At 41.0% G+C, this 144,179-nt stretch overlaps 2 protein-coding genes across 5 annotated transcripts in view; one reads left to right on the top strand and one right to left on the bottom strand.

The window, feature by feature from the left end:
• Positions 1 to 30,415: 30,415 nt before the first annotated feature.
• spast (spastin) lies at positions 30,416 to 113,621 on the bottom strand. Of its 4 annotated transcripts, none has more exons than XM_060852404.1 (17): positions 113,269 to 113,621; positions 104,416 to 104,508; positions 80,966 to 81,049; positions 73,293 to 73,388; positions 65,512 to 65,702; positions 60,864 to 61,003; positions 60,021 to 60,114; positions 58,465 to 58,539; positions 48,573 to 48,644; positions 47,642 to 47,717; positions 47,420 to 47,511; positions 42,507 to 42,586; positions 41,546 to 41,588; positions 40,875 to 40,954; positions 34,352 to 34,422; positions 33,355 to 33,395; positions 30,416 to 33,090 (listed from the first exon to the last, which is right to left on the bottom strand). In XM_060852404.1, exons 1-17 carry the CDS (start codon positions 113,588 to 113,590, stop codon positions 32,962 to 32,964), a joined length of 1,779 nt encoding a protein of 592 aa, XP_060708387.1. In that variant the 5' UTR covers positions 113,591 to 113,621; the 3' UTR covers positions 30,416 to 32,961. The 4 variants fall into 4 exon arrangements, with proteins under 4 accessions (XP_060708387.1, XP_060708395.1, XP_060708405.1 ...); XM_060852412.1 differs by having other exon boundaries at positions 104,425 to 104,508; XM_060852422.1 differs by lacking the exon at positions 73,293 to 73,388.
• A 27,052-nt stretch (positions 113,622 to 140,673) lies between these two features.
• Positions 140,674 to 144,179, top strand: part of dpy30 (dpy-30 histone methyltransferase complex regulatory subunit) — a 12,312-nt gene continuing 8,806 nt past the window's right edge. Inside the window, exon 1 of the mRNA XM_060852389.1 lies at positions 140,674 to 140,719. Coding sequence (XP_060708372.1) covers positions 140,710 to 140,719 — 10 coding nt within the window. The 5' untranslated portion in view covers positions 140,674 to 140,709. The remainder of the gene's footprint in view (positions 140,720 to 144,179) is intronic.

Raw genomic sequence — 144,179 nt, 5'->3', positions numbered from 1 at the left:
TAACTTGTATCTGATTAGTATCACACAATAAACTACATCTTCTTTAAGAGGCTTTTCTCATTAGACTACCAGATGCTTTCCTCTGCTATGCAGCTGATAGATCCTAACAGGAAAGAGGATGGTGGCAGCAAATCTTTCAATCGTGAGCCATAGTACAGAGAGGTCACTTAACACGATGAACCAAAAGATTGATTGCTTAAACAATACTTGCCAATTCCACCAACTATCCATGTTCTCTTGAACAATATCACTGTCCACTTTACAGTTCACAATACCTCTATGTTTCATATCATCCTCAAATGTTGACATTGAATTTCACTATTTACAAAGAGTTAAATCTTCTTAAAGTGTCCTGTTAAGGAATGGAAACTGAATTCCAGTTTTAGTACACAGGCTTTTCACAGTTTACCATTTGTTTACATTTTTACATCTTGTTATGTCTTAGTCATCTCTGATAGTGATATCACTCATCCCACACCTGGTGTACATCAGGGAGAACCATTTTTACGTGTACGATACTGTATGACACTGAGCGGAGGATGGCAAGAAATAGGCGGTGCATGTCAACAGTGGGCTGTGGATGTGGGTACGGAACAAGAGGTCCAGTCAAGGGACTTGGTTTTTTGGTGATCATTACTGGCCCTGTCTCCTCCTCATGTGGGAGTAAAAGAGAAATTGAGTGAGAGAGACAGAAAGATGTCCACTTTATGACCTTATACAGTCTCAAAGTGTTTTGCATTCAATGAAACATTTTTTGAAGTGCAATGACTGTTGTAATGCAAGAGTTGTGACGATCCATTAACAGCAATTTGATCATGCATAGAATTTTTATTTTAATTTGCCCACGTTAGCTGCCCATCCCTAATTGCCCTTGAGCTGATTGGCTCTCAGTCCAATTATCTTTGTGTTATCTGCAAGTTTAGCTGCCATCCCTTCACTCTCCTCATCTGAGTTATTGATGTAAATTGTTAGAACTTGAGACCCCATCCCAGACCCCTGCAGGACTCTACTCATTAAATCCTGCCACTCAGAAAAAAAAAGGATCCATTTACATGGTTTTGTGTCAGCCAGCTCTTTATTCTAAGATCATTAATGAATCCTTTCATATTACACAACACCAAGCCACCTGGTTGTACTGTTCTAAGAAACCACTTCAAAAGCTTTCTATGAGCTCCTATCAGATTACCATTGCCAATCTGATATTTCCTGTACACTTTGTCCTACATTGCGGTTACTATTAAGGGGCTGTAGATCATTTTCACCAATGACTTCTGTCTCTGACTATTCCTCACTTCCACTCAAACCAATTCTTCATTCTAATCTCCTAAACCAGTATCATCCCTGACTATAACACAAACGCCATCTTGATTAAACCTTTACCTAGTATCCTGTTCTTTTTTGAATGTTATTTACCTAACAATATCCCAGATTCAATCTTTGTCATCATGCAGCTCATCTCCATAATGGCTATCAGTTCATATTTATTTACTTTAATGTACACTGTCAATTTGTTGACTTTGTTATGAATTCAGATACAGAACCTTTATCTTTGTCTTTTTGTTATCTGTGTACCTAGTTCTGACTGTTGGTATATTCTTCAGCTTATTCACTCAGTCCCTTTCTGCCATTCTCTGACCTTCACTTCCCACATTACCATTTTGCTCTCCTGACTTGATTCTAACTTTTGACTTGCTACATCAACCCAAGCTTGATCCTTCGCTCCCATTATATAGTTTACAGTCCTCTCTACTACAGAGTTTCCTAGAACATTGACTTCAATAAAGGAACAGGAATAGATCATTCAGATCATCAAGTTTTTTCAAGTCATTTAGCTAGATCATGGTTGATCTGTAATGGAGTGCACAATTTGATTTTTCTCCTCTAGATATGGTGAACTTCACAAGGAAAACGGCATTGGTATCAATGGCTAACGGGGTAGGAAATGGGTGGTGGAAAGGAAGGAACAAGCTCAATTCTTTGACTACTTGGTGATAACGAGAACTGGATTGGAAACTGAAGGAAATGCTGAATTAATCCAGATTGAAAGTAAGGCTCCCCAATCAAATCTAAACTAAAGATAAATGACAGGGTTATCTACCTGATGTCTCTGAGAACCAAACACAGAAATGTAGAAACTAGAAGCAGGAGTAAGCTGCTTGGCTCTTCAAGCCTGCGTTGCTGTTCAGTATGATTGAGGCTGATCTGTTATCTCAATGTCATATTCCCACTTTCTCGCCATAACCTTTGATGCCTTTAGAATTTGAAAACATATCTATCACTTTTTTAAAATATATTCAGAGACTTGCCTCCATAGCCTTCTGTGGTAGACAATTCCACAGGTTCACTACCTTTTGAGTCAAAACATTTTTCTTCATCTCAACCTTAAATGGTCAACTTAAATGGTATCCTGATGTTGTGACCCTGGTTTTAGATTTCCCCAAACAAGGACAGAGCATCCTCCCTAGCCTGTTTAGCCCTGTTAGAACTTTCTGTGTTTCAATCAGATGCCTCTCATCTTCTACACTCTGGTGACTACCAGCTCAGTTGAACTCACCTCTCCTCACAGGACAGTCCTGCCATGCCCAGCTCAGTATCAGTCTAGTAAACCTCCATTGTACTCCATCGATGGCAGGTATATTCTTTCTGAGTAAAGGAGGCAGAAACTGCACATGATCCTCCAGGTGTGATCTCATACCTGCTATAAGACATCCCTGCTTCTGAAATCAAATCCTCCTATCACGAAGGCCAGTATACCATGTGCTTTCCTAACTGCTTGCTGCACCTGCTTGTCTACTTTCATTGAGTGGTGTACAAGAATATCCAGATCCCGTTGTATATCCACGCTTCCCAATGTATATCATTTAAGTATCACCCTGCCTTTCTATTTTTCAGACTGACGTGCATTTAACCATAGTGTACCATATCTGCCATGTCTTTCCCATTCACTCAATTTGTCCAAATCATCTTGAAGCCTCCTTGCCTTTTCCTCACAATTCACAATCCCACCCAGTTTTAAATTGAAGACTGGTCCTCTGTTTGACGTTTAAAGAATGGGACATTTCCCCAGTTTATTCGGACGATTCACTTTCTTTGTGATAAAACAATTGACAAGGAGCCTCTAACTGATTGGGGCAGTTGGAGACAAGACATGTGATGAAATCTCCAGGTATCTGTCCAATCAGATCCCAGTTATTGGAGGGTGCTGGAGTCAACTGTTGGTGTCTTCTTCAAAGTGGCCTTGGTTAAGCTCAAAATGGCTGCGTGGGAGGACAGAGGGGAAAAGAATCCACTATATGTGGCAAAGTCTAAACAAAGAGGCAACAAGAGGAGGACACTAATAACTTTACCCTTGTGATGCCTCCCATTGCTCAGAAATAGATGTGCATGGGAGCAGAAAGTTGCAAATGGCCATTGATAGTGTAAGTGAAAGTCAGGTATAGAGCAATAATGAATAAAAAGCTAATAGATTATTGGCCTTGACTCAGAGCTGGATTTGAAAGAACTGGATTGGAAAGGGCTAGATTCTCTGTGGCTCCCAGCTGGAGGACTGTGTTCAGTCTGGAAGAATGAACAATGTGACCAGAGCAAAGTCAGGACAAAAGAGATTCAGTTGTGAGGCCAAGTTTTTTAGACGAGTCCTTTACTTCCTCAAATGTGAAGATTAAAGAATGTTCTAATCGAAGTGTTTAGGTTGTTAAAGGATTTTCAGAATAGATAGAGAGAGAGTATTTCTTCCAGTGGAACGGCACGGTGGCACAGTGGTTAGCACTGCTGCCTCACAGTGTCAGACTCCCGGGTTCAATTCCCGCCTCAGGCGACTGTCTGTGTGGAGTTTGCACATTCTCCCCGTGTCTGTGTGGGTTTCCTTCGGGTGCTCTGGTTTCCTCCAATAGTCCAAAAGATGTGCAGGTTAGGTGAATTGGCCATGTTAGGTGCAGGGTTAAATGTAGGGGAATGGATCTGGGTGGGTGCGCTTTGGCGGGTCAGTGTGGAGTTGTTGGGCCGAAGGGCCTGTTTCCACACTGTAAGTAATCTAATCTAATCTATAAAAAAGGAAGCAGAATCTGAATATTAGAGCTGGGTCATTTCGAGTTGATGTCAAGAGGCACATTGACACACAAAGGTTGATGAAAATCCTGAAACCTTCTTTCCCAATAAGATATTCAGGCTGCAAGACAGATAGTTCTGTTTCGTGAAATTATTACTGCTTATGAGGCAGATGGATGGAGTTAAGACTCTGACCAAGCATGACATAATTGAATAATGGGATAGCTCGGGGCTGACGAACCTCCTCCTGTTCTTATGTTTTTATATTTACAGTTCTTCACCATAAAGACAGCTGTGTGGTTTTCAAACTGTCTGAAGTGAACTTGTTGAGTTTTATTCACCAAATGCGAGATTCAAGCCCGTGTAATCTTTATAATAGACCAGTTTCTGCCCCACTGCCAAGAATGCTATGTCAAGGCTGTGCAAGATTGAACAGATCACTGCACTTTCATCACCAGCATCAATGGAAGGAACTAGCCTCCAGGCTAGAATGCATCACTATGATCAAATAATGTAACCTCCCTCCTTGAATATTACAAGGCAATTCACATGAGCTTTATCAAGCAAAATCTGATACTGAGCCAGGGGAACTATCGATGGTCTTAAGTTTCGTCAAAGAGGTCGGTTTTCAGAGCAACTTGAGAGTAAGAAGTAAATACCCATTGAAACAGTTTGTTTTTAATCCTGTTTCTAATATTTTGGTGTTCATATTCCATATTAACTTCCTCACACCCTTCTCATCTCACTCTATCAGCATGTCCTTCTCTTCTTTTTGTTTATCCAGCCCCGTCTTGAATGATCCAGACTGAGATGTAGAAAATCTGTTGCTGCAATACAAACAAAAAGATTCTCCTTTCTCTAAAAGTTATTTGCCACAACCTATGTCTTTCTGTCAAATAGGCTGCACCTGAAACAAGGTTTAAATAAGGACATAGTGGATCAGCACTTTGCTGCTTCATCCCTGCGGCTGAAATAAATGATGGAATAATTCATTACTTAGAGTTGAAGGTCTTGGAGCTGGATGTCACTATCGCCATCATTCATGTTTCTTCTAAATTAGGTTTTGGGTTCAGACATTCCAGACTTCAACAATTTCAGGCACGTGTTAGGTCTCTTGGAACTTAGGAAAAACGGGAATTTCTAATCCTCAGTTAGCACAATAGTGCTTGTGAAGATTGGCTGGCATGCACTGTGATAGTGTACTTCAGAAATGTTTAATTGACTGTGAAGCACTTTGGGATATCCTCAGGTTCTGAACGCTGCCACAGAAATATACAAGCTTTTCCTTCCACCATTTCCTGCAGAGTTATCAAAGCAATGAGCACCATCTGACACTAACTGACCTCTGTAAGTATCACCTTCACCATTCTGAATTTCCCAATGGCACCCCAAGGCTCAGTTTTTCCCAATGCCTGTTGGAGGTTCTCCCTGCTCCCATGCTCTGTGTAAGCATCTGTTACAGGATCTGTGGGAATTTACCTTCATTATCTGCGTATGTAGACTTGTGATGCATTTCTATTCAGGAATCCAGGTTATCCTGGCTTGAACCTTCCAATTCTGATCTCTTGCACATTCCCATTTTTCATTGTTCCATTACTAATGGCTTTTGTTCAGCTACCTGGGTCCTTATCTCAAGAATTCCTTTTGTTTATTCATGTGACATTGGCATCACTGGCTAGGCCATCATTAATGTCGTCCCTAATTGCCCTTAGAATTTAGTGGTGTGCTGCCTTCTTGAACTGCTGTAGTCCATGTGCTATACGTCAGCCCACAATGCTATTAGGAAAGGGGCTCCAGTTTTGACTAGTGACACTGAAGGAACGGTGGTGTATTCCCAAATTAGGATAGTGGGTGGCTTGTAAGGGGACTTGCAGGTGGTGGTGCTCCCTACCTAAACCTACCCCCTCCTTAAACTCATTTCTTTGGTTGTATGATTGGTCACCTATATGTAGCACTGTGTCAGATTTTATTGGCTAATGCTAGCATGAAACACTTTGGGACATTGTACAAAGCTAAAAGCTCTAAAACATTACTGTTTTAGCCACAAGATGTTGCAGTATTAGCAGGAGTAGGAAGCTGGCACTCATGCCAATATCCAAGCTTCATTGTGCATGTGACCCTTGGCAGTGATGACCATTGGCCAGGCAGGTTGCAGAGAATGTTAAATGCATCCACCTCCCATTACAATCCACCCGTTCATAAGCACAATTCCATCTAGGTCAGGCAGCATCCGAGGAGCAGAAGAATAGACATTTTGGGCAAAAGCCTTTCATCAGCCATTCCTGATGAAGGGCTTTTGCCCGAAACGTCGACTCTCCTGCTCCTTGGATGCTGCCTGACCTGCTGTGCTTTTCCAGCACCACACTCTCGACTCTAATCTCCAGCATCTGCAGTCCTCGCTTCACCATAATTCCAACCAGCCCTTGGTATCACATAACTTTTGATTTATAACTGAGGGAACGAGAGTCCAAAACCAGCAACTGCAATTTCAGAATTAAATTTGAATTTTTAAAATGTCTGGGACCAAGAACTTGGCTTTACTAAAAGTGAGCATGACTCTATCATGTACTTGTGAACCCAACTGGTTAACTGATATCAGTTAGGAGGGGAAACTGACTCTGAAAAAGACTCACAGCAGACCTGAAATGTTAACACTATTTCTGTGTCCACGTATGATGCCAGACCTTTGAAGTTTCTTCAAAACCCTTTGTGTTTTGACTTTAGATTTGCAACGTCGCAGCATTTTGCTTTTATTAAACTGGTCATCTTTATCTGGTCTGAACCTCTATATGTAACTACTTATGCATCACTGTTAGCACTCTGGGGTAGTTTTGAGTGCCGCACGGCTCTATGATGGAGAGGTGCCAGCCTTGTCAGCAACACCCACACTTTGAGAGATATTTGGAACAATTCCTCCCTGAAGCAGCTGTCAATGCAGCATTTTCATGTTGCCTAAAGAATTAACTGTTTCAAAGCAGAATAAAAATAAGCTTAAATGGGAATATGCTTTTCAATAATTTTAATTGGAAAATAATTGAATGTCCTCCACAAAACTAAACAGCACAAGAAGTGCCCATTCAGCCCACTGTGCCTGTTCTGATCCCTTGGGAGAGGAGAGGAGCCCCTGGCCTCCTGCTCCTTTGCCATAACTCTGGAAATATCTGCCCTATTAATATTTGTCCAATTCTGAACTCTTAGTTTCTTTTTGAAATAAAGCAAGAACATTTTTTTTGTTATTGTATTAAATGTATGATCATGAGTGTTCAATGTTTGTATATTGTAGTTCAAATTGTTGTCTCGCTCTGCGCAATGGTCTATTCATGTCAAGAGGAAATAGCCAAACACACTCCATCCACAGCAAGTGGGATACCTCATCCACTGAAACAACCCATGCCCATCTTAGTTGACTAAAGAGGCTTGGTCAGAGCTGGAGACGAGTAACCTCCTGCTGCAGAGTGGACAGGTTGGATTTAGTGAGTATAAAGAAAATTGAAACCAAATGGGACCTATGTAATGACCTGGAGAAAAAGGTGTGAGCCGGTCATTATTCCTGGAGCACTTATGTTGTCTCTGTAATGATCATACACTTGTAGTGACAGACACGCAGTGTATATTTTATATGCATCCACACAGGCCTAACAGGGAAGGCAGATGAACTCAGGCCTGGTTAGGAACATGGGATTGGGATATCATAGCAATTACAGAAATATGGCTCAGGGATGGAAGGACTGGCAGCTTAATGTTCCAAGATACAAATGCTACAGGAAGGATAGAAAGTGAGGCAAGGGAGATGAGGGAGTGGTCTTTTTGATAGGGGATAGCATTACAGCTATACTGAGAGGATTCAATCCAACAACTTGCCCACCACCGACGTCAGGCTGACTGGTCTATAGTACCCTGGCTTGTCCTTACCACCCTTCTTAAACAGAGGCACCATGTTAGCCAACTTCAGTCTTCCAGAACCTCACAGTGACTATCGATGATACAAATATCTCAGCATGAGGCCCACCAATCACTTCCCTAGCTTCCCACAGGGTTCACCTGATCAGGTCCTGGGAATTTATCCACCTTTAACCATTTCAAGGCATCCAGCACTTCCTCCTCTGTAATATAGATTAAGGGTAAGAGGGGAAAGATATAACAGAGACCTAAGGGGCAACTTTTTCACACAGAGGGTGGTATGTGTATGGAATGTGCTGCCAGAGCAAGTGGTGGAGGCTGGTACAATTGCAACATTTAAGAGGCATCTGGATGGGTATATGAATAGGAAGGGTTTGGAGGGATATGGGCCGGATGCTGGCAGCTGGGGTTAGATTGAGTTGAGATATCTGGTTGGCATGGTTGGGTTGGACCGAAGGGTCTGTTTCCGTGCTGTATATCTCTGTAACTTTATGACTCTATATGTGGACAAAATTATCTCTTTATGCATTATATTATTCTGTACACGCAGTATATATTGTATATACACAGGAACTATAGATGCATGTATCACAGAATACAGTCTTATGCTGGTTGCTATGTTGAGGGTGTAGCTAAATCCAGAGATAGTTTGCGTTGCAGGGTTTTGTAAGTCCAGATTTGTGACAGGTAGCAAAAAGTAAGTAATGATGAATTGTGCCTTGAGGCACCATTAGGCTGTAACTAGATGGAGAGAAGTGAAACAGTGATTGATAGCTGGAGCTGATCAGTGCATTTAGCCAGAAAGGGAGGCGGTGGCAGGAGGAGGGGAAGGCAGAGGAAAGTGACAGCTGAGAGATGAATGGGACCTTTATAAATCCATACAGTGAGAAAGTTAGTCAGAAAGATCCGAGCTCGAATTATGGACAGGAACAATCGATTTCACACACTTCTTGAATAGCCACTGCCCTAACTAATGTAGATCATTCAACATCCCACCTCAAAAAAAAGCCGTCTGTAAATCTTTCATCATTTGACTCCCCCCAGCCACTCCTTATCTCTATCAATCTTAGGAAGCAGAAATCTGTCAGTGAGTGAAAAATGTTCGCAAGGCCCTGCCTCTGACTCACATTTTAGCATCCTTCGACTGGACAATATTACAGTGCTGTTATAAATTGCCTGTCGTGGGTGCTCCCACCCATTAGCAGCCACATTTCTGTCTGATTTAGTAAACTGCACATCAGGTTGCTGTAATTCTCATAAATTGCTCTTGAGAGGGTGTGGCAAGAAGCACAGTGTTCAGGAAGCGAGACTGTCTAAATTTGAAAAGTAGAGCCGCCAAGGATTTATAACACATTCCAGTATGGACATGGTTAGTACAAATCAACTGTCAGTGGTCAAAGAATCAAACACCCTTCAGCCTTTATTTAACTCCCAGATGAGGAGGTACAGCAAGGAAGATACATTTGCCTTGTTAAACATTGCTGCAAGTAATGTCAGGCATTCCCTTGTGGGGCAGAGGGATGGGTGAGGCTGGACTATTAAGCAGCCCCCAAGGTGAATTATAACCTTCACTCTTGCTGAAAGCTGTTATGAATTCACAGCACGAGGCGAATAAGAGTTCAGGGCAGAAATCAGGCCATTATTCAATGACTATAGACAGCTGGATGGATAAAGCTGGCCTCAGCTCCTGAATTCCATCAACTCCCCTCACTGCTCATCCCACCTTCTCCAAATTTGAACACTCAACCTTGAAACAAAAGGCTGCAAACTATCCCTCCAGCAGCCCGTGCTTTTGCAACGTTATATTTTAAGCTATTTCTTGCCCTTATGATAACGTTGCACTAACTCTGTGCTGTTACACCCTTTGAATATTGGTTCGGGTTTTACACCCTCCTTAGCCTGAGTACACTCCACCTGAGTTTTACAGCTGAAACTGAAAAGGGCTGTTTGGTCGTGTTTTTGTTTCGTTCTTGGTCACAACATGCAGTGACTTGGTTATTCAAGTTCCATACCCCCAAACCACCAACTCAGAGACAAGTAGTGAGACAATGGGACCATGGTAATGTTAGCGTGCTTTTAATCAGGTAAAGTCACAATGTGATAAAATGTGGCAGCCAGTCAGAAAGGTAACCAAAAACCCTCAGCTTTAAGGAAGAGAAAAGTAGAGATTTTGAGATGGAATTCAGAGATTGGGGCTCTGGGAGATGAAGCACCAAACAAAGGTGAGAATTTTAAAATTAATGCAAACTAGGATACAGGTGTGGGAGTTTTGATGGACTCAGATTTACTCCCCTCCTCCCACTCTGCCCAGTCCCTCACTCCCTTACTCCCACTCTGACAAGTCCCTCACTACCCTCTTCCCACTCTGACCAGTCCCTCACTCCCCTCCTCCCACTCTGCCCAGACCCTCACTCCCCTCCTCCCACTCTGCCCAGTTCCTCACTCCCCTCCTCCCACTCTGCCCAGACCCTCACTCCCCTCCTCCCACTCTGCCCAGACCCTCACTCCCCTCCTCCCACTCTGACCAGTCCCTCACTACCCTGCTCCCACTCTGCCCAGTTCCTCACTCCCCTCTTCCCACTCTGACCAGTCCCTCACTCCCCTCCTCCCACTCTGACCAGTCCCTCACTACCCTGCTCCCACTCTGCCCAGTCTCTCACTCCCCTCCTCACACTCTGCCCAGACCCTCACTCCCCTCCTCCCACTCTGACCAGTCCCTCACTACCCTGCTCCCACTCTGCCCAGACCCTCACTCCCCTGGTCCCACTCTGCCCAGTCCCTCACTCCCCTCCTCCCACTCTGCCCAGTCCCTCACTCCCCTCCTCCCACTCTGCTCAGTCCCTCACTCCCTTTCTCCCACTCTGACCAGTCCCTCACTATCCTCCTCCCACTCTGACCAGTCCCTCACTCCCCTCCTCCCACTCTGACCAGTCTCTGACTCCCTTCCTCCCTCCACCCGCTCTACCCAGCTCCCATGTCTCTCTGTGACATTGTGGTTACAATCTCAGTATGGAATAGTAAACACCATGGAAAGCAGTCGGGAGCTGGAAGGCATCAATCATCACTGCAACAAGTTCCAACAGTTTCACTAATCACAGTAAATTACAGGATCTAAATTTAACATTCATCAAAATGCTAACTGTCAGAATAACAGGCTATAAAGAGCTGGGAGGAAAGGTATGTTACAAAATCTACCAGCACTTTATTACTGGAGCATGAGAAACTAAATGAATCATAATCAGGAACAGTAGAATCTTCAGCTTCCTAAAAACAGCCCCAAATGTCTATCTTTTTAATATATATTTTACAGGGAGCTGTTCATATACAATGAGCTTTATCATTATAATATGTTCTGTTACTTGACACCATGCACTCACTGATTAACCCCTTACCTGGCAAAGACGAGGTAACTTGTCTTCACCCAAGTTAATCAGAGTGCGACGAGTAAACTCGTCCAAAACACAATTTCAAAAACAGCCACAGGCGAGTTGATACGTCAATTCTCGGCATTTCTGGGCCCTTCTCAGCTAGAAACGAGTATACTCGGTGACTCATACGTCTGGTAGCTGTGTCCCTTCCGCCTCAGGCATTGCAAGAAGCGTTGACGCACCACTTTTGGGCACACACTGTCGTTCAGTTTTTTCTGTTTTTTTTTTACAAATTACGCCCAGATGTCAGGCTCAGAAGATGACAATGAGTATGAACCTTCCATTAGAAGCTTGGATACATCAGATGGGAGTGCAAGCTCGTCTGATAATGGCTATTCTCTCTCAAGCGAGGAGGAGGATGGACGAATTTGGTGTCCGACACGTGGTGTCGGAAGAATGCATGCTTCCTCCACCACCACACTTCCCATTCACTGGAAATCCTGGAATATCAATTGATCAAGACACAGCTGATATGACTCCTTTGGATTTTTTTAGTCTTTTATGTGACAGCAGAATTATTGATCGAGTTGTGGACAAAACTAATCGCTTTGCTGAACAAACTGGAGAAAGAGATTGAACAAAGGCAGAAATTTGTGTGTTTTTCACCTTGAAAATGCTTGGGGGTATTGTGAAAATGCCAGATCAAGAAATGAACTGGTCAAAAGATGAACTACTTGAAAGACCAATTTTATTTTGCCAAAAATAGTATCCTCAAAATAAAATTTCAAGTAAAATATTGGAAATAGATAAAAGTAAAAGTTATTTCCATAATCAGCATTAAAAATACTCTTTAAAAAGAGCAATAAAAAATTCATCTGAAAATGAAACGTTTTCTCCAAAAAAAGTTGCCGGGGAAGCGGTTAAATGTGGAAATAACCTCTACCAGATTAAACTGGGACGAGAGAATAACTAATTTAACCAAAACAGATCCAGCTCATCTCTCACACCAATCACCTTCACACACTCCCCTCTTTCCTCTCCCATTCTAACCACTTCCTCACTCCCCTCATCCCATCTGGCTCAAACAGAAACACTTCACTTGTTTCAAAGGCTGTGATAGAAGTGGGATCTGCACTTGGTATGACATTGGGCACAAGTGTGCATGAGGCAGTACTGGGTCACTGATGCCAGCTCACACATGGGTTCTGCTGCAGAAAAGGACTTGGATCGACCAAGCTACTGGAGAATACTGGATACATATTAAAAAAATACTTCACACACAAGAAAGTCAGCACTCAATGTCAAGCTCATAGAGAAGTCAGGCACCAACTTGTCATCGTTTTTTACATTGAGCCTGGAGCCCATTCTCACCATCATAGGAATGGTAGTTACCTCTGTCAGTATACCTGTGGAACCCACTGTGATATAGCATTCAGTGGTAGATATCACAGACTTCATTGCAGCAAATGCAGCTTCCACCAGAGCTCTGAGTTGAGATTCAGACTGCTGCCTTGCTAAGTCAGACACCTTGCATTCATGGCTGTGGATGCCAGAGTTTAAAGAAAGTTTGAATGTGTCAGAGCAGTCTGCCAATCTGTTCTCTGACAGATGATCGGGGTGATTCAGGCACTATGACAGTGGCTCCCTGGATAATCAATTTGCTGTTGACTCTCAGGATGACAGCACTCATGCTCCCAACCTGCCAGCCAAACAGATCAGGCAGATGCAGTCCCCATCGTGTTGGTGAAGTCTGAAATGCTCATGTTGTCTTGCAAGTTCACCTGTTTTTTTCTGTGTTGGGGTTCCAATCCCTAAATTCTGGAAATCACAAACGTAACGCTCCTATTAATGAAAGAAAGGGAGACAGAAAATGTGAAACTGTAGGTCATCTTACCTAACATCTATCATTGGAAAAATACTGGAACCTGTTGTTAAGCAGGTGAAAGAGGGCTACTTAGAAAATCACACCACAATCAGGCAAAGTTGACATGGTTTTGTAAAATGGAAATCACTTTTGACAAATATATTAGAGTTCTATGAAGAAATAACAAGCAGGGTTGATAAAGGGGAACCAGGAGATGTACTGCATTTGGATTTCCAAAAGGCATTCAGCCAAAAGTGACATAAAAGGTTATTACTTAAGATAGAAGCTCATGTTGTTGTGGATAATATATTGGCTTGGTGAGAGGGCTGGCTAAAGAATCAGAATGAATGGATAATTTTCAAGTTAACAAACTGTAACTAGTGGGGTGCCACAGGGATCATTTCTGGGCCTCAACTATTTACAACCTATGTTAATAATGTGGACAAAAAGACTGAGTGTACTGCAGCCAAATTTGTGGATGATACAAATTCAAACATAAATTCAGGAGAAACATCTTTAACCAAAGATTGGGGAGAATGTGGATCTCACCACCATGTGGTTGAGGGGCAGTGTGTAGATATCACATGAGTGAGATATGAATAAAAGAAAGTTATGCTAATTGGATGAGACGGGATTAGGATGGGGGAAGACTTACCTGAAGCAGAAACATCAGTAGAGACTAAAGGGGCTAAATAGTCTATTTAAGTACAATATTGCTAAAAAGCATTGTAATAGGCAGCCCTATACCAAGATGAATCTGTAATGCCTGATTATGGGCTAACTATTAAGAAAACTCACTGCTTAATATTATTAAAAGTTCATGGGCACACGTTTTCTTTGTTTCATTGCAGGCACTGTTTGGGACTGGGTTGAATCAATCACTGAATTCAGTTACAAAGTTCAGGCAGATGTTACACTACTCATCCTGCTTTCCTGTCACGCTTCAGTGGTCCCATCACTCAGAATCCATTGTACACTTTGAACGCAAGCCTGCATGGAGCAAAATGAGTACTTCTTCCAGGAATCGAAACAAACTCAAAGACGAAATATCAAAGTACATTTGACGTGCATTAGAGTCTGTGCATCATGTTACAACTCTCAGTTTCAAATGTGTTTCTCAGGCACAGCTCCATGTTTTGCTTTACGTTGTCTTCATGATTAACAATACAAAATTTAATAACATTGTTGAAAATAATTTAGCTTATATTTACTTTCAAAGGTGTTCCAAAGTTCTTGCAGATAATAAAAGCATGGCAGAATAATTGGGCACCTAAAAGTATTTTTTTCATTTCCTATGAATATCTAACTTCACCATACATATGATTTAGAATATAACTTCTAGCTTCAGTATTTGGATTTTCTAAAAATGTGGAAAAACCTGATTGAGAATAATCCTAATGTAAACACAAATCAAATAAGCTTGGGTTCATTACTGTTAAAAGATCTATCTAATAAAGTCCCAGTTCGACCCAGAACTTGAATAATGTGTGGCATATCTCTGGACCTCTTGGTAGAACCATGTGTCTATCATTGATTCAGTGAAAGATTTAGATTATTTATGGAGTTTACAAGTGGATATAAGCTCACAACTGTTTGGAAATATGGGATTCCTTGATGAAACCAGACAGATATTGCCACAACGATCTGTGCTGTATTGAAGGTAAAAGATGGTGAATCAACATTTCTGTTTGCGACATCTCAGGCATGTCATCGTGCCACAGAGGTGGCCTATAGGGGGAATCTTCTGGTATAATTTGTCTGTTGACTTTTCTCTGGTGAATGAATTTCCCTTGAGGACATCTTTGTGGGCAAGTTTTGACATCTGCCTGTGTGTATTTAAAATATTGAGGGGTTTTGGAATGGCTGACAGGACAATGTGTGCAATCTCCAGATCCTGCCATATGCTTGGCTGGTCAGTCAGTTTGTTTGGAAGTTTTGACATTCACTCCACTGCCTTGACTAAGCTTCTGCACACTTCCTGTATTCATTACATTTCCAAATGAACACAAGTCAACATTGACCAGTTGCCATGATTTGGTGGCAAGATTTCTTCAGAGAACCGTTGGGATTAGTATTTCAGAAGCTGATTGAGTCAAGGTCTCCACATCCCATCAGCATTAAACAAGTAATACATGACAGTGCAGCCTCAGGTAATGATTGTCAACAACATTGAAAACAGAAACCATGATGCAAGTCATAGAAATGGGCTCTAAAAAAGAAACAACTTATGGTTAGGCCACTTTTGGACCACTGTCTGCAATTCTGGTCTCCTCAATAGGAAGGATGTTGTGTAACATGAAAGGGTTCACAGAAGATTTACAAGGATGCTGCCAGGTTTTGAGGGTTTGAGCTATGGGGAGACATTGAATACGCTGGGGCTGTTTTCCCTGGAGTGTCGGAGGCTGAGGGGTGACCTTATAGAGGTTAATAAAATTATGAGGGACATGTTTAGGGCAAGTAGACAGTCTTTTCCCTGGGGTGGGGGAGTCCAGAACTAAAGGATATAGATTTAGGGGAAAGATTTAAAAGGGACCTAAGGGGCAACTTTTTCATGCAGAGGGTGGGGCATGTGTGGAATGAGCTGCCAGAGGAAGTGGTAGAGGCTAGTACAACTACAGCATTTCAAAGACATCTGGATGGGTACATGAATAGGAAGGATTTAGAGGGATATGGGTCAAGTGCTAGCAAATGGGACTAAATTAATTTAGGATAACTGGTCAGCATGGATGAATTGGACCAAAGAATCGGATTCCGTACAGTACATCTCTATTGCTCTATGACTTAGTGAAGGAAGAAGTCAGCAATTCAATTTAGAATCAGAGACAGTTGCAGCTCACTGAGATGATGGAACAAAAGAGGTAAATGCAAGTGGAAGCCTGAGTTCAGTTTGGAGATAGAGCTAATGGATTTAAAACAAAAACAGGTTGAAGATTTGCTTAGCTTGGAGCGAGAGAAAGAAACTTACAGTAACTCATAGTGAAAATAAGCAGTTAGCCTTCTAAAGAGAGAGAGAGATAGAGAGAGAGAGAGATAGAGCGAGACAGAGAGAGAGAGATAGAGAGAGAGAGAGAGACAGTATTTCTAAATACTGAGCATGAATTCAATGAAGGATCGTTTAGTTAAAAACTAATGGAAGAATCCCCACAAAATTTCATATTGATAAGAAATTAAAGTGAATTCTGGAGAGCTGTGGAATATCCAAATGGAGAAGTGAATAAATCATCACAACCTCATAACAGCTGATTAAGCACTTGAATGGAATTAAGAACTAAAAGGAGAGCGGTTTTAAACTCAAAGTCTTGACAAATAATACCATTAATTTAGTACTGCTTGTTTTAATTTTCTATGTAGATGTTATTAAATTCAATGTTGTGTCAGTTTTAATTTCCAAATATACTAGTAATGTAAAAATAAATACAAGTGTTCATGCGAGATGAGATTGAACAGATTCTTAGCAAGGTTATTCATTTACACTGTGCCTAGGCTGTGCTTGGTCCGAAGTGCATGGATTTCCTTTTTTTTCCATGTGTGCCATTATATTGCTTCAATGGATGATCAGACTATAAACAGTGCCCATTTAAAAAACACTAGCACCATAAACTCACTTAGATAGAAATGGTTTGGCAATACATTAACAATGGCACTATACATATAGTAAATCTCTGACCATGTACTGTCTGAAAACAAGGAACGTGGTGTGCTTTTATCCCACAAACAGGCAGAGGCATTTACTGAGTTTTAATCCTTCTACAGGTACGCATAACTTCTCGCTAAAACTCAGTGACCACCAAAGGCAGTGAATCTTTGAAGATACGTCTAGCTGATTTGGCCCATATAGTGCAGAATTCCAAACATCTTCTCTGGTTTTCACAAGCAACATGAATGTCTTCCAGAACTGCAAGGCCTCAAGGTCAACCTGGACATTCATTACAGTAAACCCAACAAAGAGACTGGAATAGGCGTCGTTGATGAGCCTTATCAATGAAATGTTCACCATTCTTAATGCCAGGCTCAAACTCGTATCCACTGAATCTGCCACTCAGCCTGACCGGATAGCCTTGGTGGAAAGCAAGCTTCAAAAATATCATTTGCTCGATATATGTAAGAGCTGTGGGTGCTTCAGCGAGATACATACAATAGGCCCATTACCAGTGTGTTAAGTACATGGGGCTCATATTCCTTTACACCCTTATCTATGATTGACTCTGCACAACACCAATCAGTCAAATGATTAGATGAATTGTTACAACTAGTGCTCATCAAGTTTTTCATTCAGTGAAGGATCCCTTTATATCGACAAAGGCCAGATGGGACCTGCACATAAATTGCAATGCAGTTTCAATAGGTTTATTTGACCCTGTGAGCCAACGTACCACTCAAGGAAGCCATCGAGACCTATGCTGTAGCAATACACCAAAACAATCTAGACCCGCCATTGTGAGAATCGATATCCATTGGTCTTATGAACTAAGCCATTCACACAATTGAGAACAATTTCAATGACATCACATATAGTCAAGTCGTCAGTGTTGCCATGAGATCTTTGCTCAGCCCAACCCAACAAGTATCTTTTGTTCAATTCCATGGGAAATCTGTTTTCAATGGAATAACATCTAACCTATCTCTTGCATATTTCCACTGTGTTTTTTTAAAATTCATTCAGAGGCTAACAAGGCCAGCATATATTGCCCATCGTTAACTACCCAAAAGAGCAGCTAGGAGTCAATCACATTACTGTGGATGTGGTGTCACATATAGGCCAGACCACGTAAGGATGGCAGATTATTACTGAATTCAAATTTCACTATCCTCTATGATGGAATTCAAAATCGTGTCGCAGGAACATCTTCCTGGAGTTCAGGATTATTGGTTGAATGACACTATCACTCTGCCACCACTTTCCCCAAGTTAATTGTGTCTTCTGCTGTGAAGGTAAAACTAAAGTAATTGTTTTTGACTCGTTCTGAAAATGGGTCACTGGACCTGAAATATTAACTGTGTGATTTTTCTCCAGCCAATGCTGCCAGACCTGCTGAATTTTTCAGCAATTTCTGGGTTTTTTTGTTTCTGACTTGAACTCTCCCATTTCAGACTGTAAGGGGTCAAAATTTGTCTTCACTCACCTTGCTTTGTATATACTTATGAAAAGCACTTACAGTTCACTTTTATATTTCTTGCAGATTTACTCTCATAACTTATTTTTCTCCTCTTAATCAATTTCTTGGTCCACCTCTGCTGAATTCTAAACTGCATCTAATCCTTACATTTGGTACATTTTCTACCAACTTTATATGATTTTTCTAATTCACCCTCAGTTTCTTTTGTTAGCCATTGTTGTGCCACTTTTCTTGTGCTCTTCACCCAAAAGGAATGGATAACTGTTGAAATGCATTCATTCCTTAAATATTAACTATTATCTACCCAATATCTTGCCTTTAATTAAGCTACCCATTCAAGTGCAGTCCACCCATGCCCCATACCATCATAATTTCTTCTGTTTACATTGAGCATTCTTACAGTTCCACACATTACAAAATTGACCTTATGAGCTGTTGTGGTTCTGCTCGCCGAGCTGGAAGTTTTTGCTGCAAACGTTTCGTTCCCTGGCTAGGGAACATCATCAGTGCTGTTGGAGCCTCGTGTGAAGCGCTGCTTTGATGTTTCTTCCGGTATTTATATTGGTTTGTTCTTGCCGCTTCCGGGTGTCAGTTTCAGCTGTAGTGATTTGTATGTGGGGTCCAGGTCGATGTGTCTGTTGATGGATGTTCTTGCCGCTTCCGAGTGTCAGTTTCAGCTGTAGTGGTTTGTATATGGTGTCCAGGTCAATGTGTCTGTTGATGGAGTTTGGGGATGAATGCCATGCCTCTAGAAATTCTCTGGCTGTTCTCTGTCTGGCTTGTCCTATGATAGTGGTGTTTTCCCAGTCAAATTCATGTTGATGGTTGTCTGAGTGTATGGCTACTAGAGATAGCTGGTCGTGTCGTTTTGTGGCTAGCTGATGTTCATGGATGCGGATTGTTAGCTGTCTTCCTGTTTGTCCTATATAGTGTTTTGTGCAGTCCTTGCATGGTAGTTTACAAAATACCATGCAAGGACTGCACAAAACACTATATAGGACAAACAGGAAGACAGCTAACAATCCGCATCCATGAACATCAGCTAGCCACAAAACGACACGACCAGCTATCTCTAGTAGCCATACACTCAGACAACCATCAACATGAATTTGACTGGGAAAACACCACTATCATAGGACAAGCCAGACAGAGAACAGCCAGAGAATTTCTAGAGGCATGGCATTCATCCCCAAACTCCATCAACAGACACATTGACCTGGACACCATATACAAACCACTACAGCTGAAACTGACACTCGGAAGCGGCAAGAACATCCATCAACAGACACATCGACCTGGACCCCACATACAAATCACTACAGCTGAAACTGACACCCGGAAGCGGCAAGAACAAACCAATATAAATACCGGAAGAAACATCAAAGCAGCGCTTCACACGAGGCTCCAACAGCACTGATGATGTTCCCTAGCCAGGGAACGAAACGTTTGCAGCAAAAACTTCCAGCTCGGCGAGCAGAACCACAACAATGGATACCCGAGCTACAAATCTTCAATCAGATTTTTGACCTTATGAGCATCTTTGTAAACAGAGCCCAAGCCATTTGTCCACTGTGCAAGGTAGATGCTGAAAAAGGGAGCATCAAAGTAATCCTGCAAGTTGATGACTACCTTGATTGGAGCAATCCTGTATCACACAGACTCATGACTGGGTTTGGGCTGTTACTTTTAGACCTGACAAATGCCCAGTTCATTTCAGATTACTCTGGGGTAAGAACATATACACGTACCTTGCCTCTTTCAACTCAACAAAATAGGTGGCAGCTATTCACTCGTTAATCTCTCATGGCAATGCCTTAATAACCAGAATCAACCTGCTGGTTTAAAATTTAGACAAAGCCTGATATTTAACTGTCAATTATCATTAACTGGTGCATTATTCATGTCAATGCCTCTTCCAGAGACCACTTCCCCAACAATCAGCATTTCCTCTCATGCTTTCCCTTTAAATAGGTATTCTTGCAAATTATCCTGATGAATGCTAGGTGCAAATCATCAACATAAAATTACTGAGTGTTTAAAATTCTCTTTAACTCTCTCTCTTTAACACATTAAATTCATTATTCTTCTCCTTTTTGGTAGTGTTTATTATTCATTGTTGCTTTATCTGATTTATTGAAAATGCTCAATAGATGGCGTGAATACAGTCCAAATTAGAGTGTGAGGCAGAATGGGGCAGAGGTCAGTTACAGGAAGTGAGTGAGCAGTGGTGTTAGTTCAGAATAAGACAAAGTTCAGGAAGAGAGCAGGAAGTGGTAATTAGTTTGGAATTGGGATAGAGTCACAGGATGGGAGTGGGGCAGCAGTAGTTTGAAATCAGGACAGAGTTATAAGAAGAGAGTGAGAAAATGATATTAGTCCTGATTGATACAGGACCACAAGGAGTGGGACCCTGGGACTAGTGTTAGAGACATAGTTTTGAAAAGTGTGGTGAAATAGGATTACATTTCAATTGCTGCAGAGCTACAGGGAGCAATCAGAGCAGTATATATAGCTTGAGAGTCAATAGACTACAAGTACAAAAGTGAATGTATTGTCTCTTACCTTAAGACACTTGGCAAATGATTCGTTTACTGAGCAGAGACATCCAACCCTCGTAATCAGGGTTCTCTATTGTCACTACTGGTGACTTTTACTCTTCCTGTGAGGTCTACTACCATGGTGCAGAGCATTGCCTCACCATCTTGATCTTCAGCTATTGTAGTCAGGATAGTCCCAATGCTCCAGCAGTTACAAATGGAATTGGATCTGCATTCAAAGGTGAAGACTGTAACAGGACAGGAAAAGAAATGCATAAAGGCAAACAGTTTTAGTGAAAACAAATGACCTCCTTCTATACTGCATGCCATAATATATCAAGCAATGGAACAAAGGAAGGTTTCTTTGTGTTGTCAACATCTCAATAACTTCCATGTGTAGAACTATATATATGGTACCTTTAAAACTTGAAAATATAGTCACTTCATGGAGGATGAATCATACAGAAATGAACACATGCCAGAGAAAGTGTCAGGTAGGATGATCAGATAGATTTTGAAAAGGGTGTTAAAGGAGGAGAGAAGAGGTGGAGAGTTTAGTGGGGAAGTCCAGAGCTCAGAGTGAGGTTTGTTGAACGCATGGCTGCTAATGGTGGAATAATTGGAATCAGGGATAGGGTCAGATGTAGACAGCCTTGGCTCAATGGGTGTCTCTCTGGCCTCTGAACCAGAGAGTTGCAGTTTTAAGCTTCACTCCACAGAATCGGCTATGTACTAAATCGCAGTACAGTATTGAGGGAATACTGCACTGTCAGGGGTGCTGTCATTTTGGATGAGATGTTAATTTTAGTTTTGGTCTTCTCAGGTGAATGTAAAATGCCCGTGGAATATTTGCTAAGGCACTTTGAATAGTGCCATGGACATTAGTGCTACAGCTAAATCATCTCCAACATTTTCATTGATGACATTCCCTCTATCATAAAGTCAAAAATGGGGATGTTCATCAATCATTACACAATCTTTGGCACCACTCATGATGACTCAGATACTGAAGCTGCCTTTGTCCAAATGGACAATATCCAGGCTTGGGCTGATAAATGGCAAGTTACAGTAAAAGCACACAGTGCCAGGACAATTATGGAAGAGCAATAAATGCTTACTTAGCCAGTGCCATCACATCTCATGAATAAATAAAAGAAAGTTAATCCCTCAACAAATATGACTGCCTGATTATCATTTGTGGGATCTTGCTGTGTGAAGATTGATTGCCACATTTCAACAGTAAATGCATGCCAAAAGGACTGGATTGGTTGTGAGGTGCTTTGGGACTTCCTGTAGGCGTAGAAGGTGCTCCAGAAATGCATGTCCTTACCTTTCAGCCAGCCTGCATTGCAATGTTTCTGAAAAGACTGTTGAAACTATTGAATTCTTGTTGTTGGCTTCATGTTGTTTAACAGAAGGGTCTTGATAACCTTTCACACATTAAAATCTCATTTATTAACTTATTTAATTTGCAAACTGGAAGCAATACATCATTTCAATGAAAACTGAAAAGAGAAAAAGAAATCTCATTATGGTTTTGTTCTGTTACGAATTCAAACGGGTTTGCAAACTGAAATATCACATCCTTCAGTCTCATAAATCATTTGGTCTTATGTATAGGCTGCCGGTGTTGCTTTCATTAGGACTAAGTCAGAACTTGCCTGTAATTTTCATTGAGGACTTAGCAGGTAATTGTTCAAGAATTCACTTTCTAATCTTCAAATAATGCAATTAAAGCACACTGGTGATGGCCAACTTCTCAAATATTCTGTTGAATAATTTGTGACACAAAGAGAAAACTGAAACAATACAATTGACTCAATTCTTAATGTTGGCTTATGTTGCCCTTTTATCACATGGCCCATACAACACACTCATTAATATTTGATGTTGTTAACCTTTTTCCAAGTCAGTGCAATTCCCGCTGTAGATTCAGTTTCAGGGAGTGAGTGGAAGGGAGGGGAGGGGACAGGTGAAAGAGAAAGAAGGAGACTTCCGAGAGTGATGCAGCGTGAAGCAGACGGGCAGAGAGAAAAAGACTGAGACAGAGACATAGAGAAAGAGGATAACACTGAATACTTGAACTGGTCAGATGGAAATTTCTTCAGCCGTTTTTAAATCCCCTTAACTGTCCCATATTCTTTTTGCCTTTCCTGACAGATTAAATAAAAAGGAATCGCATTCCTCCAGTGGCTTTGATCATCTCACAAAAGCCCAAATACTTTTCAGCCAATGAAACATTTATTGCACTGTAGTCACTGGCAATGCAGGTGGTGGTAGGATGGCTGATATGTCCCAGCTTCAGCTTACACTTGTACACCTGCTTCATATTAATACATGTCTAAAATCTCCCAGCTAACCCGTAAGGCTGAATGATTCACTGGGCTGCATCACCCTGTGCCTGACAGCTGGAATGCCAGGGCCATACCCTCCCACTGGTGTGAAGGTGGAGGTGGACTCTTTCAAACTGGAGATGGGATCAGGCATGTACAGGAGGCTGCACTAATGGGGGACTCCCAGCAACAAGGCTGCATTGGCTACTGACATCATGTAAACTAAAGAAGGGATGTGCACTTATTTAGTACTTTTACAAACCTCAGGGAGTCTTTACAGGGATTGAAGTACTTTTTAAAAGGGTTGCACACAGCAATTTCCCATAGCGACACAGATTGTGACTGAATGATCTGCTTTTAGAGATGTTGACCAATAAATAAATAACAACGGCCAACACACCAGGAAAATACCTCGTGCTCTTCTTCAAAGAGGGGCCTTTAACATGGTTCCAGGAGTGAAGGAGCAGCTTTGGTTTAATACTTCGTTCAAAAGACAACACCTTCAACAGAGCAGCATTCCCTCAGTGCAGCCACTAGAGTAAATCTCTGAAGTGGAATCCAAACTCAGAAGCTTTTGACTCACATGTGAGAGCCTTAAAAATCAGAGGTTAGCCAAAATTATAAGTAGAATTAGGTTATGGAACACTGGGTTCCTTCCGGATGGTTTGGACACCATCATCACTATCCTTGAACCAAACTCTATTATGGAAATTGGTCAGACTTCAGCTGTCTACACCCACTGAACTTGCCTTAAAGAAAGGCCTACTATTTCAGAACATTCAAAAATGCTTCACAACCTTTGATCTGCCGAGTTAAATGCTGATAACATTATTGCAGAGGCAAATGCAACAACAAAACTTAATCAAAAAAGGTAATTTGTTATTTGAACATTTCTCTCAAGAATACTGGATACAAAAGAACAGAAGGCATACAGTATCTCAGTTGTCAAAAGTCTTGGTCAGACCTATCTGGTGTACTCTACTGAGTTTTGGGTGGCACACTTATGGAGGACTTACAACACAGACTCATCACAATGATGCCTGGGTTTCAAGGGTTAAATCAAGGGGAAGATTCCATAAACCATACTTTGCAATCTCTTGTGTTTAGAAAGCTGACATAATCCACGTGTTTGAAATGATTAGGGAATTTTAAAAGGTAGGTGAGGTGAAGTGATTTCCTCTGATGGGTGAATCCAGGAGGAGGTATTACCTTACAATTAAAGCTGGGCAGTTTAGGAGTGAATTCAGGAATGCAACTTTTTCTCCACAAAGTAGAAATCTTAAATGTTCCGCCGTGAAGCCCCGAGTGGATATCCCATCCCTCTAGGCAGTTGGGCCTTTTCTTTAATTGCCTCTCAGAACACGGGCCTCAAAGGCTAGGCCAACACTGGTTACCCATTTCTCTTTACCCTTTTCCTACTCAGGCCCTAAATTTCCCTTCTAAATCTTTCCAGCTTGTTCTCTTCTCCTTTGAAACATTTTTTTAAACCTCTATCTCTTTGACAAAACTTAACATCCAATATGGCTCGGTGTTAAATTTGTTCACAAACTCGCTCCCAGGAACACCTTGGTAGGTTCTAATACCTTAAAAGCAAATCATTGATTTATTCTGGTGTCCTAGCTCAACATTTATACTTTGGCCTCGCTACAGGTTGCTCCTCTAAAATCCAGCAGTATTAGGGTTAGCCCACGTGAGGGAACACACAAGGGTCAGCACAGGTATTGTTAAACTATTCCTTTCTTTACTCCAATCCCTCTTCTACTTATTTGCAGGCATTTCCCTTGTAGATTAGATTAGATTACTTACAGTGTGGAAACAGGCCCTTCAGTGCAACAAGTCCACACTGACCTGCCGAAGCGCAACCCACCCATTCCCCTACATTTACCCCTTTTACCTAACACTACGGGCAATTTAGAATGGCCAATTCATCTGACCTGCACATCTTTGGACTGTGGGAGGAAAGCAGAGCACCTGGAGGAAAACCACGCAGACATGGGGAGAATGTGCAAACTCCACACATGTAACAAAAGCAAACAGTGCATAAATTCAGACATTTATTTAAATTTCAGGGAACATAAGTTGAATGAGTTGACCATCAGTCAAATGCCTAGAAATCTTCCTCACTTTCTTTGGAAACCTGGAAGCACTGTGACCAAGAATGCCAGATTAATATAACCTGTATATACAAAATGGCTTACGATCCACACGAGTATCTCTGGATGACAAGAGTTCTGTGATGCTTATGCCCAAACATTTGCTCTTCACTGACGTTGAAGGTGCAGAAATTGTCGGTTGCCAATGATAGATTCCAGCTTTCCCAAAATGGATTATGCTTCATATTTAATTCATCCAAAAGCATTTGAATTCAACACAGGTCACGAGTAAAGGATGATACTACACTGGATACTAGCACCCTAATTCTTAGATTAGCTCAAAGTTACAAAGCACAATGGACAAGAACTAACCACCAGATGAAGGTTCCCAGTAGACAGGCAAAGTGGACAACTCCATGAAAGTGAAGTCGCCACACTTGGCAATGAAGAGAATGTGAATTTGTTAAGTCAAGCTCAGGGTCAAGAAGGCTGTTTTGATGTGAAACAGTGGAAAGGAAAGGGGATGGAATCAACACTAAGTGTGAACTCAGTCATTAAGATCTACAGCATAGAAAAAGACTCTTCAGCCTATTGTGGCCATGCTAGTCAAAAACAAGCACCTACGGAAATACAACCTCAGGAATGCAACCAAATACACCATCAGGGAAGAGATTGAACCACCAGGATGTGGGCAGTTGTTGAAGTAGTCTGTAACAAAATATCTGTTGAAGTTTGAAGCTAGATCTTCAAAAAAAGAACTGGAGTTCCATAAAATGACGACAAAGTCTGAATGAACGTTGCTGATGGTTTTGGGTGTCAACTCTACCATCTGTGTAAGTTGCTGAAAAATCTGTGGGATCTGTTTTGACCATATCTGCTATTTGATGCTCACTGATTAGCTATTAACCACAGTTGGCTGTTCCTCAGTTACCTCATGCTAATTCCGGATGCTAGAATATAAAACTGTACATGGATACTTTCCTTTCTTTATAAAGTTTACTCTTTGTTCAAAACTTTGGAATCTTGCAGCTTTATTGTCATAAGTACCCAGGATCTCAAACTTCAACTATTTATAAAAGTTACCAGATTGTAACTAATTTAGCTGCTTGTCTGGAACAAAAGAAATGTAGTAGATTCATTTATTTAATGCATTGTCCCTTGTAACTAGGTAACAGTGAAAAGTGGATAATGTTGCCACGTTCCAGCAGCATCCTGGATTATTGAATAAATTGTATAAATGGTTAAATACTGAATAAGTTAATTAACTTGATATTAATAAAACTGAAAGAGCTTCAAAAGTTCATATTTTCCTCTCCATAGATTTTACCCTCTCTACTCCTCCAGTCACTGCCATCCGACATCATCCCAAAGGCCCTGGTAATGCGCTCCTTTTCTGCCACCACTGGTGGTATTCCTTCTGCATCCACCACCCCCAAGCCAGAGACAGTTATGCTGAGTGGATCCTGCATCGCTCCAACACTGGACATTGACAAAGGGATCCTGGCTCCAAGTCCGATGCCGCATCCAGAGACGGAACAGGGATGGAGATATATGGGGCCCCAGCCTCCTGCCAGGGGGCATCAGGAAGCTGTTCCAGGGCAACAAAAGCAAAAAAAAAACACAAAATGATTGAATGGCAGCGCACACTGATGGCCTAGTTTCTCCTCCTGTGTCTTATCGCCTGAAGCGTGGTTAATCACAGAACATGAAGGTAATGAACCAGAAATCACAGAGGACAGCACTTGTTACTTAAATTTTTCAAAATTCCTGAGATTCAGTGCAGATTCCATGAGATTGGAAATTACTATTAGAAACTCCTTTCTTAAAAATAGGGAGGGAAACAGAAAAGAGGAAACAACAGGGTCAGCTGAACATTGGTCAGAGGGATGTTTGAAGCAACTGTTAAAGACGGTGTAGTTAAACACACAAAAAAGTTCAAGTTATTGGGCAGAGTCAAATGGCTTTGTGAAAAGACATTTAGCTAACTTATTGGAGTTCTTTGAAGATGTAACATGCGCTGAATAAAGGAGAAACAGTGGATGCATCATATTTCAATTTCAGAAGGCATTTGATGAGGTGCCACAAAAGTTATTGCAAAATATAAAAACTCATGGCATAAGAGGTAACAATGTGGGCAAAAGACTGCCCAGATAACAGGAGAAAACAAGTATGGTTAACGAATGCTGTCCCACAGGGATTAGTACTAGGGCCTCCTTCTTTTCTTTTACAATTTATATAAATAACTTGGATCAAATTATTACAGGTAATGCTGCTAGATTTGCTGATGACACCAATAGCTAAGAAGGCAAGTTACAAAGGGGGACATAAAGGAATATAAATGGGTTGTGAATGGGTAAAAAGCTATTAAATTGAGTATAATGAGGGGAAAGTTGAAATTGCCCATTAGCAGAAAGAAAATGGTGGACAAGATAAGGACACCTCTTATTTAAATGGTGACAGACGGAAAGCAGAGATAGAAAGGGATCTGGATGTCCTGATACATGAATTGCAAAAGAGTAGCAAGAAATTAGGAAAGTTATTAGAATGCTATAAATTTATTGCGAAGGGAGTTAAATACATCAGGGGAGGGAGGGGGAGAGAGATCGAGAGAGAGAGATCTGCAATGGGCAGTTTGCTAATGAGGGAAGGTGAGATGACATAAGCTTCTAACGACTGGAGCTTCAAAGAGCAGCTTGAATGAAACAAAACCGAGGGGTTTTGTTAGCATTAATATGGAAAGGACATTTCTTATTGAATGAATACACTGTATAGAACTGGGAATCACTGTTTCAAAATAATGAAAGGAGGGGTTGTCTATTTAAGACTGAAACAAGGCGATCTATTTTCTCAGAATTGAGTACCTTTGGAACTCTTCCTTAAAGGCAATAAAAGTAGAGTTTTTGAAATTTCTTAAGGTAGAGGTATACAGATTCTTGATAAGCGGGGCAGGGGTGGTGAAAGGTTATGGTAAGTGGTAATGTGGAGTAATCTTACTGAATGATTGGAGTTGAATGGCCTGTGTCTGTCAGTCTATACAAAACTGGGGATCTGTTTTGTGTTTCAGATTCTCAGCAGTCACATGTATTCTACTCTCTTGGAAAGGCACTCCACTTATTCATTTGAGAAAGTGTCCATATTGACTGTCATTATTTTATTTGAGGGACAGGGAGCTGACAGGTTTGGGCAATTAGAATTCCATGTAGCCTACACAGCTGTTGATCCCAGTCACAAAGCTCTAAAAATGAGTTAACACTGTACTTGGAGTTGCTCAGGCAATGTGAGGAATTTAAGTTATGTATTCAATCTTCTGCATATGTATTGTCATAAGGCAAAGTCTGCAAAGAGGTATCAATGTAAATCATTGAAAGTTTTCCTTTCAGTATAGAAGTGAAGCAGTTATAAATGTGGGTGCAAGAACTAAATTATCATCTTGATTTTGAAGAATATTCATGTATTCCTTAAATTCTTCAACAAATTGAGCAAAATGCAAATTGATAAGAGGAGTCAGACTATTCAGAAGTAAAATCAGGAAGTAGTTTCTAAATACAAAGCTTAGTGGATATCTGGAATTTACATCAATAAAAAGAACAAAACAAGGTTGCTGGTGCAGAGTTTTGATTGCAGCTCTCAAGACTGAGGTCATTAAATTTGAGCTGGATATGGACATCAAGAAAAGGTGGGCAAATAAAATTCTGCTACAGATAATCCTTACTTCGGATGCATGTAATTTGATTGATAATACAGGCTCAAAGGGCTGAACATGTCTTCCTGTGGTACAGCTTCACCAGATGTTTAGGAGGCATATTGAGTGCATACTAGCAATCACACAGGGCACTGTTGGAGACAGGATTTGTGCAAGTTCTGGAAGTAACTGAAGAGTGGCAGTCAAGAGTGTGGTGCTAGAAAAGCACAGCAAGTCAGGCAGCATCTGAGGAGCAGGGGAAAAAAAATAATCAACATTTCGGGCAAAAACCCTTCATCAAGAATGAAGAGGAGTGGCAACTGCTTTGCAACATTAAGCTGAATGTTAATAGTGAATATACAGACAATAATTTGAAGCGGACTAAGGGAGCGTCAAAGGTGAGAGACTATTTGGAACTTCATAGGAGGCACAGCCAAGAGTGCAAGAAGATTGAGGGAAGGGTTGGTGCAAGTAAAGAGGTAAGAAGCTATTTGCAAAAAAGAGCACTTGAGAGAATGGACTGCATTCAACTTAACTTTGCCAACATCCATTAACAAAGACAGATCAGGTTAACATGAATAAAGAAGGAAATGAGCAAGTGAAGATGGCCTTGTCTGTGAACAAGAACCAGAGTTTACAGAGACAGCATTGAGAATAAGTTAGAGTGAAGACAGCAGAATATTAATCAGTGCACACAGCAGCATTTCATAGCCAACAGAATTCAAGGAGGGAATACTGCTTAGTTCAGGCTCAGTGAAGATCATTCATCCAATGCTAGCCCTTCAAGTAGCTTGCTCTCATTTTACTTGCTCTAACTTTTCCCCTCTTTTGAATATCTTTCATTTTCAAACTATTTATCCCATTCACTTCAAAGTGATGTTTTTAGCATCTGTTTTGTGGCAAAGCATTAGACGTTCATACATCTCAAGGTCAAAATTTTTTCATGCTTTGTTTGAATCCTCCATCTAAATCCCATCATGGGATCAACAGGCTGTGGGGAGGTACAAGAGTAGGGGGAAGGGAAGAGATATTAAAGCTCAGATGCTTTCACTCTATTCAAATCAATCTCTTCCTTCACTTTGATAATGAAGGAACAATGACACCTGCAGGAGAATTTATGGCAGTACAGATCATTTTAATATTTTAAAGTGAAAACTGATGTTTGTAAAGTTTGAAGTTGCAGGTTGTGTCACTGGAGTGTCAGCAAACACTTCAGTTGTATTAGCTTAACTCATTTCCTCTGCATCACCATGATGATCTAATTTTGTTCAACAGCTCTTCAGTGTGAATTTTTACAAGATTAAAGGCACAGTAAATGCTGTTGTTCAAACACTGGGCCATTTCCTCTTGTTTACAATAGTTAATGCTACTTGCATTATCAGTCTAACTGGTGCAGACATTTCATGAACTGTAGCAGTTCTCATGTCTGAGAGGCCACTTCGGTTGTACAATAAAAAACAAATCGCAACTTCCAAACATTGAACCAAAACTTTTATTTCTCAATATATTAGACATAAGGAAACAATGGATCAAAATAAATTGTTCATGCACATGAATACAAAAAATAAAGTAAAATTGCCAAAATACCACATTTACGAACTGGGACATATCACTTTTCCTTATACTGGTTTCAGCAGTACCAGGGCACTGAAATGACAAGTGCTTAAATAAAACAAACTGAATTTTGCCTACTACTGAACACTACACTCACATTTAAATTCCTCACTCGGCAAATTTCATTCAATGATGTACAAATCTGTTAAAACGTCATCAAAAAATTATCAAAGTTAGAAAGAACCCACAAGTTAGTTAATTGCTTTTTGCAAGTTATTGACAAGAACTCCAGCAGTGTAGGGTTGCAGTTTGCAAGCTCACTGCTGCACAAATTTTCAATGGAAGAGAGCTACAGTTTCAAACCACAGATTAAACTGAAAAGTACATGGTGTTTATCTTCAGGCTGTTTAATATTTCAGTGTTCTGAATTCTAGGACACTTTTCATCTCAGCTCAGCATTCACTCTCAGTGCCTTTGGGTCCTGCATTCAAACAGTCTGCAGCACAAGAGCTTTCAATGCTTATAAAAAGGGCCCTTGAAATGGTTTGGTCTGATGTTACACAGTAAAGGGACCAACTGAGTACTGCATAAATTAAGGTACAAGCAAATAGTTGATGATTTAAGAAATACACAGGCATTTTGCAAGGTAGAATTGGTACAAAGGTCATTTAAACCTGTAAGCCTACTCGACAAAAAAATTCACAAACCTTCCAGCTTAGCTCAGATATAATCTCGATCATGATCCCCAACCATTCACAGGTGCAACTAAATTTGCAGAATTAATATTTTTCCACTTATTAACTACATTTGTCGTGCTAATGTTTAAGGGAAGGCCATAGTGGTTTCTGATAATCTCGTTAATGCTTCACCATAGGATCACTAAGGGATGTTCAAGAATGAAGTAGATAGCCTGCTAAATGGTCAAACCCAGGGAACTGTCATATGACTAGGCATGCATATTTTAAGCTTAAGGGTAATGCCTCCCTCTAGGAGAGAAAGCCTCCAGTTTATAATACCTTTCACTATCACAGGACAACCCAAGCAAAGCAATCTCCAGTCAATGAAGTGCTTTTTGAAGTACACTTACTATTGAAAGACAAGTACAATGTAATTTCTATTAACAAAAGTGTAATAGCTGGAGCATTACATTCAGCAAGACTGAACAGAAAGGCTGTTATTTGATTAGGGGCATTGACCAAGTGACCTTCCAGGTAATATAAACATAATGGCTCGCAAATAAGTAGTCTTCAGAATACTTATTTAAAAACAAGACAAGACTGATTCATTCTGAATAGTTTAAAAGGAAACAGACAATTTTTCTGGTGGTTTCTTTATATACACTTTAAGCCGAATTGAGACAGCAATTTGAACACGGCACAGAAATGCAATGGGCAGGAAATACACTGTTTTTTTTAAAAGAATGTCTGCCAAATTTCCTGTGGAATTGCTCACTGCAAATTACAAGATAGTCATATCAAGCTATGTATTTACATAAAAGATAGGGACAGTGTCTTTGCCTCAAGATTGCAAAAATCTGTTAGGATCACTTAACTCACTCAAGCCCTGGATTCACTGGTGTGAAGAAAAGTTATTCAGAAGACTAAGTGAATTATTAGTTTGAATATACTGATTTTATCAATAACACTGTTCATCACACATGATAGGCAAGTGACACACTAAACTGGAAGTTCAAACACATCCATATTTTAATATTCCTCAAAAACCTGTTTGGCTTTTGTACCAAGACTACCATAAAAGGCTGCACTGAAATATTTAACCACTGAAGCAAAATGATTGGCGGATTTGTTATAAAATCAAGAGACCAGCTACTTGATATTAGGGGGAAGAAACACTACCAACATCTGGCAAGCACTGCAAATGGTCTTCTTTCAAAGAATCCATTTCCAAGTGCACAACTATCAACTTATTTGGCACTGCTGAACAGGTGGAATAATGTCAGGAATGAATTATGCGGACATGCCTAACAGAACAGATTAGGCATGGAGAGCTAAAGGACCAAACACACTAGGGTAAGCAAATGTACTGCAAACTTAAGGCACAAATCTTCCTACTGTTGTGCTTCTACCATGTATACTCTGACCAGGGACCGACTTGTTTACACCAGAAACAAAATATACAAAATCATTAAATATTTTTATCCATTGCTAGAGCCTAAATTCCACCTTCACTGACAACCAGCTGGTCCCAGATCCAGAGGTACAAAGTTTCCTGAAAGTCAATTTTAAAAAGGATATAGCACGTTGATAGAAAGGATTTCATTTTGTAAACTTGTCCCATCAGTTTTAGCATTCCTGATTCTATATTAGAATCTGTGATGAAACAACTCTGGATGCCCTGTGGAAGGCCGGAGGTGGTGCATGCCAGTTGGTATTAACAACTGATGTAGCACTCTGATCAAGGAGAGTTCCTTACAGCAGTGATCAGAGCCTGTCCTGGTTTGACACGTCATGAATTAACAGCAGTGTCTCCGTATTCCTCATTCCAGCGTTTGTACCCCTCTAGAGTCTGAGGGCCGACACTGCGCTTGATCTTCCTACGTGAATCTTCAAAGTCTGACAGTCTGATCTTTCTCACCTTGACAGACAAGCAATACAAGGTACAAAGTCACATTTTGGTTAAGTAGCATGTCACTCAAAATCACTGCACGCCATTCTTATCTTTTGCTTTGTCTCCTTAAAAACATTGTAAACCATCAGTTATTGATGGTTCTTAGTAGCAAAACAGCTAAATGTTCAAAATCCCCATCTCCAAAACGCTTCTAGTATACAAAAATATATGTTAATACCAAATATTTTACACACGGAAGTGTTTTAATCATAGGAATAGATGTGAACTTACCTCACTAGCAGCCATATTTCTCACTTCTTCTGGCTTTAGCTCTGAAAGGAAAATAAAAACCCATCAACTCTTACTTCAAAACCAGAGTAAGTGAAAAAACAAAAAAAAGCACTGACAAATTGATCTCTGAAGTGGTCCCAGCTTCAAACTATTACCTTTCAATAGCAATAATGGATGAACAATAAACACTTGTTTTGTCACACCCATAATTCACAAAATTAATTTGAAAAAGAATGGATATTGACATCCGTACATCAGCTGAGTTGGAGGTATGCCAGGATTGAGGATTTCAATGTCATGGCAGAAACAATAGCAAATGAAGCCTCCCATGTACTGCAGAGTTGATTCTCCAGTAAAATACAATTCAATGGGAAATAGTTACACAATACAAGTTAACAGGTAAAATCTTAGCCATTTCTAACAGTTTCAGGTATCAGAATTGGAAGATAAAATGCTTTTTAAAAGGCAGACATGGATCAACTGAAGTAGTAATGTATCCAATTCTGGGCACTATACTTTTGGAAGTCAGTCAAGACCTTTACAATGATGCAGAACACATTTACTAGAATGGTACCACAATAAAATGATTATATTATGCACCGAAACTGGGAAATAGGGGAGTTGAGTGCCTTAGGAGTAGAGGAAACAAGGAAACTTTAGTGTTCAAAATTATGAATGGTTTTAATGTAACAGATGAGGAGAAACGCTCCCAGAGGCAGAAGTATCACAGATCAAGATAAGTCAGCATACGAACCAAAAAGAGCGAGAGGAAGATTTTTTAAAAATGCTGTCATTCATGATCCTCTAGAATGTGTTATCTGGATACAGATTTATTAATAAATTTCCAAAGGCTAACCAGAGAAACATGCAAAAGTTGAGAGATTAAAGCACAGGAATGGTATTGATGGGAAACAGGAAAGAGCCAACACAGGTACCTTGGGTAGAATGAACGACCACTTACTATGGTATAGCTTTCTAGCAATAACACATCACATACCTCGAATTGGACCCAGTGCTGCATCCTTCGCTAATGCAGTCAAGTCACTCCCTGAATATCCTTCTGTCTGCCTGTAAAGAGGAGTGGGTCAATAAAATATACATTCACATATGCATGGAGCCCCTGTTGAAAATATTCAGTGTTTTGCATTAAACAGAGACCAGAAAATACATTACTAAAGAACATTAGAGGATTTAAAAGGAATAATACAGAACTGTGTTCTAGCACAATCTATCGCATGTCAGTCAAAAGCAAAACACTGTTTCAGATTTCCAACATTTACAAAGGGTTGCTCAAGAACCTAGCAGTTTGGGAGAAAAGTCAGACTTGAAATGTTAACACTGTTCCTCTGTTCACAGATGTTGCCAGACCGGAGGTTCGCCAGCATTTTCTGTTCAGTTTGTTTCTCCCTTTAATCAAGCTGCTCCAACAATATAAAACTAACTACCTGGCTCAAATAGAACATAAAAGCAAGGCAGAGTAGTTAGGAGAAGGGAGTCAATAGTTTGGATGGGAGAGAGAAGTATTGAGTGGCTTGTTAAAGGAGGAAAACAAAGTGAGGGAATTGGAGAGAAAGGTCTAGGTTGCTGAAAGCTGAGTGAATGCATAGTTAAGATTCAGAGAAACAGAGTCTGGGAGGTTGAGTCAGAGTTCACACTGGAATGAATGTATCAATATTGGAACACATCAGAAGATTTGCCCAGAAAATGATGTCCCTAGAGTCTTAAACCACATTAGCTATATAAAGAATGGAAATATAATCAGGACTCCTCTAACTAGCTGATCACTTAATAAATCTTGCTATTGTTTCAGATAGTGATGTATTTTAATGTTTAACCACCCTATATGCACGTCATGCACTACGACATCCATCATCTTCATTCTAGAATGCAATCAGCAATTTAGTATAATTGGAACCTTCAGTGATTTGTGGGGAATCGTGCTGATAGTGCCTCATTAAAAGTTGGTTTTTCAGTTGTCTCAGCCAGATTTGGAGTGATAGTGCCCAAACTTCTGCCTACACAGGAGCATAACCATTAAATAAAGCTACACTGTTAAACATGGTGCTTTTCAGACCTCCAGGCTCATAGATTTTAACCTGGACAAAGCAATAACGTTAAAGGGGACTGAACTGTCTGGTCATCGATTGCCAAAGTCTGGGCACCTTTGAAAGTTTTACTTATATGGAATTCAAGGGATAGATTCTGGCTATGAAGAGGATTGTAGAACGTAAGATTTAAAGGCATCCCATTCACACCAATTTCAATCTAGATCATGTTGGCATATTGAAGTTGAAAGCTGCGGGTCAAATTTAGATGGAAATACAAAAGGTTTGCTTCAGAGGTCATGATCGATTTAAAAGTTAGACTTCTATTTCTTCTTTTTAAAAGAGTACAGCAAGGTTGACAACTGCTGCCTGTTCTATATAATGTTTTATTAACCATAAGGGATGATTAAGGGCGGCACGGTGGCACAGTGGTTAGCACTGCTGCCTCACAGCGCCAGGGACCTGGGTTCAATTCCCACCTCAGGCGACTGACTGTGTGGAGTTTGCACGTTCTCCCCGTGTCTGCGTGGGTTTCCTCCAGGTGCTCCGGTTTCCTCCCACAGTCCAAAGATGTGCGGGTCAGGTGAATTGGCCATGCTAAATTGCCCATAGTGTTAGGTAAGGGGTATATGTAGGGGTAGGGGTATGGGTGGGTTGCGCTTCGGTGGGTCGGTGTGGACCGAAGGGCCTGTTTCCACACTGTAAGTAATCTAATCTAATCTAATCTAAATTTAGGATTTCAAAATGTCTCTTAACAATTCTGAAGATGTCACAAACCTTTGAGCTGTTTTGAACAGCTCACCATGTTGAACAATCAGGTACCCTTACACTACCTTTCTGAGATCATCCAGTGAGCAGAGTGCAAGACGGAAAATAGGGAGGAGAGTTCATTTGGTTCCTTATCCATCTTCTACATCTTAACTCCATCTACCTGATACAATGGACATCTGCCTCAACTGTTGGTTTACAGTGCAAGCTGCAAGTATTAAATTGTCACACAGGACCTAATAGAACTCAAGCCTCATTGTTCATCTGGATGACTTAGAATGCATGATTTGCAACAAAAAGGTTGGGTCTGACTAAATGTTAACTCCAGGAGCAAAAGGAAACATGACTGCAGGTCTACTGAGACAACATGAAAACATCACTGAGCATCACACTCCAAAATCCCCAAGTCAAGGGACAAAATAGAGATATTAGTGAGAATGCCTACTATTCAAAGATTCCATAATTTCGAAAACTAGACATGCAAACTGCAACTTTGGATTGGAAACTTGCATTGCACAAAAGGGAGAAACCAGAATGCCACAAGCCAAATCAGTTTGATACTAATTGTGGGGAAATTATTGGAATCTATTGGTGACAGAATGACCAAGCTTTGGATTAACTGATCAGAAAAAAAAGAGTGGACTGCAGATGCTGGAGATCAGAGTTGAAAAGTGTGGTGCTGAAAAAGCACAGCAGGTCAGGTTGCATCCATGGAACAGGAGAGTCAAGATTTCAGGCATAAGCCCTTCAGAGACAGATTGTGAAGAATACAATAGATTTTACCATACAAGTTACTTTTCTTGAGGATCACACTCATACATTGATAATAGCAATGAATAATATTCTGTAAAAGACATTGTGCACCCTTATAATTTAGATAGCCAATTATTTAGAGGTTGGAGATGAGAGTGCGGATAACTGGATCGTTCACTGATACTGGCAACCTGTATTCTCTGCAGATCAATTCTGGGATCTCAGCAGCAGACAAGCTATTGATGTGCCAGAGGAAGTGGTGGAAGCTGGTGAAATTGCAACATTTAAAAGGCATTTGGATGGGTATATGAATAGGAAGGGCTTGGAGGGATATGGGCCGGGTGCTGGCAGGTGGGACTAGATTGGGTTGGGATATCCGGTCGGCATGGATGGGTTGGACCGAAGGGTCTGTTTTCATGCTGTACATCTCTATGACTCTAAGCATGAAAACAGATTTGATACTAAGCATGAAAAAGGGACAAGTCATGGCAGGACAGCTCAAAGCTGTGGTGTGCTGCCTTGCTCTACTTGGCAAGACAGGCACATTTCCTGTGCCCAGAAGTAGCAAGTTTGCAGCAAGTGTTTCCAACTGCAGTTTCTGGAAGCCTGGGTTTCATGCTGGGCCAGTCGCTGGTTACATTATGGAGCAACTGCAAAACTGAGAAAATTGTAGAAAGCAACAGACGGGTGGTCACACCACAGGCTGAAACTCCACAGGCAAAAAAGGAATGGATGACCACCAGGCAGAATAAAAGAACAAGGCAGGAATTGCAGAAATCCCCTGTGACCATTCTCCTAAAAACAGTACTGCTTTGGTTACTGTTGAGGGGAATGACCTCTCAGGGGAAAACAGCAACTGTCAAATTCATGGCACTACAGCTGGTTCAGTTACACAGGATACAAACGAACAATACAAAAATGCAATGGTTATAAGGATTCATTTATGAAGGGAACAGGAGCAGCATGGTGGCTCAGTGGTGAGCAGTGCTGCCTCAGCACCAGCGACCTGGGTTTGATTCCCACCTCTGGCAACTGTCTGCATGGAGTTTGCACATTCTCCCAGTATCTGCATGGGTTTCCTCTGGGCGCTCCGGTTTCTTCCCACAATCCAAAAGATGAGCAGGTCAGTGAATTGGTCATTGTAAATTGCCCATAGTGTTAGGTGCATTAGTTGGGGGTAAAATATAGGATAGGGGAATGGTCTGGTAGGTTAGTCAGTTTGGACTTGTTGGGCTGAAGGGGCCTGCTTCCATACTGTTGGGAATCTGATCTAATACGGTAGGAAATCTAATCTAGAAATGATACGCCAGAATGGTATACTGCCTCCAGAGTGCTAGGGTCAAGATGTCTCAGAACAGTGAGCAACCAATGTTGCAGTACACATTTGAACCGATGACATGGGATTTCATCTTTTTTTTTTTAAAACAAAAGCCTAAATGCAAAATATTTGCATTTTAGGAAGCAAGCCAAAAAGTAGGACCTCAAAATCAGTGCCATTTGCTACTGAGAGGAGAAATAGCAGGACACGTTGAATGAACACGTGGCTAAAGTTACAATGGGAGTGGGAAGGATTCAGATTCCTGGGGCTTTGGGACCAGTACAAACTGGAGGATTACATCTGAGATTAATACTCTAGGGAAACTACTTGCAAAAGTGGTTGGGGAAGGTTTAAACTAAATTAGTAGGGGAATGGGAATTTAAGCAACATTGGGGTGGGGGTGTTCAGAACTAGAGGGCATAGTTTAAGGGTGAAAGGGGAAAGATATAACAAGGGACCCAAGGGGCAACTTCTTCATGTGTATGGGATGAGCTGCCAGAGGAAGTGGAGGAGGCAAGTGGTACAATTGCAACATTTAAAAGGCATCTGAATGGGTATATGAATAGGAAGGGTTGAGAGGGATATGGGCAAGGTGCTGGCAGGTGGGACTAGATTGGGTTGGGATGTCTGGCCGACATAGACAAGTTAGACTAAAGGGTGTTTCCATGCTGTACATCTCCATCTCTCTATGTTTTTGTCTTTTGGTTAACAAATACAAATAGAGAAAAAAAAGAGGAACAAAAGAAGTGATGGGTAGAATCAAGGGCCAGAATCAAACAAGGCCACAGTAAAAAAAGTAGGAATGGGACAATGAACATTAAAAAGACAAGGCTTTGTGCCTGGATGCATGGACCATACAAAACAAAGTAGAAGAATTAATCATACAACCAGCTGTAAATGAGTTGGTATGACAAGAGCTGGCTACAGGGTGACCATGGATGGGAATCAAACATCCAGGGGTATTCAATATTCAGAAGGAAAGACAAAAAGGAAAAAAGGTGAAAAAGGTTAAAAAGAGGGTATAAACACAATATTGCGGAAAGTCACGGAAAGTAGACAGACAGGTGCAGCAGGCAGATAGGCAAACTGTACATTAGCTTATGTAGCAAGAAGATTCAAGTACAGAAACAAGGATGTCTTGTTGCAATTATACAGGATATTTTTGAAACTACATTTGGAGTAGTGTGCAGTCTTAAGACTCCTTATCTGAGGAAATTAAAAATCACAACACCAGGTTATAGTCCAACAGGTTTAATTGGAAGCATACTAGCTTTCAGAGCGTCCCTCCTTCATCATGTGTGGAGGGCTCGTTCCTAACAAAAATTTACATTGTGCTGTAACTGAAATTATACATTGAAAAATTGATTGTCTGTTAAGCCTTTCATCTGTTAGAATACCATGTGTAAATCACAAAACCTTTTATTAAAAAAGGTTGCATTCTCAGGCTAGCTGTTAACAACGGGGATAGCTAGACAATACGTTGAAGGTGCAACATACTATCTAGCTCTCACCACTGTTAAAAGCTAACCTAAGAATGCAACTTTTTGTGATTTACACATGAAAGAAATGAAACTATCATGATATTCTAACAGATGAAAGGCTTAACAGAATCAATTTTTCAATGTATAATTTCAGTTAGAGCACCCTGCAAATTTTTTGCTATAAATTCTATGTGTTAGAATTGAGCCCTCCACTACCACCTGATGAAGGAGCGATGCTCCGAAAGCTAGTGTGCTTCCATTTAAACTTGTTGGGCTATAACCTGGTGTCGTGTGATTTTTAACTTTGTACACCTCAGTCCAACACCGACATCTCCATATCATATCTGAGGAAGGATACTGTTGTTATAGAGGAAGTGCAGCAAAGATTTACCAAATTGATTCCTTGGATGGCAGAGCCTACATAGGAGGAAAGATTGAGCTGGTTAGAATTGTGGTCACTGGAGTCAGGAAGAATTATGGGGCTTCTCACAGAAACCTATAAAATTCTAACAGGACTGGCCAGGTTACATGCAAGGAGTCAGAATGGTGAGGAGGTTCACAACCAGGCTCAGTTTAAGAATAAGGGGGTAAACCTTTTAGGACGGGAAGGGGGGGGCAGACAGACAGAGAGACAGACAGACAGAGAGACAGAGAGACAGACAGACAGAGAGACAGACAGACAGACAGAGAGACAGACAGACAGAGAGACAGACAGACAGAGAGACAGACAGACAGAGAGACAGACAGACAGAGAGACAGACAGACAGAGAGACAGACAGACAGAGAGACAGACAGACAGAGAGACAGACAGACAGAGAGACAGACACTTTGTTTTGCATTTAAAAATAATCTGATTTTATGCCAGATACTTACAGAAGAGATTATATTACATACAACTCATTTCACTGCCTCAATGTAGATGGTTGATGGATCAACCAATGAAGATTAAATAGATTTGATAGGGTAGGTAGAGAGAGATTTTTCCTCCACTAGTGGAATCAAGAATAAGGAATTAGATTAAAGCCAGGCCATTTAGGAGTGAATTCAGGATAGCTTGCACCTCAGTTATGGGACTGCCAAAAAAAATATGAAACAGAACAAAAATACCCTGAAAAAACTACTCACACAGGCAGGCCTTAGTTACAAATGACTTACTTGGCCAGATGTTCAAGGTCCTTTCGACTTAGTGGATTCCCATGTTTGGCCAAAAGATTTGTAATCAGCAACAGCCGTGTCTGCAGAAGAAGGGAACAGGGAAAACAAAATGAAAAGTTGCTCTGCAAAACTCTTCAGAAAATGAACTACACAAATTATACGACATACTATTGCGGTGTTCCTTAGTTGAAGAATTTATACAGTGAACACAGGGAGAGAGGGCTAAAATAGTGAGTTTATTAAACATTTATTAGAACTGATTGGTTCCCATAATCAAGAACATAAAATCTTAGACACATTTACTCCAACCCAGTACTCCAAAGTTCTCACAACATCACCCAAGGCTCACAATTTATCCTCCTGCAAGCAGGTTTGTAGGCCCACATTATGCATTTTATTTTTAGACAAAAATGCATGAAGCAAGCTAAAGAGACGAGTACAAAACAAAGCTTTTTTTAAAATTAGTAATCCAATAGTTAAAAGGTCATGTTCATATCTAATAGTTCAATTACAATATTAGGGTTGGTTAAAGGATGAGCCAAATTTACAATCTGTCCAATCTAGGCAGCCATGACATTCTGTACCATATATATGAGTGGGTTATCACTAGTGCACATTGATAAATACACAATTTTAAACCAGGCGAAAATTTTTGTAATGTTTTCACATACTTTCTCATTTGGTAGTGAGACGAACACCCTCTTTGTAAAACGTCTGCAGATAAGAATGGAAAAAAATTACTTGCACATAATTACAGAATTGTTTTATATAATCTAGTTCATTGTGTATTATACAAAACAAATTAACTCACCTAAATTATCTTCATTGTAAATCAAGTATTCATAATCTAAGCATAGAATGACTCAGCAGAGCAAGGAGCAATTGTGCTACTAATCTACCCCAGGCACTGGGGACAAAGCTGAATTCAAACTGAGACAAGGCAAAAATTTTCTAAACATGTGGATGATAATGGAACTGTGTAGGTTATATGGTCTTCAGACTGATTCCACAGCTTGGTGCAACATCGAGGGCCGAAGGGAAATACTGTAATGTACCTATTGCATCAACTGAAAAAGGGTTATTGAGGTAATGGTTCACTGACATGTTGGGAAGACAGCATTCTAATTGTATAGTATTGCACTGTAAATGTTAGCTTTGATCCTGGTCTAAAATCTTTAATTCTGACTTGAATCCACGTCTGTGACTCAGGTGGTTATGATACAACTGAACAAAATGAAAGAATTTCAAAAATGGACAATTCAGGAAACTGTATATTAAGGTACTATGGTTTGGTTTAACATCAAAACCTACAGAAGTCAAATGTACAGCACAGAGTTTTAATTAAATGTAAAAAGCAGCTTTGTTAGTTAAGTTGCTGCAACAAAAAGATTGAGATGTTCAAACACTGGTTAATAGATACACAGGCAGATTAAAATACACTTTTACCTCCAGGTTCAAAAATAACTAATATTGAGCCAAAATATCAAATGCTCAAAGATTGCTGAGAAAAGACATTTTTGAGCTGCAGGACTTTCCATATAAATCAGTGAATATACATTTAAAACAAAACATGGTGTTTTTCCTAAATTTGATATCTCTAGCCTCAGTGCTGTGGGGGCACAGACTACTTACCGAAGGACAGCCTCATCTAGCTCCTGCGGTCTATTTGTTGCCCCCATTACTAAAACTCTGTCATCCCCACTGGACTGCACCTAAAAATAAAGGAGATCTTGTAAAAATACTAATATATTCAGATATTTGTTTTTTGAATGGATTTTAATGTTTTGATGACGTTCAAAATATTTGAATGTAACTGGAATTTTTATTTTGTCATTACTTCCCGATAATGAAAAGATTCACGCGTCCACATGTTGTGTTTTTAAAAAAAGGCTTGCATGATATTTCCATTTTTAACTACTTAATGACATCACAGAGAGTAACATATGATATCAGAAATTCAAACTCATGCAGCAGTGAGGCAAAGCATCAGCTGGTGCCCACGACTTTTTCCCAGATCATTACTGAATGATGCCAAGCACTCCACTGCTAGAAAAAAAAACAGAAATGGGAAGAATGACAGATATATTTCCTATCGGTCAGATATAAATCATGTTGCTGCCGTATCAGAATTCAAAGACTAATCAGTAAGTTTATTTATAAAAAAAAGAAAAGTTGCACAGGAAGCCTTTTGAGTTTGGTCTTGAGATGTGGGTGCTGTAGGCAATATTCATTCCTTTTGCCCTGAGACAATGATGTTGGGCCTTCTTCTCAAACTAGTGGTAAATATTTAATGCAATAATAAAAAAAACACTGGTTAGGTTGCTTTGGAAAGCAATTAAGAGTCAACCATAGAACATAGAACAGTACAGCACAGAACAGGCCCTTCAGCCCATGATGTTGTGCCGACCACTGATCCTCATGTATGCATCCTCAAATTTCTGTGACCATATGCATGTCCAGCAGTCTCTTAAATGTCCCCAATGACCTTGCTTCCACAACTGCTGCTGGCAATGGATTCCATGCTCTCAACTGTGTAAAGAACCCACCTCTGACATCCCCTCTACAGTTTTAAACTGATTGGAGGAAAGTATGACCCCTCATGTTAGTCATTTCTACCTTGGGAAATAGTCTCTGGTATCGACTCTATCTATGCCTCTCATTACTTGTATACCTCAATTAGGTCCCCTCTCCTCCTCCTTTTCTCCAATGAAAAAAGTCCAAGCTCAGTCAACCTCTCTTCAAAAGATAAGCCCTCCAGTCCAGGCAGCATCATGGAAAACCTCCTCTGAACCCTCTCCAAAGCATCCACATCTTTCCTATAATAGGGTGACCAGAACTGGATACAGTATTCCAAGTGCAGTCTAACCAAAGTTTTAGAGAACTGCAACAAGATCTCACGACTCAAACTCAATCCCCCGGTAATGAAAGCCAAAACACCATCTGCTTTCTTAACAACCTTGTCCACTTGGGTGGCCATTTTAAGGGATCTATGTACCTGCACACCAAGATCCCTCTGTTCTTCCACACTGCCAAGAATCCTATCCTTAATCCTGTACTCAGCTTTCAAATTCGACCTTCCAAAATGCATCACCTCACATTTATCCAGGTTAAACTCCATCTGCCACCTCTCAGCCCATCTCTGCATCCTGTCAGTGTCCCGCTGCAGCCTACAACAGTCCTCTATACTATCAATGGCACCTCCAACCTTTGTGTCGTCTGCAAACTTGCTGACCCATCCTTCAATCCCCTCATCCAAGTCTATTAATAAAGATTACAAACAGAGGCCCAAGGACAGAGCCCTGTGGAACACCACTCACCACAGACTTCCAGACGGAATATTTTCCTTCTACTACCACTCGCTGTCTTCTGTTGGCCAGCCAATTGTGTATCGAGACAGCTAAGTTCCCCTGTATCCCATTCCTCCTGACCTTCTGAATGATCCTACCATGGGGAACCGTATCAAATGCCTTGCTGAAGTCCACACACACCACATCCACAGCTCAACCCTCATCAACTTTTCTAGTCACATCCTCAAAAAACTGGATAAGGTTTGTGAGGCATGACCTACCCCTCACAAAGCAGTGTTGACTGCATTTAATCAAGCCATGCTCTTCCAGATGGTCATAAATCCTATCCCTCAGAATCTTAACACCTTGCAGACAACAGACGAGAGACTTACTGGTCTGTAATTGCCAGGGATTTCTCCATTTCATTTCTTGAAGGAAGGAATTACATTTGCCTCTCTCCAGTCCTCAGGTACGACTCCAGTGGAGAGCAAGGATGCAAAGATCGTTGCAAGTGGCGAAGCAATTGCATTTCACGTTTCCCAAAGCAGCCAAGGACAAATCTTGCGATTTGTCAATCTTAATTGTTTGACAAAATTTTCAGCACATCAGCTTCCTCTACCTCTATCCATTCCAGCATGCACACCTGCTCTTCAAAAGGTTTCATTCACTACAAAGTTAGTTTCTTTCGTAAAGACAGAAGCAAAAACAACTCATTTAGGGCTTCCCCTACCTCCTCAGACTCTATACACACATTCCCTCCGCTATCCCTGATCGGCCCTACTTTCTTTGACCATTCTCTTATTCCTCACATAAGTGTAAAATGCCTGTGTTCTCTCTAATCCGTTCTGCCAAGCCTTTCTCATGTCCCCTCCTGGCTCTCCTCAGACCATTTTTGAGCTCCTTCCTCGCTTGCCTGTAATCCTCTAGAGCTGAGCTGAGCTGGACCCTTGCTTCCTCCACCTTATGTAAGCTACCTTTTTCCTTTTAACGAGAAGCTCCACCGCTCTCGTCATCCAAGGTTCCTTTATCTTACCACTTCTTGCCTGTCTCAGAGGGACATATTTATTCATCACTTGCAACAACTGTTCCTTAAACACAGTCTCCACATGTCTATAGTGTCTTTACCATGGAACAATTGCTCCCAATCCATGCTTCCTAGCTCATGTCTAATTGCATCATAGTTTCCTCTTCCCCAATTAAATATCCTCCCATTTTGCCTAATCCTCTCCTTCTCCATAGCTATGTAGAATGTGAGGTAGTTGTTGTCACTATCACCAAAATGCTCTCCCACCACAAGATCTGATACCTGCCCTGGCTCGTTTCCAAGCACAAAGTCTAGAATGGCCTCTCCCCTCGTCGGCCTGTCAACATACTGAGTTAGGAAACCCTCCTGAACACACCTTACAAATCTTCTGCTTGAAGGAGGTTCCAATCAATATTGCAAAAGTTAAAGTCGCCCATTACAACAACCCTACTACGTGCACACTTGTCCAAAATCTGCCGACCTATGCTTTCTTCCAGCTCCCTGCTGCTATTGAGGGACCTGTAGTAAACGAGATGACTGCTCCCTTGCTGTTCCTAATTTCCACCCATATTGACTCGGTAGGCAGATCTTCCTCGACAATGGAAGCTTCTGTAGCTATGATACCCTCTCTGATTAGGAGTGCTACACTCCCTCCTCTTTTTCTCCCCCTCCCTATTCTTTTTAAATGCTCTAAACCCTGGAACATCCAGCAACCATTCCTGCCCCTGAGCAACCCATGTTGGTGCAGGGCAGATATCACCTATACACCAAATCAAACAACAAAGTTTCCTTCCCTAAAGGCAGCAAAGCAAGCCAGCTGGGTGTTCATAACAATTTAACCAACTCATGATCATTTTTATTGAAACTGGCTTTTTATTACCAATTTCAAATTCACAAACTGGTAATATCGGAGTTTTTATTTTCTGGATTACTGATGCAGTAACATAACTATTACCATCCACTTAAATTCACTTAAGAATAAACCTATACCACTGAGCAGCACTAATTTTAGGTTTGCTTTGGTCCAAAGCAATGCAGATGACAGACAACTAAGAGGGTGAAATCACCAATATCAGGTCAACCTTTTTGAAGTTCGACACACACCATCTCTTCATGATAACAACAGTATCATAAAGAGGAGTTTCAAGGGTCTCTGGTTACGTATTGAACGTTTCAGAGGGCGTGGCATGGCCTGTGCTAAAATACCAAAAGTAGCCTTCAGAAACATTGTTCCTGTGAGCAATAGGACAATCTGGGACATAGGCTCCCCATCATAGATAATAGAATGAGACAGGACGGATTTTTTCAAGACAGAAATAGATACATAATTCACTGAATTGCCTTCAGTGGATTTTTTTTTTCATTTCCCCCACGTTTACAACTATGGTATGATTTTTCTTACTCTGATAAAGTAGTTGAAATAGGCCAATCCCCCTCTCTCATTAATTACATTGTCCACACTACTGGACTTCAACAGAATAAAAATTGAGAGATTGTAAAACAGCTGCAATATGCCATTTCAAGACATCGGAAACCTCAACCTGAACACAGTGTAGGACAAGGTTCGTTACTGCCTTCCGCCAAAATGGAATAGAGATTGTTATAATTTTGAATTGGAAACACATGACAGAGAGGTCTTTCAAGAATTCAGAAAATTCCACAATTGCAATGGGCCAACAATTCCTTAGAAGCGAAAATTTGCTGGACTGGAAAATGAATTGGGCCCATTAATAAGGTCAAAGTTAAATAGACTGCATTTCACTAAAGATTATATTCTGCTCTGTACAAGAAATAAACTACGGTCATGGTTTACAATTAACCTAATTCGACTGGAGTTTTAAAATCAGACTGCCTTCTTAAAAATGCACATACGAGCATGCAGTAAGTTGTACACTTTGGAGGGGGTCTCATTTCTACAGTCTCAAGGTCTCTGTCATTTGACTGGGTACTGGCAAAGGCAAACTATAAAGTTTGTTACAGGAGTGACCAGTGACAATGAACACAAAAAGTACATTAAAACCTGGTCAACGTACACAAATAGCATCCATTGTCTCTGCAAGTTACAGAATATTACCCCTCTTTGGCCTCCTTATCATCAGTGACTATCTTCGTTGGTGGTCCAAACTGGGTCAGTTTCACATCTCTCACTTGTGGTAAAAACAATACCATAACCGTTTTGAGTCATTCTGCCCCTAAATATGAACATATTATAGTGGATGGCCAACTGTACTCACCCCATCAAATTCTATTAAAAACTCTGTTTTTAAGCGTCTGCTTGCATCATGCTCTCCTTCTCGTCTCTCACAAAGAAGGCTATCTATTTCATCTGAGAAAAAAAATCAATACATTTATAAACAGACAAATCTCACGCTGTCAGACAGAATTTGCGATATAAACCAGATATAAACAAATAACGCTAATGGGGACAGATTTTTAAATGTTGGTGCTGCACTCACCAATGAAAATGATGGATGGCTGAAGCTCTCGTGCTGCTGAAAAGAGAGCTCTCACCAACTTTTCTCCCTCTCCAACCTAAAATAGAAACAGCTTCTAAGGAAGTGATCAAACAATTTAGTTCTATCAACTTACCAAACATTAATATGGAAAACCGTCTTAACGCCGAAAAGTGAAATTAAACATTCAAAAGGGTGCTGAAAGTTAAATGCTTTATCAGCTACAGTAAAATCTGTTTAAATTTTACATTATTGAAAAGTGTTAACCATGCTTCTGAACCAGTGGAATCAAGTGTTGACTTTTTTGTTGCAGGGGGGGAAAAAAAAATCCCTTAGTTGGAAAACTTCTGGATTCAGTTTCACAGATGACCTAGCTGTGGTCAGAAGACAGGAGAGTTTCTCCTAGAGAAAGAAGTTAGCTCATGACAGAAATAGGTTACTTCAGGGCCAGTATTTAATTCAAAAATTCCACACCAGAAATGCTTGGTTAGGAGGTTATATGAAGCTAAGTTGAAACTCAATTGTGTGAACAATTAAAGAAAAAACTATCATGCTATCAAGACTAGGAATCAAAAGAGAACTGTCAAATTAAACCTGTAGAAAAATGATAGAAAATGGAACTGTGATATTAGAGTTCTAAGAAGTGATAATGTTGGGATAGATGGAATTTTGTTTCAGTATTTCAAAACTGCAATTATATGTAAATAACTTGGTTTATTCTATTATATCTTCATTTCTTTTGTATGATTAGCTTTCGTTTTATTATCTAAACCAAATCTGCAGCTATGTGTGCTTATTCTTCTGTGAAGGACCACATTAAAATAATTTTAAAAAATGTTCTATAGGCCAGATTTCAGTTTGGTATCTGATGTGTCCAGTAATAAGATACAGTGGGATCATAACACTACATTCGGACACTGTCAAAATTACTCACATATTTGGAGGTTAGACTTGCAGCACTGATATTGAAGAATGTTGCATTGGATTCGGAGGCGACAGCTTTGGCCTAAATTGAAACAGAAGAGGTGACTGAGAAACGATAAATGCTTCACACACAACACATTGACAAAGCACGCAAATGCCCTTTGATTGAGATCTCTAACTAAACCTTCAAAGCCGCAAAAGATAAGGCTATTGGATCATAATCTGCAGACCTCATTTTTTACCTGAAGATTTTAACCTACTGCGAATCCTCTTGCAAGGATGCCTTCCTTGAAGAAGCTCTCTTCCTCCCTCTACAAGGATTTCAGTGTCTCTCACTCACTGCACCCCCCAGGTCATCTCCTCTGCACAGAAACTCTTCAGCCACGTTCTCCATCACCCCTCCCCCAAGTCCCTCCTCCCTATTTTTTATCTTAGCCTGCCTGGCACCCTCTCCTCATTCCTGATGAAGGGCTTATGCCCGAAACGTCGAATTTCCTATTCCTTGGATGCTGCCTGACCTGCTGTGCTTTAACCAGCAACACATTTTCAACTGTGATCTCCGGCATCTGCAGACCTCATTTTTTACCCCATATTTACTGATGACCTAGTTAAAATCAATGGCAATGAACACAAAATCGCCTTGTTCTTATGAATAAGTCAGTAACATTATGTAATATATTAACCTAGCAGGACATCACAGCAGCACCAGTAACTGAGTGCAGACACCAGCTTTGACTTTCATTTGATGATTTACTCATTCTTGACTTTAAGGAAATCTGTAACCTATATAAACAAATGTGACAGTGCATGGATAGTGAGGCACGATTGGCTGTTTGGAAACCAGATCTAGAGACTGACAGTCGTACCCAAGAATTGGAGTGTAAAATCCTGACTTTTGAGATTTGTAGATTTGTTAGGAGTAGAGAGCGAGTAAGAAATCTGATTTGGTGGGTAAAGTTGTGTAATTGGTTCCCAGTTTATTGTTTGTCATTGGCAAGGATTACAACAGCAGGAGAACCTCGCCTCCTTCAGCTCCTATATGGGAAATCAGAGACACTTCCAGCATGCATGGTGACTACAGATGCAGGAAATGTGTTCAGCTGCAGCTCCTGATTTGCTGCATGGGGCAGCTGGAGCTACGGATGGACTCACTAAGGAGCAGTTATGATGCGGAGTACATCATCGACAGCATGTTTAGTGAGTTGGTCACACCAAGAAAGAACTACACCAACAGAAAAGCGCTGGAAGACCACCAGGAAGATGAGTAAGCATGGGCAGGCAGTACAAGAGCCCCCTGTGGATCAAAGTATAGACAAGCAGTATGATAGGGGACTCTACAGTCAGGGACATAAATGGGTGTTTCTATGACCGTGGTCTGTTGCCTCCTTGGTGCCAAGGTCAAGAATGGAATAGGATATTCTGAAAGGGGGAAGGCGAACAGCCAAAGGTTATGGTCCATATTGGTATAATGACATAGGCAGGAAGAGCCACGTGGTCCTGAAAAGGGAATTTAGGGAGTTAGGTATCAAGTTGAAAAGTAGGACCTCTAGAGTTGTAAATTGTGTGATTACTTTGTGCCAGAAATAATAAGATAATCCAACTGAGTCCATGGCTAAAGAGCTAATGTAGGAGGGCAAGCTTCAGATATCTAGACCATTGAAATCTCTTCCAGAGCAAAAACTAGCGTGGCAGCAGGATGTAAACCAGAGCAGTAGGTCAAGCATGTGGAGTGATTGAGGAGAAGATCAATATCAAGTCATGTAAGACTTATAGGAAGAACAAGAGGAGAAAGTGAGGACTACAGATGCTAGAGATCAGAGCTGAAAATGTGTTGCTGGAAAAGCGCAGCAGGTCAGGCAGCATCCAAGGAGCAGGAAAGTCGACATTTCAGGCATGAGCCCTTCTTCAGGAGTGAGCAAAGGGTCTTTCCTCATTCCTGAAGGGCTCATGCCTGAAACGTCGATTCTCCTGCTCCTTGGATGCTGCCTGACCTGCTGCGCTTTTCCAGCAACACATTTTCAGCTCTAATAGGAAGAACAGGCAGGGCCAGGTTAATGAACAGGCAGTCTGCCATGTATTTATTTTAATGAAAGGAGTACAACCAGGTTTTTTTTTTGTTTGTTTAAATTAATTTACTGCATGAAGCAGCAGCTGGCTAGGCCAACATTCATTGCCAACTCCTAATTGCCCAGAGGGCAGTTAAGAGACAACCACATTGCTGTGGGTTTGGAGTCACATATATGCCAGACCAGGTAAGGATAGCAGTTTCTTTCCCTAAAGGACATTAGTGAACCAGTTACAGCCTGGATGAGTACATGGAACTATGATGTTATAACCAATACAGAAACTTGGTTGAGAGAAGGGCAGGACCGACAGCTCAATGTTTCAGGCATGTTAGAGGGGGATGTAAAAGGGGTGGGGGAGTTGCATTAGTGATTATGGAAAATGTCACAGCTGCCATTAGAGGTGGTCTTGGAAAACTCATCTACTAAGGCCTTATGGGTAAAACACAGGAATAAGAAAGGCACAAGCATTATGATAGGGCTCTATTGTAAGGCTCCCAATAGGCAGCAAAAGATGGAGGAACACGCATATAAGCGGGTCATGGAAGATGTAAAAACATCAGGATTGTAGTAGTGGGGAAGAGTTTAACTTCCCCACTTAAGTGACTGGTACTCCCTTAACGCCAAGAAGTTAGAGAGGGCAGAATTTGCTAGGGGCATCCAGGATGGGTTCTTGGAATAATATGCAGATAGTCTAACTTAGGAAAAGGCATAACAGATCTTGTACTGGGGACTGAGCCTAGGCAGGTTATCAAGGTTTCGGTAAAGGAACATTTTGGGAACAATGATGATAATTCCTTAAATTTTAAGATAGCTATGGATAAAGAGGAGTGATTCTTGGATGAAAATGCTAAATTAGGATAAGGCTAACTACAACAGCATTAAGCAGGAAACTGAAGAAATTAGATTGGGGAATGCTGTTTGAGAATAAATCTACATCTGACATGTTGGGGTGTGTTAAAGACCAGTTAATGAGATTTCAGGACCAGAATGTTCCTGTGCGGCTGAAAGAAAGGGATGATAAGATTAGGGAACTCTGGATGACAAAAGCTATTGAAAGTTTATGCAGAAGGAGAAAAGGAAGAACATACAGAGGAACCTCGATTATCCAAACGAGATGGGTGGGTACTATTTCATTCAGATAATCAGTTAATTGATTTCTTCTGGGGCTCAGTTTTCTGTGAAGTCTGCTCCCAGTTCAGGTGACTAGGCAGTAGCACGTGACCCCACCCCAACCCAGTCTGCTCCCGGACTGTACACCAACAGGAAGATTACTGCTGCTTGTGTGGGATAAACCTCCAAATAGCACATATATGCGTGACACACACACACACTTTGATAGGTCCCACCTCTGCCCTGTACAGGACAATTATCCGGGGAAGGGGAGGTTTAGAGTTCACCCTTGTGTAGAACTCCAGGGAAAGAGTGGGGAGAGAGCAGGAGGTCAGTCATTTGAAGACGGTGCCTGGACTGTCTAGGACTGTTTAGGACTGTTCTCAGCAGCATTTCAGTGAGCAGAGTTCGTTTTTAATCATTGTACCTGTAAACAAAAGATGCTACAGGGTTAAAAAATAGTTTTGACATAACGTTTCTATTGGGACCTTGAGATCCCCTGCGGATAATTCGATATTCGGATAACTGAGGTTCCTCCGTATAAGGTTTAGGAAACTGAAATCGGACAAGGCCCTTGAGGAATATAAAGGGAGCAGGAAAGAGCTGAAATGAGGAGTAAGGCGAGCTAAAAGGCACCATGAAATCATCTTGAGTTCTTGAAGTAGGATTTAGGAGAATACCAGGGCATTTTATACATAAGTTATGAGCAAAAGGGAAGCTATGGAAAGGATAGGTCCACTTGTCGGTGTGGACTTGTTGGGCCGAAGGGCCTGTTTCCACACTAAGTAATCTAATCTTAAAAAAAAACTAATCACTTTAGGACAAAAGGTAACTTCTACTTGGAGCCCAAGGAAGTGGGTGAGGACCTAAATGAGTAGTTTGCATTGGTATTCACCAAAGAGAACAACATGGATGATGATAAGGAGGATGGGAGAGTGGGGTATTAATATTCTAGGGCATGTCAATATTAAAAAAAGGTGGTGGTGGATATCTTGAAAAGGTATAGAAGGTAGAGGACCTGATGGTGTTTATTCCAAGACACCGAAATTGGCAAAGGAGGTGATTGCCGGAGGCTTGACACAGATCTTCATATCATCTTTAACCATAGGTGAAGCCCCAGAAGACGAGAAAACAGCCGACATCACTCCTTTCTAACAGAAGGCCAACAGGAATAATCCAGGAAACTTCTAGGTCGATAAGCCTTATATCAGTTATAGGGAAATTGGAGAAAATCTTAGGGACAGGATTTACTTACATTTGGAGAGGAATTGACTTATTAAGGATAGTCATCATGGCTTTGTGAAAGGAGGTCTAGTCGCTCAAGTTTAATTGTTATTTCCTCTAAACATACTAAAGATGATTGTTGAGGGTAGGGCAGAGGATGTAGTCTACATCGACTTCACTAAAGCATTTTACAAGGCCTCTTAGGGTCGCCTTGTCCAGAAAATTAAGTCACATAGGACCGACAGCAAGTCAGTAAGTTGGATACAAAATTAGGAGACAGTGAGATCTGCAGATGCTGGAGATCAGAGTGGAGTGTGTTGCTGGAAAAACACAGGAGGTCAGGCAGCACTGGAGGTGCAGGAAAGCTGGATATTGGGCGGGGGGGGGGGGGGGGGTGCGGAAAGGAAAGAAAGGTAGCAGCATGTTTAAAAAGGTGAGAGGGTAAAAGTTTAAAAGGAAGAAAAGACCAGAGGAAGTGGATTTTCTTTTTGAACAAAGGGTGACAAGTGCCTTGAACCCGCTGCCTGGGGAGATGACAGAACCAGTTACACTAGCAATGTTTAAGTGGATTTAGACATGAACAGGCATGAATAGAGAGACACAGACCATGTGGAGGCAGATAGGATTAGTTTAGAATGAAATCATGATCAGCACAGACATACTGGGCTGAAGGACCTATCCCTGTGCTGTGCGGTTATTGAAATAATGTACTTGTTATGATACTTCTGAACAGAGAAACATTGAGGCAGAATGCCAGGAAGCAAGTTATTTTCCAAGAACAGCAAGATGCACTAACATGGTGTCTTTAATACAGTAACCGTTTCAAAGGGGTGTTTGAAATGCTCACTCCAATACAGTGTTCCAGGTGGATAATCTTGCATTAAATTGCACTTTACGACCATCAGACTTCACAAAAGCGTTTTATAACTAATTAATTGCTTTTGGAAGTGTAGTCACTATTGTAATGTAGGAAATATGGCTGCTGGGCACTGATCAGCAAACTGCCACAAATAGTAACATGACAATCAGATCTCTCTTTTCTGTGTTGCTGACTGATGGATAAATGTTGGCCAGAACACCAGGGATAACTGGCTCTTCAAAATCAGCACCATGATTTTTCACATTCACCAAGTAGGCTGATAAAACTTCAGTTTAAATGCCTCCATGAAAGATAACACCACCAGTGCAATTTCTCAGAGAATCACCTTGAACCTCAATTCTGTGCTCAAGCTTGAGTGGGGCTAGAACTACAACCCTCTGATAGAGGCAAGTGAGCTACTAATGGAACTATGACTGATACTGTTAGCCAAGTTCTGTTTTCATATCAATTTTTGGAATATGGGCACCACTAGCTGGGCCAGCATTAGTTGCCAAACCCTAGTTGCCTCAGATTATACAGATGTGGTATGGTAAATGACACCCTAGGGTAGTTAGGAAGGACAGAAAGGAAAATGTAGCAGAGTTGCATTACTGGTTAAAGATGATATAAATACAATATTGAGGAAAGATATGTCAGAAAATGTAGAATCTGTACAGGTACAGTTCAGAAATATCAAGAGGACAAAAACACGAGTGGAGGTAGTATACAGACCACCAAATTGCGATGACGCTGGAAATTGCATTAAATAGGAATCACAAATGGATGCAGTAAAGGAAGATCTGTAATTAGGGGCAACTTTAATCTGCATATAGATGTGTGAATCAAATTAGTCACAATATCACGGTGGAGGAATTCCTACAGTTCTGGACCAACATGTTGAGGAAACTACTAGAAAACAGGCCATATTCAAATAGGTGTTGTGCAGTAAGAAGTGAATTACTGTGAATGCAGTTGAGACACCTCTTGGGGATGAGTGACCATGAGGGAATTCTTCACCAAGATGGAGAGATAGTTGATTCTGAGACTAGGGTCCCAAGTCTTCATAAGGTAAACTGTGATGGTGTAAAGCATTTTAGTTGGCTACGGCAGATTGGGAAAGGTCACTGAAAAGGAATCTCAGTGGACTGGTAATGGCAAACATTCAAAGAGCAAATGGGCAAGTTGTTTTATTATTGTCCAGCACAAGAGTGCAAAGAGAACAATAGCCAAACCAGGGATATGATAGAAGTCAGAGATTGTGTTTTTGCATCTAAAACTATCTATAAAATTGGGCAAAAAAACCCCAAGGAATGGAAACAGTTTAGAAGTTTCCTTTTTGAAAACAAATAACATACCAGGATTATGCAATACACAGGGTTTAGGGAAAGGGAGGAACTGAAGCAAATCTGTATTCATAGAGAAAAAGTGTGTTGGAGAAATTGATGGGATTGAAGGCTGATAAATTCCCAGGGCCTGATAATCCAGAGGTCAGTGTATTTAACGAAGTGACCCTAGTAATAATGGAAACATTGGTGGTTCTTTGCAATCTTTAGACTCCAGAATAGTTCCCACAGATTGGAGGGTAGATCATGTAACCCCACTATTTAAAGAAAAAAAAAGGGGAAAGAGAAAACAGGGAAGTACAACAAATCTGATGTCTGTAGTTGGGAAGATGCTGGTGTCTATCATTTTTATTTGATCTGATATACTTATTATCACATGTATTTTGTTGTAAAAATGAAAAAGTCTTGTATAGTGTCACCACTCTGGTGCCATCTATAAACACAAAAATAAACCAAAACATGGAATACAAAAGACAGGAAATTAAAGAAACAATGAATTCAACTTCTTGATTGTGTCCTTCTTGTTAAGTGCTCCTCCATGCTTTGCTGTTCCAAATAAAAGTTGCCTCCACTGATGCCCTTGTAACTGGGTCCTTACTAGACCTCGCCAATTCAGATGCCACCAATGCTGCAGAGTACCTCATCAGACCAAACTCGACTCAGTCACTGCCATGAATCTGCTTCAGGCTCATCTCACTGATTCAAATTGTTGCTGATGCAACCAGGTCTTGAACTGGGCCCCAAACGTGCCTCTGCTACCACCTTCATCTGTGCTAGATGCAGATGCCTCTGGGAAAACAAAACTACACAGAGAGCGAGAGCGAGATATAGAAAGGGGGAGGGTTAAAAAAAAAGGTACTGAGTCTGATGATCAGCCATGATCATATCAAATGGCACAGCAGACTTGGAGTGGAATGGCCCACTCCTGCTTGTATCTTCCATATCTCTACACAGAATGTAGAGGAGAGATGCCTTCTTGAACTGCTACAATCCATTTGCTGTAGGACCATTCACAATATGATGGAAGCAAGTCCAGGACTTCGAACCAGGAATATCAAAAAGGAACTATAATATATTTTCAAGTCAGGATACAGAGAATGGCTTTTCGGGGAACTGGCAGGTGGTGCTGTTCCAATGGATCGACTGTCTTGTCCTTCTAAGTGGTAGCGGTCATAGTTTGAAAGTTGCTGCTAAAACAGCCTTGGTGAATTTCTGCAGTGCATCTTGTAAGTGGTATGCAATGCTGCTACTGAACAATGGCAGAGGCAAATGGATGTTTATCAACGTGGTGCCAGTTAAGCAGGCTGCTTATCTTAAACGTGGCCAAGCTTCTTGGAGCTGTACTCATCCAGCTAAGTGGAAAGTATTCCACCACTCTCCTGACTTGTGTTCTATAAATGTTTGACAGACTTTGGGGAGTCAGGTGGTGAATTACTTGTTATAAGATTCTGAGCCACTGAACTGCTCTTGTAGCTTCAGTATTTGTATGACTAGCCTAGTCAGTTTCTGGTCAATAGTAACCCCTCATGTTGATTGTGGAGGATTCGGTGAGTGAAAAGGTGATGGTTAGACTCTCTTGCTGGAGATGGTCACCGTTTGTCATGGTGTGGTGTGAATATTAGTTTCCACATGTCAGTCCAAATCTGGATATTGCCCTGGCCTTGCTAGGTTTGGACATGGAAGGCTTCAGTATGAGTCACTGTGAATGATGCTGAACATCCCCGCTGACTTAATAATAGAGCGAAGGTCACTGACAAAGCAGCTGAGGATGGAGGAGTCAATAAAGTGTAACACTGAAAAAAGCGCAGCAGGTCAGACAGCACCCAAGGAGCGAAAGAGTTGACATTTTGGGCGTAACCCTTCATCACGAAGAGTTATAGCTGAAACAGACTCGCTTGTTCCTCAAATGCTGCCTGACCTGCTGTGCTTTTTGCAGTGTGTTACACTTTATTGGTTCTGACTTCTCCAGCATCTGCAGTTCTCCTAGTTGAAGATGGTGGTCAGTCAAGGAGTACCTATGCTCAACTCACTTTCTTTTTGTCTTAGAGGTGAGAGAGCTCCCCACTAAGCCAAACCACAACTGGAAATGTTGCACAAGTAAAACACTTTACTTCAGTTCACCACGATACATGTAACCAGCTGGTTAAATCATGACAAATAAGCAGCCATTTCCACCGAAATCCTTTTCACTGGCAAAGACCCTACACAAACTAAAACACAATTTGGTCTCCATAGCTAGTTTCAGAAGCATAATGATCTGAAATATGGATGGCATCATAACTCTCAGATAATTACGTACATCTTTCAAGAATTATTTCAGCCATTACTGCAGAATGTGTAACGATATAAAGGAAGGCATTCTAACCATATGAAAAAAAAAGCTGAGCTCAAACACCCTATTAGCAAGAATGAGGCTTCTACGCAAGAGCTTCAACTGCAATTCTAACAGAAATATTCATTGAAAATATTCATGTACCAAGGAACATGAAGGGGTCCAAACGGTTGTAGTTTCAAGTTCCACATCAGTAATTTGAGCCACAAAGTTTAAGCAGAGATTCTAGCACAGCACTGAATAAGTGCAAAATTGTTGATTTACTTTTTTTTTCCCAAGGAAAAAAATGTTCATTAGTTTGCCTTGTTATGTAAACAACAAAGATCAAAGGTATTAGTTTGGTACTAGGTATTATTATCCGATTATCATCGCATTGCTCTTTGTGGAACCTGCAGTAACCCAAATTACAAAATAAAAGTGATATTTCTTTGGGTGCAAAGCACTCATATCCCAAGATCATGGAAGGCACTGTATAAAACGAACTCATTCTCTCTTCAGCATTAGCCTCATTTCTAGTCACAGCTTTATTAAACAGCTATAAAATTCATTATAGCTTTGTATACATAGATTAAGTTGAAAAATATATTTTTTGCACTATAAACTGTGCTGAAATGAAGGAGCAATTTTGCTCTTCCTCAACTCTCTATTAGCTCAAAAAGGTGTCACAAACAAAGTTTCAATGTACTTTGCTGGCTATGAGTTGCAGAGTGAGAACATAGAAGTTTGATTCTGTGGTATTTAGATTGTACAAATAGCAGCTGTTCACCCGTGATCATGCTGACAACAATTTTGATTCTTAAGACAAATGTATGACACAATGAAGCATGGCTTAATACTAAAAACTTACAGCATTTGTTACAAGTTAAACCAAATCAGGAAATAGATGGTACAAAAGATCATACATTAAGGATAACATGGATACATCACGGCTGTGGATGTACAATACCATACACATAAACCTTACATACCAGCATTGTCTTCCCATTCCCTGGTGGGCCAAATAGTAACAATCCCCGAGCAGGAGCTCTAAGTCCAGTGAATAACTGACATAAAGAAAAAGGCAGAGAATAAAACAGGATTAGAAAACTGAAAAGTGAACCATTTTGCATATTAGAAATGTCCAATAACAGGTCATTAATGAAATAACCTCCACTGGAAAACAAAAATCTTTAACATAATATGACAATAGCATCCTTGAAACAATGGAGTCATTGAACTATTTTAAACTGCATACAAACAAAGCAGTTGATTCGTGCACAGCAAACGTAATTGTATTGTGGAAACCACTTCACTCCCTTCACTACCAGAACAAAGACTGGTTCTCAAGAGGAGGTTATTTGCATGCTTAGTCATTGGAATATGCCCAGAATATAAAAGTGATAGAGCCCAGTCAATAAAAACACATAGCAGCATAACACAACGAAATCCCTTATCTTACTGGAGTTCCAACTGAATATCATCATGTATAAACAGAAGATAATCACTAATAAATGCAAGAGATTCAGGAGAAACCTCCTTACCTAGTGAGTGCTCAGAATGTGGAACACAGTAGTTGATGTGAATTGTATAATTATATTTAAAAGTAATATAGATGAATAATTAAAGGTCAAAATGACAACAAGGATATGCCTTTAGGATTGAAGAAGAGGGGTGGGAAGAGGCTCTTTTGGAGCATAAACATTGGTAAAGTTGGTTAGGCAAAATGGCCTGTTCTTATACTGTGCATTCGATGCAAAGATACATGAGAACATTCTTTAAAAAATAAAATTTTGTTTTAAAAATCGGATGTTTTGAGAATGCCTTCAACATAAAACCAAAGTTACCAAGAGATAATGATCCTATTAGTCAGCTGCATGATCATGAATAGATATTCAACAACAACCTTCAAAAAGAAAACTGGAAAAAGTGATTGAAGGAGAAAAAAAAACTGCAGGGATATTAGAAAATACAAAAGGAGTAGATTAAATGGATTTTTTGTTTTTAAAAAAATAAAAACTTGGTAGAGACTTCAAATGGTCAAATGGAGTAATTTCCCTTCCCTTTTAAGGAACAAAAGACTACTTAAAACAATGTTTAAATTTTCACCCATTTCCTTTCGCTGGATAGAGGGTACTACCTTTTTCTCTTCACTACATGATCACCCATTACATATGGTAAACTTAGTATACATTCTGCCTTAGTTTTACATTCTATCCCCAATTGAAAAAAAAAATCCCCCGTAAGCGTTCCATAGAACAGGATACTATACAATTGCAGCTCAGTTTCACATGGGCACAAGTCCACTGCATGAAACCACTTATACAGTTGTACTTCTAAGACCACTCGTAAATATAAATAAATCACAATAATAGTAACTTATCTAAGGTTGGCCTCGAAGGGAATCTCACTGAGTTACAACATGTGGGTCAAGTCAAAATTTAAGATGGGCTATCTTGAATTACCTAAAATTTCAAAGTATGAAATCAAAGCAAGACAGTGAGCAACAAATACCACAAAGATTTACAGGTGCATGCATTTTGCTTACCTCAGGCCTAAGAGATGGAAGAATGACAATCTCTTGCAATGCTTGTTTTGCCAGCTCTTGCCCAGCAATATCTTCAAAACGGACAGATGGTGCACTAAGAAAGAGATGTTATACTTCCATCAATTCATCTGCAATCACTTAGGCTCTTCAGTCATTTTTCTTTGACCAATGATTGCCTTTGAATACTGGGGTCCATCCACACACTTTCTCTCAACTCCACTGATTCACTTACTCCCAACACATCTACCAGAATATTTCCACTAATACTACCAGGCAGCACAATTCTGTCCAAACTCAAACACCAAAGGGCATGCATTACAATTTTGCAGTATATATAAAACTGCTAATATTTTCCTCGACTGGTCTCTGATTCACGATTCAGCACATGCTCCTAAGTTTCTTTACATCAATCCTATGGATATAATTCAGCAACTAGTGATGGGTAGTTAATATTGACCATGCCCATAAATTTATCCCGTGAATTGCGTTTTAAAGTACAAAATACCAGGTGTCACCAAGACTGACTAGAACATCACTGATCATCTTTGTAGAGTACCACAGAATCTTTAGAACTACTTAAGTTGAACAAGACCTTGGCTTAAATTCTATCTGAAATACACCAACTCTGGTGGGGCATCACTGTACTGAAATTATACACTATATGAAGTACAAAACTTGGCCTATATTTTAATTGTCATTAGATGTACAAGTAGGATAAGACAGCTAGATACTTTTCAAAACTTTGAGAACTAACATCAAACATTCGTCTGATGGAAATAGTTTTGTATTTTCCACTTGCATGCATATTGCAACCAATATCAATGACACATAACACAAACTTACCTGTCCACAACTTCATTCAGAATTACATTTGCCAGCTTGCTATCGACATTTCGAAAATTTTTCAAATCCATCTTCTTTCGAGGAGTTGCACTAGGAGTGGTCGGTTTGTTTGGTCTGATGGTACTTTTTGTACTTGTAGCCTGCAAAAAGTGCAATCCTTGAATATTGTGATTTTTGAAGTACTCATCCAAATATTTTTTAAAAGGTTGTAAAGTTTCTGGCCTCCACTACCTTCCCATTTCTACCACCCACTAATGAGAAAGTTTTTTCCCCAAATTCCCTCAATCTCCTGACACTCACTATAAAATAAAATAATGCCCTCTTGTGATTGACACTTCAATCATTGAGAACAACTGCTCTCTACCTCACCTTATCCATGCCCCTCAATTTTATACACAATCGTGTCCTCCCTCAGTCTTCTCTACTCTAAGAAAACAATCCAAGCCTATCTAGTCTCTCCTTATAGCTCAATTTCTTCATCCCCAGGCAACATCCTGGTGAACCTCCTCATATGCTTCATGTACTGAGGTGACCAGAATTGCAGACAGTACTCCAGTTGTGGCCTGACCAACACTGTACTACTGCAACATTATCCCCCTTGCTCTTATACTCTATGCCACAACTGACGTAAGTGTCTCATATGGCTTCTTAATTACCCTAATCCCGTGCTCTGCTGACTTCAGGGACCTGTGAATAATTACCCCAAGATTCCTCTGCTCCTCCTGGCTACACAATGCCCTGCTATTCATTAAATATTCCCTCAACATCTTTCTGCTTCCAAATTGCATCATGTCACACTGATCAGGGTTAAACACCATCTGACCAAGCCATGTATATCTTCCTTTAACCTATAACATCATCTTCGCTATTAACCAAACAAACAATCTTAGTGTTGTCTGCAAATTTGCTTAACATTCCCCCTACATTTTCCTATTAAACAGTGCAGTAGGCTTCATAAGCCAAGTGATTTACTGCTATTTCTATTTTGTATGATTTTATAAATCTTCTCTTGCTTTGTAACCACATCCAAATATAAAACCCTACCATACAACCTCTCTACATTCAGACGTACAAACGTCTTTTATTCTGAAAATTCTTCCACTCTATAACCCCTCTATTATTTTTCCAACACTGCCTTACTTTTCTGGATTTCTTCACCCATCACTGGTAGCTGTGCAGTTGCCAATTAGGCCCCAAAATTTTGGGTTCCCTTTCCAAATCCCTCCATCTCCTCCCCCAGTCTCCTCCTTTAGGTCAGCCCTTAACTATGCCATCTTTAATCAAGCTTTGCAACCTTATCCTTCTGTATTTGAGACACAAATTTGGTCAGAAACACATTCATGTTCTGGTTGAGCACTTTACTCTTCTAAACACTATCACTCCACTTATAAATGCAAATAATTGTTATTCTCTTGAAGTTAAAATGTGAAGATAGGTTTTTCAGTTAATTATAGGAAATGTTCAGCATATTTAAAATGAACAATGTAACCTGTTCTTACGTTGATTAATCCTCCAGAATGCGGACATTATAAAACCCTTTATTTCTTTCTTCCTCCTTAGATCCTTGTATTCAAGAAATTAGCCATGTCTAAATGCTAATAATTTAGCATCAATTACCACTTTCAACGGAGCATTCTTCATTGCAGTAAGACCAAACTTTTATTGCTTCCATTATGTTCTACAACACAGGACCACAAGACAAAGGAGCAGAAATTTGGCCATTCGTCCCATTGAATGGCGGAGCAGATTCAATCATGATTGATGGTTTCTCATCCCTATTCTTCCACCTTCTCACCATAACCCTTGAACTCCTTGACAACCAAGACCCTTCTTCTCTCAGTCTTAAATACAATCAATCAATGACCTGGCCTCCACAACCTTCTGTGGTAGTGAATTCCATGGATTCACCACTCTGGCTGAAAACATTTCTCCTCATCCCCATTCTAAAAAATCTTCCTTTACTCGAAGGCTGTGTCCTCGGGTCCTAGTCTCTCCTACCAATGGAAGCATCTTCCCAACATCTACTCAGTCCAGGCCATTCAGTATTCTTTAAGTTTCAATTAGAGACCCCTCTCATCCTTCTAAACTCCATTGTTTATTGACCCAGAGTTCTCAAAAGTTAAACACACGTTAAGCTTTTCATTCCTGGAACCATTTTTGCTGACCTCCTCTGAACATGCTCCAAGGACAGTCCATCCTTCCTGATCTATGGGGCTCAAAACTATGCACAATACTCCAATGTGATCTGACCAGAGCCTTATAGAGCCTCAGAAGTACATCCCTGCTTTTACATTCAAGTCCTCTCAAAATAAATGCCACTTGCCTAACTACTGACTCAGCCTTGAGAGAATCCTGGACTAGAACTCCCAAGTCTCTTTGCACTTCAGACTTCTGAACTTCCTCCCCACTTAGAAAATAGCCCATGCCTCCATTCTTCCTACCAAAATGCCTGACCTCTCACTTTCCCAGAATGTGCTCCATCTGCCATTTCTTTGCCCACTCTACTAACCTATCCAAATCCTTCTGCAACCTCCCTGCCTCCTCAATCTTACCGGTCTCTCTTCCTATCTTTGTATTGTCTGCAAACTCATCTAGAATGCCCTCAGTTCCTTCATCTAGAGATCATTACTTTATAATGTGTAAAGTTGTGGCCCCAATACTGAGCCTTGCAGAATATCGGTCACCAGCTGCCATCCTGAGAAGGACCCTTTTATCCCCACTCTCTGCTTCCTGCCAGATAGCAGAGCTTCTATCCATGTCAGCACCTTGCCTCTAACACCATGGGCCTTTCCCTTACTCAGTGACCTCCTGTGTGGCACCTTGTCAAAGGCCTTCTTGAAATCCAGGTAGATAACATTCATTGGCACTCCTTGGCCTAACCTGAGCGTTACTTCCTCAAAAATTTCTAGCAGATTTGTCAGGCATGACCTCCCCTTGACAAAACCATGTTGACTTTACCCTATTTTACCATACACTTCCAAGTATTAAGAAATCTCATCCTTCACAATGGATTCCAAGATCTTACCACAACCCAGGTTAGGCTAATTGGTCTGTAAATTTTCCATCTTTTGCATTACTCCCTTTTTAAAACAGGGGCGTTACATTAGTGATTTTCCAGTCTGAAACCCTCCCTGATTCTAGGGATTTCTGAAACATCACCAGTCATACCTCCACTTTCTCTTCAACTCTAGGGTATAGTCCAGCTGGTCTATATCTGGTGATCATTGTATCCCTGATTTATCAAGTCTATCATGTTTATTTCCTATGACATTTTGAGCATCCATATAAAAAGAATTAGCATTAAATATATTGACAAGCTGACAGAGAGGGGAGACCATTAGAAAGCTCTTTTAGTAATCCAACACAGATAGGGTGGCCAAATAGTTCTGTGATTCAAGACAGCCCTCACAATTGAACTGAACTGATTACATAGTTCATTGAAATATATTAAAGGCATCAGAATATTAAGAGGTCAAATATTAAAGCAAGTTACTGACATAAGAGAATTGGCAAATTAGAGAAAAGCAAATAGCATTGAGAACAGAAACATTTAAAAAAAGCCAACTTCTTTGTTCAAGTCAAAACTTTGAAGGCTGTTTACCAAGTGTGCTTTGAAAGACTTAAAAGGTTTTGTGACTTAATAGGGGTGCACCCAAGCACCCTACTGAAGTTTAACTGACTGAGCGTGCAAGGAGGCTCCATTTTAACAGGGTTAACTTTTATATAAATTAAATAAAGCTCTTAAAAATTGCTTTAGATACAGTACAGAAGTGTAAACAAATTATTTCCCACTTCTCTGGACAGAGCGAAAACCCTGTCACATGCTTTCCATCCTATCTGCTCACAGCTTTCCCCCTCTTCCAGTTTATGGCTCATTTCATTCCAACAATGACACATGCAGTGATTCAGGACAGTGGCTCCACCCTAGCCCATGTTTCTTCTGTTTCACCGTCACTCATCTATTGTCACCTTACTTAATCAGGTCTCCTGATTCCACCTGTTGTCAGTAGTACTTATACTGTGATCAAATTATTTTAGATCAGTAATGGGTGGCACAGTGGTTAGCACTGCTGCCTTACAGTGTCAGAGACCCGGGTTCAATTCCCGCTTCAGGTGACTGACTGGAGTTTGCACATTCTCCCAGCGCCTGCGTGGGTTTCCTCCCACAGTCCAAAAATTGCAGGTTAGATGAATTGGCCATGCTAAATTGCCTGTAGTGTTAAGTGAAGGAGTAAATGTAGGGGAAAGGGTCTGGGTGGGTTGCGCTTCAGCAGGTCAGTGTGGACTTGTTGCCCTGAAGGGCTTGTTTCCAGACTAAGTAATCTAATCTAATACAGACTTAAATGTTGTATAAACTCATCTTATGTTTGGTGTCACCTGGTTCTTCCTAAAATGTATTTTTACAAGCCCCCCTGCTTCCTTACAGCTTGCATGTACAATGTACTGTTAAGCTGCCTGCTACTCATAACAAATACAAGGTTCAAAAGGTTCTTTGCAGCCAGGCAGTAAAGGGTCCCAAGCCCTAAGAACTTGCCTACCCTCAATGTCTCTTTCATTATTAAGTCATATCAGACAGATAATCATTGGAACAGGTATTATGGGTGTGTACAAGCATGACAAAGAGAAGTCAAATGCCCTGTTTTGTTACCTTAGCAGTAGAGGTACTGGGTTGGGCTGGCATTCGTGAACTTCCAGTACCGTTGGAGATTCCACTATGGCTCTGGGCCCTCTGGTGACCACGTTGCCCTGGGGAAGTGATTTTTGCTGTGTACTTGGAGCGGGGTAGGGAATTACTTGTGTGGGTCAAAGGATCCTTTTTCTTTGGGACAGCTCCACTTTCTAGAGACAAATAAAGACAATTGGAGTCAGAACAAAGACCATAATGATCAGCGGTATTCTAAGTATACACAGTCAGTCATCAACAGTTACTCAATCCACTGCAAAATGTTACAGTAAGAGCATGTGATAATGTTCATTGCTCACAGGATGTAGTTTTTAAAAAATCTAAACAACATTGCAGTACAGTTTTGTAGCAGTAGATGGTGATGTGAGATACTCTTGCCTTTCATAAAATGAAAAAATTCAGCATATATTTTTACAGATGTAAAATTTTCATTTATCCCTTTTAAAGTAACCCAGCCTGTCAAGTTTTTAAAAAATTAAAATGTAACTAAAATCTGGCTCTACACAGACCTGAGGCATATGGCCTATCAAATGAGTTGCTAAGCAACTCAAACTTGGCAGTCAAATCAAGTTTGCCAAAAGGATGAGCAAAGTCTAAGCAATAAAGTTCTGTAGATGAATGCTCCACAAAAGTTACTGGCTGTGTCTGACAGCCAGAAGCCTAATGAAGGCTTGTCCAGAAAATGATCTTAGAGCAATCCCTTAATCAAACCTACACTACACTTACCATCTCTATATTAGTGGTCAAAATTACAGTGTACCAACCATTTAACTATCAACAGCTCAATTATTGTGCTACTCATCATAAGCCACTGAAGCAGGCAATAAATCAATCTACTTTCAATCATTTGTGTATCCTCATACATTAGGCTCATATCCAAATTTATTATCTTGAGTCTTCCAGATGCTTACAGGAAACTGACTGATGTGATACTGAAGTAAAAGAAACCTTTGTTTAAACCCAAACTGGGGGAAAAAAAAATGAACAAAAAAAAAGAGGATAGGTCTCAAGAATGTCAATCAATACAACTGTGCACTATTAGGTGCAAAAAAGCTTAGATTGGGGATATTGGGGTACTTCAAATCAGACAATTACCAACTTGGGAAATATTAGAATGAAGTAGTGAGTGGAAATTCTGAAATATGAGTGAGAGTTTCTTTCATCAGTGTGTTCTCGATTCAATATGGAAGGAAACAGTGCTGGGTCAGGTGCTGAAAAATAGGTGGGCCAAGTGCATTAACTAACTGTGGGGGTATAAGAATAATGTGATTAACATTTGGATGACTAATAGAAAAGGGCAAAGACAAATCAATGGATGTTCCGGTATCAAGTCCAAGATGTGGATGTTAGGTGGACTGACGATGCGAAATCACCTATAGAATCCAAGAATGGACGGGTTGGTGTGTTGGATGCTCTGCAAGAGGTGGTGGGGATTTGGCGGGGGGGGGGGGGGGGGGGGGGGGGGGGAGGGAGGGAGATCGAAGGGCCAAATGGCCGGCTTCCACACTATAGGGACTCTATGAAAAGTGGAATTTCTATGTTGGTAGGCTACCATCAATGGCATGAGACAGGATTGAGTTAACATGGTTTGTCAGGGAAAACAATGGATGATTTTAAGGTGGGGATGTTTTAGGTTTGACCTGGATACATCCTAACAATGGTAATGATAGTGAACCAATGCTGGGTGAAAAGGAGAGAGTGTCAATAAAGTGTGGTGCTGGAAAAAGCACAGCAAGTCAGGCAGCATCTGAGGAGTAAGAGTTACTGTTTCAGGCTTAACCCTTCATCAGAGCTGGTTAGAGAACAATGAAATACATGCCAGGTGAATTTTTGAAGCAAGAATGAGGCCAAATGCAATAAGCTAAAGAGGAAAGTAAAACTGTTCAAAGAGAATTAGAATAGAAAGGCATTCAACATAACAGAAACCAAAATCTGCAAGAGAGAGGCTGAGTAAAACCTTGTAAGGACAAAAAGGGTAATCCATGTAGAGGTGCAGAACAAGAATCTAATACCTTTTATCTTTATTAATTCATGGGATGAGGGCATTGCTAGCTAGGCAGCAATTCTGCCCATTTCTAATTGCCCAGAGAACAGATAAGATTCAACCACATGGCTGTGGGTCTGGAGTCACTGTAGACCAGAGCAGGTAAGGAGGGTAGTTTTTTTCCTTAAAAAAAAAGTTAGTGAACACGATGGGTTTTTTTCGAAAAATGACAATGGATTCACAGTCATCAGATTCTTCATTCCAGATATTTATTGAATTCAAATTCCACCAAATGGCATGGCAAGATTTGAAACCAGGTTCCCATAACACTGTCTGGATCTCTGGACTAACAGTCCAATGATAATATCACTAGGCCATCGCCTCCTCTTGAATACTAAATGAGTATTTTTTTTCCTAAGAAGTGCAGTCTGCAAACTATTGTTTAGAAAGGGGTTCAGAGGTGGTTTACATGAATAATCACAGGGATGAAGGGTTTGTCATATGAGGATCTTAAGGACTTGGGTCTGTGCTCAGTTGACTTCAGAATATGGTGTGCGAAAGGGGGAAGAGCAAGAGCAAAAGAAAGACACGAGAGATCAGATTGAAAATTACAGAACAGAGGCCTGGATAGTCTGGACAGGGGAAGCGATTTCCAGGAGAGACTAGTACTCAACAGCACAACCTATTCGAATTGAGATGAGGGGGAATTTGTTCAGAGAACAGTGAGTTTGTGGAATTCCTTGCTGCAAACACCAAGCCACAGAGTATATTTAAGACAGAGATAGATAGGTTCTTGACTATTAAGAGGATTAAAGGTTATGGGGTGAAAGCAGAATGGGATTGAGAAACAGATCAGCTATGATCAACCAGCAAAGTAGATTGGATGTCAAACGGCCAAATTCTGCACCTATGTGCTACAGAAATTAAATATTTCAGAGTTAGATGTCTTGAAAGACTAAACCAGAAAAGAGGACTATGTTTTGAATGGGTAACCTGGTGGATCTGACTAAAATCCCAGGTTGCTAAGAGGAAGTGGGAATGGAGATAGTGGAAGAACTTGCTGCAATCTAAGCTTCCCCAGATATGGGGGAAGCACCACATGATTGGGCAGTGGAAAATGTGTGATATTCTCTGAAGAAAAGATAGAAGGACATCCCTAATAACTATAGACCAGTCAATCTAACAGCGGAAATTAGACGTTAGAAATAACAAATAGGCAAAAAAAAAAATCGAAAGCTACTTGGAGAGGTAGGAATTACTTGAGGAGAGCCAGACAGTTCCAGCAAGCAGATTATGCTCAACCATTCTCATTTGTTTTTGATGAATTAACAGTAAAGTTTGATTAACAGAAAGCAATATTTCTAAATTGCTTTGAAAACAAAGTATGAAGTGAAAAGGTTGAATAATTAAAATAAGACCCTTAGAAAAGAAGGGCTGGTGTCTGCCTGGATTAAAATGTGGCTTAAGGACAAAAAAAAAACAAAAGTAGCAAACAATTGTTTTGTCAGACTGAAGGATGAGACAGGCAGCAACGTTATCTATGGTTCAGTCTTTGTGCGAATGCATTTCTTTTTATGGTGTATATAAATGATTTGAATATTGGGACAGAGAGCAGAAGTTCAATCTTTTCTAATGATACTAAACTTGGACAAACTGTAAAGACGACACAAATTAACTAAAGTAGGATGCCGAAAGGTAGTAGAATGAGCAGTTAGCAGATGGAATTTAATAGAGAGCTGAAGTGATTCATTTTGACAGAAATAATTTTAAGGATATGCAGTGATACTGATAAAAGATTCATACACGTAGACTTCCTAAATAGGAAGGAGGGAGGTCTACAGCACAGAAAAATGTCCTTCTACCCTTCAGGTCGGTTTGAATCAAAAAACAATGACCTACTCTTCCAATCCCACTTTTCAGCACTTGGCCTACAGCTTTGTATGCCTTGGCATCGCAAGTACACATCTAAATACTTAAGATATTATGAGAGTGTTTGCCTCTATAACATTTACAGGCCTAAGTTCCAAATTTGCACCCACCACCCTCACTGGAAAAACATTCCCTTCCAGCCCACCTAAACCTGCTGCCCCTTATTTTAAGGTTAGAGATATGTTAGAAATTTAGAAAATGGAGTGAGCAAACAATGAAGAGTGCTAACTACAGATATGGAAGAGCTTGTGAATATGAAGTGGGGCAAGATAATGATAAATCAGAACAAAACAAAAGTTAATTAGGGAGGTGGGTGGGAACTAATAACTCAGTTAAGAAACATTGTAATGGATGCAGTGGACATAATGTGGAGCAGAATAGGAATAGTGAGCAATTTGAGTTTATGGCGAGAAGCTGCCATATGAACTGTGGTTCCGGATTTCATCAGTGGAGACAGAGCAGGCATACTTGTAGTAGCATTGCAGCTTCAGGATCAATTTTAAAAAGAAAAATCATTGTAAGACTTTTCAGTTCAACATTAAAACCTACATTACTTAAACTCTGGTGACCAGGATTTTCATCTTGTTTACAAGAGTACTGAATTGATTTCTCCCCCACTGTACATCTAAAATAGGTCTTGCCTTTCCCATCACCTCCTCCACAGTTTATCAACCATCACGATATGTCGACATTTTCACATTGTTTTAAGAGTTCTGAAACAACTGCTGTGTTAACACATTTAAAACCTTTCCCTTTCCTGATAGTTAGCTAACAGTCTCTTGACTTCAATTTCACTTTAATGAAACTTTCTGGAAGTTTAACAGCAACATTTTTGATTCAACAGGCTAATTAATAACACTGTGTGCCCTTGGAACACATTGGGCAGTACGGTGGCTCAGTGGTTAGCACAGCTGCCTCATTGCGGCAGGGACGCAGGTTCAATTCCAGACTCCTAGTGTCTGTGTGGGTTTCCTCTGGGTGCTCCGGTTTCTTCCCTAAATCCAAAGATATGCAGGTTAGGTCACTTGGCCATGCTAAATTGCCCATAGTGTTCAGGGATGTGTAGGTTAGGTGCATTAGTCAGGGGTAAAATGTAGAGTAATAGGGTAGGGGACTGGCTCTGGGTGTGTTACTCTTCAGAGAGTCGGTGTGGACTTGCTGGGCGAATGGGCCTGTTTCCACGCTGTAGGAATTCTATGAGAAATTATATGCAATTACCCTACACATCACAAATGTATAGGCAATATGTTTTGCCAAATTGCACCATTTATAATGACACAAGCTGATCTACTGTACTATTTAAACTGAGGGATGATACACAAAAAAACCTTTCACAACTTATACAGATTTTTGATCAGTCTCAGTAATAGCCAATACACATTAAACTTGTATACATGCATAAAACTTACAGATGTTTTGGTAAACAGAAAATGCTTTGCCTAAAATGAAAGTATATTATAAACAGAATGCAAAGTAGCTAAATAAGAAAGCATTAATTATATTTCTTGCAAAGTTTAACCTAAAAAAAATTCTATTCTCCTAACCACTGAAATATAGAGTCACAAAAATTCAATGATCTGGACCTTTGTGCCTGTACCATCTTTTTGAAAAAAGGAAACCAGTTAGTCCTACTAACACTGTTTACCCATTACCCTACAACCTTCTATCCTTCAAGTTTCTGGTAATTACAGGTTGCAAAATGCCAGTACCATTTTTGGAAATCCGTGACTATCCTTGAATTGAGTGATTTATCAGGCCATTCCAAAAGGTCAGATAAGAGCCAACCACAAAAAAGGTCATAACAGCTAAGGGCTGCCAAAATTTCTTCCCTAAAAAGTCATTAGTGAAACTTTTTTTTTTAAAAATGACATTGTTAGGTGATCACAATTAATGATACGATCTTGAGACATGAAATGAAATCCTATGTTCGTTCCTCTGGACAACCACTTCAATAACAAGTGTAATTTTACCATTCCTTTTTGTAATTTACTATTAACCTGCATCCCTTCCACAGGCAGTGCATTCCAGATCATAACATTACATAAAAATTATTCTTCGAACCTTAAAATGTGGTTCCTCTGGTAACTAACCCTTCTACCACTCGAAACAATTTTTCCTCATTTAGGCAACAATAACCCTTCATGACCTTTTTGGTTTGTACTAAAGCTCCATAAATAGGCATTTCTAACTCGCTCCACAGGATCTTCAATCATATAAAATTACTTCCAGCTCTCCCTTAAGTTCACTTAGTCCATCTCAGACTCCTCCCTTCCCTTTCTTGACCTCTTAATTTCCATCTCTGGTGACACTCTACAGACAGACATTTACTATAATCCACAGACTCCCACCCAGTATCCTGGAAGAACTCCATCCCATTTTCCCATTCCTGTCACATCTGCTCAAATGAGGAGACATTGCATGCCCAAGCACCCCAAATGTCCACTAATTTTGAACACTGCTTGCCCACGCCTGTCAGTCAACCCTCCACTCCCCCATCCACTATTCTAAATATCTCCCCCCACCCCCAACCCCACCACCCCAAAACACAAAGATAGGATACCCCTTATATACCACCCCATCAGTCTCCACATCCAACCTATCATCCTTAAACACTTCCGCCAACTCCAATTACACCCCAAGAACATCTTCCCCTCCTCTCCCTCCCCGACACCACACCGCCCAAACTTTCTCTGCTTTCTGCAAGGACCATTCCCTTCATTAATCCTTGGTTCTTGCCACCCTCTCCAACAACCCCTTCAAACACTTCAGGTACCTTCCCTGCAAAAGTAAACGATGCAACATCTGCCAGCACACCACCCCCCTCACCTCCATCTAAGGCCCCAAACAGTCCTTCCAGTTGAAGGAGAGGTTCACCTGCCTCTCCAACTCAGATTACTTTATCCAGTGCTCCTGATGTGGTCTTCTCTACAAATTGGTGAGACCACATGTAAACTCAGGGCACGTTTCACAGCCCAGCCTGCAGGGATCAAACTGACCTCCCAGTCACTACCCATTTTAATTCCCCTTCCCACTCGCTTTCCAAAATGACCATCTTCAGACTTCCTCCACTGCCACAGTGGATAAGACCAGAATTTGGAGGAATAGAACCTCATCTTCTGTCTGGGCAGCCTACAGCCAGAGGACTCAACACAGTTTTCCAATTTCAAATATCCTCCCTTCCCATCACCCAACTCCCTCTCCATCCCCTCTCTTCCATTTCTGAGCGACCCTCCCCTTTCAATTACCATCCCTCCCAATCAACCAGATCATACCCTCTACCTGTCCTCCCCTACCCCTACTTCATTCCACCCCTCTCCCTACGCACTCCCCACAGACTCACTCCTTTTATCTGCACCTCCCCTTACACCCACACTCAGTCCTTAAGGATTGATTTCTCCATCTCTTGATGCTGTCTGGCTTGCAGAGTTCTTCCATCCTCCTGCTGGTCTACCTTGGATTCCAAATCTGCAGTGTTTTTTCCTGTCTCTATATAAAATTTCAATAACAGCCATCTGGTTTTCTGGCAATTGCTCATCCTCACAATGTGAGGACACTGAGGGTTGATCCCATTTGCCCAGCACAGAACAATAAGCAAAGGGGAGAGTATCAATACTATTCCTTTACTATCATCATTCAACTTGAATGTGGCATCACTCCTTGTGAACATGACATTGGCAAGTTGACCCAGAAGTATCATCCTTTAATCATATGGAACACTCTGCATACAATCTATTTTCACAAGGCAACTTCATAAAAATAATGTATATTCAAATGCAATCAACTGGTTTGCCATCTAATAAAACCATTGTTTTGTTGAGCAGAGGAAACCCACCTGACTGGATCCGTGCACTAGGGCACGGCGGGCCCGAGTTGTCTCTACACACCTCCCTCTCGGGCTTGGAAAACCTCGCGCATGCTAGCATCTGCTCTATACAACACAATAAGTGGGCACAAACAACAACAAAAACAAAATAAGTACAGACAGAGTAAACAAGTTAAATAGATTGTGCTAGAGAAAGTTTTGAAGTGAATGGATATAATATTAAAATAACAAACTTGGGATGAGATTTCACACAGTTCCTGTCAACATTAAATTTTGAAGGTTTAAAAGGGTAGCAATTAAGAAACAACAGAAGCTGATCAACGACCTGCATTTTCTTGCGACAACTAGCATTGCTTCAGCTTATGGGCAGGGTGCTAGTTAAGAGTTTTTCCAAATTAGGATAAGAAAACCAGAGAATGCCACAAAAAGGTTTTAATTTTCAAACCCTCATTTTGTGCCAATAGTCAATTCTACAAAGGATCCCCGACATCACACGCCTCAAAAAAGAAGAGTTTCAAACCCATTTCACCATCTCTTCTCAAATATTCTACAAAAACACCTTGCCTCAACTGAAGGTCAACTAGCCTCATACATTCTGGGTTGAGTAAGTGCATTGCTTACACTATCGCCTAGAAACTCTACACATACTGGCTCTAATTTAATTCCTGAAATTTCATCAGGGGAAAAACATGGAACTCTCCACCCAATACGAAAGCTGCAGTCCAGTTGGTGAAGTTGTTTAACAAGGTCCACTACTAGCTTCTCAAATATAACAAGTATATAACAAGTTTTGCAAGCACCACCCATTTCCTGAGAACAGTCATTTGGTTGCAACAGTAGGGCATCCGAGCACTTACAGGCCTACAGAACTTAAATTTCCAGCTAAAAAAGTAGAATGAAAAAAATTGTGGATTTAAAAGTTCTACAGCTAGTTCAGAATAAAAATAGCCAGAAGGTTTTTTTTCAAAAATGTTTGCGGAAGTTATTTGAGAGAAAAAAAAAGTCAAATAGTGCCAGGGGAAAAAAAACATTTGGATGCTGTTTTGCTGCAGAATCACAAAACCTTTTGACACCCTGCTGTCTGCTCCACATTCATTGTAAATCAGAGTTACAATACACCTTCATGAAAATGCAGGTTTAGCTTCAATGCTAGGCATAGCACCTTTGACCTTAAGGCTTTAAAGACTACTTATGTGCATACACTTTGAAAATCCCAAGGTTTGGTTTGGTCCCTCAAATTGTTTTTTGTAAAGAAATTAGTCAAAAATCCTGAAACATGACAGGACCATTTGGTAGAAAATAAAAATAAGAGGGAGGGTAGTGATGATCTACTGTTGTATACCTGAGAGTGTCCAATTAGAAATAGTGGATAAATAAACCAACCTGCAGAAACTTTTCAAAGATACCATAAATCAAGAACTGTTCCTTTACCAAAGCATACATTTTGAACTGCTGTCTTAAAATGAAAGCTTGCTGGCACTTTTTAAATGGAGGTGAGGAATTAAAGCATTTTATTTTAAGAGTTAATGTGAATTTTCCACCTGGTTCAGCTTCCAGCCACCTCAGTCTAAAAAGTTTCCTGAGATATTACACTTGCGCACTGCCACATCCCATCCCAAGTAAAGCACAAGTCCAATGTTGTCTTATTTTGCAGCTTGCAATAGGGACCAAATCAGGAGAACGTAAAAAAGTTTCATCTTTTGCTACCTTGCAAATTGATCCAGTATTGGTTGCAAATCACTTTGGGCTATCCTTAGGTCATTAAATGCACCACATAAATGCAAGAATGAATATACCCCAAATCTTTACTGCCAATGAAGTACCTATGTAAGGAAGTCACAGTCGTAATGTAGGGAAACATGGTGCACAGCAAGATTCCACAAACAGCAATGTTATAATGATCTGTAAATGCTGAATAGGGAATAATATTTGCCAGTAAATACACAGAAGTATGGGATTTAACAAACTGCAAACTAATTGCAATCAAGTGACACCACTTGGATTTTGAATAGCAGATAATGATTACTGAAATTAATCAAACACCTAGTTAGCTAGACCAGAGCTGGTGTCCTCTCAAATGATGACGACATCATTTTCCACATGCACACCAATGGTATCCAGTTTTGTCTCACTACCTCAATCATCCCATGGTTTCTAAACTGCTCGTCTTATCTCATGCTAGACGAGAGATGCCCTTAAGTTAAATATTGGAAAGACTGAAGCCTTTGGACTCCAACACAAAGTCATAATCTCCCCATCATATCCAATCTCTCTCTAAGAAGGTCTGAAGTTGAACCAAATGTATGGCACCTAGAAGGTCATATTTGACCTTGCAATTGGCTGCCAATCACATGTCCACGATCAACACTACAGCAGTTAATCTTTTACTAAAGTTCTCATCTATGCCCTTGTTCCCTCCAGACTTCCCTTTCTAATGTACTGCTGGCTTGTCTCTCTCACTCAGTCCTTCCCGAACTAAAAAAGGTCATCCAAGTTTGCTGTCCTAACATGCATGAAATTCTACTAAGCATCACGGACTCATGTTGAGCAACACTTCCATTTTAAAACTTGCATCCTTGTTTTCAAAGATGTCCATGGTTCAGCCTTTCTCGTCTTTGTAATGTCCTTCAGTCCTATAGCCATCCAAGATCTATGCAACCTCTTAATTCTAACAAGGTCTTGGACATTCTCAATCAAAATCACTTCAGGCTGATAGTTGTACCTTCTGCTGTCTGGCCCACATGGTCTAGAATTCTTCTCCAAACTTCTCAAACTCTCTCTCACTTTCTTCCTTTAACCCATCTAGTTATTTGGACCATCTGTACCAATATCTCCATACGTGACAATGTCATTTACACAAGATTAAGGTGCAACAAAATCAAAGTGTGCAAGATGATTTAAGGAGTTCATAGGGTAAATAAGGGGAAGATTTATTTTGTCCAGAAGAAGGGGACCTTAAATGTATAACTAGGTAATGCAGCCTAAAATCAGGAAAGCACCCTTTTGTGCAAGGGTAAGTGACAATCTGGGACACATCACTTTTTTTTAAAAAAGGCAATCAACGGTGAATTTTAAACTGAAATGAATGAACTGTTTTTAAAAGGAGAAGGCTTGAGGTTTACAGAACTAAAGATCTGTGGATAGATTTATGGTTTACCTGAAGCACAAAAATAAATAAGTGGTGGAACAGACTTGACAGGTTGAATGCCCTTTTGTTTTGTTCCTATAATCTTCCTTTGTTCCAAGCAAGAATACCAATTTCAGTTCAGAAAGCATTGTTGTCATAACTTCCATTTCCATCTTTCAATTTACACAGTGTATTCTCAATGTCATTAAAATGATAAATAATTTAGCACAGGAAATCAAATATCTCCAGTTCTGACATTTAATTTCAGATTTTTGCTCCAGTGCTTTTGTGTAAGCAGCTCCGAAGGTTGCAAAACTAACTTTACTGGTCTTCTAACCAGATGGAAAAGAAGATGTATTCATCAAAAATAAGTAAAGAGCCCAGAGTGTCATGGCCATGGTACTGGTATTGGCTGGCTGGCAGAAGGAGTCTTTTTCAGGATAGCAGCTGGTGACTTCTGGAATTCCAGTTGTCTGTGTTTGGGCCATAAAAATTCACATTATACATTAATGATCTAGACAAAGAAACTAAGGCCATTGCTGCCACATTTACAGATGATACAAAGATAGGTGGAGGGAAAAGTACTGATGAGGAAGTGGAGAGGCTGCAGAGAGTGACATATGCAGTCAGTTTCAGTTTCCCTTCCTACTGGTTAAATTTAATTCATGGATAATGCTTCCATTACAAATTAACTTCTATCATTTTCACTTCATTACAAACAATTGTTGATTTAAAAGAGGGCCAATATATGATTAACAAGTGATGTGCAACTGAGCACGAAAAGCTTTTCATGGTCTACTTCCCCCTACCGCTGGTCATAGTTTGATGTAGCAAGGGTCTGAACACTGTCAAAACAGAGCTGAGACAGCAGCCAGAATGTTTGAATTCTTTGAGCATTTTGTATCTACATTGAGGGGCAAGCTATTGGGATATAGAGTTATATGCTGCACATAGAGGAGTTAAAGACTAACTACTGTCATATCCTAAAGCAACAGACTTAGTGAGATAAACAGGATGGTTTGAAGTGTCACAAGGAGAAAAATGTGGTTTGCCTCTTGTTTTAAATTTATGTATGCTACAGTATTTACAAGAATTGCTCACAGGAAATATTGATTGCTACTGACATCAGCCACAAGTGTTACGGTGCAATTATGCAAGCTAGAGTAATAAATGCGGAGTGCAAGGATCTAATAACAATAATATAAATTATAAAGTGTACTGTCATAACTGCAGCTCGTCAAACAATTTGTAGTGGACTTAAAAGATTAACCTGAACCAAGCAACTTTCAAGTGTATTACTACTTATACAGCACATTAACGATAAGGCCCTGGGGAGTCAGATGTACAGCACAGAAACAGACCCTTCGGTCCAACTTGTCCATGCTGACCAGCTATCCTAAATTAATTTGGACTCATTTGCCAGCATTTGGCCCATATCCCTTCAAACCCTTCTTAGTCACAATCACATCCAGATGCCTTTTAAATGTTGTAGATGTACCAGCCTCTACCACTTCCTCAAGCAGCCCATTCCATACACGCACCACCCTGTGAAAAAAAAAGGTGTCCCTTTGTTCTCTTAAATCTTTTCCCATTTACCTTAAACCTATGCCCTCCAGTTCTGGACTACCTACCCTTGAAAATTCACCCTACTCGCTATTATAGCTTTACAAACAGTATGATTAGACTTAATAAGGCACTTAGCTGTTCCCCCACTGTGAGCAGCTCCTGATATGGAGTTTCTCAGAGGTCAGCCGTGAATTTCACTGTTCATTTTCCTTTAGACCGAATTCCAACGTCCAGAGATACTTGAAACTAAACAGCAGAGGCAGTCAGCTGTGAAAGTTCACTGTCTGATGCTGCCGAACAGAAAGACCTAGAGGTTCAGTTACATACTTCTTTGAAAGTTGCGTCACAGGTAGACAGGATGGTTAAGAAAGCATTTAGCATGCTTGTCTTCACTGATCAGAATGCTGAGCATAGGAGTTTGGAAGTCATGTTGCAGCTTCTAGAATACTGCATACAATTCTGGCCACCCTTCTTCTATAGGAAGGCTGTTGATAAACTTGAAAGGATGCAGAAAGGATTCACAAGGATGTGACCAGGACTGGAGGGTTTGTGTTATAGGGAGAGGCTGAATGGGCTGGGACTTTTTTCTCCCTGGAGAGTTGGAGGCTTTACAGAGATCTATAAAATCATAAGGGGCATGGATACGGTGAATAGCCAGGTCTTTTTCATCGATTGGAGGAGTCCAAGCAAGAGGGCAAAGGTTTAAGGTGAGAGAGGAGTAACCTTTTTCACGCAGAGAGTGGTGCGTGCATGGAACATGTTGCCAGAGGAAGTGGTGGAGGTGGGTACCATTACAACATCTAAAAGGGTATATGAATTGAAAAGGTTTAAAAGGACCAAATGGTGGCAAATGGAACTAGATCAGGTTGGGATATTTGGTTGGCATAGACAAGTAGGACTGAAGGGTCTGTTTCTGTGCTTTATGACCCTACAACAACTACTTGAGCAAATAGACTGTTTTCAAATGATTCAGGAACTGAAGGAGCCTGGTTTTCAATACTTCTTCAGGAGGTCTTATAAGATAAAACTAGAAACCAAAAAAATTCTTTGGCAGCACGGTGGCTCAGTGGTTAGCACTGTTGCCTCACAGCACCAGGGACCCGAGGTCAATTCCAGCCTCAGGCAACTATCTATGTGGAGTTTGCACATTCTCCCAGTGTCTGCGCGGGTTTCCTGCAGGTGCTCTGGCTTCCTCCCACAATCTAAAGATGCTCAGGTTAGGTGAATCGGCCATGCTAAATTGCCCATAGTGTTCAGCAATGTGTAGGTTAGGTGCATTGGTATGGGAAAAATGTAGAGTTATAGGGTGGGGGAATGGGTCCGAGAGAGTTAATATTTGTAGGGTAGATGTGGACTTGCAGGGCAAAAAGGCCCTTTTCCACACTAGGGATTCTGTGATTCTATGAAAAATAATTATTTACAACACAGATTGATGCGCCTTTAAGAAGGATTTGTTCTGACCAGTTTCTCTTGAAGAGGTGTAATAAACCTGGTGAGGTGTCTGCTCCAAGGAAAACAGTAAATAGCTTTGGGGTTTTTTAAAAAAATTAGACAAAAGCACGAGTAGATCGGGTCAGGCTCACACAAACCCAGGGTTTAGTTTTGCTTTTAGTTGTTGAAGTTGAGGTTTTTGGTGTTAAAGCTACTAGATACAGCTCTCTGCTGTCGCAAAAGTTTGAGTTCTCTCTCTGCTGCTAGATTCATGCTGCTGGTGTTCTTTCTCCTGCACTGGAGATAGCAAGACAGGAAAATCGATTTTGCTGAATTTGCCTTTTTCCAAGGCTGTGTTTATGGCATACTGCTATATTGGAACAATTGATGAGTAGTAGTTAACATATTACTTTAAGTATTTCAATACAGTTATGCCAATTTTTCTTTTGTTTACATTCTAATTGTAGTGTAGAATAAATTTTGTTTTGCTTAAAGCCTAGTCGCATCTGGAATAAAGTACTTTACACTTGCCCTTAAATAAGAGAAAAAGTTAGGGCCTAGGCTATTTCCTTGAAATGTTTTGAGGGGGTTTGGTCTGGTTCATAAATACACCCAAGTTGTAAGTGAATACAGACTGTGCCACTTACTCCACCTTCAAATGCTTACTTGAAAGATGTCATTATGTTGCATAGAAGAAAGGAGGTTGACTGCAGTTAACGACTGTCACTGGCATTTTTTTTTTGCAAATCCCTTAGTTTCTCTAATACATAATCAGCAGGTGGTTAGGAGTTAACAATGTCAGCATGGACTGGAATCACAAAAAGGCCTTTTAGTGGCAGATCAGGCAAGTTTCCTTCCCTATGGTGCATTTAATAGTTGTTACAAACTTAAAATAATATTTATAGATAGAAGATTGGCATGCAGGATGACCATTCTTCCAGGTGAAGCAAGCATGGTGGCATGAAGGAAAACAAAGTGAAGGATTGAGTGTTAGAACTGATGCAAACAGGGGATTACAGGGGGGTTCAATAAAACTATAAAAAGTGTGAAATAAAAAATAATGTGGGAAGAAGGACAAGGGGTGGAAAACAGAAACGCGAGGTGGCTATTCAGACTTTTAAGCGAGTTCCACCAATGAACTTGCTCAGAGCTGATCTTGTGTTAACTATCATTACCATAGCTCCATACCTCTTTGTTCAACAAGAAAAATCCATCAATCTCAGTTCTGAAAAACTTACAGTTCACCCTCAAGCTAAGCCATGCATGTATTAGTGAGCGGGGGTGCACAGTTTGTGTATACTGACATCAATTCCTGAACAGGCTAGTAATTTTAACAGGTTATATATCCCTTTGTTCTGAACTTTCCAACACAATAATGGATTTGACTGATGACGAAAAACTAATTATTATACCCTTTATCTTTTACATTTAGTGGTATAAAGATTAGTGTATGCAACCTGTGCTCAATTAAAGTCATGCATAAGATAAATCTATTTATAAATCGGCAGTCACTGACACATAAATCAACTTGTTCTTTTTAAAAAGAAGTATTACACACCCAGCAATTCCAGACGATCCTTGGCCATAATCAAGTTGGTTGTCATTTTGCTCTGTAGGCGCCTGGCTCGTTCAATCTGCTCACCTGGAAGGGAGATCATTGGACATTTAAAAGACAAAGCTAAACAAACATATTGAGAATTACTGTCACATAACACTTAGGTACTTGTTAGTATACAATTAATATAGAATATATTCAGGCTGCTCAAGGACCAAAGTTATCTACAACCTTAGGCAATTGGGAAACTGTGTGCAATTGTGAAATTAGCTAGCTCAGACAGGACATCATATTTTACTTAATATCCACAATGTTCAATAAGAACTGCTCCTACCACTTACATTTCTTTATTTTCAGTATCAGAAGCCCAAAACACCACATATTACTCCAAGCTGCCTAATTAAAGTTGTGTAATTCGCAACTTTTTGTATTGCGTCTACAGACAAATGCAGGAATTCAGTTTTCCTCAATCTCATCTACATTCCCACCTTTAACAATATGTGCATTTGTATGCAGCATATCTGCTTCTGTATTTCAATTGAAATTTTACTGTCAAAGAAATTTCCTTTAAACCTTATTCATTTACATTGTCTTCAAACCATCTGTGTTGGCTATATTCACCTCAGTTTCTGTGCCATAATAATCCCTTAATATGCATCCTTAAAATGATTTTTGAAAAAAAAAGACATTAACATATGAACCACATTACCTTCACTTGTCTTCCTTAATAGTTCAAGCAATTATTTAAGCTTGATCAAATATAAATTTGTCTTAGAAATCCTAGAAATTTAACCATGATTAGCTTCCATCTCTAATTGTTTAGCAACTTCAATTTGTTGATCAATAATCGGAAGAAACACTAAAGGAGCCAGTAATTTTTAAAGTCTTATTTATTTTGGAGAGGTCAGTCGCATTTGTTACTTTCTAGTCTTTAGCTATACTTTATCTGTCTGTGCAATTTTAAGAATAGAAAACATTCATTTCCATAGTTTCCTGGATGTGAAAATAAAGTCTCAGTTGTAGGTTAATCTGCTTCTTCAGAACCACTTCATGGAATAGTTACTTTTACTATCTAATTTAACAATGTATAAAGGATTAGAGCTAACTTCTTCACTGTTCACAACAAGTTCACTTCTTACTGCCCTACCCCCCCAGAGTCTTTTACACTAATATTCACATGCAAGAGTTGAAAGAATAACCTCTATTTTGTCCAAAGATGTGCAGGTTAGGTGGATTGGCCATGCTAAATCGCTCAGTGTTCAGGGATGTGCATGGTAGGTGGATTAGCCATGGGAAATGCAGGGTTACAGGGGTGCTCTTTGGAGGGTTTCAACATTGGAGATTCTATGATTTTGGAACTTTACTATCTTTAATAGCCCTATCTTATTTTGAGCTCCATAAACAATGAATGCTAAGCATATCATATTAGGATTAAATTAATAGTTAAAATAATGCAAGCAATAGAGTAATCAAGCCAATTCTACTAAAGCATTGATCTTTAAATTATATATATTCATCAAATGATGGACCCACAGACGGTGGAGCGAGTTCAAATAGTCACAAACATATTAGAGTCATAGAGATGTACAGCACGGAAACAGACCCTTCGTCCAACCTGTCTATGCCGACCCAATCTAGTCCCACCTGCCAGCACCCAGCCCATATCCCTCAAAATCCTTCCTATTCACATAGCCATCCAAATGCCTCTTAAAATGTTGCAATTGTACCAGCCTCCACCACATCCTCTGGCAGCTCATTCCATACATGTACCACCCTCTGCGTGAAAAAGTTGCCCCTTAGGTCTCTTTTATATCTTTCCCCTCTCACCCTAAACCTATGCCTTCTAGTTCTGGACTCCCCCACCCCAGGGAAAATACTGTATTTATCCTATCCATGCCCCTCAATTATATGTGAAGAAAATTTTCATCTTCATACTAAGTTAGTCAATTTTTAATTCTAAAACTCTGACCCCTAGTTCTGGGCTCTCATACATGGAAATCTCTTCAATCAAGTGTATCTGCAATTTTTTACATTTCAAACTCCAGGGAATATAGGCTCATTCAGCGTTCAACTTTTCCAAAACAGTACAATTGCTCGGTAAACAACCCAACTCCATAACATGGTCTGATGCAATATTTTTATTCTCAAGCCATTGAGACACAGAGCTGAACTCATTGGATACAATGGTAGCAAGAACTGAAGATAAATCCCAACTGAACACTTGGGAGAAAGGATTGGATACTTTGAATGAAAAATAATTGGGACTGCACTCCAAACCGTAGGCATATGCTTAGGTTCAAAGAGCTAAACAGAAGTGTTTTGTAAAGCACACCACCATAGATAATGAGAGGCCAACCTATCCTTGGTGAAATATGTTTCATGACATGGTGTCTAACAAATTAGAAGATCACTTTGCCCAACAATTGGTCCACCACTCATTCATTGCATCACTGTTCCCATGAATATTTGGGTGCAAACTAATCTCGGAAAATGTCAGAATATTTTTATTCTGGGCACCTTACAATTCTTGGCTGTGAGCAATTTCCACCTTCACACCCTACTTCTTCTCTAATGGCAATCCCAGCTATTAGGATAAATAGACAAAAGTCTTTTCCCTGGGGTCAGGGAGTCCAGAACTACAGAGCATAGGTTTAGGGTGAGGTGGGAAAAAGATATAAGAGAGACCTAAGGGGCACCGTTTTCACACAGAGGGTGGTAGGTGTATGGAATGAGCTGCCAGAGGAAGTGGTGGAGGCTGGTACAGTTCAACATTTAAAAAGGCATTGGATGGGTATATGAATAGGAAGAGTTTGGAGGGATACAGGTCAGGTGCTGGCAGGTGGGGCTAGATTGGGCTGGGACATCTGGTCAGCATGGACAGGTTGGGCGGAAAGGTCTGTTTCCGTGCTGTACATCTCTAGGACTCTGACTCGATGACTTCATTACCTTTCACTATGGATTGCCCATCATTGGTTTTCTTTTAAACAGTCAGTATCTTTTTCTTTAAAAAAAATTTAATGGAACCTTATACCATTAATTATCTCATGAATTAGATACACACACACACACACACACACACACACACTTGCAATTAATAACAATAGTTCAAACATTGGATATATAATTTATGAAGAACTTACCATCCAAACTGTCAATTGACTGATTGCACTGAGTGGTAACTTCAAACACTGATGTTTACATTTGCAAGTTTCCAACAGACCTCTCTTTTGGTACTAAGTATTCTCATTAAACTGACATTCATGGCTTTCTCCAGAGGTCCCCAGCATCACAGATACCAGTTTTTCAGACAATTTGATTCACTCAGCATGATATCAAGAAACGCTTGGAGGCTCTAGATGCTGCAACGGCTATGCATCATGAAAATAGTTAAGACGTTGCCACAACCTTAGGCACATTGTGTACAGCTGCAACACTAATCTATGAGTGTAAAATTGCTCAGGTATGTTCTGTACATAAAAAAGCAGGACAAATCCAACCCAGTCAATTACTGCCCTATCAGACTAATCTTGATCAATACAGTGACAGACGACATCATCAACAGTGCTATCAAGTAATACCTATTCAGCAAGAACTTGCTTACTGACTTCCAGTTCGGGTTAGACCAGAGCCACTCATCCTCATGACCTCATTATCGTCTTGGTTCAAACACAGACAATAGCAGAATTCCCAAGATGAGGTTTCAGAGACAGCCCTTGACATCAAGGCTAGGTTCGACAGTGTGGGGCATCAAGGAGCCCTAGCAAAACTGGAATCAATGGAAATAAAGGAGGAAAACTCTGCTAGCTGTAGTTATACCTAGCACATGAAAGATAGTTGTAGTTGTTGGAGGTCAGTCATCTCCGCTTCTCTGCGGAAGTTCCTCTGGATAGTTTCCTAGGCCGAACACTCCCTGGCTACTTCATCAAATCTTCCCCACTTCTGACCTTTATGACGGAGAGATGTTCACTAACGATTGCACGACATTTAGCACTATTTGTGACCAGTCAGGTACTGGGGCAGTCCATGTCCAAATGCAACAAGACCTGGTTGGTATCCAGGCTTAAACTGAAGAGTGGCAAGTGACATTGGCACTACACAAATGCCATCTCCAATAGAGAACAAGTTAAACATTGTCCCTTAATATTCAATGGTATTACCATCAACATCCTGTGGTTAGTGACCAGAAACTGAACCAGACACACCACGTTACATGATTTCAAAGAGGCTCCCAATCCGTAGCAAGTAACCCTGACTCTCCAAAGCCTGTCCGTCATCTATAAAGGCAAAAGTCAGGAGTGTGATGGAATACTTCCCACTGCCTGGATGAGTGCAGCTACATCAACACTAACTGGACAACATCCAGGACAAAGCAGTGCTTGATTAGCACAACATTCGTTCCATCCACTACTGACGTTCAATAGCAGCAATGTGCACCACCTATAGCAGAGATTCACCAATGCTCCTTAGATAGCATTTTCCAAACACCAACTACTCAGATCTAGAAGGACAAGGGCAGCAGATAAATGGGAGCATTACCACTTACAAGTCCTATCTTGTAAATACCTCATTATTCCTTCAATGTTGTTGGGTCAAAATTCTAGAATTCCCTCCTTCATGGCTGAAAAGGTTTTTTTAAAAAAATGCTATTGCGGAAGTTCTAAACTTGCCAAAGGAATACCAGCTAATAAACTATTGAAATTACCTTGTAAATAAATGTGGAATCTCTGGAGACTAAGGCTGCATTTGTGTATCAGCTATTATAATGGAAAATTAGCATATAATGAAGTGTGTCAATTAGATTTTAGATTAGATTAGATTACTTACAGTGTGGAAACAGGCCCTTCGGCCCAACAAGTCCACACTGACCCTCCAAAGAGCAACCCACCCAGACCCATTCTCCTACATTTACCCCTTCACCTAACACTACAGGCAATTTAGCATGGCCAATTCACCTGACCTGCACATCTTTGGACTGTGGGAGGAAACTGGAGCACCCGGAGGAAATCCACGCAGACACAGGGAGAATGTGCAAACTCCACACAGACAGTTGCCCGAGGCGGGAATTGAACCCAGGTCTCTGGCGCCGTGAGGCAGCAGTGCTAACCACTGTGCCACCGTTCAACTTAAATTGGAGATTGAGATTCAGTACAAAAGGTAGCAACTGCCATGCTAAAGTCTTCAAGCTTTGTTCATATATGATGTAAATGCATGAGCTCACCAGTCTGTTGAAAACATGACTATGATAGGTTTAGGGTGAGAGGGGCAAGATATAAAAGAGACCTAAGGGGCAACTTTTTCATGCAGAGGGTGGTACGTGTATGGAATGAGCTGCCAGAGGATGTGGTGGAGGCTGGTACAATTGCAACATTTAAGAGACATTTGGATGGTTATATGAATAGAAAGGGTTTGAAGGGATATGGGCTGGGTGCTGGCAGGTGGGACTAGATTGGGTTGGGATATCTGGTCGGCATGGACGGGTTGGACCGAAGGGTCTCTGTTTCCATGCTGTACATCTCTATGACTCCATGATGACGACATTTTGCATAAAAGTTTGTCAGATATTTTGAAAACAAAAATTAGTACAAAATAACAGGCATAAGTACCGTGGTGCCTACTAAGTTAACTTAAAGCTGAAGTAAAGTATTAAACGGGAAGTTGATAATTGCTCAGGGCACTGATCAACTTTTCTAATTCGATATTGGTGCGAGGCTAATACCATGTATGAAGAAATGATACTTTCCACACTTGTATTAACCTGACTGTATCACTCAATAATTGAGTTAAAGAAAATGTAAAAAGGAGTCCCAAAAACCAAAAATTAGCCCTTATAAAAATGCTTTATTTCTCTATTCATGGGGTCAAAATTGGAGGGGGATGTTATGGAGTATCCGAAGTTGAAGGAAATTAGAAATGGTAAGAGTAAAGCCCTTTGGAATTTGAAAACAAGGATGTGAATTTTAAAAGATGCTCTGGTCAACCATTTATAGGTCAGCAGGTTTAGGGTGGAGATTTAGGACAAAAGCAAAGTTTTGGATGATCACAAGTGTACAAAGGCCTGCCATGGACAATGCTGCCCATGTGAAAATAGGGAATGTTAGTAATGAAGCAGATTGTAAAACTGAAAGTTCAATCCAAGGTCAAATTGGCTCAGCTTCAGTTGTTGTCAATGTGAGGATTGGAGTCAGCAGTTACAGGATAGAATTTGTAAGAGAGATCAAAGGCAATGGCTTTAGTTTTCCCAACATTTGGTTATAGGTAAATGTCTGTCATTGCAGTACTGTAGGTCAGTCAGACAAACTGTTTGACAATTTAGTCACATCTGGACGTCAGCTAGTAGATGTGGATGCCAAGTGTTTTCACACAATATTAAGAAAAAGGGAAAGAGATTACCAGTCATCTACTTGCTCCTGGAGGCAAGGACAGAGCAAACGGAAAGAGTTTGGCAAATACAGAACCAAGAAACCAAGAGTTAGTTTTCCATTCCAAGATTATATCCAATACCGTTGAGTAGTTTTGTTAGATGAGAGGGTTCGTGGTCCAGACAAATTTAGTGGTCAGCAATTAAACCAGATGTCCATTAACATTTGTGCCTAAGATGTGAGATTTTAAAAAAGACATGAGGGGGATTTTTTTTTTTAAAAGAGAGGGTAGTTTGCGTGTGGAATGAACTTCCAAAGGAAGTTATAACATTTAATAGACATTTAGATAAGTACATGAATAGGAAAAGGTTTGGAGGAATATGGGTCAGGAAAGTACAGGTGGGACTAGACTAGCTTGTGATTATGTTCAACCTGGACTGGTTAGACTGAAGGGTCTCTTTCCATGCTGTATGACTATGACTCTGAGATGGTACAAGGTGAATGAGCAGCTTGAGAAAGAGTAAAGGCTTCAAATGATGATTAGGCAAAGGTGGAGAATGATGATATGGCTGGCAGATCATTAGCTCCAAAAAGTGCCATGGTAAATAACTTGTAAATAGGAGCTGCTGTAAACATTTGCAGCTTTGAGTCTGTTCTACCATTGAGCATGATCATGGTCAGATTTCAACCTTCAATTCAGCAATCTACCCTATCCTGATATTTCTCAATTCCTTCAATATCTAAAAACTTAGCAATCTCATTCGTGACATGCTTAAATAATAGAGCATCCACAGTTTTCTGGGATTAAGAATTTCAAAGATCCACAACCCGAGAGAAGAAATAGCACTTCATTTCAGTCCTAAACTCCTCAGTGAGGGGAAGTCCTTCCAGCATTTACTCTATCAAGCCTCTGTGTGGTCTCACTAAGACTCAATACACTTCCAGTTAGTCTTTTTCACAATCACGGTCTAACCTTTTCAAATTAAAAAAGTTTAACACTCCTACTTCCCGAATTGGTTGCAGTACCTGCAGGTTAACTTGTAAAAGGACATTAGCCCTTCTCATTGCCAATATTTCCCAGGTAGTCACTACAGTTATTATTCCGTATTACTGTGCTGCCCACCCCCCCCCCCCAAAAAGCAGTTACCTTTACACTTTCCAATGTCATATTTCATCTATGCTAGACAGTAGAGATTTGAAAAGTCAATGAGGAAGTGTTTTCAATGCAATGGGGGGGGGGGGAAAGAACACATTGGGCAGCTTGAACCTTTAGTGGAACTTCAGAATGGGCAGGCAAGCTTTGGTCAAATTGAAACTCGACTGTAGTTGGTTTTCAGAAAGCCAGATCACACATCAATGGGCAAGCAGAGCTGAAGATCAAAGACAGACAAGGGTTACAGTTCTGGAAATCAACAATCTCAGGCGAATGTCAGACACATGCTGAAGATAGTTTAGAATACAAAAATATGAAGTATGCCCTCAAGCCAGTTCTGTTGTTCAATAAAATCCTGGCTGATTGGAGTTGAAGCCACAGTCCACTTTATTACCTAGCCCTAACAACCACAGTCTCTTGATTCATAAGAGAATCCATGTACATTTATCTTGATGTTCAGCAATTCTGCCTCCACTGTTCTCTACTTCCACTATTCTCTGTGGAGGAGTTCCAAAGACTCAACTTTTAAAGAGAAAGAAAATCTCATCATCTTCAACACAAGAGAATGTGTGTGAGAGACTGCTTAACAGCTTAGAAATAACATGAAAATTGAATTTGCAAGCTGCCACAAGTGACAGAATGCAGGGTTCCCAACTGGTCATAGAATCAAAAGGAGATCACAAACATAGACAGGGACAACCATTGAGGGATACAAGATGAGAGTCAATTTTAAAATCAAAGCATTGCCGGTCTGGGACCCAACATAAATCAGTGGGTGAAAGAACAATAGGCAAGTTGGGATACAGCAGAGAACTTCAGAGGAATTCATATTTACGAAGAGCCAGCCAGGTGAGCACCGAAACAGTCACGAGTGGTATGGGTAAGGTATTAACCTGCACTAAACTGAAGCAAAGACAGACAATGCTACTGATCCCTATCCACTTCATAGTGATGGCAAAAAAATTTGGTCAAAGGCTCAGTTCAAGGTTGAATAGAATGCTAGTGTTGCAAACAGTTTGCCTGAAGCAATAACAAGTGGCAAGGGACCAGATTGTTTTCAGAAGGTGCTGAGACAATGCCTTGCATCTTCCAAATATGTAGCTGGAAAAACATCCATCTCACTCAGAATTGGATGTCAGGAAGTAACATAACAAATCAGTTACAGCACATGTAACCAAGCAAGGCTTTCTTCTCACACACACACACTATGTGGAAACTGACATTGTATTCTCAGATGAAATGTGGGAGGGGGTGGTAGCAGAGAAACACATGAGGAATAGGAGGCATTGATGAAGATCTTGGAGGACCCCAGTGGTAATGGGCCTGAAAGGGAAGGAAATGACTGATTATATTTCAATAGTGCTTCTTGGCTGCAGAGTGCTGAAGGGTATCTTAACAGTGACTTTCACCACACAAGTACAACATAAGTTTCCTCAGGGCAAATATTTCATTATGGACTCAGTAGAAAAACAAAACTACTCTTGAAACAAACTCTAACAAGCCATTATCATCGGACACTAAGTTTTGTATTCTTTCCTCTGAAGTCCATGCTGGCAAATACGTCGTTTATAAAGTCCATTGTAAACCAAACCTTACAGGAGGTTGCAGATTACAATGACTGTTACACTTTTGAGGAAGTTAGGAACAGAAGTCAGCCATTTAGCCCCTTTAGCCTCCACAGTCACTCAGCAAGATCATGATTGACTGGTTTGTTTTGAATCTCTTGTTTCAATTTATTCCAACAACCTTCAATTCCTTTATCTAATAACTACATGTGCCTTCAAAACATTCAATGAGATCTTTCCCACCATCTTGTAAGACAGAGTTCCAAAGTCTCTTAACGCTCAGAGGATATTTCTTCCTATTCAATTTTGACAGTATTCGGCAAGAACTTTCGAAAGCTGATTGGAGGCAGATGTTCGCAGGTAAAGGGATGGCTGGAAAATAGGAAACCTTCAGAAATGAGATAACAAGAGTCCAGAGAAAGTATGTTCCTGTCAGGCTGGTAGGTATAGGGAATGCTGGAAGACTAAAGAAATTGAGGGTTCGGTTAAGAAAAAGAAGAAAACATATGTAAGGTATAGACAGGATAGATTGAGTGAATCCTTAGAAGAGTATAAAGGAAGTAGCAGTATACTTACGAGGAAATCAGGAGGGCAAAACGGGGACATGAGATAGCGTTGGCAAATAGAATTAAGAAGAATCCAAAAGGGTTTTTACAAATATATTAAGGACAAAAGGGTAGCTAGGGAGAGAATAGGGCCCTTTAAAGATCAGCAAGGTAGCCTTTGTGTACAGCTGCTGAAAATGGGGGAGATACTAAGTGAATATTTTGCATCAGTATTTACTGTGGAAAAGGATATGAAGATATAGAATGTAGGGAAATAGATGGTGACATCTTGCAAAATGTCCATGGTTACAGAGGAGGAAGTGCTGGATGTCTTGAAACAGGTAAAAGATGGATAAATCCCCAGGACCTAATCAGGTGTATCCTAGAACTCTGTGGGAAGCTAGAGAAGTGATTGCTGGGCCTCTTGCAGAGATATTTGTATCATCGATAGTCACAGGTGAGGTGCCGGAAGACTGGAGGTTAGCAAACATGGTGTCATTGTTTAAGAAGGGTGGTAAGGACAAGCCAGGGAACTATAGATGGTGAGCCTGACCTCGGTGGTGGGCAAGTTGTTGGAGGAAATCCTGAGGGGCAGGATGTACATGTATTTGGAAAGGTAAGGACTGATTAGGGAAATCATGTCTCACAAACTTGACTGAGTTTTTGAAGAAGTAATAAAGAGGATTGATGAGGACAGAGCAGTAGATGTGATCTATATGGACTTCATTAAGGCATTCGACAAGATTCCCTATGGGATACTGATAAGCTAGGTTAGATCTCATGGAATACAGGGAGAACTAGCCATTTGGATACAGAACTGGCTCAAAGGTAGAAGACAGAGGGTGGTGGTGGAGGGTTGTTTTTCAGATTGGCACCTGTGACCAGTGGAGTGCCACAAGGATCGGTACTGGGTCCTCTACTTTTTGTCATTTACATAAATGATTTGGATGCGAGCATAAGAGGTACAGTTAGTAAGTTTGCAGATGACACCAAAATTGGAAGTGCAGTGGACAGCAAAGAGGGATACCTCAGATTACAACTGGATCTTGATCAGGTGGACCAATGGGCTGAGAAGTGGCAGGTGGAGTTTAATTCAGATAAATGAGACGTGCTGCATTTTGGGAAAGCAAATCATAACAGGACTTTTACACTTAATGGTAAGGTCCTAGGGAGTGTTGCTCAAAGAGACCTTGGAGTGCAGGTTCATAGCTCCTTGAAAGTGAAGTCGCAGGTAGATAGATAGCGAAGGCGGCATTTGGTATGCTCTCTTTTATTGGTCAGAGTATCGAGTACAGGATTTGGGAGGTCATGTTGCAGCTGCACAGGACATTGGTTAGGCCACTGTTGGAAGACTGCATGCAATTCTCGTCTCCTTCCTATCGGAAAGATGTTGTGAAACTTGAAAGGGTTCAGAAAAGATTTACAAGGATGTTGCCAGGGTTGGAGGATTTGAGCTATAGAGAGAGGCTGAACAGGCTGGGGCTGTTTGCCCTGGAGCGTCGGAGGCTGAGGGGTGACCTTATGGAGGTTTTACAAAATTATGAGGGGCATGGATAGAATAAATAGACAAAGTCTTTTCCCAGGTGTTGGGGAGTCCAGAACTAGAGGGCATAGGTTTAGTGTGAGAGGGGGGGGGATATATAAAAAAAAGAGAGACACCTCAGGGGCATCTTTTTCACGCAGAGAATGGTACGTGTATGGAATGAGCTGCCAGAGGAAGTGGTGGAGGATGGTACAATTGCAACATTTAAGAGGCATTTGGATGGGTATATGAATAGGAAGGATTTGGAGGGGCCGGGTGCTGGCAGGTGGGACTAGAGTGTGTCAGGATATCTGGTTGGACCAAAGGGTCTGTTTCCATGCTGTACATCTCTATGACTCTAATCCTAAAAGGAGCAATCCTAATTTTTAAACATGATCCCTAGTTCAGGACGCACCCTGGACATCCTTTCCACGCCCATCTTCAATCAAGTCACCTCTCACTTTTCTGAACTCAAGGAAACAAATCCAGTCCACTGAACCTCTCCTCTCAACAAACTCCTCATTTTGTGGGAGAGAAAGTCAGCCCTCCAGATGTCTGACAGAGATGAGTGTGGTGCTGGAAAAGCACAGCAGGTCAGGTGGCATCAGAAGAGGAGGAAAATCAATGTTTCAGGCATAAGGCCTTCTTCAGGATTTTCTGATGAAGGGCTTATGCCTGAAGTGTCAATTTTCCTGCTCCTCTGATGCTGCCTGACCCGCAGTGCTTATCCAGCACCATACTCTTGACTCCTCATTTTGGGTATTAATCTAGTGAAGCTCCAATGCATTTACATTTTTTATTTAAGGAACAAAGATCAAAATTGCTCAGTATTCAAGATGTGGTCTTGACAATGCCTGTATAACTGAAGGATAAAATCCTTACTTCTAATGGTGAATTTCTCTCAAAAAGAATAGTATATCAGCCTGGACTCTAAAGAGCTGCTATTCAATGTTAAGATTGTAACTCCAGGTTAAGTAGCAGTTACGAGAAGCACAGAATTGCAAAGAAGATCAAAGTCTGATTATTGTTCCTTTCCCAGATCTTTCACATAGGTGAACATTTAAATGTAAAGAAATTGTTACGCACTGGTTACTCACTTCCCCCTTGTAACAAGTTTTGGTACAACAGTCGCTTTTTCCAAGTCAAGTACAACTAACCTACATACTTATGGACTGCACGGCTTCACTCAGCTGTGGCATTGCCAATAAATATGTAATTTTGTTTAAAAAGGCATCAAATTATACAGATTTGAAGGGATCAGATCAGTGATGATCAGAGTGGAATAGCCTTGAAAGACCGTATGACTTACTTCAGTAAATATATTCTTAAATCAGTAATAAATAGCAAGAGTGAGATCCTGCAGGGAATGGGTGTTCTGAAATTTGTACCTTTGTCATAATCAGATTCTTAGAAATGAAGACCAAATCAAATGGTTCAATCATTTCTCAAGTCCATTTGAAACATAGGAACAGGAGGCCATTCAGCTTTAAATTACCAGCCCATTATTCACATTGCAGTACATTATGTCCAGGACATCAATACATTAAAATTCTGAAAACAAATGAATTGAGAGTCTGCTGCAAACCATGTAATCTTCGGAATTTCAATCTCCAGAATCTTAAGCACATTAAATATGAACATTCACAGCCAGAAATTCACATGTGCCTTTGAAGTCAAACCATCAACAGAATAACATCAGCTCTTCAATTGACTTGTCTTATTGTTTCATCATGGTCAAAAACATTGAAAGTCATTGAGAGCCATTCATATTTATCTAATGCTCAATATTCACTATAATATGGTGGCTTCCCTTACCCAACTCAACTGTTAATGTACATTGCATCGTGAGGATGCAATTTTGTTGTCTGCCTTTAAAATAACAGCAAGAGTTGTTTTACAGATAATGTTCCATCAAACAAGGGTATGTCATTTGACTTAAGGTAATGACTTTAAAAATGGAAGGGAGATCCAAGATGGCAGCGACTCAGCAAGTCTGAGTTTACAGTGCTCTTCCCAAAACCTGGGTAAAGTGAGTTACTCACCCCCACCACACTTACCAAACCACCCAAAAAAATTTTCTAACCTTAATTAGCTACTTAATATTAAACTGCTTAAATATAATAGTAAGTGGATAATGAGTAAACCAAAGGGATCCCGCAGCTCTCAGAAAACAAAGACCCCTCCCCCACCCTCCTCTCCTCCTCCGGCTGCAGCTGATGTAAAAACAGGCCTTGAAGAGATGATTGCCAGGCTGGAAACGACACTTGTCAATTTCATCGCAGAATCCAGACAGAGATGGAACTCATTCGAAGAAAAGTTACAAAAGCACAGCCAGGCTCTCGAGGAATTACAGGGCCGAGTGAAGGGGGCGGAGCTAAAGGCCATGACCTCCGAGGCTGCAGCACAAACAGCTGCAGAACAGGTGCGAGCTCTGGAGCAGAGAGTCCGGGCCTTTGAAATCTACATGGATGACCTGGATAACAGAAATCGGAGAAAGAATATCCGTCTTCTGGGCCTCCCTGAACAAGAAGAGAAGGGACAGTTAGCAGTATTTCTGGAGCGATGGCTGCCCCAGCTTTTAAACCTGGGGGCTGAAACTGATCGGGTAAGGGTGGAGTGGGCCTACCGGGTCGTAGTACGCGGATCTGGCCCAAACCAGCGCCCACGCCCGGTCCTGTTCCGGCTGCAGAGTTATAGGGAGAGGCAGATACTCCTGGATGCCTCCAGAAATCTTGGAAAGGATCCTAAAGCCGTGATCCATGAAGGATCCAAGATTATGTTATTTCAGGACTTCTCCCCGGCTTTGGCACGAAGGAGGAAGGCGTTTGATGAGGTGAAGAAATGTCTAAGGAACTTAAATATTCAATACACCTTACGCTACCCAGCGACGTTATGCTTTACCCACGAAGGATCCGAGTATAATTTTAGATCACCAGAAGAGGCTAAGGAACTTTTAGACTCGTTTAAATAAATCGTAAGAGACAATTTATGTTGGCTTGCCTCTTCCACACTCCGTGGGGAGAAGTGGATACTTTACTCTACTTTACTTTTGCTTCTGGGAGCAGGGTTGTCTTCCCTTGCTATTTTATGTTATTATACTTAACTATAAAATTACAACTCCAACAAATTACAGTTATGTGTGTTTGTACGTGGCATTGATGCTATCAGATATACTCAGGTATGGGTGGGGAGGGGTGGGGGTGGGGCGCTCACTGTTAACTCTAGCTCGGTATTATATCTAAATCCTATTAAGGAGCGCCCGGGTCAAGGGTGGGACACTGTTTGGGAGAGGATATGGTGGACCTTTAGAAAGGAAGTAAGGCCCCCTGAGAACAAGGGGGAGGATCTCCATTCAAACATGTTTTATTTTTTTTGTTCTTATTGTTTGGAAATAGTTTCCTTTTTATTATACTGTTATGAGTGTATTAGAGAACATTTTCTCTTGTTTGAAGGATGTAAGTGACTCAACTATACACTCTGGATAATTGTGGATTAGATTAGTAGTTAACTGAGTTTCATTGTTTTTCTTTCTTCTTTAGTATCATTCCTTTGAATTTTGATGATTATATATTTAAGATCTATTTTTATATTAATGTTTGTGCTTGAAAGTTCTGTTTATTTTTGTAAATCTGTCAAAATATTAAAATTTCTAATAAAAATATCTTTTTAAAAAAAAATGGAAGATTGTCTCCTTCCAACCTCTACTGAAAATGTGTTGCTGGTTAAAACGCAGCAGGTCAGGCAGCATCCAAGGAACAGGAAATTCGACGTTTCGGGCAAAAGCCCTTCATCAGGACCAACCTCTCCCAAATTAAAGTTTACCAAGGCACCAAACTTCTGGAAATTTAACCACAGGAAGTCTTGCAGCTTACGCAGAATCCGCTGCTTTACAAGAATGTAACTGCATCTACAGAATTAACTCATTAAGAAATTACAGGACTGCCATGAAAAAAAGACTGAGACAATGATCCAATGCAATCATATTGCTTTATCTTCATCTGCATCTGACAATCATGCTTAAGGGATAAATGAGTGAAACATTGCATTTAAACATCCGGGATAAGCTTGCGATATTAAATAAACTTAATTTTAAAACTCAAAAGCTTGTTGTTGGGAATAATTTCAATGGAATAGTCCCTCTGTGGATAAGAAAACACAGATCTTTGGAACACAAACACTGATCTTGAGCAATAAAGAGGAACACTAATTCTGTACATGACTGAAAAAAAAATCTTTAATGTGACGTATGCATTTTTCCCCATCCTAACTGCTGAGAAACTGCAAAAAGATAACAGGTATAGTGATCCTTCTTCTTCAGAATATTAACTCTGCTTTCTCCCCACAGATGCCGCCAGACATGCAACTTTTTTTCCAGCAATTTCTGTATTTGTTGTTGATTTCCAGCATCTGCAGCTCTTTGTCTTTTTGCTCATAACTTGAGCAGCTTGCGAGGCCATTTCAGACAAGAGTCAGAGGGTTGAGGAGATGGCAGTTCTGAAGGTATGTAGAAAGAGGTAGCATACATCTTTTAAATGTTAAAAGGTTATGAATATAGCAAAATAGCAACATAAAGAACATCCATTTATAGGATTTTTTTCTGCTAGGGACGATCCTTCGAAACCTGATTGTAGCCTTTACAAAAGTGATAATGGGAAATTCTAATTTGCTTACACATTCTATTTAAAGTTCCACATTTCAGGAACTTAATTGGAACATTAAGCAAAGACTTATTTTATGCAGTATGGGAGAATCAACAACAGCAAGGAAGCCTCCAGGCAAGAACAACATTATAAAATAAATCTTATATTGAATTTTGGAAGTCAGAGTCATACAGCACTAAAAGAGATGCTTCGGTCCAACTCATCCAAGCCAAATGAAGTTTCCCAACTAAACTGGTCCCAGTTTCCAATGCTTGGCTCATATCCCTCTAAACACAAATAGCAAATGTTTATGTCCAAATACTTTGGAAAATGTTGTAACAGCATCTGTACCTACCACTTCCACTGGCAGTCATTCCACATACAAACCACTGTGCAAGGTTGCCAATCAGGTCCCTTCTAAAATCTTTCTCCTCATCTTAAAATTATGCCCTCTAGTTTTGATCTACCCTACCCTAAGGGGAATATCTTTGACATTTACCTTATCCATGCCCCACATTATTTTATAAACCTCTCTATAGTCACAACTCAATCTCCAACGCTCCAAGGAAAAAAGTCTCAGCCTCTCCTTATAACTCAAACCCTGCAGTCCCAATAACTTCCTTGTAATTTTTTCTATGCCCTTTCCAAGTTAATAATATTCTTCCGACAGCAGGGCAACTAAAACCATACACAGGGCAAGACAACTTCCTCAAAACATGTTTTTTCATTACAAAATGCAAGGAAAAGCTAGCATAGTTCTATAAATGCAAGATTGAATGAACTTCTATTAAGACTGTTCTTTCTATGACCTTAGACCAGAGCAGACGTAACCAATTAATACTTTTAAGGTGTATTTTAGGGAAATGTAGCAGTCAATTTGAACACAGCAGAGTCCTACAAACTGCAATGAAAATAATATGGTGCTAGCACAGGAATAAGTAACGGCCTCAACTTAAACATTACTCAGTGCACAAAATTGCAGAGGATTACGGCTCTTAGGACAGCTTTAAACACCGCGCTTACTCAAACGGCTAAAAGGGAAATATTATTTGCGAAACAAAGACTATATGAATATGGCGACAAACCGGGTAGATACCTAGCATTTCTTGCAAAGAAAAAGAAAGCCCCTCAAACTATTCCGACTATCAAGGAAAGTACAGGTACCCTGACTTATGATCATAAAAAGATCAATGTGACCTTTAAAGAATTTTATTCTGAACTATATAAATCGCAGGACTGCGAAGATAGGATTAGGAGGATGCAGTCATTTTTTAAAAATTTGACCTTCCCGGGCCTGACTCCGGAACAGGTGTCGGCCCTAAATACCCCTTTAGCAGTCCAAGAAATACTGGAGGCAATTAGGCAACTTCAGAGCGGAAAAGCACCGGGCCCAGATGGTTTTCAAGCTGAATTCTATAAAGAATTTACAGGAATATTGGCTGACCCACTTATGGATATGTATAATTTTGCGCATAGTCAGGTCTGTCTCCCGCCCTCGCTGAAAGAAGCAAATATTTCTCTTATCCTCAAAAAAGGAAAAGACCCAGAAGACTGTGCATCTTACAGACCAATATCCTTACTAAATGTAGACTTTAAAATTCTCTCAAAAATGTTAGCACTGAGACTAGAAAGGGTACTGCCATACATCATAAAGGATGACCAGACGGGATTTATTAAGGGCCGCAGATCATCCAATAATATCAGAAGGGTCTTGAATATGATCCAAGCCTGTCATCAGGGAAAGATTCCAGGAGTAGTAATTTCATTAGATGCGGAAAAGGCATTCGATAGGGTTGAATGGTCATATTTATTTTACACATTGGAAAGGTTTGGCGTTGGACAGGTGTTTACCAAATGGGTCTCAACATTGTATAATGACCCCAAAGCAGCTGTTATTACTAATGGGTTAAGATCGGATGGCTTCAGTGTGGGTAGGGGCTGCCGTCAAGGATGTCCTCTCTCACCATTGTTGTTTACGCTGATAATCGAACCATTAGCAGAAACCATCCGGACTGATCCTAATATAACGGCCCCGAGGATTGGTACAGGCAAACACAAAATTACCCTCTATGCAGATGACGTTCTCTTATTCCTCAGTAATCCTTTAATGTCAGTGCCACGTCTAATTCAAGTTATTAATACATTTAGTGCATTCTCAGGCTATAAAATTAATTTTTCAAAATCGGAAGCTATGCCAATGGGTGGCCTGGTTATGATACCCCACCTAATGGATGGATCCCCTTTTCCTTTCCGTTGGTCCCTGGAGGGTTTCTTATATTTAGGTATTTTTATCACGTCAGTATTTGGTCAGCTGTATAAGGCTAATTTTGTACAATTAATGGAAAGGATAAGGCAGGACCTCCAGCGATGGAGAGACCTTCTGATTTCCTGGCTAGGTAGAATAGCATTAATTAAAATGAATGTTCTGCCCCGTCTCTTATATCCTATGAGAATGCTCCCGCTGATGCTGCCAAGGCTAGCCCTACGTAAATTATATGGCTGGTTGGGCTCCTTTATTTGGAACCATAGACGGCCCCTTATTAAACTGAAGAAGCTACAGCTTCCACAGGCAAGGGGAGGACTGGATTTCCAAGACTTTAGGAAATATCAGTTAAGCTCCCTACTAAGTTACATAGCTGATTGGGTTTTGTCTGATCCACAATCAATCTGGTTGGATATCGAAGCCTCCCAAATAAAATATCCACTTATTAACCTTTTATTTTCAGATAAGAGGAAAATCATTACAGACCATTGTAAAAATCCCATAATATTAAACACAATTAAGGCCTGGAATATAATGCGGCAAAATGAGGGTAACTCACATAAAACATCCCCCCATGCACCAATAGTAGGCGCATGGGGATTCCAACCGGGGATTACAGATGCCACCTTTAAACTCTGGAGATCCAGGGGTATCTCATGCTTAGGGGACCTATTTAAAGATGGGATCCTGATGTCCTTTGAGCAGCTGCGTCTGAAATTCGGAATACCTAATGGGGATCTCTTTCGATACTTCCAAATTTGAGATTATATACAGAGGAAGACTACATTAATAGATAGTCTTTATAAATCAGACAGAGAACGTAATGTCCTACGACCAGCGGGGGTATCCTCCGTTAGTACTATATACCATTTGCTACATGATGGAGTCTCAGGAGACATGGATGACCTGCTTAAAACATGGGAGCAGGACTTGGGGCTAGAAATCTCTGAGCATATGTGGAATGACATTTGGGAAAATGCTATGAGAATTACTATCTGTAACAGAACTCAGGCTATCCAACTAAAGATACTTCATAGGGCCCATATAGCACCGGCTCGACTGGCAAAATTTAAGGCAGGAGCATCTCCAATGTGTCCCAAATGCAAAATAGAGGTGGGTACTCTTGTACATTGTCTGTGGACTTGTCAGAAAATCCGCAGATACTGGACTAAAGTAGCAAGTACCCTGACAGAAATTTTAGGAACGGAAATTAGGGTGGAACCTGTATCTCTCCTTTTGGGCTTTTCGAACCTTTCATATGCACGGGAAGAGACTATTTTCTATTCTCTCTTTCTGTGCAAGGAAAAATATTTTGGTGAACTGGGTGGCTGAGGGCCCCCCTGGACTTTCAAATTGGCACAGATTAATTATGGAATATATCCCCCTTGACTTCCTCACAAATATGGTGCACCGAAAGACTGAATTATTTTATAAAATATGGCAGCCCTTTTTGAATTATATAAATGCAGATATTTCGGCCATCCTAACAAGGGCTTTTATTTAGTGAAGATTTCAGACCTGGCTGCTCCGGGGCCCCTTTGGAGAGGAATCCCGCATGAATACGGGTTTTATTATATTTGATGTTAATACGTTCCGAGCATGTAAGAGACTTAGGTATACACTCTGGTTAGTTATAGGTTAGATTAGTAGAAAGTCGAGTTTTGTTTTTTTTTGGTTCTCGTTTTTTTTCTCCTTTTTTTTCTTCTCTGTTAAATTTTGACTATTGCATATATGATTTAATTGTACATCAATGTTTGTATTTGAGAGTTTTGTTTATTTTTGTAAATTTGCAAAAATGTTAAATTTCCAATAAAAATATCTATTAAAAAAATTACTCAGTGCACTGAGTATTGAAATTGGGAGATCATGTTGCAGCTGTACAAGACATTAGTTAGGCCACTTTTAGAATAGTGGCAATTCTGGTCTCCCTCCTATAGGAAGGATGTTGTGAAATGTAAAAGGGTTTAGAAAAGATTTACAAGGATGTTGGCAGGGTTGGAGGGTATGAACTACAGGGAGTGGCTGAATAGGTTGATGCTATCTTCCTTGGAAGATCAGAAGCTGAGGTGACCTTATAGAGGTTTACAAGGTCATGAGAAGCATGGATAGGATAAATAGAAAAGATATTTTTCCCAGGGTGGGGGAAGTCCAAAGCTAGAGGTCATCGCTTTAAAGGTGGGAGGGGAAAGATTTAAAAGGGAACTAAGGGGCACCGTTTTTTAAGGACAGGGTGATGCATATATGGAAAGAGCTGCTAGAGGAACTGGTGGAGACTAGTACTATAACAGCATTCACAAGGCAACTGGGTACATGAATAGGAAGGGTTTAAAGAGATTTGGGTAAGTGCTGGCAAATGGGACTGGATTTATATAGGATGTCTGGTTGGCATGGGCAAGTTGGACCAAAGGTTTCATTTCCATGCTGAATATCTCTGACTCTAAATCTTGTTCTTTCAATGGTACAATGAGATTATCTATGCCAGAGAGATTGAACCACAATTTAATTTTCAACCATAATATATTTCTGATAGCGTTACATTTTCACAGTGCATAAAAGGTGTGAAAATGTTGCACTTAAGTGCTCAAATCTTGAGATCAAGCCCAAATTAAAGACAGTCATTGGGTTAAGGCCAAAACTACGGTCTGAAATCCAAAGCAAACTAAGCTGCTGCATGAGATAATTCCTAAAAGGTAAATTGGAAAATTTGATTAATTGATTAAGTAGATAAGCTACAGTTCACATTAAGACAGTTAATTCACAATTAATGCTTTTAATCCCTTAAGGGAATGTATCTCATTGAAAAGGTGTTTCAACCACGGCTAACAAATTATTGGAAGAGGTTCATAATTCTGTCAAAGAGAAGAGTAATCCTCAGGAACTTGGCTTTGCAGTAGAATTAAAGAATAGCTAAGAAATTAGTCAGGTCAGTCAGAATAGGTTAAAGACATAAAAGTGGTATGTAAAAGCTTCAACAGGTAAGGAAAGAGTTTAGCAAAGTAAATTTGGGTCCCTTGGAGACAGAAGAAACAAGGATTAAAATGGGGAATGAGGAAGTAGCAAAGTCACTAACCTCAAGAGAAGACAGTAAAAATTCTAGAAGTAGCAAGGAACACAGATTGAGGAATTGAGAATTTACCAGAAGGAAATAAACAACACCATAGAAATTATGAAACTAAAAGTTGACTAAGTCCCCTGGGCCTGATGGACAACAACCCAGACAGTCAGTCGGATGGACAGATGGGTGTGTGTACATGCTCTTAAAAACAGTGTTACATATAAATACAAAGAATTGTCCCTACAGATTGGAAGGGAGCAAACATACCACTGCTGTTCAACAAATGAGGGAGAGTGAAAACAGGGAACTAGGGACCAGTCATCCTATAGTTAGCAGTAAACAGAACACTAAGGATCCATTATTAAGGGCTCATGGAAAATAATAACAGCAAAATCAATGCAGATTTTTAGGTAAAGTGAAAGAGAAACTGTTTCACAAATCTTTTATAGATTTGTAACCAGCAGGCTAAAGTAACAAGAAATCAGTGGATATTTTTAGATTTTAAAAAAATACTATTAACCTCTGATATAGTTGTTTAAACAAAGTTTGAACTCAGGATTAGCAAAAACATTCTCCCCAGATATAGGATGGATAAAAGGCAGGAAAAAAAAAGTAAGCATTAAAGGATCATTTTCAGATTAGCAGGCTATGAAACTTGCTGATTACCTCAAGAGTCAGTGCTTAGGTCTCAGCCAAATGCAATCGATATCAAAGACTTAAACTAGACGAAGTATAACATGTACCACTTTGCAGACTGTAAACTAAGTGGGAAAGTGAGATTTAAGGAGGCAGCAAATAGGCTGTGAAGTGACAGATTAACTGAGTGGGCAGGAAAGAGCATAATGTTGAAAAACGTGAAGTTAGAACAGCAGAATATTTATTAAATTGAGAAAGACAAGAATTTATCACACTTTGGAGGGAGCTGGATGCCTTTGTACACAAATAACCAAGTTAACACCAGACGGGCAAACAAGCAATAAAGGAAATGTTACATTAGACATTATTGCAAAACAATCCGTAAAAGATAATGCAGCTTTATTTTAAGTATGAGGCATCATGAATACGATGTACAGTTTTGGGCTCCTTATTCAAGGATGGATACAAAGAAAGCAAGGATTGCAGACCAGAGTCGAACGTGGGGGGGGGGGGGGGCTGGAAAAGCACACCAGGTCAGACAGCATCCTAGGAGCAGGAGAATTGCCATTCCGGGCATAAGCCCTTCATCCTTATTCCGGATGAAGGTCTCTTGGCTGTAAAGGCTATTCTCCTACTCCTCGGATATTGCCTGACTTGCATGCTTTTCAAGCACCACGCTCTCGACCAAGGATGGATATGGTTCCCTTGCATGCAAGGTTCACTGGGTTAGAATCCTGGAATGGGAACATTATCCTATGAGAAAAGATTAGTAGACTAGATCTGTCTTTTCTAAGATCTTAAAAGGAAAAAAAAGTGATCTTATTGAAATATAAAAATATTAAATAGGATCAACACTAGGATAAAGACTCCCTTGGCTGAAGAGTGTTACAGCATCAGGATAACAGGTTGACCATTTATCACGAAGGAAACATTGCTTAATTCAGAGGATTATGAATCTTGGAGATTCTTTCACTCAGGGCTATGAATGCTTAGTTTGAGCAGATTCAAGATGCAAATCATTAGTTTTTTTTGTTTAGACAGGATGGGTTAAATAAAGTAAATGATTAATCATGATTTTACTGAAAAACAGAATAGGGTCAATCGATTGAATGCTTTAATCCATTTTTAAAAATTTTTATTTCAGACATCACACATGCATACAGAGGAATCCCATTACTCTCTGCCAATGTCAACTTAGCTTTCACTGGCTGTTCACAGTAAAATTGTCCACTAGGGATCATCTCTTCTTTTAATCACTATGGAGGGATTGTAATTTCCTCTGTGCGGGTTGCATGACATGGGGCTCCTGGTCACAAATGTTCAACTTAATAAAAAAAGCAAAAACACAGAAACAAAGATAGTACAGCACAGCATGCAGATATGTAGCATTGAGTTAGCATGGAGAAGGTAACAATTCAGAAGTGATGAGATGCCCACGGTTTGGAAGAACTGCTATAAATTTCTGATTTGAAGTGATATTTAAAATTGACAAATGTACAGTTTCCATCCAGAATAAATTCCAATTATTCAAGATGACAGAGCACTGAAACCTTGTGCCAAAGTCTTTCCAATCAGCCATTCACAACCTCCTCTTCACTTCTTATTCCCATTGAACCTTACTTGACTTCCAAGCCACCTGGGGAGACAACTCAAAACCATCTACTTTCTTCACACCCTCAAATCATTACAGCAACAGGTTAGTTTTTTAAACATACCTGCCTTACCTGATCCAGAAATCTGGATTGCAATCCCATGCTCCAGTTCTGCAATCCCCTTCTTATACCATTCTACAGCTTTTTCCTTCTGTCCTAGTGGAACAAAAGGAACAGAATGACAGTCAGTCATTGTCCACAAACACTCAAATAGTACTGTTAAATTTACCTTGGCCTTTTTCAGGATTGAACACAATGTGCTGTTTTTACTTCTATGAAGACTGGCACACGTTTCAATGATGTGTGACATGTAAGTCTATTTACATTGTTCAGTCAAACTTTTAACTTGCCTAAGCATGCAGTCAGGACTTTACAAATCTAGGGTAAAGTAATTTTTGTGTGAAAGTAACAGAAGAGGAATCAAGGCATTGGTCATAATGAATACATGCACAGATGACCCAAACAATGCCATGCAGTTACTTAAAGCCACAGAATCTTGATGCAGTCATTTATGTACTTATAAGCAAAGACTGATAAAATCTAAGAGTCCACTCAAGTGGGCATGATATCTAAACAGCAAACTTTCTCAGCACCAATCAGCCCATGAGGCTTGGGTTCCTTCACTTACGCTAGTTTCTGCTTCTTACTCTCAACAGCATCTCAATCAAAAAGTGTGTGGGTCTGAAGATATGAAAAGTACGACTAAAAAGTATGATGGATACATCACAAAAAAAAAATTAGAAGAATCACTTCATACTTTCAGGTTGGGACGTATATAAACTAATGGGAGCACTGAATACTGTATGTGGTCTGTGGTGCTTGATTTTAAGCACAAAAAAATTTAACTGCCAAGAAAGCATAAAATGTCAAGATGCAAACAAACAATGATGGCAGGAACGAAAGGAAGGGAAAAGAGCACAGTGGTCTTCAAGCCACTATGAGATTATATATTTTGCACGTAACTTCCAAAACTGATCTATATCTCTCAGCACATCCATAAATTTATGACACAGCAATATAGGATAGCTTTAAAACATGCCAAATTTAAACTACTTTATTTATATTAAAAGGTAGCCAAGCCTCTAAATGTACCATCCGATATTGTGACTACAACTCTGAATGCGAAGTCCCAATGGAATCAGCTTCAATTCATTAGACCACATGCTGGTCATAGTCCTTCACAGTGTGAAGGCAAAATGCAGTCTTCAGATGAATTGTTCTGAATTTGTTCATGGTAGTGCACATCATTTGCAATGTCTTCATTAATTTACCACCCCTATTTACCCTTGAGAAAATTGTGGTGAACTGCTGTCTCAAACTACCTCAGTTCGTTTGGTGTCGGAAGTTGCACATCCCTAAGCAGGAAGTTCCAGGATTTGCAAGTGTTAAGTCATTCTTTGGTAAAAGAAATCACTCAGCAGGTGCATTCCAAATCATCAAATGGTCTATTCCACACTGGCAGGGAACAAGTCACTGAGATCATTGAACAAATGAAATCATACCCTTCCTATACTTTTAGTTCAGCCCATCCCTGCTGGTTACAAACCAAACAATATTAACTGATCACATACATGTCCAATCAAATTAGTAATTAGGCATCATTGGCTGTGTGATCAACTCATGATATTTACTAGACACCTTATCTATTTTCCCTGGACCTTCACAATCAATAATGAGTGCTCAGAATTTCCTTATCTCACCTACATGCCTGGTTTGTTTCTTCGAGCAACGAGTTACTCCATGCAGCTGTGAACTGAAATGATAAGCCCTCATGAGTAGGTTGAAGGTCTGTGGCTGCAGTAACTGAATAAATGCAGGAATGTGGTCAAGTTGATCAGGCCCACAATGCCTCACATTCAATCAACAGCACACCAATTTATAACATAATAATATATGACTATAGGTAGTTGCCTCAACTATGGTCGACTGCAACAGAAAGATCCAAGACAATTAAGCAACAATATATTTCTGATTATGAGTGGTGTGACTTGTAAGGGGCTGTCAAAGGGATATTGGCACATTGTCTAGAATCTGTACTGCAGCAATGCACATTAGTAGCTACTGTGTGGCTGATGGTGGAAAAAATGAGAAGCTAATCGCTGCCCCTTGAGATTCAATCATGTTACCATCGCTGACTCCCCAACCATCAACATCCATGGGGCTACCAATGACCAAAAACTCAAAGAAACCCCACCATATAAATACAGCGGCTAGGAATGTAGAAGTGAGCAAACTCACCTCCCCAGTCCCCAAAGCCTGTCCATCTTCTATATGGCGCAAGTCAGACAAATGATAGAAAACTCCCCATTTGCCTGGATAAATACAACTCCATGGACATCAAAAAGCTTAACACTGTCCAGGACAAAGCATCCTGCTTGATTAGATTACTTTCAGTGTGGAAACAGGCCCTTCGGTCCAACAAGTCCACACCGACCTCCGAAGAGCAACCTACCCAGACCCCTAAACCTAACACTACAGACAATTTAGCATGGTCAATTCACCTAATCTGCACATTTTTGGACTGAGAGAAGAAACCGGAACACTTGGAGAAAACCATGCAGACACACAGGGAGAAATGTGCAAACTCCTCAGACAGTTGCCTGAGGTGGGAATTGAACCCGGGTCTCCAGCGCGATGAGGCAGCAATGCCAGCCACTGTGCCACCCACCAATTGATTGAATGGTAAAACATTCACAAACAATCACGCCACCAGTGTATTCACCTACACGATGTACTGTATAAAATCACCAGAGAAACTTAGACAGCACCTTCTAAACTCACAACCACTTCCATCTAGAAGGATAAGGCCAGCAGATACCGGGGAACACCAACACATGAAGTTTCCCTCCAAGCCCCTCACCACCCTGACTGGGAAATATAATCACCATTCCTTCACTGACACTGGGTCAAAATCCTGGCACTCTCTCCCTAATCACATTTCTGTCAATGATCTTGGAGATGCAGAAAAGTTGGAAGTTTTGGTAGCCTGGAGCAGAATGGTGTGCATGAAGTAGAAAGTGAAGTGAGATTAGATGGTAAGGGATAACTAGTTAAGTCCACTCAAATATAAATTTGGACCCTCCAGTCCATTACTTTTCAAAAGCAAATCACATTGTCAAAAGCTATCCCAAGTGCTTCAAAATCCCTTTGCCTTAAAATTTCTCTATCTGTTCCACTGTTCAATATTAACAGGTAGTGTCTCAGCCATAGGTTCTTAAAAAAGGTAACTCCAGAGCCTTTCAAGTCTGCCCAAACAGGATTCACTTGTCTTCTAAAAATGTATAATCCCCATAAATTATTTCGAGTAGTTATCAACTCTGCCCATTCTTTCAATTTTAAATATTTCCATCATGTTACAATTCTTCCAAAAGAATTAATTAAATTTTTTTCAAATATGTTTTCTCAAAACAAGTAACATGCTACTGAATCAGCATTGTTACCCAAGTATCCACTCATCTTCATGTTTAAACAAAAAATTCCCCACCACTCAAATTCCTATGGCACTGATAAAATAATTTTGCGAATGCCTTGAACCATAAATGCATCTTCCCAACTAATGTGGCACTGACAGTGGTATGCTGATACTTTACAAATTTACAGAAGATGCTGTCCTAATAAATATGAAATAAAAGGGCTCTTGGGGCACAATAAGACTGGGCTTACTTCTGGGCCAGAAAGTTTGGGTTCAAGCTCCAGAAGTGTGCAATGTACTGTAACATTTTTGAACAGGTTGATGAGAAAATACCAAAATGTGGAATAAGTGTGAAAAGGCATATGATTTAAACATTCTGAGTGCATAAAGGACTGGTTAGGCAACTGCTCTGCCCACACCAGAAGAAATGGCAGAAGGGTGTGTGCACAGCCCAGACCATCATGGAAGCCAACCTCTCAGCCTTGGATGCCATTTACAGTTCTCGTTTCCATAAAAAGATTGCCTAGAGCAAAGACCCCTCCCACCTCAATGGTGCTCTCCTACAACCTCTCCCTTCATGTAGAAAATACAGAAGCTTGAACATGCAGCTACAGATTCAACAGCTTCTTCCCTGCTGTTATTAGACTGATGAATGGACTCTATAACTTCAAATAATGTCAATCATGCTTTGCGTACCTCCTGTGCAGTGTAACCTGTATGCCTCACTAAGCACCCTTTGATCTCTATGTTCTTGTTTGCTATGATCTGCCTGTACTGCTCACAAAGCTTTTCACTGTACTTTGCATTGATTTATTGTAGTCACATACCTAATATAAAACCAGATTATGACATAATCCAAGTTCTGGCACATTTATCTACTGGTATAGTACCAGGATAAGTGAAACTAAATCAGTTTCTTTAATCACCTTCAGTTAATACTGCTCTTCCATTTACTAATTACAATAGTCATGTACATAGTTAGCATATAAGAGATGGACTTCCATTGCTACAGCATCTTATACAGAGGACATCCTAAAAATCACTAAAGCTAATCAAGTACTTTTGAAGCATAGACAATATTGTAAGTGCAGCAGCAAGGTTACACAAGGGGTCTCATATACAGAAGTGTGATAATTGAACAGGTCATCTGTTTCTGACATTTGTTAAGGATTAAATGCTGCCCAATAATTACAATACAATGCTTGTCCAGTTACATTGTGTCATGAGCTGCACACAGACAAAAAATTTCAACTCAAACTTTATCAGCTTCCAAGAGATTTTGTCCAGCTTACGAGATGGAGACATTTAAACCATTGCTCGGAGAGACAAAATAGAAGTTGCAAAGCTGAGGCACAGCAAATCATTCGCCTTTGTTATTCATTTTTGCAACTAGAACACGAAAATACATAAATAGCAACAGTTTTACACAATCTCAGGATATGCTGAGGCATTTTACATCTAATAAAGTACAGCAAGTCCTTGTTTAACATTAAGAAATGGGACAATGCTGAACCAAAAGAATGCTAGGTTAATAGGGTCAACAATCTTGCTGAGCATCATGAGATTTGAGGTCACAGAAAATCCTGAGACACCAAACAGCTCCTATTTGAAGTAGCATCTCAGAATCAAGCCCTGCAACCATGGTCTGTACCCCTCCCCTAACTGCATATTGCAGGACTATCTCCATGGCAGATCTTTGGATGCTCCCTCTCTTCAGGCTGCCAACATGCAGCTTCTCTCTATGCCCAACCCTTGATTCGTGGATTTTTTTTTCCCTTCCTCAGATCTCACCAAACCTCCAGCTTTGCTGGTTCGGTCTCCTGAATGTGGCTTCTTAGTCAAGATCTAGATTCAATCCAAAGCAAAGGCAAAAACGTAGGTGAGAATGGTGCAGAAGTGCCAGGTTGGAGCTAATATAATCCAGATATTAAGTGATTGTTGAAGCTGATCCACCAGCCTCTTGTAAGAGCCACTCATTTTCAGAAGGCACAGGCATGGCAAGGGTTCAAGAGAGGGAAGAGACAAGCTGGTGAATTAAAAGAAAGCATCAAAGCTTCATTGTCAGCTAAAAGTTTAGAGAATGGGGCATGTTAGATGCTCATGGAGGAAGAGAAACAGCAGTGACCAAAACATTTGAGAAGCATGATCACCAACAAGCAGGAGGTATTGGAAGTAAGAATTTTTTAAAAATATTTGAGACATTATTTCCAATATAGACATTTAGCAATGTAAAGCATTTCAACCTGAAATTTTATAGAACTTAACTCAATGTTACACCTAATGCTGCAATGTCCAGCAATGCAGTCACAATTTTATATGCATTCTCTCCATTGTAATGCAGGAATTTACTCCATGCACTGTCTAATTAAATGTGTGCTCAACACTATAGATGAACAGTCTCCATCCACTAAATTAAACTCCAGTTTTCAGCATCTCATCCTCCTTTTCCTCCATAAGCTTTGAGGAACTAGGTAGATCCGTGCCAGATGTTTAAAGACTTTTGTCTTATCATAGGCTAGGGTAGAACAATGAAAATTGGAAAGGAACCACCACTGGGACGAACTCAGTTTTGATTTTGTCATGAGAGATTCTGGTGGGACTTTGAGTGTACTTTCTTATTGTAAAACCTACTGAATATTTTTTACAGCAGATTTCATTGCCCTGAATATTTTATACAGAGTCATAAATATTGCTGAATAACTCAAAGATTTGGATGCAAACGTAGAATGTACGTTCATAAGTTTACAGATGACAGCAAAATTGGAGGGGTGGACAACAAAGGAGGTGATTTTGGAGTACAACAGGACCCTGATCAGATGAGCCAATGGGCCAAAATTGACAGGTGGAGTTAAATTTAGGTAAATGTGAGGTGCTGCATTTTACAAAGGCAAATCAGGGCAGGACTAATACACTTAATGGCAAGGTCCTGAGGAGTGTTGCTGAACAAAGAGACCTTGAAGTGATGGTTCATAGTTCCTTGAAAGCAGAGTAGCAGGCAGACAGGATAGTGAAGAGTGTTTTGTATGCTTGCCTTTATTAGTCAGTGCATGCAGTATAGGAATTGGGAAGTAATATGTTGCGGCTGTACAGGACATTGGTTGGGTGAGGATTCTCGGTAATCCATGATGGAGGACAGGAAAAGGTTGTGGCTGTCAGACCTGCTCTTTTTTTGGGAAGTATTTTAGGTGTTGGAGCTGATTTCCTTAGATTCCAGGAGCAGTAATTATTGTTTAACAAGCTGTTGCATTGTTTTGGAACTTTGGGGAGAGAGAAAAAAAATCAAAACAATAGCACTTTAAATAGGAGGAAGAGAGACAAAGGCAGAGACCACATGGTCAGTGAAAGAAAGAGAAAGAAAACTACATTGCTGTCTGACACAGCAGTGAATCTGCACAACTACTGCCTTTGATGCGTGAATTAAAGTATTTCTGAACGGAGTGAATCCAAGAAAAATTAACAAACAGCGATAATCACAGCTGACCTTGGAAGAACCTGTGTGGGAGATCTTTCAGCACAGGAGCAGGTAAGTACTTGGTTTTCAAGTGTAACTTTTTTTTGTAAAGCTACAAAAGGGAGTAGAGAGGGTTTTTTTATTATATCTTTTATTGATAGCTGTCTCTTCATTAGAATTTAAAAATATGGTTAGGATGATGGGACTGGAATACCGTAGCAATTACAAAGACATGGCTCAGACAGATCTGGCAGCTTAATGTTCCAGGACATAAATGCTAAAGGAAGGATAGAATGGGGGGTGGGGGCGGTGGCAAGAGAGGAGGGGGGGGGTGGGGAAGTGATATTTTTGGTAGGGGATAATATTATAGCAATATTTAGAGGATATTCCTAGCAAAACATCCAGGGAAGTTATTTGAGTGGAACAGAGAAATAAGAAAGGGATGATCACCTCTGGTCAGCCTGGACAAGTTGGAGTGAAGGATCCGTTTCCATGCTGCGTAGCTCTAGGACTCTAAAGTCTTAAGTGTCACTCACGCCTTTTATGATTAAATTCTATATTTAACTTTACAAAATATCTTTTGCTCATAATTCAGTTTCTACCTTAAACCTGCATGTCCAACTCTTTATCTAACTTGCTGTAAAATGTAAAAATGAATCACCTTTCTGCTTTACTGTAAGAATTTTTTAATCTAGTTGACTGCTCAGCTTGCTAATCTTGGACTTTAGCTGGACCTCAATGACACCAATGCAGCACTGTGGCTAGCACTGCTGCCTCACAGCACCAGGGTCCCAGGTTCGATTCCAGCCTCAGGCGACTGTGTGTGGAGTTTGCACATTTTCCCCACATCTGCATGTGTTTCCTTCATGTGCTCCGGTTTCCTCCCACAGTCCAAAGATGTGCAAGTCAGGTGAAATGGCGATGCTAAATTGCCCATAGTGTTAGGTGCATTAGTCATAGGGGAAATGGGTCTGGGTGGGTTACTCTTCAGAGGGTCATTGTGTGGATTGGTTGGGCCAAAGAGCCTGTTTCCACATTGTAGGGAATCTAACCTAAATATGGGAAGTCAACATCTCAGAACTCATTAGATCATCACTTCCCTTGAGGTCAGTCATAAGCACCACACTTTGACTGGATGCCTGGTAAAATCTGGACCAGCACAACATTGCAACATGGCAATGCAACTTGACATGTTAAGGTGTGCACTGCTTTAATAGTGAAATGTTATCTGATGCTGTAAGGCTTGCACTACATTACAATATAGCACACAACACAGTAATGTGCACACATTTCAATGCAGTAGCATGTAATATAGTAAGGCATGCATATTATCATGCATCATGTCATTAAGGCATGAAATATATGATGTACTACAAAATGTATCCCATTACCTTGTAACACCAAAACATGGTAATATGTATAAAACGACACTGTAGTGCCTGTAACATAGTAACACTACAGGATAATGTGATTGCTGAAAATGTGTTGCCAGAAAAGCACAGCAGGTCAGGCAGCATCCAAGGAACAGGGGAAATTAACGTTTCAGGCATAAGCCCTTTTTCAGGAATGAGGAGAGTGTGCCCAGCAGGCTAAGATATAAGGTAGGGAGGAGGGACTTGGGGGAGGGGCGTTGGAGATGCGATAGATGGAAGGAGGTCAAGGTGAGGGTGATAGGCCCGAGTGGGGGTGGGGGCAGAGAGGTCAGGAAGAAAATTGCAGGTCAGGAAGGTGGTGCTGAATTCGAGAGTTGGGACTGAGACAAGGTGGGGAGAGAGAAATGAGGAAACTGGAGAAATGTGATAGACAAATATAATACTAGCTACACTATAATGCATTATATAATTTAATATTCTAGTACAGAATCCATTATAAAACAATAATTGTATTACAATGCCAGACCGTTACAACGTGGTGCATATAAACACTATCCTTTTGGTTTCTCACATGGGTCACAGGGGTAGGGCGCTGACCCAACAACCACCGCAACTGTCCAACAAAAGCCCCTCCCCCCCTTCCTAACCAGTCCACTTTCAGAGCGGGGCACCCTGCTTACCTTTGTCGTCCTCGTCTATTTTGAGAGCGGTGGAGATGTAGTCGAACGCCAGTTTGTGGGACTGGCGGATTTGCTCGGGTTCCGCCGTGGTGATGGACGGGGCTGCCTTGCGCGATGCCATCGCGGCCAGACGCTGGCAGACGTAGGCGAAGAACAGCCAAAGGTGGAAGGCCAGGAAGCGCAGGAAGCTGAACACAGCAATCAGAGGGTACGCAAAGTAGTAAAGGTTTCGCTTGTGAAGCGAGAGTCTGTCGCTGGTGCCGTCGGGCGGTACTCGCACCGGTCCCTTCTTCTTTCTGCCTCGGCCACCCGGAGTATTCATCCACCCGCCCTCTGTCCGCCATCACCCACAGGCACAGCGCAGGCGCACCAGCCGCTCCGTATTGTCCCGGCACCCTCCAATCAGCTGGGCGGGTAGCCGCGCCGCTAGCCAATCACGAGACGGGCTCTTCACCAGCTATCCAATGGAATCAGCATGTTCCGCGATTCCCGGTGTGGTAACTAGCCAATCAGAGTCCAGGACAGCGGCCTCTCAGTCAATCAAAACAAACCATTGGTGGGTCAGGCAGCTCTGTGCAAAAACAGATGGAAAAGGCGTCCCCAACCAAACACCTTCACTCCCTAGTTCCTCAGCAGTGAATATGATCACAGATTAGCAACCAAAAAAAATGCAGGGAGTAAATGAGACAAACGACGCAGGAGAACAAACAATGAGCTTGGTAAAGAGCAACTGAAGATTAAATATGAATTGAATTGTTAGCTTGAAGCATAAAAAAGGAAAGAAATATGAAACAGTGTATGAATAAATGAGTAGGGTTAAGTAAAAGAAAATAAAGACCTGCATTTATATAACAGAAATTATTAGTGTGTAATTGAAAAAAATATTCTGCTTCAAGGCAGCACTGCTGCAACAGTCGTGTCTACCTCTGGGCAAAAATGCCCAGGCTGAAGTCCCACCTGCTCCAAAAGCATGTCATACCATTACCTAAACACCTAAAAGTAGGGTTTCAAGGGTTTACTGCTCATTTTCTGAACTGGACATTGCACCACTTTTCCTGCTCAAGTAAATAAGTCTTAAGGATCAATAACCAACCAACAACCAGATTAACAGATTCACTGTACAGGCTCTATCATTAAGGAACTGAAGCTGAGAACTAGCAACTGCTGGAAATTTGAAACAAACACAAAACATGCTTGAGAAACTCAGCAGGTTTGGTAGCATCTATGCTGACAGAAACAGATTCAATGTTGAGTCCAATATTTAACAAAGGTTTGACAAATCAATATACAGTGCAAAGTATAACATAAAGGAATTACAACCAGTTTTGACATTGATATATTAAAACAAGAAAGATTTTTCTCCTTGAGTTATTTGCAAACACGTCTGTATTTCAGACATGGAAAAGCACTGCTTGAAGAATAGTTTCTCTTTTGGGTTCAGTCTGGCGCTCACATAAAATTAAACTGAGGATGGTGCTTCCCAAACTATTTTCAAAACAATTCCTTTTTTGAAAATTAATGTTATTACAAACATCAGGAAAGGAAGTGGCATGGTAATATTCAGTATATAATCGTGAAACTTTGGGCATTACCAATTAACATACAATTTAAAATGTCTGTGCCCTTAAAATATTTTGTAAATTGACATCATACATACTCATGGAGGGGTCAGCTAAGCTTTCCATTTTTCTGAATGACAAGAACACTCAGTGAAACCTCAAACAGACCCCATGCTAACACATAGTAATCAGACCCTCTCCCCACCCCTCACATTCCTCTCTCTCCTAATGCACTTAACAATCTATGTACTATATTCAACCTGGACAAAGTGAGGACTGAACATGCTGGAGATCAGAGTCGAAAGTGTGGTGCTGGAAAAGCACAGCAAGTCAAGCAGCATCCGAGGAGGAGGAGAATTGACGTTTCAGGCATAAGCCCTTCAGGAGGGCTTATCAGCATTCCTGATGAAGGGTATATGCCCAAAATGTCAATTCTCCTCCTCGGATGCTGCCTGACCTGCTATGCTTTTCTAGCACCACACTCTCAACACTCTTCTTTCCCCCCACATTGTTTTCAGCCCCTCTTCGCCACTCCACATAGTGTAACCAGTGTCACTTCCTCTCCCTCCACACATAGTAATCAATACCTTTACCTCCACCGCTATTCCCGGCCCACTCCCTCCCTCACAATCCACCCTTTAGGCCAAGTTGTTAGTGGTAATAAAGCAGTATCATTATCGTAGCTAAAGATCTTGTCCAATGAGCTGACAGTAGTAGAAACACAGTAATGTTTGAAGCCACTACTTGCCTTCCTAGTTCAGCTGTATGACTTCCTAGTTTTTCGAACACTCACCCACTCTTTGCTGATCTCGGCCTAGACCAACATAGAGCACAGATATCCTGAGCCCACATGGCACTTACTGCTTGAAGTGGGGGTTGCAACCCAAATTTTGGAAATTGTTGCTGCAGACTCATAGCCAAGGTTCTGTCAATTACAGAGTCATAGAGATGTACAGCATGGAAACAGAACCTTCGGTCCAACCCGTCCATGCTGACCAGATATCCCAACCCAATCTAGTCTCACCTGCCAGCATCCGTCCCATATCCGTCCAAACCCTACCTACTCATATACCCATCCAAATGCCTCTTAAATGTTGAAATTGTACCAGCCTCCACCACTTCCTCTGGCAGCTCATTCCAAACACATACCACCCTCTGTGTGAAAACATTGCCCCATAGGTCTCTTTTATATCTTTCCCCTCTCACCCTAAACCTATGCCCACTAGCTCTGCAATCCCCACCCCAGGGAAAAGACTTTGCCTATTTACCCTACCCATGTCCCTCATAATTTTGTAAACCTCTACAAAGTTTAGCCTCCGACACTCCAGGGAAAACAGCCCAACCCTCTTCAGCTTCTCCCTATAGCTCAAATCCTCCAACCCTGGCAACAACCTTGTAAATCTTTTCTGAACCCTTTCAAGTTTCACAACATCATTCCAATAGGAAGGAGACCAGAATTGCACACAATATTCCAGCAGTGACCTAATCAATGTCCTATACAGCTGCCACATGACCTCCTAACTCCTGTACTCAATACTCTGACCAATAAAGGAAGGCATACCAAACGCCTTCTTCACTATCCTATCTACCTGTGACTCCACTTTCAAGGAGCTATGAACCTGCACTCCAAGGCCTCTTTATTGAGCAACACTCCCTAGGACCTTACCATTAAGTGTATAAATTCTGTTCCAATTTGCTTTCCCAAAATTCAGCACCTCACATTTATCTAAATTAAACTCCATCTGCCACTTCTCAGCCTATTGTCCCATCTGGTCCAGATCCTGTTGTAATCTGAGGTAACCCTTTTCGCTGTCCACTACACCTCTAATTTTGTTGTCATCTGCAAACTTACTAACTGTACCTCTTATGCTCGTATCCAAATCATTTATGTAAATGACAAAAAGTAGAGGACCCAGCACCAATCCTTGTGGCACTCCACTGGTCACAGGCCTCCAGTCTGAAAAACAACCCTCCAACACCACACTCTGTCTTCTACCTTTGAGCCTGTTCTGATGGCTAGTTCTCCTTGTATTCAAATGGCTAGTTTTTTTTTAAGATTAGATTAGATTACTTACAGTGTGGAAACAGGCTCTTTGGCCCAACAAGTCCACACCGACCCGCCGAAGCGCAACCCACCCATACCCCTACATTACCCCTTACCTAACACTACGGGCAATTTGGCATGGCCAATTCACCTAACCCGCACATCTTTGGACTGTGGGAGGAAACCCATGCAGACACGGGGAGAACGTGCAAACTCCACACCGTCAGTCGCCTGATTTGGGAATTGAACCCGGGTCTCAGGTGCTGTGAGGCAGCAGTGCTAACTACTGTGCCACCGTGCCATCCACCCTGTGCCATTCTCCCTGTATTCCATGAGATCTTACCTTGCTAATCAGTCTCACATGGGGAACCTTGTCGAATGCCTTAATGAAGTCCATATAGATCACATCTACCGCTCTGCCCTCATCAATCCTCTTTGTTACTTCCTCAAAAAGCTCAATCAAGTTTGGGAGACATGATTTCCCACGCACAAAGCCATGTTGACTATCCCTAATCAGTCCTTGCCTTTCCAAATACATGTACATCCTGTCCCTCAGGATTTACTCCAACAACTTGCCCACCACCGAGGTCAGGCTCACCATCTATAGTTCCCTGGCTTGTCCTTACCGTCCTTCTTAAACAGTGGCACCACGTTTGCCAACCTCCAGTCTTCCGGCACCTCACTTGTGACTATCGATGATACAAATATCTCAGCAAGAGGCCCAGCAATCACTTCTCTAGCTTCCCACATAGTTCTCAGGTATGCCTGATCAGGTTCTGGGGATTTATCCACCTTTACCTGTTTCAAGACATCCAGCACTTCCTCCTCTGTAATATGGACTTTTTTAAAGATGTCACCATCTAGTTCCCTACAGTCTATATCTTCCATATCCTTTTCCACAGTAAATACTGATGCAAAATACTCATTTACTATCTCCCCCATTTTCTGCAGCTCTACAGAAAGGCTGCCATGCTGATCTTTGAGGGGCCTTATTCTCTGCCTAGTTACCCTTTTATCCTTAATGTATTTGTAAAAGCTCTTTGGAATCTCCTTAATTCTATTTGCTTTAGCTTTCTCATGGCCACTTTTTGCCCTCCTGATTTCCCTCAAGTATACTCGCAGCACGGTGGCACAGTGGTTAGTACTGCTGCCTCACAGCGCCTGAGACCCGGGTTCAATTCCCGACTCAGGCGACAGACTGTGTGGAGTTTGCACATTCTCCCCGTGTCTGTGTGGGTTTCCTCTGGGTGCTCCGGTTTCCTCCCACAGTCCAAAGATGTGCGGGTCAGGTGAATTGGCCATGCTAAATTGCCCGTAGTGTTAGGTTAGGGGTATGGGTGGGTTGCGCTTCGGCGGGTCGGTGTGGACTTGTTGGGCCGAAGGGCCTGTTTCCACACTGTAACTAATCTAATCTACTTCCTTTATACTCTTCTAAGGATTCACGTGATCTATCCTGTCTAGACCTTACATATGCTTCCTTCTTTTTCTTAACCAAACCCTCAATTTCTTTAGTCATCCAGCATTCCCTATACCTACCAGCGTTCCCTTTCGTCCTGACAGGAACATACATTCTCTGGATTCTCGTTATCTCATTTCTGAAGGCTTCCCATTTTCCAGCTGTCCCTTTACCTGTGAACATCTGTCCCCCAATCAGCTTTCAAAAGTTCTTGCCTAATACTGTCAAAATTGTCTGGTCTATCCTCTTCCATCACTATTTTAAATCTTATAGAATTATGGTCGCTGGCTCCAAAATGCTTCCCCACTGACACCTCAGTCACCTGCCCTGCCTTATTTCCTAAGAGTAGGTCAAGTTTTGCACCTTCTCTAGTAGGTACATCCACAAAATGAATCAGAAAATTGTCTTGTACACACTTGACAAATTCCTCTCCATCTAAGCCCTTAACACTATGGCAGTCCTAGTCTATGTTTGGAAAGTTAAAATCCCCTACCATAACCACCCCACTATTCTTACAGATAGCTGAGATCTTCTTACAAGTTTATTTCTCAATTTCTCTCTGACTATTAGGGGGTCTGTAATACAATCCCAATAAGGTTATCATCCCTTTCTTATTTCTCAGTTCCATCCAAATAACTTCCCTGGATATATTTCCAGGAATATCCTCCCTCAGCACAGCTGTAATGCTATCCCTTATCAAAAATGCCACTCCCCATCCTCTCTTGCCTCCCTTTCTATCCTTCCCGCAGCATTTGTATCCTGGAAAATTAAGCTGCCAGTCCTGCCCATCCCTGAGCCAAGTTTCTGTAATTGCTATGATATCCCAGTCCCATGTTCCTAACCATGCGCTGAGTTCATCTGCCTTCCCCGTTAGGTCCCTTGCATTGAAATAAATGCAGTTTAATTTATTTGTCCTGACTGATTGACTCGCTTCTGTTCTCAGATGTACCAGTCTCTCTGGATCCCACCTCCCTCCGCAACCCCCCACTCCCACCTTACTAGTTTAAATCCTCCCAAGCAGTTCTAGCAAATCTCTCTGTCAGTATATTAGTCCTCTCCAATTTAGGTGCAATCCGTCCTTCTTATACAGGTCACTTCTACCTCAAAAAAGATTCCAATGATCCAAAAATGTGAATCCTTCTCCCATACACCATCTCCTCAGCCATGCATTCATCTGCTCTATCCTCCTATTCCTGCCCTCACTAACTCGTAGCACCGGGAGTAATCCAGTTATTACTACCCTCAAGGACCTCCTTTGCCTAACTCTCTCATCTCCCTTTAGACTCTCAACCGTTTCCCTTCCGACTCTCAACCGTTTCCCTTCCTATGTCGTTAGTTCCAATATGGACAATGACCTCTTGCTGCTCCTCTCCCCCATGAGAACACTCTGCACCCTCTCTGAGACATCCTTGATTCTGGCACCAGGGAAGCAACACACCATTCTGCTTTTTTGCTGCTGGCCACAGAAACGTCTGTCTGTACCTCGGACTAGAGAATCCTCTAACACAATTGATGTCTTGGAACCTGATGTACCCCTCATTGCATTAGAGGCAGTCTCATTACCAGAAACTTGGCTGTTCGTGTTATGTTCCACTGAGAATCCATTCCCCTGCTACATTTTCCAAAACAGCATACCTGTTTGAAATGGGTATATCCACAAAAGACTCCTGCACTAGCTGCCTACCTCTCTTACCTTTCCTGGAGTTAACCCATCTATGTGACTGGATCTGAGACTTTTCCCCCTTCCTATAACTGCCATCCATCACATATTGTTGCTGTTGCAAATTCCTCATCGCTTCTAACTGTCTCTCCAACCGATCCATTCGATCTGATAAGATTCGCAGCCAACAGCATTTATGGCAGATATAATCCGCAGTAACCCTGAAACTCTCTTTAAACTCCCAATCTGACAAGAAGTACATATCACTTTATTAAAGGCCATTTTTGCTCCTTCATAATCTATGGACCCTGAAATTAATCCCATCTTATTCCTCTGCAAACACTGCCCCAGGTTAAATTAATAGTTTTGGCTTATATTATTCAAAATAATATTCCTAGGTTTGTGTGGTTTCTTTCTCTGTGCTACTGTTTACAAGTTCAGTGCAACGTAAGCTCAAAATTAATCATTTGCAGTTTTAAAACAATTAACATATCAAACTTTTTTTTCAAATCCCAAATGCATCTGAATATGTTACCACAGCTGCATGTATGGTGGCCAACTGTACAGAAATCAACTCAAAAATAGTCTAACTTAACTTTTGTAAAATTAAAACTCAGCCATTCTCTAATTCAACATATTACTGCAATTATATATACAACTTTCCAGTCACCATCACTCTAATCAGAGTTATTATTGCATACCCATATTACTCTATTGGTTCATGCAATGTCCAAGAGTTGCTAACTATGACTCATAAAATAGGCTAGTAGAAGAGGCAGGCCTGAAGAACAACTTTACCAAAAATGAGGGTCTGAACTCACATAGGTGCTATGATTAAGGATCACGCTCTAGTGGGTGGCGCGGTGGCACAGTGGTTAGCACTGCTGCCTCACAGCGCCAGAGACCAGGGTTCAATTCCCGACTCAGGCGACTGACTGTGTGGAGTTTGTACATTCTCCCCGTGTCTGCGTGGGTTTCCTCTGGGTACTCCGGTTTCCTCCCACAGTCCAAAGATGTGCAGGTCAGGTGAATTGGCCATGCTAAATTGCCCATAGTGTTAAAATAAGGGGTAAATGTGTGGGTGGCGGGTCGGTGTGGGCTTGTTGGGCCGAAGGGCCTGTTTCCACACTGTAAGTAATCTAATCTTAACTGAGTTAACTGGCCCTACCTGATTATACCATTAAACTAAGCATAATAATTATTTTGGACATATCCAGAATTATCACTCTCTGCCTGCACTAACACATCATCAACTGATTAGACCCAGCTGATGGACTCAAGTATATGAGAAGTTTAATCCACAAAAATGTGGATTAAAGTGGCCTTGTTCAGTGCTTTCATTCCATAGGAAAGAACATTGGAATAGAAGTAAACCATTTAAGCTTAGTTTGTTGTTCAATTAGACCATACTCTGTCCTTAACTGTTTAACACTTGGATTACCTCAAATATCAATATTAATATATCTACATACATCATTGTATCATTATATATCTATATATATCAATATCCTTGGATTACAAAATCTATAAAATTCAGTTTTGAAATTTGAGTTTAATTCAATCAGATTGACATATTGATTGCTTAATTCTGTTAAATAGTTGTTTTATCTAGTGTTTAATCCAAAAATTAACACTCTCAAAATAACCACCATGATATATTTAATGTTCAATCCTATCTGAATTTCCTGATAGATGTTTAATCCCAATTGAAATACTCTGTGATTTATCTGCACATAGATACTGAATTATTTATGAAGGAAATATATGACTTCCATTCATAAAGTACTTTTTCAGGCAGCCACATTGTTCCAAACTGCTTTATAGCCAATGAGTCATAGAGTCATACAGCACAGAAACAGACCCTTTGGTTCAACTCACCCACGCCAAACAAGTTTCCCAAACTAAACTAGTCTTGTTTGCCAGCATTTGGCCCATCTCCGTTTTAACCTTTCCTATTCATGTAATTGTCCAAGTGTCTTTTAAATTTTGTAACTATACATGCATCTACCATTTCCCCTGGCAGTTCATTCCACATATGAATCACTCACTGTGTGAAAAATTTGCTCCTCAGGTCCCTTTTAAATTTTTCTCCTCTCACCTTAAAGTTATGCCTTTTAGTTTTGAACTCCTCAAACCTGGGGAAAAGATCTTTCCTATCCACCTTATGTATGTTCCTCATGATTTTATAAGCCTCTATAAGCTGGTAGCCTGGTTTCCTCTACCTTTCAACTTTTCCTTTTACTTTTCAAACTTTCATTTTGATCTTTGAAATATTTGAGTCAAGGCTGTATTGGAGATCAGTAACTAAGATAGCCTAGTATATCCAAAATTGAACACAATGAGCAAGTCATTCATCCAGAGGTTTTGCTTAATGTATTGACAATGATCAAGAGAGTAGTCCAACAGTGAGGTAACTGGCTGGAAGTGATCTGCTTTTCGTATATAGAACATATCTGGTCAATTTTCCACATTGTTATTTTGTTGTAGCTTACTGGAATAGCATGGTTAGGGTTGAGATGCGTTCTGGAGTACAAATCTTCTGCATTTTTGCTGAAGATTGTCAGAGCCAATAGCCTTTGCAGCATCCTGGAGGAGAGTGTGAGGACTGCAGATGCTGGAGATCAGAACTGAAGATGTGTTGCTGGAAAAGCGCTGCAGGTAAGGCAGCATCCAAGGAACAGGAGAATCGATGTTTCGGGCATAAGCCTGAAAGAAGGGCTTATGCCCGAAACGTCGATTCTCCTGTTCCTTGAATGCTGCCTGACCTGCTGCGCCTTTCCAGCAACACATTTTCAGGTTTGCAGCATCCTGTGCCTGTAACTGTTTCTTGATATCAAATGAAGTGAAGCAAATTGGCTGAAGAGCAGAAGATTGTTGTGAGTGCTTCAGACTTATATTTTGCACTGATTTGTTGGATTCTTCCATCATTGTGGGTAGGGTCATTTGTGAAGTATACTCCTCCAATGACTAATTTAGTTGTCCATCATCATTCAGAACTAGATGTGGCAGGACTGAGGAGCTTAGATCTGAACCGTGGGTTGTGAGATTGCTTAACTCTGCCTGTACCTGCTGCTTATGTTGTTTGGCACAAGTTTAGTAGCTTCATCAAGGTGACACTTCATATGTCCGTGCTGCTCTTGGCATGCTCTCCTGCAGTCTCCATTGATACCCTGGCATGAGGGTAATTGTAAAGTGGAAGATATGCCAAGTCATGAGGCTGCAAGTTGGGTTGGAGTACAATTCTGTGTTGATGATGGCCCACAGTGTCCCATGAATGTCCAGTCTTGAGTTGCTAGATCTGTTCAAAGTCTATCCCATTTAGTGATTGTGCCATACAACATGATGGAGGTTATTCTCAACTTGCAAGAGTCGGTGTGGACTTGTTGGGCCGAAGGGCGTGTTTCCACAATGTAGGGAATCTAATCTAATCTAATCAATATGCCACCACTTCTGTTGGGCCTGTCCTACTAAGAAAGAAAAAGTCTTGTATTCTAAAGAATATTGTATAATAGACTCACTGAGATGTATAGCATGGAAACAGACCCTTTGGTCTAACTCATCCATGCCAACCAGATTAATCAAGTCCCATCAGCCAGCATTTGGCCCATATCCCTCTAAACCCTTTTAATTCATATACCCATTCAGATGCCTTGTAGATGTTGTAATTGCACCAGCTTCCACCACTTCCTCCAGCAGCTCATTCCATCCACACACAACCCTCTGCATGAAAAAGGTGCTCCTTACCTCCTTTTCCATGTTTCCCTCTCACCTTAAACCTACGCCCTCTAGTTTTGGACTTCCCTACCATGGGGAAAAGGCCTTGACTTTCACCCTATCCATGCCAGTTATGATTTTATAAACCTTTATGAGGTCAATCCCTCATCGTCTGACACTCCAGGGAAAATAGCCGCAACCTATTCAGCCTCTCTCTACAACTCAAACCCTCCAACTGTGGCGACAGTTTTGTAAACCTTTTCTTAACTCTTTCAAGTTTCACAACACCTTTCCTACAGTAGGGAGACCAGAATTGAATGGAGTATTCCAAAAGTGGCCTAACCAATGTCTGCCACAGCCACAACATGACCTCCCAACTCCTATACTCAATGCACTGACCAATAAAGGCAAGCATATCAAATGCCTTCACTACCCTGTCTACCTGCTATTATGCTTTGAAGGAACTATGAACCTATGCCCCAAGGTTCCTTTGTTCAGCAACACTCCCCAAGACCTTACCACCAAGTGTATAATGTCAGGAAGTTGCAAAGTTTTTCATAGCCAATTAAATATTTGTAGGGTACTTATTTTGAAAACATTATGAAATATGTGATGAGCCAGCCCCCATAAATAGCAATCAAAGGTGTTAGTTGAAGGATAAATATTATGTTGGGGACCAGGAGAACTCTTGTTCTCTTCTTCAAATAGTGCCATAGAATCTTTTACATCCATGTGCAGACTAAGCAAATTTGTGGTGTGTAACAACATCCAATTTGTTCAGCGACTGTATGAATAGATCAATTAAAGCAAACAATGAAACAATATAGGACACTATTGGTGTAAAAGAAAAAATTAAAGGAGATTAACCATGAGGCAAAAGTCTGTTCAATGTCCTGGTGCCCTGTTTGGTAATGACAGTGACAGAGTATAAGCAAAGCAACAGCCAATATGTACATTTGACAATTTTTTTCCCTCTCTGAAATAGTGACAGTCCTTCTTGAATAGTTTGTTATTATAAATAAACTGGAGAATACTGGAAATGGAACACTTGAGTCAACAGATTGTCACCACCTTTCAAGAGTATATACAAGAGTCTTATTTTGCTGAACAGTTGTATAGAAAGAGCCTTTTGAAACTGTTCTCCTGGTACTATCAGTCAGTGTGTCAGATTTGATTGCCGATTTGTTAAAATCTCGAAGTTGTTTCATAAAGATTGTCCATTTGTTTCATTAGTATTCCATATAGTTTGTATTGGTGTTTGATGAGCAACAAAGTCCTCCTATATAACACTGACCTACAAGTGCCACTCACTACCTCGTTTAATTCTATCAGTGTAATCTTCTACTCATTCCTCCCTCATACATTTATCTAAGCTCTATTAAAATGTATTTATCCTGTCATCTCAATGAATATACAAGTTTCACACTCTAACAACATCGTGTAAAAATAGTTCTCCTGAGTTTCCTGTTCAATTTATCAGCAACTATATTCATAATCTATAATTTTGTTTTCACCCATAAGCATAGAATCGGAATCCCTACAGCATGGAAGCAGGCCATTTGGCCCATCATGTCCACACTGACCCTCTGAAGACCATCCCACCCAGCACCAGCCCGCTACCCTATTACTCTGCATTTTCCATGGATAACCCACGTAGTATGCACACTCTGGGACATGAAGAGCAATTTGGCATGGTCAATTCATCTAAACCACATACCTTTGGACTGTGGGAGGAAACTGGAACACTTGGAAGAAACCCACAGACAACATGCAAACTCCACACAGACAAACCTCCAAGGGTGGAATCAAACCCTGGTCTCCAGTGCTGTGAGGTAGCATTGAGTCACTGTGACTCCCCAATAAATTTCAATCAGGTATTTGGTGCAACTTGTTCCCTATGGTCTACCTTGATAAGGTTTCCATAATCTTAAAGATCTACTTCAGGTCACTCCCAAGCCTTGTTTCTTTCAATACATTTAGCAGTGCAAATGTATGGCACAGGATGAGGGATCAGTTTCCTACCTGTGTTTGCTGCTAAATTGCCCGTAGTGTTAGGTGAGGAAAGGGTCTAGGTGGGTTGCTCTTCGGAGGGTCGGTGTGGACTTGGTGGGCCAAAGGGCCTGTTTCCATTCTGTAAGTAATCTAAATCTAAATCTAAAATGTATTAACAGAGAATTTATTTTTTTGTTCAGATTAGAGAAAATCCTAGGTGTAAATATAGCTGTTGGATTCAATTTCAGTAGCTGTTGCTGAGATTCCACAGATTTTTACAGACTGGTTGGTAATAAATACTCGGCAAAAGTGAGCACTATAGATGGTGGAGATTAGAGTTAAGATTAGACTGGTGCTGGAAAAGCACAGGAGGTCAGGCAGCACCCAAAGAGCAGGAAAATCTACATTTCGGGCAGGAGCCCTTCATCAGGAATCTTTCTGCCCAAAACGTAGATTTTCCTGCTCCTCTGGTAATAAACACTGCTGATTAATGAATACAGCCTGACTTAAAATGATAAGATGTCATCTAAATCTGCAGCATGCTCACAATATTCTGGATACATTCCAACAGCTTTCTAGAAGCCCGAAGCAGAGCCAGAGAATACAGCTGTACCAGATTGTACTACACAGCATGAACCAATAGAAACCTGTTCATGAGCTTACACAATTCAAAGGAGCTTGTTAATATTCATTACAAACAATATTTTGTATTAAACTAACACAGATAATATACTAACAGCTGTAGCAATAAACTTAGTGCTGATCCCTATTTGACCCTATCGATATCCCTTTGACCTGTTAGTTTAATAGAATGAAACTGGACAGAAGGAGGCAATTTGGCTCATTGCCCTGAGACATCCAATTATTCCTGACATTTTCCCCAAAGCAAAGTGATTATTTTTCAAGTTGTTGTCCGTTTCTCTTATTATATTTATTACTGAATTGACTTCCACACCTTTCAGGTGCTGCATTCCAGACCATAACAGTTTGGAAGTCCATATAAACATTAGCTGCACTGCCCTCATCCACCCTCTCCATGACTTCATTAAACAATTTGACCAAGTTAATAAAACAATTGGCCTTGAATAAATTTGTGAAAGCTTTCATTTATTATCTGACATTTTTCCAAGGGCCAAATTCCAGGAATTTGTCTTCACAATCCCCCCCGCCCCAAAAAAGACTAGACTGATTGATCTTGTACTGCTAAGTTATTCATTCTCCTGTGTTTTTGAACAAAGGCATAAATTTTGCAATGCTCCAGCTCTCTGGCACCACTTTCATTTTCAGGGCGATTGGAATAATTAGGCCAGAGCTTCTGCAATTTCTGCTCTGACTTCCATCAGCAACCTAGAATATACTCCATCTAGTCCAGATGATTTTAGGATAGATTAGATTACTTACAGTGTGGAAACAGGCCCTTCGGCCCAACAAGTCCACACCGACCCGCCGAAGCGCAACCCACCCATACCCCGACATTTACCCCTTACCTAACACTACGGGCAATTTAGCATGGCCAATTCACCTAACCCGCACATCTTTGGACTGTGGGAGGAAACCGGAGCACCCGGAGGAAACCCACGCAGACACGGGGAGAACGTGCAAACTCCACACAGTCAGTCGCCTGAGTCGGGAATTGAACCCGGGTAAAAAATGAGGTCTGCAGATGCTGGAGATCACAGCTGAAAATGTGTTGCTGGTCAAAGCACAGCAGGCCAGGCAGCATCTCAGGAATAGGGAATTCGACGTTTCGAGCATAAGCCCTTCATCAGGAATGAGAGAGAGTAGCCAAGCAGGCTAAGATAAAAGGTAGGGAGGAGGGACTTGGGGGAGGGGCGATGGAGGTGGGATAGGTGGAAGGAGGTCAAGGTGAGGGTGATAGGCCGGAGTGGGGTGGGGGCGGAGAGGTCAGGAAGGAGATTGCAGGTTAGGAGGGCGGTGCTGAGTTGAGGGAACCGACTGAGACAAGGTGGGGGGAGGAGAAATGAGGAAACTGGAGAAATCTGAATTCATACCTTGTGGTTGGAGGGTTCCCAGGCGGAAGATGAGGCGCTCCTCCTCCAGCCGTCGTGTTGTTATGTTCTGCCGGTGGAGGGGTCCAAGGACCTGCATGTCCTCGGTGGAATGGGAGGGAGAGTTAAAGTGTTGAGCCACGGGGTGGTTGGGTTGGTTGGTCCGGGCGGCCCAGAGGTGTTCTCTGAAGCATTCCGCAAGTAAGCGGCCTGTCTCCCCAATATAGAGGAGGCCACATCGGGTGCAGCGGATGCAATAGATGATGTGTGTGGAGGTACAGGTGAACTTGTGGCGGATATGGAAGGATCCCTTGGGGCCTTGGAGGGAAGTGAGTGTGGAGGTGTGGGCGCAAGTTTTACATTTCCTGCGGTTGCAGGGGAAAGTGCAGGGGGCGGAGGTTGGGTTGGTGGGGGATGTGGATCTGACGAGGGTGTACCCGGGTCTCAGGCGCTGTGAGGCAGCAATGCTAACCACTTGCCATTCTTCTTTGAATTCTGTCAGCCTTTTAATTACCTCCACTTTATTCTGTTCGATATGTTTAATATAAATTTAGACATATTCTGTTTAAATCTATAGGCAGCAGAAGACAGAGAAGAGTCTGGAGACAAAATAAACACAGAATCGTAGATGCTGGGAATCTGAAACAAAAATGGACAGAGGTAGAGAAACACAGTAAGTCTGGCAGAGTTAATATTTCAAGTCCAGTGACCCTTAATAAATATTAACTCTGATTTCTCTTTACAGATGCTGCCAGACTTGCTGTGTTTAGAGTGATAGAGATGTACAGCACGGAAACAGACCCTTGGGTCCAACTCGTCCATGCCAACCAGATATCCCAACCCAATCTAGTCTCACCTGCCAGCACCCGGCCCATATCCCTTCAAACTCTTCCTATTCATATACCCATTCAGGTGCCTTTTAAATGTTGCAATTGTACCAGCCTCCACCACTTCCTCTGGCAGTTCATTCCATACACATACCACCCTCTGTGTGAAAATGTTGCCCCTTAGGTCTCTTTTATATCTTTCCCCTCTCACCCTAAACCTATGCCCTCTAGTTCTGGACTCCCCCACCCCAGGGAAAAGACTTTGTCTATTTATCTTATCCATGCCCCTCATGATTTTACAAATCTATATAAGATCACCCTTCAGCCTCCGATGCTCCAGGGAAAACAGTCCCAGCCTCTTCGGCCTCTCCTTATAGTGAAAATCCTCCAACCCTGGCAACATCCATGCAAATCTTTTCTGAATACTTTTGCACAACATCCTTCCGATAGGAAGGAAACCAGAATTGCAAGCAATATTCCAACGCAATGTACCAGTGTCCTGTACAGCTGCAACATGACTCCCAACTCTGACGAATAAGGGAAAGCACACCAAATGCCTTCTTCACTATCCTATCTACCTGCGACTCTACTTTCTAGGAGCTATGAACTTGCACTCCAACGTCTCATTGTTCAGCAATGCTCACTAGGACCTTACATTAAGTGTATAAGTCCTGCTAAGATTTGCTTTTCCAAAATGCAGCACCTCGCATTTATCTATATTAAATTCCATCTGCCACTCCTCAGCCCATTGGCCCATCTGGTCCAGATCCTGTTGTAATCTGAGGTAACCCTCTTCACTGTCCACTGCACCTCCAACTTTGGTGTCATCTGCAAACTTACTAACTGTATCTCTTATGCTTGCATCCAAATCATTGATATAAATGACAAAACATAATGGACCCAGCACCGATCCTTGTGGCACTCCACTGGTCACAGGCCTCCAATCTGAAAAACATCCCTCCACTATCACTCTCTGTCTTCTACCTTTGAGCCAGTTCTGTATCCAAATGAGTAGTTCTCCCTGTATTCCACGAGATCTAACCTTGCTAATCAGTCTCCCATGGGTAACTTTGTAGAATGCCTTACTGAAGTCCATATAGATCATGTCCACTCCTCTGCCCTCATCAATCCTCTTTGTTACTTCCTTAAAAAGCTCAATCAAGTTTGGGAGACATGATTTCCCACGCACAAAACCATGTTGACTATCCCTAATCAGTCCTTGCCTTTCCAAATTCATGTACATCTGTCCCTCAGGATTCCCTCCAACTGCTTGCCCACCACCAACATCCCGCTCACTGGTCTATAGTCCCCTGGCTTGTCCTTACCACCTTTCTTAAATAGTGGCACCACCAGCCATCTGACACCTCACCTATGACTAGATACTACCAAGATACAAGCTCCTGCACGTTTTGTTTTTGTTTAAGGGTCTGGAGTCTTTGAGTTGTCTTTCTCAGAAGAGAAGCATACGAACAATGGGCAGATGATTTTGACAGGAGCAAAAGTTTCTATTTTCTATATACTTTTTTCTTTTTTTGTCAACACTTAACATTTCATATTGACAATATGGAAAGCCTATTCACTTTCTGGTTGAAAATTTTCAACTCTGAATCTTCACCCTGATCTGTCGTGCTTGAAGCCCATGTGTGTACTTCCATTTTTGTGGATCTCTCCAACATTCCTTACTGATTCTACCAGCATGTTCTTTGTGTGGTTACGTTATGCTGTAGCCTCTGGGTGTGTCTTTGCAAAGGCAAGCCCAGTGTCCTTTTACACCGCATTCCAAACAAGAGTCTTTGGACTCAAAAAGCAAACTCAGTTTTTCTCTCTCCACAGACCTGCCAGACCTGCTGAGTTTCTTGAGCATTTTCTATTTTTATTTCAGATTTCCGCATCTGCAGTATTTTGCTTTTTACTTAGAGGTCCATAAATGCATGATTGCGATATTTCAGGAGGAGGATGTCAGAGTTCTCAGGTATCAGCTAATTGGAATCCTTCCAAACGTTGTGGTCAATTTGCATGGTACGATTGGCAGTGGCCTTGTTTTAGCCCAGCAAAATTTAATTTAAAATTTATACAAGCAAATAATGCCTTAAAATAATTCATGATCTCTCTTCGCATCGAGTAGACAAGACAGCTTTTATATTCCAATTGCATCATGAAAAAGGCTTATACTCTATTTCTGTTACTAAATACCTGTAATATCTAAAAAAAACTTACATTATATTTGCATTACTAAATACCTGCTATACCTACTTGTTAAGTCGTTCATTTTCTGTAATTTATATACAAGAACACCTAGATGACTCTAGTATCCTTTGCTATACTCACTAATTCAAAAGTAGTCATGATTTGGAGATGCCGGTGTTGGACTGGGGTGTACAAAGTTAAAAATCATACAACACCAGGTTATAGTCCGACAGGTTTAGTTGGAAGCACACTAGCTTTCGGAGCGACGCTCCTTCATCAGGTGATAGTGGAGGGCTCAATCCTAACACAGAATTGCTATAAATTCTGTGTTAGGATTGAGCCCTCCATTATCACCTAATGAAGGAGCGTCGCTCCGAAAGCTAGTGTGCTTCCAATTAAACCTATTGGACTATAACCTGGTGTTGTGTGATTTTTAACTTAATTCAAAAGTATTTTGTTTTTCTATTTTCCCTATCAAAATTGGATATTTTACAGTTTATCCATATTATACTTCATCTGCCACATTATTGCCCATTCACTTGGATTGTCTAAGTCTTAAATTCTTTGTGTCCATATTACAGTTTCATTTTCAACTTAGTGTTGTACCACCAGCAAAGCTGTGTTTTTTTTTAAACATTTATGTTGAAGAACCTCTTTTTAAACAGATTAGTGATCGCAAACTTGCTCGTCTAATTTATTAGGAAAATGACAAATGCTGGAGATCACATCAAGTCAGACAGCATCCATTGAGAGAGCAAGGTAGCATTTTGAGTGTAGATGACTCTTCATCAGAGCTATGTGAAGTATGGGGGGGGGGAGCCCTTATGCTATAGTTAGGGGGTGTGAGTGGGTGTAGAATGTTGGCAGAGAAAAAAATGTTGGTAGTTCAGATTAAGTGATCAGAATGTGAGAATAGCAGAACAATGGTGTTCCTCCAGGACAACATCTCATCTTCAGATAGAACATTGAACATAGAACAATATAGCACAGAACAGGCCCTTCGGCCCACGATGTTGTGCCGAACATTTGTTCTAGCTTAAGCACCTATCCATGTACCTATCCAATTGCCGCTTAAAGGTCACCAATGATTCTGACTCTGCCACTCCCACAGGCAGCGCATTCCATGCCCCCACTACTCTCTGGGTAAAGAACCTACCCCCGACATCCCCCCTATACCTTCCACCCTTCAGCTTAAATTTATGTCCCCTTGTAACACTCTGTTGTACCCGGGGAAAAAGTCTCTGACTGTCTACTCTATCTATTCCCCGATCATCTTATAAACCTCTATCAAGTCACCCCTCATCCTTCGCCGTTCCAATGAGAAAAGGCCTAGCACTCTCAACCTATCCTCGTACGACCTATTCTCCATTCCAGGCAACATCCTGGTAAATCTCCTCTGCACCCTCTCCAAAGCTTCCACATCTGAGGCACTTTATAGCCTTCTGGACATAATATTGAATTCAACACCTTCAAATTGTGAACCAACTCCCATTTCTTCCCTTTCTTTTAGTTTTACTTGTTACATTCTCTGACATCATGTCCTCTCTCCCCACCCCCCACCCCACTGTGACTGTCTTCCCTTTCAAGTCTGGCAGTTGTATACACCATCGTTCTGCTATTCCCATATTCTGATTACTTAATCTGAACTATCAACATCTTTTCTCTGTCAACATTCTACACTAACCACCCCCAACAACCCCCCTCCCCCACCCCTGCAAAATATAGCATAAATGCTGCTTCCCTCCACACTTCACTTCAGCTCTGAAGAGTCATCTAGACTTGAAACATTAGCTTGCACTCCATGGATGCTGTCTGCCTCTCTGTGATCTCCAGCATTTAACAAAAGCAAGTTACTGCGGATGCTGGAATCGGAAACCAGAAGAGAAAATGCTGGAAAATCTCAGCAGGTCTGGCAACATCTGTAAGGAGAAAAAAGAGCTGATGTTTTGAGTCTAACTGACCCTTTGTCAAAGGCTTAGAGGTTCAGCAATATATCTCTTTAATATAAAACAATTAACTGCAGATACCAGAGATCTGAAACAAACATAGAAGTTGCTGTAAAAACTCAGCAGGTCTGGCAGCGTCTATGGGAAGAAAGCAGGGTTAATATTTCAAATCCAGTGACTCTTCATTCAGCTGCAAACAGCTAGGAAAACGTGGTATTTCTGCTAAAGCTGAATTTGGGAAAGGCAGGGGCTGAAGGTGGATGTGAGCAGATAGGTGAATCAATTAGATCACCCTTCAGTCTTCACTGATCCAAAGAAAACAACCCAAACTTTTCCATCCCAGGCAGCATCCTGGTGAATCTGCTCTGCACACAACTTCAGTGCAGTCACATCCTTCCTCTAATGTGGTGACCAGAGCTGCACACAGTACCCTAGCTATGATTTTACCAAAGTTCTATGCAACTCCAAAATGACTTCCCTGCTTTTGTAATCTATGCCTCAATTGATAGAAGAAAGTATCTTTTTCAGCACCCTACTAACATGCCCTTCTGCATTCAGAGACCTATGGTCAAACACTCTAAGATCCCTTTGCTAAACAAGGCTTCCTAGTATCATGCAATTCCTTGGATACTTCCTTGTCAAATTACTCCTTCAAAAAGGTATCATTGCTATGGACCAGACCAAACCCCCTCAAAATATATTAATAAGATAGTCTAGACCTTCACTTTTTCTTACTTTAAAGGTAAGTGGAAGGCATTGCATTCCAGATGCAATTTGTTTGGTCAAACTACTCAACTTTAAGCAAAACACACTTTATTTTACATTACTGTCAAAATATAGACAAAATAAAAAGAAAAGAGAAGAATTAGCTTAACTGTAGCTCTATCAAAATACTTAACCAAGTAATATCTATGTATTAGCTTTGAACAGACCACTTGTCATATCTGTCTTCATAAAAAAACCTGGGACAAAATACACTCTTAAAGCCATAAACACCTCATCCTTTTCAGGATTACATTCTATCTGCCAGTTATCTGCCCATTTGACCATCTCGTTTATATTTTCTTGTAGCCCAAGACACTCAACGTCACTGTGAACAACCCGGCCAATCTTTGTGTTATCCACAAACTTACTAATCCAAGCACACACAATCATCTATGGTTTTTATATAAGTGACAAATAATAGAGGGTCCCAGCATGGATCTCTGTGCACTGGCTTCCAGTAATTGAAGCAGCCTTCTGTTATCACCCTCTGTCACCTACACTTGAGCTGATTTTGAATCCATTTTCACAAATTTATCTGTATCCCACATGCATTTGCTTCTTGATAAGTCTCCTATGTGTAACCTTGCCAAAGGTTTTGTTGAAATCCATATAAACTACATCTATTGCACTACCCTTATCAACACATCTAGTCATCACCTCTAAAAATTTGCAATCCCTTTACATCTTCATTCCCCATCAGGATGGCCTTAGGGATCTCCCTTCTTTCTGGGAAATAAAGGCCTGAACTATTCCCATCCACCACCAACCTGGCTGAAGTAGTCCTCACTTTGAACAACTTCTCATTTGATGCATCGCATTTTCTTCAGGTCAAAGTTATGTCTGTCTCTTTGTAGGGTAAGTGGAACATTCCTTGTTCCAGTGCTACTCAAGTGTATGCCCACAACATTTTCTCCAGCACATCAATGACATCATGAGTGTTACTTCTCTCTCTCATGTAGAATTGGAAAAGTTTATAAATTTCACTTCCAATTTCCACCTTGCCCTGACCATCACTTGGTCCATCTCTGACGTTAAGGGGTTAATTTGCTCTGCTGACCTGCAAGAAACTGGATGTTCTGAGGGTAGAGTGGTATGTTCCTCTCACTTGCAGGTATTGCCATTTCCTATCATTCAGAAGCAAATTTACATTGTCATCTCCTATTCAGAATCAATAACAAACATCGCAATTAAAATTCTGACTACTCCCTGTGGTTAAAAAAAAGATACACACCAGATCTTGCCATTAAAGAATGATTTACACTACATAGTTCTGGAAATGGTTGCTGCATTGTGTCTTGTGTGACATGTGACTGTGAGGGAGTGGCTGAGGGTTGTCTTGTGGGAGTTACTGACTGTGATGTAAAGATTTTGTATAAAAGAAAGCTTGTTCCTTTGTTCAGAGATCTTCCCTTGACATGCTTTGCAAGCATTGCGAAGATTGTTAAGTGATCTTCTAAAGCTTGTACTTGCTTAATATATTTTGGTTGTTCACAGATGTTGGCATATTGTAGTTGCATCGACTGTGTAAGAATCTCAAGAAAAAAGAACCTAACACTGACTCCTCCTTTCCCTTCCTTGACATCTCTTTTTTGGGGATAGGTTGGCCACCACTATTTACTACAAACTCCTGACTCTGACAATTGACTACAGATCCTGCTTCCTGTAAATAGGTTCAAGCAGGAGGTTTATGGAGAATGTCAGGAAAAAGGTTTACCCAGAGGTTGGTGACAGTCTGGAATGCATTGCGTGGGAGGGCAGTAGAAGTGAGCTGCCTATAAAAAGTACCTGGATGAGTGTCAAGATGAACACTATGGGCAAAGTCCTAGTAATTAGGATTAGATTGAAGGTCAGGTGTTTCTCACGTGTCAGTGAAGACTCAGTGGGATGATTCTGTGATTCAAATACTCAATATTGAGGTAATAGTTTTGGAGCCTGATCACTATCTCCCAAGTCCTTACCCTAACCCCCACACACCAGGCTTTGTCATCACATGGGCTGCTACTACAACCAACCCATTCTCAGTTATTAATGGTCTCATTAGCAGCTCTTGATTTTCCCACTCCTTTGTCTGTGAGTGATTTTCACCTATTGTTTACTCCTCCCCACTTTCTCAGCTCCATCTTCAGTGTATATATCATTTTCCTAACTACAATCAGTTCTGAAAAAGGGTTATTGGACCTAAAATGCTAACTCCACTTTCTCTCCACAGATGCTTCCAAACTTGCTGAGTTTTTCCAGCAATTTCTGTTTTTGTTCTGTACAATGTGATAATGGGGCCAGGAGTACATGTGAATGGGTAACTGTGCTAAAAGCAATCCATGTCCATAATAGGACTTGGTGTGGGGTGGGTTAAAAAAAAATGGAAGATTGGAATTGGATTCTAAACTCAATGTTGAGTCCTCAAAACTGCAAGGCCACCAAACGCAAAATGAGGTATTGTTCTTTGAGCTTGCATTGAGGTTCACTGGAACACTACAGCAAGCCTGCGACAGAAATGTTGGCCAGGGAACTTGGTGGTGTGTTGAAGTGGAAGGCAACTGAAAGCTCTGCATCATTTTTATGGACTGAACATAGGTGTTCTGCAAAACAGTCACCCAGTCTGTGCTTTGTCTCCCCAGGGTAGAGGAGATGTCTGTTAAACCTTCACCACATGACCCATCCCTTCTCTTTCTGGATTGGGATTGGTCTTATTGCCTCCGGCTGGAAGTTTCAAGTGTGGCCTCTGACCACATGCCTACTTGTTGCACAGTCGCTGAGTGTTTCAGGGATTTGCCCTCCCATTTCAATATTTAGCAGCCTATCTACGGTGGAATATTGTTCGCACAGTTTCTAATATATTTCGGCAATTGGGACAGTACTGAACAGACAAAAATATGACTGATTAGCAGGGATAGGCTGCTGGACCCCCACAAGTCTGTTCTGCCATTCATTAGTTCATGGCTGATCTGATTACTCCACATTCCTGTCTATCTACAAGAACCTTTCATCCCTTGCTTCTCAAGAATCTATCTATTTGAGCGAAAAAAAAAATTCTCCTTACATTGGTATTAAATGGATGAGTCCTGATTTTTAAAAAGTGATTCCTATGTCTAGATTCTTCCACAAGATGGAATTTTCTTTTCACATGAACCCTATATCTTCCAATCATAGTCACCTCCAACTTTTCTGAACTCCAATGGATATAAGCCTTGCCTAGCCAACCTCTCCACACAAAATAACCCAAACATTTCAGGTATTAGTATAGTAAATCTTCTCTGAACGATTTGCAACGCATTTACCGCCTTCCTTAAATAAGGAGATCAACACGGAAGCACAGTACTCCAGATATAGTATAACTGAAACATAACATCCCTAATTTTGATTCAATTTCCCTTGCATTAAATTACAACCATCTATTAACTTTCCTAATGGCTTGCTGTATCTGCCTACAAATTGTTGTATTATAGCATAAATTTTAGAAGACATAGGCTTAGCAGTGTTAAGAGAGCTACAAGACATCAATATATGCGATGTTTTTATGTGATGGTACCTGCAGTCACTCTCTGTATAATAAAGTCTGTGTAGTGTGTTCAATCATAGAATAATAGAGAAATACAGCACTGAAACAAACCCTTCGGTCCAACCCATCCGTGCCGACCAGATATCCCAACCCAATCGAGTCCCACATGCCAGCATCCGGCCCATATCCCTCCAAACCCTTCCTATTCATATACCTATCCAGATGCCTTTTAAATGTTGCAATTGTACCAGCCTCCACCACTTCCTCTGGCAGTTCATTCCATACACGTACCACCCTCTGCGTGAAAAAGTTGCCCCTTAGGTCTCTTTTATATCTTTCCCCTCTCATCCTAAACCTATACCCTCTAGTTCTGGACTTCCCCACCCCAGGGAAAAGACTTTGTCTATTTACCCTATCCATGCCCCTCATAGTTTTGTAAACCTCTATGAGGTCACCCTTCAGCCTCCAGAGAAAACAGCCCCGGCCTGTTCAGCTTCTCCCTATAACTCAAATCCTCCAACCCTGGCAATATCTTCGTAAATCTTTTCTGAACCCTTTCAAGTTTCACAACATCCTTCAGATAGGAAGGAGACCAGAATTGCACGCAATATTCCAACAGTGGCCTAACCAACGTTCTGTACAGCTGCAACATGATCTCCCAACTCCTGTACTCAATACTCTGACCAATAAGGGAAAGCATACCAAATATCTATCCTATTTACCTGCAACTCTACTTTCAAGGAGCTATGAACCTGCACTCTAAAGTCTGTTTGTTCAGCAACACTCCCTACGACCTTACTATTAAGTGTATAAGTCCTGCTAAGATTTGCTTTCCCAAAATTCAGCACCTTGCATTTATCTATCTTAAATTCCATCTGCCACTCTTCAGCCCATTGGCCCATCTGATCAAAATCCCTTTGTAATCTGAGGTAATTTTCTTCGCTGCCAACTACACCTCCAATTTTGGTGTCATCTGCAAAATTACTAACTGGATCTCTTATGCTCACATCCCAATCATTTATATAAATGATGAAAACTAGTGGACCCAGCACCGATCCTTGTGGCACTCCACTGGTCACAGGCCTCCAATCTGAAAAACAATCCTCCACCACCATACTCTCTTTTCTACCTTTGAGCCAGTTCTGTATCAAATAGCTAGTTCTCCCTGTATTCCGCTGTGTGTATGTAATTACAGCAACATCAGTAAGCACAGAAACATGATTATAGCATGAATTTTACCAAAATCCATTAATTGTCAATTTCAGGGATTTTCACGGAAGGGTGTTTCTCCATGAGTTCTAGCCAGTTGTCTCATGCAATTCTCTGCTACTCACCAGGTCAGTGCAGCGACCATGGTCTGGAAGAATGCGCAGGAGTGCAGAAAAAAGGTTAATGACATTCTACAATCTGAATGTACATTACAGCTATGGTGTGTGCTCCTGCTATCAAGCACTCACCAGTGGTGGAAGTCCCTGTCACTGCCAGAAACATGTAAAATTCCTGGCACCAGTACCATTTTAATATGCAGCTGGGAACTGAGTCAAGCACTGTCAGTCAGGAGCTATCCTTGACGGTTTCCTGTGTGTGAACAAACGTCTCAAAGAAAGTTCAGAAAGAGAAGTTGGCTCCTTACTTCCCCAACAGGGACTTAGATGACATTCTGGTGGATGGGGTGGTGCAGAGGAAGGCCAAACCTCTTTACTCAAGACCACCATAGGAAAACACAGCACCAGACCGTGACAGCCTGGTCTGAAATTGCTACCCAGGTCAGTGCATCACCCAGAATCTGAACGAATACCCAGGAGTGCAGAAAGAAGGTTAATGACATTCTACACTCTGCAAGGTTAAATACCATCATCATCTCTCTACTACCTCACACTCACCAACTCTGCCACTGTACCCACTTCCCGCTAAGAATCATGTATTACATAAAACATCTTCCCTCACTCATTCTTAGCCATTCTAATCACTCAAGATGAATTATCCTGCATGGCCTCTGTACTACCTAATCAAATAGTTGGAACACCTATCATTTTTCCCCCACTTCCAACAGTGACGCCATTCACTTACATCTCACTCAATCTTTCTCTCTGTCTCAATCCAGGAGAAAACATCTCTTCATAATTCAGAGAGAGCTAAAATGGGTGATGGACAGGATCATGATTGCTCATGTGGTGATATGAAGATTTCCATATCCCACTAAGACCTGCCACATCTCTGTAGTTGGTTGACGCAGAAACACCCCAGGTAGCTGCTGCTCAGAGGATTGTTGGAGACCAGGCTGAAAAGAACTCCTGGGTATTGGCTATTCATAATTTCATTCACATTCACAAGCAGACACAAGAGCAGCAGGCAGGTTTGTCAGAGGCATTGACCAGACTAATTCCAAGGTCGAAGGAGTGCACAAATGATTGCAGCACCATATTGACACCATCTCATAGAATCCAAATAACACAGAAGAGGGCATTTGGCCCATTGTTCTGCACTGACCCTCAGAAGACCATCTGACCCAGCCCCAGCCCCCCACCCTATCCTTGTGTCTCTGCACTTACGATGTCTCATCCCTGGTCACTATTGGGCAATTTAGCATGGCCAATCCACCTTATCTGCACAACTTCTGACTGTGGAAGGAAACCAGAACACCGGGTGGAAACCAGCACAAAAATGGGAAGAATATGCAAACTCCACACAGTCACCTAAAGTTGGAACTGAATTCAGTTCCCTACACTGTGAGGCAAAAGTGCTACCCACCATAAAACCATAAGACATAGGAGTGGAAGTAAGGCCATTCGGCCCATTGAGTCCACCATGCTCCCCATCTGTGCGGAGAAATAGAATTAACATTTCAAGTCTGGTATGACTTCTTTAGAACTCCAGTTTTATATCCGTACCATGCTCCCTCTGACATGCAAGCATCTAACTGCCTCCATTGGCAGGATGATGGCTGCCATTCAAAGCCAAATCCAGCACACTCAATGTCTGCCGGATATGCCCATAAGATTCTAGCCATTGGTACGCAGCACCAACAGTAATATCAATTTCCTCCCTTCACCTCCTTGTCTTTTTCCCCTCACTTTCCTTCTTTAAGACTCTCCTTAAGATGTACCTTTTTGACAAAACTTCTGGTCATCTGACTTGAGTGGCAAGGCATATCTCCTTACGTGGTGGGTGTCACATTTTGCATGAATCTCCTTCAAAGAGCATTGGGCTGTTTTACATTATTTAAGAAGCTACCTAAATGCAAAATGTTGTTTTACCCTCAAGCCTTGCTGATTTGGAACTGCCCGGGCATCATATATGCATTCAGCTTTAACTGAACTGCAGGTCATCATGTTAATGGTAAAATTGTTCCACAATTCTTTCAATTTAATAGTTTCCCCAGTCAACATTTGGCACTTAAAGAGGAGAAAGTGAGGACTGCAGATGCTGGAGGTCAGAGCTGACAGTGTAGTGTTGGAAAAGCACAACAGAGTCAATGTTACAGTCAAGATCCCTCCATCGTTTTGCACTGAAAGCCAACACAGTGCTTTACACCGCCTCCAGGCTGCCAGGACTGAGCATGCGTAAACTGGGCATATTCTCCAATCCTGCCCGGGTCTCTTCCGGGCTGGTGTGTGGCCCCGCCCACCCATCAACCATAACCAATCCCCTTCGGTCTCTCAAAAAAGGTGTAACGACCGGACCAATCAGAGCTTGCGGCCAATGGCGGCGGGTCAGTGGTGACCAATCGCCGAGCACGTCTCACCGGGGACGGGAAGCAGTGTGTAGAAACGGTCAACAAACATGGCGGAAGGTGAGTGTTTCGGCTTCGAGCTAGGCCGCCTAGTTTTCTTTCCCTTAAAAATACAATTTGGTTGCTTGTGATACCAGCCCGGCGTGGGGGCGGCATTGTGAGCCGCTGGAATGGGCGAAGTGGCGTTCCCTGAGATGACGGTGATCATCCTGCTCCTGCTCCTGCTCCTGCAGTAAACGCGGTCAGGGCCGCCTCAGTCTGAGGTCTCAGGGAGCCGCCGCCGCTTGGCGTTTCTCAGCGCCGCAGCAACATCACCGACCTCTTTTCTACACTCGACACCCGACCCGCCTGCAGTCAGGTGTTTATTCCTCCTGGTTTATGGTGTTGCTAGCAGTCTGTGAGGCAAAGCTGAATGCTCGGTAACAGCGCGACGATTTGTTGTTAGCAACAACTTTTATGGACTCACACTGGCTCCTGATTTCCTCAGCGCCTCAGGAAAAGTTCTTGCCCGTGCTTTATACCTTTGTGCTCACTTATCCAATCTTATTCCAGCCCACAAAGTCACTCTTGTGTATCACACTATCAGTAGTTTGCTCAAGCTCCAGTCAAGAGTTTTGCTGGGCTGCTCGCTCTTCTAAGCTCTATGTTAAACCCTTCTCTTTTACCATTTCTTTGGACACTGCCCTATATGTCAGTGTAGTGTCTCTGAATGGTTTTGGGCATTGAAGGTAGTATGTGATTATCAAATATTGAAATGTCAGTTAATTAGAGTTTTTGTTTAATAATTACATGTAGACTTTCAGAGACTGTATGGTACAGAGATGAAAAATCCAGACATCCTGACACAGTGGAAAGCTCTGTTTTTTAAATCAGATTCTGCCTTATTGCTATGATCACCTGAGTCAATAATGTGAGTAACCAGGTCGCCATTATATTTCCATTGTAAAGATCTTGAAAATGAACCCTATGAGTGGTGTTCTCCTGGTGTCTTTAAATCATGCTGTGAGGAAAACTATACTGAGAGCTGAGACAGTTTGAATGTTATTTTAGGCCTCTTTTTTTGTATTATGACATGTTAACCATCGCCTTAAATTGTAATTTTTAAAATGTATTCATTTTTGTGGGATGTGGGCGTTGCTGGCTGGCAAACATTTTTTGTTCATCCCTGGGGGGGAAGGGCATCACAGTGACTCAGCGGTTAGCACTGCTGTGTCACAGCACCAGGGTCCCAGATTCAATTTCAGCCTCGGGCGACTGTCTGTGTGGAGTTTGCACATTCCCCCTGTGTCTGTGTAGGTTTCCTCTGGGTGCTCCTGTTTCCTCCCATATTCCAAAGATGTGCAGGTTAGGTGAATTGCCCATGCCCATAGTGTAGGGTACATTTAGCCAGAGGGAAATGGGTCTGGGTGGGTTACTCTTTGGAGGGTCGGTGTGGACTTGTTGGGCCGAAGGGCTTGTTTCCACACTGTAAGGAATCTAATCTAATCTAATCTAATCTGGTTGCCCTTGAGAATGTGGTGGTGAGCTGCCATCTTGAACTGCTGCAGTCCATCTGCTGTTGGATTCATCCACAATGCCATTAGGGAGGAAATTCTGGGATTTTGACCCAGTGACAGTGAAGGAATGGCTATGTTTTTCCAAGTCAGGCTGGTGAGTGACTTGGAGAGGAACTTGAAGGTGGTGGTGTTCTCATATATCTGCTGCCCTTGTCCTTCTACATGGAAGTTTCTGTGGGTTTGGAAGGTTCAGTATGAGGATCTTTGGTGAATTTCTGCAGTGCATCTTGTTGACAGTAGCAGCAGTGCGCACTGGATGCTTGTGGATGTAGTTTCAATTGAGCGAGTTGCTTTGTCCTGGATGGTGTCAAGCTTTTTATGTTGTTGGGGCTTTACTCAGCCAGGCAAGTGGAGAGTATTCCATCACACTCCTGATTTGTGCTTTGTAGATGGTGGGCAGGCTTTGAAGAGTCAGCTGGTGGGTTACTTGCTGCAGTATTCCTAGCTTCTGACCTGCTATTGTAGCCATTGTGTTTCTGGTGAGTCCAGTTGAACTTCTGGTCAATGATAACTCCCAGGATGTTGATAGTGGGGGATTCAGTGATGATAACACTATTGAATGCCAGGGGGTGGTGGTTAGATTGTCTCTTATTCATGAATGTCATAGTCTGGCACGAATGTTACTTAACTACTTGTCAATCCAAGCCTGGATATTTTCCAGATCTTGTTGCATTTTAACATGGACTTCTGTAACTGAGGGGTCATGAATGGTTTTGAACATTGTGCATTTATCAGTGAACAGCTCCAGCTCTGACCTTCTGTGGAGAGGAGGTCATTGATGAAATAGCTGAAGATGGTTGGGCCAAGGACACTGCAGGAGTTCCTCGGGATAAAGGTGTGGCAGGACTGCAGAGCTTATACCTGACCCTATGGTGGTTGGATTGCTTAGCTTTGTCTGTTACAAGCTGCTTCTTGTGTTTGGCATGCAAGTCCTGTTTGGTGGCTTCACTAGGTTGACACCTCATCTTCAGGTATGCCTGATGTGCTGCTGACATGCCTGCACGCTTCATTAAGCCAGGGTTGATATGTTGGGTCATGAGGTTACAGATTGTGCTGGAGTACATTTCTGCTCCTGTTGCTGGCCACAGTGCCTCATGGATGCCTAGTCTTGAGTTGCTTGATCTGTTCGAAGTCTATCCCATTATGCACAGTGATAGAGGCACACAGCATGATATATGTTATTCTCAGTGTGAAGGTGGGACTTTGTCTCTACAGGGACTGTGCGGTGGTCACTTTTACCAAATTGTCATGAACCGATGCATCTGTAGCTGGCATATTTGTAAAGATAAGGTCAAGTATGTTCTCTCACTACTTGCCGCAGACGCAGTCTAGCAACTATCTTTCTTTTAGGACCCGACCAGCTCAATATGTAGCACTGCTGTTGAACCACTCTTGGTTCCCCCCTCTGAGTACGTTTTATGCACTTGCCATCCTCGGTGCTTCCTTTAAGTGTTGTTCAACATGGTGGCGTACTGATTCATCAGCTGAGGAAGGATGGTATGCGGTAATCAGCAGGTTTCCTTGTCCATGTTTAACCTGAAGCCATGAGACTTTGTGGGGTCCAGAATCAATATTGAGGACTCCCAGAGCAACTCTCTCCTGACTGTGCCGTCACATCTGCTGTGTCTGTCCTGCGGGTGAGATGGGACGTTTCCAGGGTTCTGCTGGTGGTGTCTAGGACATAGTCTGTAAGGTATGATTCAGTGAGTATGGCTGTCAGTCTATTGCTTGTGATCACTAAGATCACAATGCATTCTACTAAACTCCAATGCCTACAGGTTTGGTCAACCTCCACTGTGCTCCCTCTGTGAAAAATAAATCTTTCTTTTAGGTAAGGGAAGCAAAACTGTACACAGTACTCCAGGTACTGCCTCAATATCATCTGTACAATTGTGATATCTTTACTCTTATACTCAAATCCTCTGCGATAAAGGCACACATATCATTTGCCTTCCCAATTTCTG

Source organism: Hemiscyllium ocellatum, chromosome 3, assembly GCF_020745735.1.
Source record: "Hemiscyllium ocellatum isolate sHemOce1 chromosome 3, sHemOce1.pat.X.cur, whole genome shotgun sequence".
NCBI classification, from domain to species: domain Eukaryota; kingdom Metazoa; phylum Chordata; class Chondrichthyes; order Orectolobiformes; family Hemiscylliidae; genus Hemiscyllium; species Hemiscyllium ocellatum.
This window is presented reverse-complemented; position numbering and strand designations above follow the sequence as displayed.

Excerpts from the sequence above, each read along its gene's own strand:
- spast (XM_060852404.1), bottom strand. The coding sequence starts at position 113,590 with ATGAATACTCCGGGTGGCCGAGGCAGAAAGAAGAAGGGACCGGTGCGA. Across the intron at positions 73,389-80,965 it reads GGATCGTCTGGAATTGCTGG|AGCAGATGCTAGCATGCGCG; the intron begins GTGTGTAATACT and ends TGTGTTGTATAG. Across the intron at positions 47,718-48,572 it reads CAAGTCTAACCTCCAAATAT|GTTGGAGAGGGAGAAAAGTT; the intron begins GTGAGTAATTTT and ends TTTCTATTTTAG.